The sequence below is a fragment of the Puma concolor genome, chromosome B1 (genome assembly GCF_028749965.1).
Source record: "Puma concolor isolate L17-30 chromosome B1, mPumCon1.1.hap2, whole genome shotgun sequence".
Classification (NCBI taxonomy): Eukaryota; Metazoa; Chordata; class Mammalia; order Carnivora; family Felidae; genus Puma; species Puma concolor.
Window position 1 is genome coordinate 163,477,372 of NC_141670.1, and position 144,179 is coordinate 163,621,550.

The 144,179-nt window shown below is 44.2% G+C and overlaps 1 protein-coding gene across 2 annotated transcripts; it reads right to left on the reverse strand.

Moving 5' to 3' along the window:
- Positions 1–22,815: 22,815 nt before the first annotated feature.
- Positions 22,816–109,645, reverse strand: KIT (KIT proto-oncogene, receptor tyrosine kinase). Of its 2 annotated transcripts, none has more exons than XM_086705040.1 (21): positions 109,240–109,645; positions 71,241–71,510; positions 68,119–68,400; positions 66,886–67,022; positions 61,917–62,088; positions 56,903–57,092; positions 54,599–54,714; positions 38,809–38,923; positions 37,088–37,269; positions 35,773–35,879; positions 35,549–35,675; positions 35,162–35,266; positions 34,962–35,072; positions 33,388–33,538; positions 31,455–31,546; positions 30,843–30,970; positions 29,659–29,781; positions 25,577–25,688; positions 25,370–25,469; positions 24,901–25,006; positions 22,816–23,793 (listed from the first exon to the last, which is right to left on the reverse strand). In XM_086705040.1, exons 1-21 carry the CDS (start codon positions 109,628–109,630, stop codon positions 23,662–23,664), a joined length of 3,249 nt encoding a protein of 1,082 aa, XP_086561166.1. In that variant the 5' UTR covers positions 109,631–109,645; the 3' UTR covers positions 22,816–23,661. The 2 variants fall into 2 exon arrangements, with proteins under 2 accessions (XP_086561166.1, XP_025777130.2); XM_025921345.2 differs by having other exon boundaries at positions 37,076–37,269.
- Positions 109,646–144,179: the final 34,534 nt, after the last annotated feature.

Consider the following 144,179-nt stretch of genomic DNA (forward strand, 5'->3'; position numbering starts at 1 on the left):
ATATCTGCAATGTTGAAAACCAACAAAAGATCCAATCTAAAATATCCAAAGACCGCATACAAGTCAGTAAGAAAATCTCAGAAAAGCCAACGGAACAATACATAAGACTTGAACAGAAACTTTACAAAAGTGGATCACCACATGGCCAATATGCCTAGTAAAAAGTCTTCAGTAGGGGAAATACATATTGAAACAAGGAGATTGTGTTACATGTGCACCAGATTGGCTAAATCTTAAAAAGTCAGTGAATTACAACCTGCTAGAGACACATGAAGCAAAAGCATCTCCCATAGTCACCTGCTCGCGTGAGGAAAAATTAACATAACCACTTTGCAAAACTGTTTGGCAATACCTATTAAAATCGAACATATACCTAGCCTCTGACCCAGAAACTGTCCCCCTAGGAATATATCCAATAGAACTGCATACACGTGTCCAACAAAGCACATGTACAAATCTGTTTATAGCAGTACTATTCTTAGTAGCCCCGAATTACCAACTCAAACGTCACTCAATTGTGAAATGGACACATTGTGCTGTATTTTTTTAATGGAATAGTATACAGAGCAGAGGGAATGAATGGAGTACCACTGCGTCAACAGTATGGATGAATCTTACAACCATAATATTGAGATAAAGAAGCAAAATGCACCAAAACATATGTGGGACTCTGTTTCTAAAACTTCGAAAATAGGCAAAATTGCTCTATGATATTAGAGGCCAGATTAGAGATTAGCTTCAGGGAAGGGGAGAGAGGAAGGAGCAACTGCGAGTATCACAGTGTGGGCTGTGGGGGCTGCGACTAATCTGTTACCATCTGGGTGGAGATTATATGGCTGTGATCACTTTGAGATTACTAACAGAATGGCGATTTATTATTTGCGCCCATTTGTGCATGTATATTATACTTCCATAAAAATTTTTATTAAACAATTACTTTGCCAACGTGGGACAGGCGGCCCTCCTTTGCTTTCAGACGTGAGTCTCGAGAAGAGCACATTGCTGGTGTAAGTTGGAAAGCGAAATCTGAATCTGACCCTGGCGGCACCTCTCAAACCCCAAATGAAGAACAATCTATTTTATTTATTTATTTATTTATTTATTTATTTATTTATTTTTGTTTAATGTTTATTTATTTATTTTGAGAGACAAAGAGAGGGAGACGGCAAGTGCATGGGAGGGGGGCAGGGGGAGGGGCGGGGGGGGAGTGGCAAGGTAGAGAGAGAATCCCAAGCAGAATCCCAAGCCCAGTGAGGAGCCAGTCAGGGGTGGGGCTTGATCTCAGGAACCTTGAGATCCTGACCTGAGGCGAAATCAACAGTCTGAAGCTTAACCCGCGGAGCTGCCCAGGTGCCCCAGCAGGAACAATCCATTTTAAAAGTGTCAGTATCGTGCAAGACAAAGAAGGGCTATGGAAACACCCCAGATCAAAGGAAACTAAGGGGACATAACAGCAAAATGCCATACTTGTGCATTCTGTGCAAAAGGAATAGAATAGATCAAAAGATCTAACTGGAAAACAGCAGTATTTTTGTTAAATCTACACGATAATATTTAGGCATAAAGGGCCATGATGAATGTAAATTATTCTCAGATAGTTCAGAAAAAATATTTTACATACACACATACGGATGCACTTAACTGGTAAATCTGGGTAAGGATATTCGCTGTGTTTTATGTACTATTCTTACGCCAGCATATTTTCTCCAAGTTAAGAGTTATTTCAAAACACAAAGCTTTCAAAATTCCAGTGGCTTATTGGCTACCTTCGTTGTACCGACACTAGTTGACGTGGTTTCTGAGTTTATAAGTGTTACCAACAACTGAATAAATGGTTAGATAGCTTGTACAGCCTGCTGTATGTGATTACTGAGAAGTACTCCAATCCCAGCCGCCCAGCCTGGTTTAATGACCAAGGTGGCCCCAATAGAATTAGCAATGACTTACGAGTCATTTTTAATATCTCTTACATCTGGGAAAGTATAATGTCTGTGATGCTTGCATAACTTTTCTTGTCATTTATCAATTCGATCACTGAGCACCTACTATGTGCCAGGCTCTGTTTTAGGGCACTGAGGGTAAGGCTAAAAGGTAGAGAACATACATGCTACCTGAACTCCAAAAGGGAACGTAAGAAGGTAGCAAGAGAAGAACAATATAATCCAAGCAATATTTATTTTGCAAATGCTTATTGACTGGATTTCAATACAACGCAAAAGTTTTCAAAAGACAACTAAATACAAAAACAATAGAGCTATAAAAAGTCTGTCTACTTAATGTTCAAGAATCCAGAATTACTGAGCTAAGGAAGGAAGTGTGTTGTTGCCTTCTACGAATACATTCAGAGTCGCCTACCACAACAGCTGCCCATGGGGTCCGTACCAAAGAGAACAAAAGGAATTAAAACAATCCTCATCTATGGAGAGATTATTGCGTACCAGACACTTAAGATGTTGGACGTATGTGCATATGCATGTATAGATAGATAAAGAGATTTATTATAAGGAATTGGCTCCCATGATTATGGAGATTGAGAAGTGCCAAGATCTGTAGTTGGCATACCAGAGACCCAGGAGAGCCAATGGTGTGAGTCCCAGTCCCTGAGTCCCAGTTTGAAGGCAGGAAAAAAGCTTAACATCTCAGCTCAAAGACACTCGGGCAGAGAGCTAATTCTGCCTCCCTCAGCCTTGTGTCCTGTTCAGGCCTTCAGTGATTGAGTGAGGCCCAACCGCACTGGGGAGAGCACCTGCTTTACTGAGTCTACCGATTCAAGTGCTTATCTCAGCCAGAAACACCCAGAAGAACATCTAACCACGTATTTGGGCACTCCCTGGCCCAGGCAAGTTGACACACAAAGTTAATCATAATCATGAGCAAGTGCAGCCCATTAGCTGAGTGGTCGCTTGCCCACGTCTTGGGGACAAAGAAGCCGGGCATACGAGTCTCTGAAGTATTCTTGAGTGGGAAGTAGACTTTTCCACCCATCAAAACTCAGAAAGCAGGGAATTTCCCAAATGTAGGAAGTGGGTTAGGATTCTGAGTCACCAAAGAAACGACAGATGTCCCCTCTACCAGGGCAAGAGTTGGCTTTTTATTTGAGCACCATGGGAAGTCACTGGAGGACCTCAACCAGGAAGTGATGTGATCTGATTTATACTTTTCAAAGGTCACCCCGGCTGCTAGGTAGAGACAGATTGTAAGGGGCAAGAGGGAAAGTGGGAGGCTACTGCTGGAGTAATGTCAGCCTGGACCAGTTCGGTCGCAGTAACAAGACACGGTTAGACCGAGGATTCGGTTTGGTGGTGAAGTGAGCGGGACTTGGTGACAGACTAGATGTAAGGGATTAAGGAATGGGGCTGGTCAGGGGTGACTCTAGTTTTTCAATGAAGAAATTGGGTGGATGGTGACCTAAGTTACCGGGATGGGGAGTCGGGGGGGAAAAAGAGGGGAAACAGGAGTTCATTTCTGACATGTTAATTTTGACGTGGAAAGAGGTGTCGATTAGTCATCCAGTCACCCTACAAAGCAGACATTCGGGTATTGCAGGTATGATGTAGGAGAGAAGTCAAGGTTGGAGAGAGAAATTGGCAGGATGGGCCTTGGAGCCACTCAGCTTTGCTTTGACTTACGGTTCTGCTAATGACTAGCTGTGTGAACTTGAGCTAGTTGTACATCTTTGAGCTCTGGCATCCTCAATTACAAAACAGGGCTACATTAGTTTCCTAGGGCTGCCATAATGAAATACCACAAACGGGGTGGCTGGAAACTTCCGGAAGCTAGAAGTTAAAGGTAGAGATGTAGGCAAGGCTGGCCAGCCTTCCTCTGAAGGCTCTAGGGAAGAATTCCTCCTTGCCTCTTCCCGGCCTCTGGTGGTTGCAGGCAACCCGTGTCCTGCAGTTCCCTCACTCCAGGCTCTGCCTCTGACATCAAGCACATTGTCTTCCCCCCTTTCCGCATGTCTCCATGTCTCTGTCTCCCTGTGTTCAATCTCCCTCTCCTTTCTCTTCTAAAGACCCTAGGCACTGGGGTAGAGGGCACCTTAATTCAGCATGACTTCATCTTGATTTGATTACATCAACAAAGATCCTATTTTCCAAGTAAGGTCACCTTCACAGGTAGCACAGAATAGCTATTCCATATATGTTTTTGAAGGGAAACAACTTAACTCACAATAAAGCATAACATCCTACTGGTTCGGTTTCTCTGAAGGACCCTAATACCCCCAACACTTGAATCTGGGTTTGGCGACTTGGGAGAATTGTCCCGGGGGTGGGTTGAAGCAGCTTCGTTGACATCCAGGGAAGTGTCCGGTGACCAGTGCTGGCAGGAGAGGCAGCATTGACCGCATCCGGATGCCACCCCCTTTCTCTTGTCATTCTTCCACATCTGTCCCTGGCAATAGTACCTAAACGCCTTTCAATAAATTCTTTTTCTGATGTGATCATCCAATTAGTCTCTGTGATGTACTAAGGGACTTGTAAAGGTGGCTGATAAGCCTCATAAACCCTACCTCCTTGCCCAGTTTCATCACATTTACCCTTCCCCCCCTGGTCCCTACACGCCACCTCTCTGGACCTTTCTTCTCCAAACTCTTGTCACCTGGGTCTTCGGCACCTGGCCTTTCTTGGGTCTTTACATGATGGCTCCTTCTTGTCATTGAGGATTCAGCTCAAAGGGCTCCTTTCAGGAAGGACTTTCTTCCTACAGTGTGACTTAAAGCAATCCCTTCTCCACCGAGAGACCTTCATTAGTCATTTTATTTTCTTCACAGCACTTGTCACTATCTAAAAGTGCCTTGTTCACATTTTTACACGGTTATGGTCTACCTCTCCCATCAGAAGTGATCCCGGGAGAGCAGGGACCTTTTCTGCCTTGTCAATACCGCACCCCCAGAACCTCGAATGGTGTCTGACTCATGGTGTGCAGGAATCATTTGCAGAATAGAAAACAGTGAAGGCCCCCCCAATAGGAAGCACCCGGGCCAGACTCCCCAAAGGCCCTCTGCCCTGCTCCAGGGCTCACTCTTCATGCTGGAGCATTAATTTCTGAGTGTAGGCAACTCGTGAATTTTTTCTTTCTGAGGATCTAGGCTTTATCCCCCCCTCGGGGTGCCAGCAGGGTGCTTCTGTCCATGTCGATTACTGCCATTTAAACTCGGAAAAGTGCCGACGTGTCTGACAGGGAAAAGTTAGAAAGCCAAAACCCCCCCGGCCACCCCTAGCTACCAATGGCACCAAGAGAGCCCTGGCTGTGCTGGCAACAAAGGGCACCCACTGGTACTTTCCACTGAGAAGCAACAGTAACAAAAAAGATTTATTTCTTTGCTCTGGTCTGTCCTAATCCTATTAGTACGTTTCTTGCTGGAGAAAGGGGAAGAGGGGGATCTGGTTTTTCAGGCTTTTGGAGGAATATTTACAGGGCCCGCCTGTTTGGGGTGGGCACGGGGAGGAGGAACACAGATACAGGGAAATCAGGAGGGGAGTGAGAGAGGAGAGAAAGAGCAGATCGCAGAGGGCAGAACTGGAACGAAGGGATAAATGCAACAGAGAGCAGACAGAGGATGGAGGGAGGAAAAGGAGAAGAGCAGAAAGGGAAGGAAGAGATGGTGGGAGGAAGAAGAGAGCTTGAGACCAAAGGGTGGGACAGGTACAGAAAACTGGGTTTCACGTCGCCCTTTTTTTTTTTTTTTTTTTTTTTAATTCCAGTAAGAGCAATTTCCCTCAGCGAGTTACTGGAAGCAACTCCTGTGTGGTTACTCTGGATCCTGTGCACTGTGTTTCCCTCCTTTCTCTCCCCTACAGACTCCTGTCCAACCCCCACGGTGAAGAGCCAGCCCAGAGAGTGCATTTATGCGCACCAAACGCTGCTTGAAGGACCACCTCCAAGTTCAAGTAGTAACTTGTTTTTTCAAGTTTATTTATTTTGAGAGAGAGAGAGAGAGAGAGAGAGCAGGAGGGGCAGAGAAAGGGAATCCCAAGCAGGCTCCGCGCTGCCGAGCCCCCAGTGTGGGGCTCGAACCCATGAACTGTGAGATCGTGACCTGAGCCAAAATCAAGTCATACGCTCAACCCACTGAGCCACCCGGGTGCTCTTCCCTGTAGTAACTCTTAATCCTTGCAACCACCCAAAGATGGAAGGCCAGTGCTAGAGGCCCCATATTTCAGATGGGAAAACTGAGACCCAGAGAGGTGAGTAGCTTGCCGGAAGTCACACATCTGATGATCTGAGGAGCTGGGGTTCAATTCCAAGCAGTCTAGCTCCAGAGTCTATCTTTCTCAACCATCCCTTCATTCAATAGTGAGGAGCTACTCTATTCTAGGCACCCTCACCTCCCTTCCACCTCCCCAGGCACAGCTAATTACCCCATTCCCTGTGCTCCCGAGGTGTTGTGTATTCCCCGGGTCCCGCGGTAATAAATTGTACCTGTGTGATCTGCCTCCCTCAGGAGCCCTAACATTGCTTGAGGGCACTCGTTAGACCTTCTTCCTGACTATGGTGCATGGCACCCAGTCCTGGGCCTCGTACAGAGCAGGTCCTCAGAAAATGTTGGATAATAAGGAGTAAGTGATTGATTCATTGATGGTATCTGCTGTGAGTTTGGAGGTACTGCCTCAGATCCTAGAGCTGCAGGCTTCCCTCGGCTGGTATGGAAAATGCCAAAGCAGCGGCCAAGGCGTCCGAAAGGCAGTGTGCAATTGCCCGTCTGTGTCCTGATTCATTTACCTCAAACTTGCGCAGCCCAAGGCGAGACTGGGGCGGGGTGGGGGAAGCAAGGGAGAAAATCACCAAAGCTGGGGCGGGAGGCATCGCATCGGCAGGAGCTGAGCACCTCCCAGGACGGTTCAGTGCTGACGATGCGTCTCTGGGTTGCGAGCCGTTAGCGGGGGCTTCAGCTGTCGTTTGCTCACGTCTAAGAGAGGGCCTGGTGGGGGCGACACGCAAGAGAAAGGTTCCTCTGTTCTCAGCAGATCCGGCGGCATTCACAGAATCACAGACCCCAGAGATCAGCCAGTTCGGTGGTTTGTAACACCTCTTTCTTGCTATGAGTAGCGGGACTCTCTTCTAACCAGATATACGCACCAGATAAACGTCAGGTAGCTCCGGTTAAAGCAAAGGGTAAAGACTCAGAATCCCACCCACTCCTATCTTCACATCACTGAGCATTCTGAAAACCACTGAGATCTCATGAACCGCTCATTTCAAAGAAAGCTGGTGAATTCCACCCCCACAGAGCTTACGTGACCCATAGGAAGCGACCTAGGTGCTGTGTAGCTTCGAGGTAGGATTCACCAGATCTGAAAAAGAGTTTCCCCCATTTTGTCCCTCTGCTTCTTTTCTAATAAATACAAATCCACTAAAAATAGTGATGAAGGGGCACCCGGCTGGCTCAGTCGGTTAAGCATCCGACTTTAGCTCAGGTCAAGATCTCACAGTCAGTGAGTTTGAGCCCCGCGTCGGGCTCTGTGCTGACAGCTCAGATCCTGGAGCCTGCTTCGGATTCTGTGTCTCCCTCTCTCTCTGCCCCTCCCCTGCTCACGCTGTCTCTTTCTCTTTCTCTCTCTCTCTCAAAAACAAACATTAAAAAAGAAAAAAAACCCAAAACAGTGATGAAAACGGTGCTCTGTATTTTCTAGTATGTCGTTTTCAGGCCACTCTCTGAAGCCTGGCACGCTGCTGCTTGTTACAACCAGCCTACAGCCAGACTAGACAAACGGGGAAGCCCTGACTTCTATTCCGTGCACTTGTGTAGCACTTGACAGAAGACTTTTTCGGATGTGGCGGCGTATTTTGTTGAAAGAGTAAGTTGTGTGACAGGCAAATGTTGCCAGAAGACAGCATCAGCACCCCCTCCCTTTTGTCTCTTGTTTTCTAAAGGCCGGGTTCACAGAAGGCGGAAGGCCTTACGCAGGTTTGCCCAGAAGGGGTGAGGCAGGGGCTGGGGATGTGTAGGGGAGCTAGGGGTATTTGGGGAGGCTCTCTGGGACTCGCAGGGCCTAGCAGCTTTGTGGGACGGCACGTAGCTAGGACTCGTGCTCAACAGCACCACAGACTCCCGAGAGGAGGCAAGTCCTCAACGGACATGAGAGCCAGACCCAAGGCAAAGGTCAGTCCCCCAGTGGGCACCAAAGCAGCAAGAATGCCTGGCTTCCAGGGGACCGTGCGTGACTTTCTTTCCCCAGCTTTCCTGAGGTATAATTTACAAATAAAATTGTACTATATTTGAAGTATACAAGGCGACGATTTGATATAGGTATATATTGTGAAAGGATTCTCACTATTGAACTAATTAACACATCTATCACCTCACATAGGCCCTTTTCCTTTTTTTTTTTTTTTTTTTTTTTTTTTTTGGTGAGAACACTTAAGATTAATCCCTCGCCAGCTTGGTAGGATAGGGGTGGGGAGCAGATAAAATTTGATTTAGAAAAGTTCATTGTGACCTGTGTTTTAGAGACAAAAAGATCCTTGTCGTAGACAAACTTGAGGAGGCCAAATATGCTTCACGCATTATCTTCTTTGATCTCCGCACTGTCACGTAGGGTAATTAGAGCGCATGTTGTTCCTATTCTCACTTTCTCAAGGAGAAAACTGGCTCTCGGGGTGGTTTAGTGTCCCACAGCTATTAAGAGGGGGAGCTTAGGGGCGCCTGGGTGGCTCAGTCGGTTAAGCGTCCGACTTCAGGTCAGGTCGCCGTCTCCCGGTCCACGGGTTCGAGCCCCGCTTCCGGCTCTGGGCTGATGGCTCAGAGCCTGGAGCCTGCTTCCGATTCTGTGTCTCCCTCTCTCTCTGCCCCTCCCCCGTTCATGCTGTGTCTCTCTCTGTCTCAAAAATAAATGTTAAAAAAAAATTTTTTTTTAAATAAAAAAAAATAAAGAGGGGGAGCTTGGAGTCTTCTTTTTTCCTTTGAGTGGCACTTCCAAGATTGTCTCAGAAAGAGAAAGCATATTGGATACGATGTCATGGGAGAAACTGCTAGTCTTATTTTTAAGAAAGGAAAGGGGTGGGAGTATTTTTCTAATTAGATTCCCTCAAGCTTGTACCGGGAAGGATGTATGGTGACTCACAAAAATATTTAAAGTGCAGTGTCGGGAATTGGCCCTCTGCATTCATTGCAACCTTCTTCAGTGATTTGCAGCCCTGCAGAGTACTTGGCTAAAAGTATTTCCTAGGCTCTCTTGAAGCTAGGGTTCTGGCTGGGAATTCGGTTCCACCTGTTTGAAGTACTGATGTGAGGTTGAGAAGGTGGAAGTGAGCAGGGCCACCTCTTCCCTCCTGCTTTGGCTGCTGCTGTTGGCTAACATGGGTACAGGGCCATGTTTCTCTGCTGTAGTGTCCTTGTCTAGCCCCTAGCGGCATGGGTGTGAAAGTCAGTAGCAGCAATCCAGCAATAGCCATCTCCTCATCCCTGCACTGCAGCTCTGAGATGAGCTTTTGAAGTCAACAATTCCAGTGGTAGCCTCCTGAGTTTCATTTCCTGGCTGCTCCAGAGACCGCAGCTCCTTTGGTGGGTCAGTTTGGTAGTGTTTTACAGGAGGCATATTTGTAGGACGAGTCTAGAGCCCACCTTCCATGCATAAGTGCCGAATCCCCTGTATTAAATCCCTCTCTGCTTGAAATAGAATAGTTATAGGTTTTGTATCAGTACCTTGAATGATACATAAACTTCCGTAAAATCACATAAACCTTGCAAAAACGTCCTGGAAAATGAAATGAGAGGGAAACAAGCCATGATATCGGTACAAAGTGTGTATCATCAAAGTGTCTCCATTTGCAGAGGGTAGATCACTAATTTGGTTTCTAACCTTTCTACGGGTGACTACAAAGAGGAAAAACAAATATTTGACTTACAAAATCCATTAAGCCAAAACATTCCGTTTCATGGAAAAGCACCACGTGTTCCAGGATGAGAAAGAAATTTCCCTCATGGGTCTTAAAAATGCTGTGAATGATAATAATACAGTAGAGGTGATCTGGGCACAGTAACTCACTAATTGATTTAAAAACAAAACAAAAAGCCAACACTGGTTAAAGTGGTTGCAATTATTTACAAAAACATCACGATACAGGCACATCTTACGCCTTTTATTTAAATTAATCCTATGAATATGAGTTCATTCCCCCATCTTTTTGTAGGGCAATGCTCTTTCTTTGATTCTAAAACCTGATTTGAGTTATGCTGCCATTTCTCTCTTCTATAAATCACATCCACAATATATCATCTATGATTTGAAGTTAAATTGGAGTGTGAAATTAAACAAATTGTGAAACATTGTATGTATTTCTCCTAAGTTTTTTATAGGTTTTCTCCCATTTTTTTTTTTTTTGTAGTGGTTATTATACCCTTATCTACTTTGAGAGCAATTTTTCTTGGCCACTCACCTTTATGAAGTTTTTCCAAATATTTCCCTTGATTTTGATTGAAATAACTCCAGTCATACTTTTTTGCGGTAGTGAATATAAATATCAAAATATACTACTGTTATAAGTTCAGCTGACATAAATATGTTTGCAACAAGACAACTTGGCTGGCACGAGCACAAGAGGGCAGACAGACTGGAAAATAGCCCTACTGAGTCAGAGTGCCCAGTGGGTCTGGACATCAGTCTCTACAATCCACAGAGGGTCTAGAGCACTCTGGTGAAAGTCATGTCAAGTAACACCAGAATTGAGTACCATACTGCCAGAACTTAAAACGGATTATCTCATTTAATTCTATGAACAGCCTATGAGCTAGGAGCTCTTCTTACTTCTACTTAATAGATGAGGTAGCTGAGGCTCAGAGAAATTACATGACTGGACTAAAATCTTATAGTTAATTGATGGCAGGGCTGAGATTAAAACTAGAGTCTTCTTAACTCGAAACATTAGCCACAATAATGTTCTTTTTACAATATCCCTAATCTAAGGTGGAAACTGATGGGATACCCCAAAGTAGAATTCAGCAAAAGCATTTCTGGGGGTTATGATATAGTATCAATCTAGTCTGTGCACGCAGCTTTCTTCTGTTCATGGATAGAACTTGAGTTTCAAACAAGAGGCGAGATGAACTAATTATTCTTTAGACAATTGTGCATAAGCATGGTTTCTATCAACGAGGTTTTCAATGGATTCTGAATGTCAGGGAGTTGGAGGTTATACTGCCTGACAAGTACCCGGAGTGCAGCTATTTCCATCATTGGGTAAGAGCAGGCTACAGCTTTACTAATCAGCCCAAAGAGGGGTAAGGATTGAAATTCTTGGGGGTAGGGGAGTTGTAATCATTGGACAGCAGTCCAAAGAGAAAGTGACAGCCTATTTTATAGTCTGAACAGTTCGTATCTAATGTAACACTGGCGTGATTTGCCTTTATTTTAATCATAGGCAACTGAGCTATAGAAATGTGTATGATTGAGAAATAACTCCTTTCTTCCAATTTCCTTTAGACGTCTAAGAAAAGCTAATAATCTTCTAAAATATATTGAGATGCCTGGGTGGCTCAGTTGGTTGAGCGTCCGACTTTGGCTCAGGTCATGATCTTGCAGTCCTTGGGTTCGAGCCCCGCATTGGGTTCTGCACTGATGGCTCGGAGCCTGGAGCCTGCTCTGGATTCTGTGTCTCCCTCTCTCTCTGTGCCCCTCCCCTGCTCATGCTCTTGGTGTCTCTCTCTCAAAAATAAACATAAAGAAAATTAAAATACATTGACTAAAAACCAATCCAGACCAATTAATATTCCTTCTACTTTCTTAGTCCTTTTTTAACTTACTGAAGTATATTATACTTTCAGACTTCATTAACCTTTAATGAACACATGTACCTGCCCAGCACTGCTCTGTACCCTCTCCGATGGATCATCTTTATTTAATACACTGACTAAGATCTATTATCACATACTTCCCCTTGATTTAGCTTCAAACTCAAACAAACAAATGCATGCCACCCTCTACATTTGTTATGAGTGGACCAGAAATGTTAGGTCTTAGACTTCCAGTAGCCAATGTGATAAGTTCTTACCTGAAAACATCAGGTTTTTGGTATGTCCATACTATAGGAAATCCTAAGTTCAGTTTATGTGTGATGCTCTGGAATGATCATCACAATACATGAGAATTTAAAAATGTAAGTTGCAGTTCCAATAATATTCCCATTTCTTTAAATAACAGAAATAGGTGGATAGACAGGTAGAAAGGCATGGGAGGAACCATACCAAACTTATTGATTACCAAAGGAGGAGTAACAGTTAAACGAATCTTTTCAAAATGGTAGTATACTACCTACAAATTAAAAAGAAAATTGGAAACAAATTGGTGCTGGAGAAGACTGGAAAACCTGCAGACAAGGAAGGTGTACTTCCTTCCTTATTTCCCTGTTAAGTCAAAAGGGGAGTCTGTGGTTAAGTGGCTGGGGACTGCCCCCAAAGTGCTTCAGGCCAGGAAGTCTTCCAGCAAGAGAAGGCATGAGCCATAGCCAACCACAGCAGGCGGGATGGGATTTTAAGCTGCTGAAATGCAGGGGACTTTCAGTGCTTCCAAATGCGGTCTGTGTAAGACTAGAGAGTCTGGGGGTAGCCGTGGGATGGGGGATGAGAGCCTGGCAGGTGGACTTCTGGGACCCCCTTGCCACGGGTTTGCTTATTGGGATTCTCGTGTACCTTGGGCTGCAGCAGTGACAGCAACAAAACAAGTCGAGAATTTCCAATTCCATTGAGAGGGACTTTGGAGTCAAACACAATTTACTTAATCTCGCTCTTACATAGCTTCCCCATTTGTGTAACGCAGATAAATTTAGACCTTCTAGGACTGTTATGAGCATAAGATGAAATAACGCAGTTAGGCACTTAGTATTGAATACGTGGTCACTTAAAGGGAAAAAAAAAAAAAAGGGAGTCAGCCACATGGTAAATAGAGGCACAGGGCAATGGCGGGCTTGGAATGCCTTCCACTAGACCATTGTCTTCAATTTTCCCTGTCACCTTTAGACATTAAGCATTTCAGAGACCTGGGGTAAATGGTCACCAGCATGTGCTCTGAGCACCTATTCATCCTGGGGACTTCCTCTTCCCCTTTTTGAAAAAGCTGTCTCATTTTGCAAGGTTCCAACCTAATCGCTCATCAGCCTAGGAGGAGAGAAGGCCAACAGGACATGAAGCTCACTCATGTCTAGTGAGCGTTATGGGAAAGACCCCTTCTTTCATCCTAGACCAGGACAAAACACAAGGCCTTTGCTGACCCAGGTAGTCTGTCTTGATGAAGACAGGATAATAAATACACAGCGAGCCAGTTTGACATAGTGCTCAGAACCCAAACTCTGAAGCCAGACTCCCTGGATTCAAACCCTGCCTCTGCCACTTACCAGCTGCCTGACCTTGGTCGAGCTACCTGACCTCTCCGTGCCTTAGTTTCCTGATCCATAAAATAATAACTACTGCATACGGTTGTTGAGAGGATGGGATTAGTTAATGTATGCGAGCACTGAGAACATAAGAGCTATGTAAGTGGGATCTGGAAGAATTAGCACACGTGCTCCATTTCTCATACCCATGTCCCTACAGCCGTAAGTCAGTGACAGCACTGTTTTTCACTGAATCTGTTTGAGGTCCCTGTATTTTTCTGAACAAAGCCACTTCACGTAGTTGTGAATTGATCAGCTCGCCAAACGAAAACTACCTTCACGTCGTATTGTAACGTCGACTGGAATATTTAGCGGTAAGCAGTAGAGACAGTCAGTTCACCCATACCAGTTTTCCCTACCAGACCCTCCCCCAAAGTAAAATGTGTTCTGATTAGGGGCAAATGATGCCATACGAGGGGGATTGGACACTCGGGCCGGGCAGCCTGTTGCGTGGACGCAAATGTTTTCAGCTGCCCCAGAATGCTTATTCACATCCTGAGGCAAGCAGCCATGAAAACATCCTCTTTGCCTGTCTTCGTTCTTCATTTGCTATAGAATAAGAGCGGCTGCTAAGCCACAGACCACAAAGAAAAAGGTCAGTCTCATAAACTACACCACAGTCCTGCTGATGTGCTTGAAAAAGCACGCACACTTCAAAGCCAACCATGGACGGAGACACATAGGCAAGCCGCTCGAGAATGTTTATTTCAACTAGGAACATTTACCCTGAGGACCCAGCCCTTGTGAGGTTAAACCCCTCATAGAAGAACCCACATCATAAAAGCTGCATTTAACCAACAAAAGTGGAATCAACAGTGAAGGAGACATATGGGTAACAGCTTGTTAATTTATAACCAACAATAACAACTGTTGAAGCAAAGACAAAGTGTTGTGTTCACCCCCACTCTCACTGAACCGAAATCCTTGGATTTGCCCTCTCTCTGATGCTCTTCTCTGCACTTCAGACCCCACTCCCTCTGCAAACCCAACATTTTGTTTTGTTTTTCTCACGAGGCTCAGATGAACAAGACTGTTCTTTGAAACACAGAGGGAAAAGGGGAAACGTTCCTAGAGGACGCAGGGAAGTTCACATGGCATATAAAGAGGCGGACAGATCACGAAGCTGTGAGAGCGATAGGTAATTCTGGAACTTCATTATTAATTTTTACTTCAACCATCATCCTCACCCAAATTTAGTAGCGTTGGTAATAAGTAGCAAAGTGGTTGATTTGATTTCTTTACCTTTTCTTCCATTTTTGAAGGTGAATAAAATGGCTAAAATATCATCCAAAGCCCAGAAAAGGACAATAAAGGGCTTGCCCACGTACCAACTAGAACAGTGACATTACTGTTTAAAATCCTAGGATTCAGGGGTCAAACAAACTAGTGTGTGCGTTTCAGCTCCACTGCTCTTAAACATGAGATTGAGGGCAAGACAGTGAGCCTGAGAGGTAAAGTTTTTTCATCTTCAAATGGAGTTAAGTAATATCTACCTCCTGGTGTTATCTTGAGGCTCAAATAAAGAAATAAGTGTAAAATAGCCAATATACATCCAGGTACACAGTAGACATTCAATAAATGATAGTTATCACCATCATCGTTATCACCATCATCATCACTGATAATTATCCAAATAAGGTAACCTATTAGTTATATGACCAAAACATCTTGAAAGATCCCAGAGACAGTCAGACTCAGTGAGCATGTGTACACTCTCAGAGAGTCAGATATGTGGTGTCATCTTACAAGGGAAGAATATTGAAAAGTTACTCATCAAAATTATCTGAATATCTATTAACTATAAACAGGTATGAGAGAAATTTGGGGGATGATGGCAATGTTCTAAAACTATATCAAGGGGATGGATGCTCAACTCTATAAAGTTAACAAAATAACTGAATTATACACATACAGGGAATGGGTTTTATGATATGTTAATTATACCTCAATAAAATTGCTGAAAAATATTCTCCATGGACAGGAGCTGAAGGGGAATTCAGAAAACAGGAAGAACAGAAACTACCTTGCATGTAGCATGGAAAGACAAAAAGATGAAAATATGAAAGCTGGATTAAAAGACACAAGGGCAGGGGCGCCTGGGTGGCGCAGTCGGTTAAGCATCCGACTTCAGCTCAGGTCATGATCTTGCGGTCCGTGAGTTCGAGCCCCGCGTCGGGCTCTGGGCTGATGGCTCAGAGCCTGGAGCCTGTTTCCGATTCTGTGTCTCCCTCTCTCTCTGCCCCTCCCCCGTTCATGCTCTGTCTCTCTCTGTCCCAAAAATAAATAAACGTTGAAAAAAAAATTTAAAAAAAAAAAAAAAAGACACAAGGGCAGAGTGAGAGTCTCTATGGTGCACTGAATCGGAATCCTAGAAGGAGAAGAGAAACACAATGGACAGAGGCAATTTAAAAAGGGCTAAGAATGTTCCAATATTGATGAAAGACACAAATCCACAGATTCTAGAAGTCAAAGAATCCCTAATAAGATAAATAAAAATAATTTGAGTTTAGACATATCATAGTGAAACTACAAAGACCAAAGACAAAAAGACAATGTTAGAATCAACAAAGAAAGACAAATATCTTCAAAAGAACAGACTGATCTGACTTCTCAACGTCAATGATGGAAATCAGAAGAGTGGAAATAAATGTGCTGAAATGAATGAACCAAATAGAATTGCTGTCCTTGAATTTTATTTCCAGTGAAAACACTGTTCAAGGATAAAGGTGAAATAATCCCCTTAAGGCTTGCCACCTGCAGACCTTCCTGAAAATCAAATTCTTCCTGGTTTTTTGTTTTTTTTTTTTTTTGGTTTTTGGTTTTTGGGTTGTTGGTGTGTGTGTGTGTGTGTGTGTGTGTGTGTGTGTGTGTGTGAGAGAGAGAGAGAGAGAGAGATCACTGAAATTCTACATTTCTTCCATGGGTTGGGCCTTGAATAGTCAACAATTAATTAGGTGCAGTCCCTAGCTTCAAGATGCCCCAAATCTAGACCAGGGTGATTAGATTTAGCAAACAGAATACAGGATACCCAATTTAATTTGCATTTAAGGTAAATGATATTTAGTATCTGTGAGTCCCAAATGGCACACAGAACATGTAACTGGGTGTCGTCTGTTTTACCTGGCCACCACAGTCTATCTGAGGGGATAGATGTCAGAGATATTGTTGGAAATTGTCAGCTGGTAGGTGACATCCACATCCCAGGGACTGGATGAGATAGACCAGAGCTTGGGGAGAGCATGTCAAATGAAAACAAAGGACCAGACCCAGCATTCCAGACTTTAAAGGGTGATGAAGGAAAACAAGTGGACCAGGGAGGGCAGGCCAGAAGGCAAGTTGCAACGAGGAGGTTTCCCATTCCATGAAGCTGCATTCATTCCATGAGTATTGAGTGTCTGTTACAGACCAGGTACTGTTCTAGATACTGTTATAAGCAATAGAAAAATGGAAAAGGATGCTTTGAAATTTTTACTTTGGAGATCATATTCTTAAAGCTTTTAGAGAGCCATTTTTCCTACTCTAGTGACGACCATACAATCCCTTCTGTTATGGATTGCATTACATCTCACCAAATTCATATGGAAGTCATAATGGTAACCAACTCTCACTACCTCAGAAAGTGACCTTATTTGGAAATAAAGTCATTGTAGATGCAATTAGTTAAGGTGAGGTCATCCTGGAGTAGGGTAGACCCTTAATCTGACATGACCGGTATCCTTATAAAAAGAGGGGATTTGGACACAGACATACACACAGAAGGAGAACACCATGTGAAGAAGGCAGAGATCTACAAGCCAATGAATGCCAAAGACTGCCAGCAAACCACCCAAAGCTGGGAGAGAGGCATGAAACAAATTCTCTCGGCAGCCCTCAGAAGGAACCAACCCTACCAACACAGTTGTTCTCAGACAGCTGACCTCCAGAACAGTGAGACAACACATCTCTGTTGTTCACGCCCATCCCCGCTCCCAGTGCTCAGTGCTTTGTTCCAACAGCCCCGGTGGACTAGTACTTTGCTTCACAAAACTTCCCTAGAAGGCTGACCAGCTGGTACTTCCAGATACAGCCCAGGTAGCCCCAGGTCCCCTCCTGGGAGGGGGGGTGTGACTCTCCATGCAGATGCTGCCCCCAACAACCTGCTCCCAAGATCAAGCCTTGATTGGGAGAGGTCTCCTGTCTGCAATTTCTATACTTCCAGCCCAGGGACCTACTGGAAACTTTAGTGTCTCTCCCCACTCCGACCAAGGAAGAGAAGTTCTGTCACTTTCCCTTCCTCCCTACCCTTCCGAGTCACCCCTTTTGTCTACTTCTCGTGTCCTCCTTCCCACAAAGCAGGTGTGCATGCCTCAACAAGGCTGCCCAAAAGAACTTTCCTAGTTCCCCTTTCCCCTTCTCCCCCAAGCCTCACCCCCAGTGAGTGTAAAATGAAGCTGCCTACCCAGGCCCCACTCTGGGTAAAAGTTGTGTTGTCTTATATTTCCTGTCTTTCCTGGACCCATTTCTTCCCAGATGACTCTTCCTTGGTCCATGCTGATGGAATGTTTAAGTATTCATTAAAAGATATTAATTAATCACTCATGGGCACTGTGCTAGAAGCTTCAGGAGAATGTGAGACAGAGACCACTTGTGTGTTAATATGAACCGTGGTAATCATCTAAGGGTGATGGGTAAGTCTCGCCTGAGGCTAACTCCAGTGGATTTGTATGGGCTTCCTGGAGAAGATCGGGACTTCTAAGGCATTGTGGCTCTGAGAAGGAATGATAGATAGATGAGTGATGTCCGTGTGGACATGGAATGGGGGACGCCAGCATGGGATGACCCATGATATTTGCCACCACGGAAGTACAGAGACTCCGATGTGGATTCAAATTCTGGCTCCATGTTGTACTAAGTGAACTTAGGCAAGTCTCAACCTCTCACGACCTTCTGAGCAATTTAACCCCTGAATGTTTGGGTAAATATTTTGACAAGTAGATGATAACCAATAAAACTAGCGATCCTAGCACATACAGGTATTTTATGCTAATCGATTTTAAGACAGGAGAAAGTGGGTGTGGGGAGCAGATGTAAGAACCAAAATAATTACAGCATAAAGCAGAATAGATTTTAAGAGCAGTAAGAAGTACAGGTACAGAATGCCATGGGAATTGAGAGGCAACTTCCAATTGAGATCGTTTCCTTGGTCTTGAAAGGTGGGAGCTGATTGGAAGGGAAGAGACGATATGAAGTCTGAATGGGTGAAGGCAGAAAGAATGGGTGTGTTCATAGGTCTATGGTAATATGAGAGAAGCTGGGAAGGAAGGCTTGATCAGGGAACCTGCATTCCTGGCAAAAATCTACATGGGACACCAACTGGGTTATGCTGGTACAGGAGCATCTTCTTCGTTCCTAGTGAGTCAAACTAGCCATGACAAACGTTACCATTTGTGAGGACCATTTATGTATTAGGCATATGAATGTGGTCTTGATAGCTTCATATTAGTATATTGAGACAGATCCCACTATTATGGAAACAGATTTCCAGAGCCAATCTGCCCGATATCACACATCAGTAAGTAGTTGAGACAAGGCTGGAACCAGGATTTGAACGTAGTTTGAGCCAGGACAAACACCTGATACTTACTTTGTGACTAAAAGCTGGGCCAGTGAGGGAATAACTAGAGGCTAGTAATATAGGAGCCTTTGACAGCTTTTTTTTTTTTCTTTTTTTAAAAGTTTACTTATTTACTTTGAGAGAGACAGAGACAGCGTGAGATGGGGAGGGGCAGAGAGAAAGAGAGAGAGAGAGAGAGAGGGAAAGAATCCCAAGCAGGCTCCATGCTGTCAACGCAGAGCATGTCGTGGGGCTCGAACTCATGAAACTGTGAGGTCATGATCTGAGCCAAAACCAAGTCGGATGCTTAACCGACTGAGCCATCTAGGTTCCCTTGCCATTGACTGCTTTTAACTCAAGATTACACACACATGAAAAAGTCTAAGTGACACTGAAAACATTCAGAAAGAAAGGACTCCTTTGTTGTGTGGTCAACCAGCTTTCATTCCTGTAATAGCGGAAAATGCTGGACAGAAATGTGGGTCTGTATTTCAGACTATTGATGTGTCCTAGCCACACAATTCCCCCCTGATTTTAAGAGGACTCCTCTTCTTTACAGTCACCTTTCAGCCCTCTCCCCTTTCCTTTCTGGAGGTTCTACTATAGGTATAGATGCCGTGTCAATAAAGAAAATCAAAACTGATGATCTTTTATGTGCCTAACCCATTTTTAGTAAGATCGCGTGGTTAGTGGTTGTTCTTTGTTTCAGGCTGGGAGGACTCTCGGGCCCTGTGGAGGTTCTGGACGGAACTTCCTGATCACAAAGGATGTTCTGGCCACAAGACAGTACCCAACCACCTGGCACAAATCAGCTTCCTCCAAGCAAGTGACAGAACTTAATGTTCCAGAAGCAAGTGAGAATATGGTCGAAGGGTAGAGCATGAACATCTCACAACAGAATAACTTCTCTTCAAAATCCAAGCCAACAAGAACACAAACCACTTTCTTGGGTTGCCTCACGTCAACTCTGTGAATTACTTTATAGTTCACGTTAATTTTTTGACAATCTCTTTTAGGAGGAAACAGGCCAGTTATATTAGACTGGACCACACAACACTGTTGCTGTTTCACCATCATTTTGCCTACAAAATTGGTCATTTCACACAAGTCAACCTAATAATAATTGTAGCAATGTGTAGTATTCTCAAAATGTTTCATATACGTATTTTTCAATTTAAATGGAGACCATGGGGCGTATGTGCCCCTTTGAAACAACACACCTGTACCCCTTGGATATATACCTAGTAGTGCAAATACAGGTAGCAGCGCTGACAACAACCAAAATATGGAAAGAGCCCAAATGTCCATCGGCAGATGAATGGATAAAGAAGATGTGGTATATAGAGACAATGGAGTACTACTCAGCAATCAAAAAGAAGGAAATCTTGCCATTTGCGACTACGTGGATGGAACTGGAGGGCATAATGCCAAGCAGAATTAGTCAGAGAAAGACAAATATCATAGGACTTCACTTAAGATACAAAACAGATGAACATAAGGGAAGGGAAGCAAAAATAATATAAAAACAAGTAGGGGGACAAAACATAAGAGACTCTTAAATACAGAGAACACACTGAGGGTTGCTGGAGGGGTTATGGGTGGGGGGAATGGGCTAAATGGGTAAGGGGCATTAAGGGAGACACTTGTTGAGAGGAGCACTGGGTGTTATACATAGGGGATGAATCACTGGAATCTACTCCTGAAATCATGATTGCACTATATGCTAACTTGGATGTAAATTAAAATATAAATAGATAAAATAAAAATAAAATAAAATATAAAATAAAATAAAGTAAATAAAATAAAATAAAATGAAATAAAATAAAATAAAATAGAGACCTTGGGTTGTAAAAATAAAATGAGAATATATAGCACATACTAAATTCTTAATAAGTGTTTGTGGAATCTTCAAGTATATAAACCCCAGTGATCTGATGGTCTTGGTTGTATCTTACGCACACTAGGTATAAACTTTTTTTTAATGTTTGTTTATTTTGAGAGAGAGATCAAGCATGAGAGAGGGGCAGAGAGAGAGAGAGAGAGGGAGAGAGAGAGAATCACAGAACCCAACACAGAGCTTGATCCCATGAACCGTGAGATTGTGACCTGAACCAAAATCAAGAGTCAGATGCTTAACCGACCGTACCACCCAGGCACCCCTAGGTACAAATTTTCTAACGTCAGGCTGAATGCCCTCTAACACTTTGAAGCTGAGTTTCACTAAGCTTGAAAAAATAATAAAAAAAAGTTCCACTTGATTTATATATGTACATTTTTATTAGAATTCTTCAGAACTGTCAATAGTTGGACAATACACCAGGAAAAAAACACATGGAACATCAACATCCTTTAAACTTGCACTGCGCACATATTTACACATAAAGTTACTGTATATATAAAAAATATTTTCAAGGACTCATGGGCTGGGGAATTATTCAAAAGACATTATTGCTACATTTCAATATTTACAAAAAAAAAGCCATAAAATAATTTCAAACATTAAGCCACTGCAAAGAAACATCCAATGTGGAAAAAAAAAAAAAAAAACAACTATAAAAATATAAACTTTCAAGAATATCCAAGACAAAACTCTCAGTGAAGTGCCCCTGAAGTACCTAGACACCCACAATCAACAGCCACTTATGATCAAAGTCAATAGAAACACAAAGGAAATTCTCTGACAAAGTATGGCAAATAGCGACAATCTCTTACGTGATAACAAAACCCCAAAACCTGTTACCTTTGGAAAGGTGCGAGAGTATAGAACTCCAGTGCAAATGGTTACTTCCAGCTAAACGACCACAGTTCTCTAAATGTAGTCTAAGGGACCCAGGAGGGGGAACCGTGAAGGCGGCATACCTGAATCTCGCGAGACAACAAACATGGCCGCATACACAGGGACCTCTAACGATTGGGCAGGGAGTTATTAAAAAAAAAAAAAAAAAAAAAAAAAAGTCAACTCTAAGAATAATATCCAGGCTACAGCCCAAAGGGTACAATTTAAATATGTTTCAGCGGGAGAGTAGCCTTACATCTAAGGAACAGATACAGTATGTTGAGTATATAAACATCAGAGTGCTTTAAGCGTTGGTGGATTGCAAATAAATAAGTACTCAAGCACTCTGCTTCCTTTTTTTTTTTTTTTTTTTTTTTTCAACGTTTATTTATTTTTGGGACAGAGAGAGACAGAGCATGAACAGGGGAGGGGCAGAGAGAGAGGGAGACACAGAATAGGAAACAGGCTCCAGGCTCTGAGCCATCAGCCCAGAGCCCGACGCGGGGCTCGAACTCACGGACCTCGAGATCGTGACCTGGCTGAAGTCGGACGCTTAACCGACTGCGCCACCCAGGCGCCCCCAAGCACTCTGCTTCCTACATGGCTGCTATGTAAGCTTTCGGGAAGCTCCTCTGGACAGCTGGGTGAAGAGAAGCAACAGCAGTACTGATGATGAAGGCCAAGCTGCTTCTTGAGTGTTGAAGGACCCTCTTGGGCTCAAGGCAAGAATACCCCCCAAAATATTTGTCTACAAGCATACACACATGCACACACACACACACACACTCATATAGGTACTGGCCCGGCGTCCAGGATATGCCTGCAGAGGAGGCTGAATCTAAACTTAATGTCTGGCTACAGAAGGATCCAAACTAAAACAGCACTATTTTGTCACTCCTGAGGGAGTCATGCAGTCAGTCACTTTCTCAAATGGCACCCAATCCATTGAGCACAATGCCATTCTGAAGCTGGTAGGCTTGTTCTGGAGCATCTGCAGAGCAAGTTCATAGGCTACAAAAGGAGATCTTTGTTAAGATTGTGCTTGGCAATTATGGTTTTTTTTTTTTTTTTTTCTTAAAAAAAAAAAAAAAAAAGCACTGTTTCCTTCAAATTTGTCTGGCCCTTAATCTATTTCTACACACAGCAGACTTGAGCCAGGGTCATATCCAGAAACTACATCTTGTGGGTTTTCTCTCCTCAATATATGAACATGTACAATTTATAGATGAGTATATACAAATGCTGGCTGGGGAGGCCTTCTCTCCGATTCAGCGCCCTAAACAGCGAACTCTATTTACAGACCAGGTCAGTAGTACAAAGGCTCATGCCCAGCAGCGAGTCTTATGTTCCTGCTCGGGGAGCATTTTTCCATGGCCTATGTCTCATTCCTCAGCACGAAATCCTAGATTTCTTAAGCCCAGATATTCATAGACTTCTGCCCTTTGTTCTAATAACATTCCATTTTCCACATCAAGAGATCAGGTTTCAGCTTCTAATCTTGCTGCGTCATCGTATCATTATGGATGGTTGTGAGGCCCAAAGGCGACTACTGCCATTTATTCAAATTAACTATCAACTCTGCTCTTCAAACAGAAAGTGGAGAAGCCTTGGAAAGGCCCCAGGGTGTGTGGCCCATCCCACCCTCCCTTGCTCCAAGTCTGCATTTTGTTTTTGTTTTGTTTTGTTTTCGTTAATGGGGGCTGCCTCGTTATCGGGGATACGTGCGGTTCGAACCCTTACAATAGCGTGGTGGCTGATGACAAAGATCATTGGCCACTAAAGTGTGCTTGTAAAGACGGGATTACAGCGGGGTGTCCTCTACCCTGGAACAGGATGCGAGTTGAAGGGGGAACGAAATAACCAGGATAGGAACCAAAAGAAGAGGGATCGTTCTCGCTGGGGAGACCCCGGCGCTCCTCCTGCTTCAGGCATCCTCGTGGACCAGCAGAGGTTGGGTAGAAGATGTGCTGCTGCCCACAGAATTGATCCGCACACAATGGTCCACCGCTGTGGGGCGCTCCCGGTTCGGGCTGCAGTTTGCTAAGTTGGAATAAATCTGAGGAAAACAAGCCCACAGTTAACATGCCAGTCCCTACACCACGAACACAACGACAAAGGGGCCCATTTGGGCTTCGGGATCGCAAATAACTTACAAGGCCTTTTAAAGGGAGGAGACTTACAAGACTTTCACTGCCAAAACCCCAATCCTATTGACAAAAGGAAACACAAGCTTTGTTTTAGCCCTCATTTCCCCCCAGGTCTGATACATAAAAAGTGATGGCAAAAAATTGTGCTGGGACGCATCTGGGAACAAGTATCATCTAACCTATTAAAAAGCTTTATAAACCTCTGCGGCCAATGATGAACCCCAATGGCTGATGTCATTTGCTGGGAAATCGGTGGCCCTGCCAGGGGTGGGAAATGCTGTTGTATTTGAAATCTGCTCGGACACCCGGAAAAGCAAGCTTTAACCCAAAAATATCAGTGGTGTGCTCTTAGAAAAGGTAGCTCCGAGCCACGATCCATTAAAAAAAAGCAGCTTAAATAAATCCGAGTTATAGTAAGGATCACGAATTCTTCCTTAAGAGCAGGAGAAGAAATAATGGATTTGAGTTTTGAACGCCCCCCCCCTCCCCCAATCACTGGGAGGGATCTCCCAACTTCAAACAGCTCTTCATTCTATATGGCTTGTGGGCATGACAGCTAGCTACCATTTTCTGGCTATGCTTGTTTGAGCAGAAGGTCTATTTCACTGCAGTAACAAGCTGTCTTTTCTATGCCTTCATTCTAGTTCACATTACCCCCACTGTCCAAAGGCTGAAGGGCCATGACACGTGACACAGAGAACACGCCGACCCCATGACCGGCACTTGGGGTGGGGGAGGGAACACGGCGCATCCTTGTGGAACGTTCCGCTTCCACATTTCTGCATGCAAAGCCCTCCACTCTTTTTCCTTCTCATCTCATGTGTTTAGGCTCAGAAAGGGGAGCCGGGCAGAAAGAACTGTTTCCATTGCTTTACGTGGCTGCCCAAAGCCCAGTTTGCCACCTCAGCCAAGGAGAGAAGGGATGAATAAAGGTCTTCACCCCCAGAGCCTCAGAAGGGTGCATCTGGAACCAAGAGAAAGGAAGGAGGTTCTACGCCTGGCCAGAGGGAACTCACATGATTGGTGCTATCTGAAATCTGCTTCTCGATTAGCTGCACGATCTGCTTGAATGTTGGCCTTTTCAGGGGATCAGCATCCCAGCAAGTCTTCATTATGTCATACCTGCAAAGCCGAAAGCCATTTTCTATCACCCCCCAATGCCGTTAACCTGGCTTCTCACGGCGTATGCCATGTGACAATCTCAAATTCCAGGGCCGTGCAAACGGACATACTGAATGGCACGTGCGTGATGAAATAAAACACTGTATATGGGAAAGGTGGCTGAAACTTTCCGCATATTTGGTGACAAGAGATTATGAAAATAAGCTACAAAAATGACATTTGATCAAGATGTCATAAAAAGGAACCAGGTGACATTGACATTTCAAACCATACCAGTGAAAACCCTTAACATCTGGGTTTCTATCTTCGTAAAGGAAAATAAAAGGGGAAGCACTATCTGAAGGAAAACGTGTCGGCTCTTACATTTCAGCAGGTGCGTGCTCAGGGCTGAGCATTCGGAACCCTTCCTTGATCATCTTGTAGAACTTAGAGTCGACTGGCATTCCAGGGTAGGGGCTGCTTCCTGAGGCACAGTTTGCAAATCAGTGTTACTAATAAGCAAGCAGGACACTGACAAACCTTAAAGAAGATGCTGAGTCTAACCAAGGTGCCTTTGGCAAGGCATTTTACCTAAAGAGAACAGCTCCCACAGAAAAATCCCATAGGACCAGACATCACTTTCAAATGTGTACACACAGTTGAAAATGCTTTCAGGTGCCATCCACTTCACAGGTAGCCGAGCCTGTAATGGAAGCACAACAGATTCGGCCAGGTTAATTACGAAGCTAAAAAAAAAAAAAAAAAAAAAATTCCTGTAGACATTGCTCCTGCTGAGGGGGTGAGGGTGAGAAGTTGACTGCCCGCCATCTCACAAAAGCCTTTTCCCCTAGGACCTCAGATGACTGCTACTACCTCTGAAACTGGGGGCTCACACGATCCTATCCCCATTTTCAAAAGCGGGACATTGAGTCAATACAGCATGGTGGTTAAGAGCACAGCCGTCAGAGGCAGACACATGGGTTCAAATCCTGGCTCCGCCACTGGCCTTGAGTAACAGAGGTCTGTGAGTTACCACTGAATGTGTTTTCCCTTTTCCCCGATAAGAGAAACATGGCCTCCCACAATAGAAATGACATTTCCCAGCTCCTTTGCAGCTTGGTGTAGCCATGCGACTCAAGTCTGGACACTGGGTTGTAGGTATGATACGGCAACTATAGAAAGACCTCTTAAAAGATGGCTGGCATGTGCCCTTTGCTCTTTCCCCTCTCATTCCTCCTCCACCCTGCCTTCCGACTGTGGTGGCTGGCTATCCAGTGGCCACCTTGGGCCAAGAACAGGAGGGCTACACCAGAGATGTAAGAAAATGGAAGGGTAAAAGGATTTGGCCCTGAGTGCTTCACAGAACCTCTACACCAGCCGTGGCCTGCTGCTACTACACTTCTTTTACTTTTCTTTTGGGTTTTCTGTCCTATGAAACCCAAACCATCCTTCATGAATACACTGGGAAGGTCACAAGTATCTGTAATTAAAAGACAATCTCGGGGCGCCTGGGTGGCTCAGTCGGTCAGGCGTCCAACTTCGGCTCAGGTCATGATCTCACGGTCCGTGAGTTCGAGCCCCGCGTCGGGCTCTGTGCTGACAGCTCAGAGCCTGGAGCCCGTTTCGGGTTCTGTGTCTTCCTCTCTCTCTGCCCCTCCCCTGTTCATGCTCTGTCTCTCTCTATCTTAAAAATAAATAAACGTAAAAAAAAAAAATTTAAAAAGACAATCTCAATATAGTCTGCTAGAAAGCAAAAATAATACTTCATATTTCACGAGGTGTTTGGTGGGTTAAATGAGATCATGTAGGCAAAAGTGCTTACCACAGTACTGCCGACGGACTGATCTCTAAACGATTGCCTTGCACAAGCGAGCACACAATAAACAGGGGCGGCTCATGGTGACTAGGACTATTCCAAGGTGGCAAGAGGCAGATTGGTCTTTACATTCAACAGCTGAACTTCACATCCTGAACTCTCTCTGCTAAAATCGAGTCAGACTTGCTGGGACTATTGCTCTTACAGACATTCTGGATTCCTGGATCTTAATCTACCACAAAAAGCTAACTCAGTCCTTCTCTTAATCCATTCAGGAATGAAACTGGGAAGACAATTTTGTTTTTCTAGTGTTAAAGTTATTTTAGCCAGCAGGAATGAGAAAAGAAAAGAAAAGAAAAGAAAAGAAAAGAAAAGAAAAGAAAAGAAAAGAAAAGAAAAGAAAAGAAAAGAAAAGAAAAGAAAAGAAAGGAATTAAGGAAGAAGAAAAGAAAGGAAGAAGGAAAGGAAAGGAAAGGAAAGGAAAGGAAAGGAAAGGAGAAGAGAAGAGAAGAAAAGAAAAAAGAGAAAAGAAAAGAAAAGAGAAAAAAGAAAGAAGGAAGAAAGAAAAAGAAAGAAAAAGGAAGGGAAGGAAGAAGGAAAGAAGAGGAAGAAAGGAAGAGAGAAAAAGAGAAAAAAGAGAGAGAGAAAAAGAGACAGAGAAAAAGAAAGAAAGGGAAGAAAGGATGGAAGGAGGAAGGAAGGACACCTTCCAGTATCCCCTCCCAGATTTTATACCTAAGTTCCTATAGGGAGCTTTAACCTGAGATTGAAGGTGTCCTGAACTCAGGGGCCTGTGGACTTGGAAGGGGAAAAAAAATGCCACACATTCTTATTTTCACTAACTTCTAAATGAAGTTTAGCATTTCCTTAAGTTCTGGATGAAAGCAATAAAGCCCAGTAATGTCAGCAGGTCCTGTGATTCCATCAGCAACAGTCACTGCAGACACCTCCATCATGATTAGTGTTTACATTCATCACCACTTTGAAATCAGTTTTTAGACCCACGGCTAGAACAGGTTATTCTGTGTAACAAAGAAACACGTGTACTGATGTCAAAAAATATCCTTTTTTAATACTTTGATAACTATATTCCAATTTAACTGCTTTTCTTGGTAATCCTATAGGTTTTATTTTATGCACTTAAGACAATGTTCTGACAAGGTATCCGCTGGCTTCACCCGCAGAAATATGACGAAGAACCTACAAGGAATGGAAGAACTTGCTGAGAAGCTGACATGGGGAGATGTCACATGACTATGATGTAGCAAATCTGAGGCAGTAACATGTTGTGGGAGTTTCCCTACTTTTAACTTGTCCCATAAATCCTCCTTGCCCAGGAGCCTGGTGAAGAGAGATCTGTAATTGGTTCGTGCAACAGACTTGAGCTGGAGCCCACAATCTAGAAGCCTGGTGGGACCTAACCCATCCTTGTTCATTATAGGTCGCGAACCAATCACAAGCTATTAAGAAGCTGCAGCATAACCACTGTCATGATTATTTATATCCCACATAAGACATCTATAAAGAACAGTCAGAAGAACAAGCGCCACGTGCATATTGGCTGCAACGCACCTGAATTCTGTAAAGTTCTAAGCACTTCACCTAGATTCACTCATTTAACCCTCCTAACAACTTGATGAGTCAGGTGACAGTATCATTTCCCAAGAAGAGAAAAAGAAGCAAGGTTGAGAGGCCCCGGGTAATTCTTGCCAAACATCACAGAGCCATTAAATGATGGAACCAGATTCGAGCTCGGCAACGGCAGTCCAGAAACTGCCGTCTTCCTCCTCTTGCCCTTCTGTCAATATTCCAAGGCCTGGATCGGGGACTACCTCTCATTCTTTCTTCTAGTAGTGCATGCACTGGGATGGAGAGAACTTGGTTTCATTAACCCTTGTAATAATGAAGTGCAGCATCAGAAGAGATTTATTAGAAATACATGCCTTGATCAGGAAGGAAAGCCAGAAACACTTCTGTAAAGCCAAGCCAAGTACAGCCTACCCATAGAGATGGCCATAGTAACGCAGGACAAAATATTACATTATCCTAAGGCACACACACAGCTACCATCAGGAATAAATCTGGACTGGGGAAACAGGCCTAGGAAATAGATGCAGAAGAATATATACACGGGACTATATGGCTTCCCACACTAACGGGATGCTGCTTTGTAGATCATGGGCTCTGGATTCAGCCTTTAACCGACCTGTGTCATCTCAGAATCAGTGATGCTTATTACTAAAACATATAAAACATACTGAGCTTTAGTTTCTCCAACTCTGAAAGAGTGAAGACATTGCATTCTAACACCCAGGGGTTGTTCTCAGGATACAATGAAAATTGGCAACGAAATAAAGCACTCTGAACTAAAATCACTATGTTCTATAAGCCCATGATTACTTACGAAACTATTTAATATGCTCTCTATTGGTTGTAAGATCCAACATTCTACATACCTAATTCTGAACATAACCTTAGATTTTAATCTTTTTCACATAGCATGTCAATCTCCAGATAAAATTCCCCCGCTGTGACCTTCAGGCCCACATTTGTTTCACTTGAACAAAACAGAGTTCATTGCTATTCTCAGGCTATAATGAAAATTAAGGCTATTTCTGTTTCCTTCACATGCCCCATAATTACACAATTAGAATTAGGAATTCTATTATCGGAATGTTAGTTGTAGTAATGTTCAGCATACCATGCAAATTTTGCTGAAGGACACTTAATTTGACTGCTAAAATGCATGCTATCTCAAAGGTAGGATTTGCATTACGAAACTCATAAAAAGCAATTCTTAGAAAAACTTGAAACTAACATCCTTCATTGGACTGTCAAGCAGAGAGCGGGTACTTACGTTTCCTTTGACCACATAATTAGAATCATTCTTGATGTCTCTGGCTAGACCAAAATCACAAATCTTTGTGATTCGACCATGAGTAAGGAGGATATTTCTAGCAGCCAAGTCTCTGTGAATACACTATTAGGAGAGTGGGAGAGAAAAGAAAACCATTTACATTTATTTTAAACTCCTCAAGAATGAAAACTACGTGCAACGTTAGGATGCTGCTTCTGTCACACAGGTCCAGTAACTTGGCTTCGCACTGAAACTATTCGGTGCACCAAAAATAAACATCTAAATTACGCTCTGAATGATGTGTGTTTCGCATCGTTAGGACCTTAATTACTACAATCGCTTTCAAAACCAACTCGAATACATTTTCTTCCTCTTAGGACTGCTTTCATTCACAGGAAAATACATTATAAATAGTCACATCATACTTTTTAAACTGAAAACTCATTTTGCATGCTTCTTTTTGAATGTCCTTTTATAGAGTTTCTGAAATGTGTTTGCAACTTCAATTTGATGTCTCCCAAGGACACAGGGAAGAGGCTCTTTATTTCAGCCATCCTACATCCTCTTTTAGTTTGGTAATTGTTTGGAAATGTCACCAGTGACACTTACGGGGAGGATCTGTTACCTCCTCCTAGTCTGCCAGTCCCATTTGCTAGGGCACCCCCTCACCCTTCCAGAGACTCTGTTCCTTGTTTTGATCCTATCATTCTCTTCCCATCCCCATCTTTTCCCCAAATGCTTATCATTCTGACTCCTTTATTCCCCCACACTTCATAAACCATACAATATTTGAGGTCCAACTTCAATAAAGCCCAAGTATGTGCTTCACCAAGCATTGCAACTGCATGAGGTACCCCTTCCTTTTGCTGATGATATCATTCTCTTTATTTTCTAAGAGCAGCTCCCGTATCCTAAAAGCCAAAGTTTTTAAATGAATTCAATGCATAAAAAAAAATATTCATAGAAAGCTCATTTAGACAGGCTTGCACTTTAAAGCTTATAAATGAGACCAGGAATTCCAAAATGACAGCAGTTGGAATATGAAGAAACTAAATCTCCTCTGTTTTCGGTTACTGCACTTCAAAATGACACTGTGCATTCGAACTATGGCTCCAAAGTGCTCGGTGGGGTTGCGGCTGGGGGGTTGGTGTGGGAGTGCTTTCCCGGGAACCACGCCCACTCACATTCTTCGAGGCGAGGAATGCCATGCCCTTGGCCACCTGGTACGAGAAGCTCAGCAAGTCCTCCAGGTCTAGAGCCAACTCATCGTCCTCCATGATGGCGGGAGTCACATCTCTTTCTATGTATGAGCCTGTTAGGAGGAGAAGGACTTTGTTAGCAATTAAACCTCAAAGCAAGGAAAACAGAAGACGGTGACAACAGGGATACCAAAGGGCTGGTAACGAAGGGACTGATGTGAACGTGCAGGCAGGTCATCTCCCCGGTGCTGAGGACACGGAAGTGCTCAAGCACAAAGTTAATATGCATCACCTGGGGCCTCAGGGGAGCAGGATCGTGAATTAATACAAAAATCTCCTGTTTTTGATATGTAAAACATGTATCTGATACATTTTGACATGCAAAATACATATTTGATACACATATATTTTCATACATGCAGTAAGATGCGCGTACACAGTAACAAATGCTCTGACCCCAAAACCCACTTGGAACCCTTAACTGCCATTCAACATTGGCACCGTTACTGGGGGCTACTGTAACGGGGAACCGGCCGCCATGGGGCATGGTATTGTATTTCATAGCAGTATGAGAAATCCTCTCGAAATGACACCTACCTATTCTGGCAGATCTCCGTTTGTCTGCCTTGGATGGCACAACATAAGAAACTCCGGGTTTCATGTCCATGTATTCATTAGTACTATCGTTGCTGGGAGAGAGGAAATACCCATCCATCAAATCATGACTGGACAAAATGGGAAAAAGAGGAGTACCCACGGGGCAGGCTCTATCCCCTCATTCCCTTCTTTACAGAACAGGCTGATTTTGTTCAAAGAAAGTACTGCCAAGTCTGAGTGAAGAAAATCTTGTCCATAAGATAGGAGATTTTAATATTCAACATTAGGGTCCAATCCCCAGGAATGAGACGGCATGTTTTGTGTGCAATCGTAGATGGGATTCGGATTAGAAATGCCCCATCTCTTGACACCAGGGATTTAATGGGGAAACAGAGAGCAAAAAAAATTAACCCCCAGCCCCTTAAACTCTCTAAATTAGCCCCAAGAGACAAGATGAAAGAGACAAGACACAAAGGGCAAGAACTTCTGAGATGTGTTATGGGGGGAAGGCAGGGATCGTTAACATATAGCGACTGATGGAAGAAGGTTTTAAAAAAACCAAGTTTAGTTCAGATAAACACCAATAATTTGGATGATTTTCTGAACCATCTGGACCTCTTGAATCTGCAACATTTGGCTGGAAAGTCTTCAAGATTTCTAGTACTTCCTGCTTCTGATTAGCATAGAAACACTGTGACAACAATCTCCTTCAGATTATGCTGGTGGTTCCAGTCCCATATGGGATCCCAGTGCACAAAGAACACCACGTCGGATTGAACAATTTAGGCCATTATTTCAGAAAGTTGAAAAATATCTATGGGGCCAAGGTTTTTAGAAATAAGGCAAAGTGGCTCATTTATTTATACAAAGAGCACATGTTCTGGAGAAACTAACCAAAGGTGGTTTGTACTGCATTTTACCACCACCTGACACTACCCAAATTTACTGGGCTAAAAAAAAAAATAAAACAAAAAGCCTTCGCCTGGGGTTTAAAACTTTAGCCAGGGCAGGTACAGAAAAGGGCTTTAAGAGGTAACCGTCCACCAGTAATATTTGCTGAGGTCTTCTTGAGGGCCTGGAGCCAAGTTCGAAAGACAACGTCTTGCCATCTCAAAATGCAGGGGGACAGAGTGAATAAAAGGCAGAGGAGAAATCCAATACACGATTTCAGAAATAGAAAGCATAAGGGAGGAGTATCATTTCTGCTGGCCTCTGGGTGAATCTAGGAAACCCTCATAAATGGTGGATCTCAACCTTTGGAAAGAATGGGCAAGGTATGGCAGAGAAGAATCCTATTCTGGTTGGTAAGCCACATTCGTCCTCCTTAAAGGAATTTGAAGCTCCTTACACATCATTCAAATTCAGAAGTATATTAAGTATAAAACAGATGAAAATAAGGTATAGAACTTTTAAAAATGTGCTAGTCTTTGTGCCTTTTTATAGCATGATGGGTTTTTTAAAAAGGGGCAAGGTATACAGAAATAATTCAGAGGTAGATGGTGAGAAACCTACATGCAGAGATACGTTCAGAGCTCTCTGCCACTCTGTTAAAGGTTTTCAAGAAGTTTACTGAGGCAACTCAACAATACAGTAGCAAGCCCGACAGGGTGAATGAAATGACACACAAGAACAGAGTCATGAGAGAAACAGGTACAGAATTCATTCAAATGAACGGAACTAATGCCTTGAAACGAACTAAAGATGCATTTAAAAAAAATCAACGGAAATCTAAGTTTAACACTCTTCAAACCTTTACAAACACTATTCGAACTTTCTAAATTGTTGGTGACATCTAAATGATTTAATAATTCTGATTTTGTGCCTCGAAGTATCTCTGTTCAGTTTTTTTTTTTTTTAACAATCGGCCTTGATTGCAAACCCTTATGACCCCTCGAACTGCCTGTCGACAGCTATTTATGTAAATCAGCCTTACCAGGAAGACTCCTTTGACTGCAGAAGGTTCTTATAAAGTGCCACTTCTGCATGATCTTCCTGCTTTGAGCAAATAAACGAATCACGTTTTCTTCTCAAAAAATTCAAAAGATCACCATAGCAACAATACTCAGTAATGACCAGGGTGGGCCCTACAGGCATATAAGAGAAGGTTAAATAAAGAGAGATGAGATATATAGACAATGCTGCCCCCCCCCCCATAATTACACTCAGGAGTGATCATAACCATTAACATTCAGGTTCGTTTGATAAGACCACTTAGTACCAATACAATCCTACCTATTGACACCGCTGGCAAAAAATAGCATTCTGTGGGGTCAAACTGAACAAGCAAGTCCCCTTTACCTGACTTTCTAAGTAATGTCAGTATGTCAGTGCTTGGAGCCAGGCATGACTGCTGGCTTTACAAAGAGTTACCGCTTTCAATGTCGTACGACTATCAAATTTCCTCCATGAATCCTTTGATTCACTTCTGTTTGCAGGGGCTCCACACCCTCTCCCACCGTTATTGTGGAAATGATGCAGAGAACAAACTGCATAATAAGAAAAAGCAACCACAATGGAACAGCCAGCTGATATGTGACCGTGCCTACAACTGCAGCCCTGAAGTTATTAACAGGCAACTAATTCACTTGGGCAGACATGTTGGCGAACCATGCATGATGTGGATGCCACCTTCACGGGGGCTGTTTTAAGAAATTATGGAGGCCATCAACTTGACCGCGAATCTCTGTACATCTTGAGGGAGATGGCTCATCTGGTCCTTTGGACCAACATGTTTTCTGGAAACATCACAGAAATCCTTGATGGAAGGCTCTACCTCAGAACTGCTTCAGACTGGAAATTTATTTTCTTGCAGAAGTGAAGTGTCTGCCTCATTTGGTGCATTATTTGAGAACTGGCAGGCTTCGAAGTCTATCTTTAATTATGACGTGCAAATGAATGTTAACCCTTTAGTGACTACAAATGATCCAGCAAAGTATAAAGCCTGCAAGATCGGGAGACGTGCTGGATGAGAGGAGACATTCTCAAGATACTCAGGAGGTCAATGTCGAGGCAACATATGTGACAGTAACTAGGGTATGTCCTGGGCTGTCCCACCCATGACGATAAAACTCAAATACACACTCTGAAGAACAACTTTTGGGAACAGAGGCGTGAAATCGAGCAAGAGGTAACAACCTGGGCAAAAATCTTGCAAGAAGCTTGTAATCGAGCATTGTCGAAATTGTATTAAAATTTCCCCTTTTTTGATCATTTGAAAGATAATAAAAGGGGGGCGCCTGGGTGGCGCAGTCGGTTAAGCGTCCGACTTTGGCCAGGTCACGATCTCGCGGTCCGTGAGTTCGAGCCCCGCGTCGGGCTCTGTGCTGACAGCTCAGAGCCTGGAGCCTGTTTCAGATTCTGTGTCTCCCTCTCTCTCTCTGCCCCTCCCCTGTTCATGCTCTGTCTCTCTGTGTCTCAAAAATAAATAAACATTGAAAAAAAAAATTTAAAAAAAAAAAAAAAAAAAAAAAAGAAAGATAATAAAAGGTAATTTGGTCACGGCTTTACCTCCAACGGTGCATGCTCCGAGAAGATTCACAATATTCATGTGATTGCCGAGGTAACTCAAGACTTTGAGCTCAGACATGAGGGCTTCTCGTTCGGTTAAATGGGCACTTGCTAAAATTAGAGAGATCTCATTTTAGCAAAAAGTACATCTGGCAAGCCAATGTTGAGGGCATGCAGCAGCCTACAGGAGAAAAGCTTACGTTTGAGCATCTTAACAGCAACGGTCATGGCCGCATCCGACTTAATCAGGCCATATGCAGTGGCCTCAACCACCTTCCCGAAGGCACCGGCACCCAAGGTTTTCCCTGCAGAAAGGAAGAGAAGAGAGCACGTGGTGGTGTTGGGACCAACGGACCACCTGTGTAATCTCAAACTCAACAATTAAGGAACTGTTACGGAATTAAGGACAAATCTGTCCATGACATCTCCCTATAATGTGCAGTAGGCCAACTCTATCAAAGGTGGTGACATTTCACAGAAAGCGCGGTTTCAGGTGCAACAGAACAAAGGAAGTTATTGGGGTTCCCTAAAGTCTTTGTTATGCGCACCCAAAGAGGTTACACGGAAAGCCCCGGCTTCATACTGACCAAAACTCAGCCTGTTTCTGGGAAACTCCCATTTGTGATCGTAAGGAAGCTGTGTTGGGTCTATGTAAACATAATTGTTTCCATTTATCTCCTCGACAACCTTCCACTGCACTTCATACATGGGTTTCTGGTCGGGGGAGAAAGGGAAAGGTATATCGTCTTTTAATGATGAACATTTCAATCATTACAGTGCTTATTAGGGGAGAGAGCAAAGGAAGGATTACCTGTAAATATTTGTAGGTAAGTATCATCACGATAATACACATCATACCAGCTGCGATCACAAAACCAATCAGCAAAGGTGTGAACAGGGTGTGAGGATGCATTTGTTCTAAAATGAAAGGGGAATGTGGAATCACAATCTACTAGCAGGGACGGATCTTTACCACAACCACCTGACCCCAAACTCGCCCATCTCCCATTTTACAGCCCATGGCAGGGTTCAAAGCCATGGGCATTCTCCGCTCCTTGCCTTGCTTATTATCTTACTCTTGTTATTCAAAGGAATCTTTTCAAATAACAACTGAAACCAGGCTCCTGTGGAGGTTGAGATTTCTGTAGCACAAGAATAATTTTATGCCGCTTGTCAACAAAAAACAACATACGAATGAGTTTTGTACCTCAACCAAATTCCTGCTTTGGACAGCTTTAAGAAGTTTCCTTTCTGGAGGGTCTAAACTTTCTTCTTTATGCTTCCCTGCATTTTCCAAATTTTCTACATTGAGCAAGAATTTCTTTTACAACCAAGAAAACATTGTAAGAAAACATTTTTAAAATGTTCTTTCATTGCCTGAGTAAAAAAAACATCTATGATGAAGAACAATGGAAGATTCTTCCTTCATTACTCAAAACTGAAAACACACGACTTTTTGGCACACATCTTTGCCAACTCAAGAAAACAAAAACTAAGCCCTAAGAATGTAGGCGCCCGGTTTCTTTGTCTTCTAACTTCATACCAATTCACCAATTTGTCCACAAGGATCATTTAACTTATGTTAGCAGAGGTAGTCAGTCACTCATGATTCAAATTTTGCAGACATTAAAGAAATAGTTCACTGACATGACTTCATAAAAGTCAGTGTTAGCTTTCTGATACAGTGCCTGGCGACGTATTAAAATGTGATTTTAAATAACTAAAATTTTAAATTAAATTTAAATTTCTAAATTGCCCTAATTCTGGTTATGTTTGGCTATACGGTAAATATACTCCCCTATTTTTTTCTCTACCCCCTTTAAATGGAAATGATTGGAAATATGCGATTCATTTTATACACACACACACACACGTGCATGCATGCATACATATGTGCACAGACACATGTAAATATAAAGTGTGCAGTTAAAATCACTACATACGTGTTATTAACAAACAGTGCAGAATGAAACTTAGTGAGTTTGATGACGGCATGGTACAATGTAGAAATTACCAGAAATGACATGGCCATTGGTGGAATGGACTGAAAATCATGACTGATATGGCAGGCAGAGCCTAAACATCCCCTTAAATTGGATTAAAAAGAAATATACCTTTGCTGTTACCTTTAAATGCAAAGTTAAAAAAGGCAGAAGTCTTGCCCACATTGTTGGAAGCCCTACACTCGACTGTGCCATTGTGTTTGAAAGCACTGTAATCGATGGAACTTTGAACCACTAGTTTTCCAGATGGCGATACAGATGAGTTTTGCATCTGCACATCCAGTGGCCCAACAGGAACAGGACATCTAGAGGGAAGAAAAATAACAACCCGATTTACTCCAGAAAGATCAACCATCATGAAATACAATGGGTTTGGCATACTTTTCAAACTAAGTTAGCAGGTCATAATCAGGAATTTCCTTTTACGACCAACAGCGGGAGGACAGATGGGCACTAGGTTCCCTGGCACAGTGAGAAAGAACAGCATGGTGGACAAGAAGATCCAGGGAGTGAGACAGGAGTTCGAATCCCGATTCAAACACCTATTCCGTTGAGCGGTTTCATGACCGGTTTCAACGGTACATGAGCGTTGAAAAAGAAGAGCCTAGAGGAGGAAAGAGTTAACGTCTACAAGGATGAAGACAGGGCGGCCCCCATATCCCCAGCGGCTGAGACCCTGCAGCTCCAGGTTTCAGGTAGGGAGACAGAAGCTGTACCATCGGCTCGTACTCCAGGCAGCAAAGCCCATCAGGGGCTAGACCCAGACGACCCTATTTTAAATTATGTCCTCCATACGCCCAATACCTTTCTATTCCCTCACCTCGTCTTATTTTTCCCCTTAGCACTTAGCACCCGATTACAGTAGCTGTTCATTTCATCTTTCGCGGACCTCTACCCATTAGACATAAACTCACAAAGCTGGGACTCAGGTGTGTTTTGCTCACCAGACCGGCGTCTAGCATACAGCTGCCCTCCAGAAACATTTGCTGCACACATCACAGTAACTGCTGGGGTTACTGCCACTGCCGGGGCATTTCCAGGGGTCTCGAGCCCTCCTTATTGTTCCCCAAAGAAAACATTCCACTAAAACTCCGCTGAAAACAACAATCCTACGTAACCTCTTCCAACTCGTCGTGATAAAGAGGTCTATTCTGTGAAAAATAAAATTCCTATTATTATCCTGACTATTCAATGGTGATGTTACACTGGGCTTTTAAAGCCGGAGCACAAAATAGCGTTTGATGGATAAAAACAGCAACGTTGACCCCATTTTCATCTTCAGGTAATGTGAAAGGACAATTTAAGGCTTAAGTGCAGATTGCGAGGGAGAGGAAAACACAATGCCAGATGTGCTCTGCTCAGGGGCTGGGCACCTAATCAAGGAGAAAACCTTTTAAAAACACGCAGCTTACAAATGCCATATGTATGTTGTAACTGCACGATCATTACTTTTTGGTAACTTGGCAATTAACTTCTGAGGTAATTTTTTTCATGGTAACTGCAGCCACGTTTCCCACACACATTACCTCCTGTGTAGAGAATGGAAATCTAATTACTCTGTCCTGGAAAATTGCTTTATCTACCTGCGGGCTAGAAATTGCGTGATAAATCCAAAAGATAACCACCAAAATAGAGAAGTCGCTCAGTAATCATTTTTCAGCAAACAAAATTAATGTCTCCCACGAAAAATATAGCAATTGTGCCTCCTACAAAGCCACGTGGAGAGAAGAACAAAATAAACAAAGCTTCCAAAAAAAAAAAAATCTGAAAACATATCTGAAATTCAACTAAATTACAGTCCTTCCCTTACGCATGTCAAGTGGTACCCAAAATCATCACCTCACCTCTGCTCAGTTCCTGGACAAAAATACCAATCTACTGTGGGCTCCGGGAATCCAGCTACCAAACACTGTAGTATGCCACTCACGAGACTTTCATGAGTCAGGATTTCTGGTTTTGCTGCAGGAAAAGAGAGACGGTCATACGTCAGACTGCTGGAAAACCTCACCAAGACTTCCTCCCTCCCTTGCTTTCAAGTCCTTAGAACTTTCTTGAGGTTTGAAGAGGACCCGGAGGGAACACATTCAAAGGGGAGAATCTGAAGCAGGGAGGGAGGCAGAAGTGAGGATCAGACCAGGAGGGGCTTACAAAGAGCTGCCCAGCCCCAGCGTGGACTGTCCACACTGCGGACGTGGGGGTCCCCGAGAGCTCCCCGTTCGGGAATGACTGAAGTGGGGTTTGCAGGACCACCTGGCAGGGTTTCTGTTTCCTGTGAGGGGCAATCGGAAAGACGGCTTCTAATCCGAACTTTAGGATGCCAGACTGTTGGGAAGGTGGAAATCGCGTTTAAGATTCCTGCCACCAGAATTTCACATCACTGAACCTGCCACAGGAATTTCCAGTTATGGCACGGACTGGAATGGATGAAATTAACAGGAGTCCCAGGAAAAGAAGTCCCCTCTGCCCATCTCAGGAAGGTCCTCTTTTGGGGGTGAGGGGAGGGGGGGTTGGGACAGAAGGGAATGGGTGCGAATGAAAGAACGGAATCATACTATTTACAGAGAAACCCAAACAGAAGAGTAGAATACAATACGGGCTTTGAACTCCGAAGTTTTATTTCAAATGCAAAATATGGACAGAAAATTGTAACAGGAAGCCAGCCCGAGAGTTTTATTCATACATACACCTAAACCTGTGTACAATCACTGAAAAAGTAAATTGTATCAGCAGGCATGCTCTAATTTGACATTTCTGGGTAACTACAATAATCAACTGGTATTCAATCAAGAGTGCCCTAAAGCCCTGCAAATTCTTGAGATTATTTCTAAAGTGAAAGGAAAATGAACTTATTACGTTCAGTTGTTCTCCTGAAGATACACTGGAAGACTGCTAACCCTTTGAGAACAAGCAGGCCAGACTGTGAGCATCCGACAGCAGGGACGAGGGGATGCTCACCCTGAATCCTTAGCACAGCATCAGGCACAGAACTATGGGAGTCTGCACACGTGGCGGCCGGGCCTGCAGAAGGGCGCCCACACTTACCAGGAACCCGCCCCCCATCAGGCCTCCTGGTGCGTAACGTGGGAATAATGACCGTACCCATTTCACAGCGATGCTATGACAATTAAATGAGAGAGAGCACACCAAGAAGGAAGAATGATGTGCACAGAAATGAAATGGATTTATTTGTTATTAGTTTGTTAATGATTCAGTTATCGTTTTCGATTCAGAGCACCTACCCTTCTTGGTGAATCAAGTTTGCCACCGCCTAATTTAAGTGTATTTGCCACTCTAAATACTCTCTTCAGTGACGTACAAATTGCTTGAGATAACGTGATAACGTGTATGTGTTGTAACTCAACGCACTGGGAATGTGACATCGAGTATGTTGCAACCGACTGGGAAAATACACGTGGTAAGAAGGTTAAGACGGACAGATCGGAAGCTTAGGAGCTAACTCCCTCAAAGGAAGGGAACGTTATAGAACCACCTCTCGGCACCTCACCTCCTTGCAGGCAAAACAGCTTGGCAGGGATCAGAGTGTCCGCATGCATGGCACACCCACCTGCCACTCAGCCTGGCCCCGCGGATGGGCAGGCCATTTGGCTAATATGCACGAAAGAGCGGCACTCCAAAGCGATCTCAAGGTAGGGGCCTCCTTGAGAGTTTGGATCCAATGCCAGCTTTCACAAATAGAGCAAGAAGACGAGCCATCGTCTTGCAAAAGCATCCATCTGGCAAGTCTCATTTAATTATCATGGGCAACTGTGTGATTGGGCTGAAAAGTAGGACAGAACACAAAAAAACACTGGAACTTTAGGAGAATGCTATTTGCTGGAGACGGGAGGCACCATACGGCAGGTCTCTGTGGACTCCATTCAAGTGTCATCTCCTTTTTCAAGCCATGCTCAACTCTCCAAAGCCAAGTTGGTTGGTCTCTCCTCCCTGTTCCTGCAGCATGTTAGGGTACCTGACACTCTTATACGACATCCTGGTCTGCCTCTTCCATCAGACTCTACGTACTCAAGGGCAGAACCACGTCTTACTGACTGTACCTCGGATGTGGAGCAGGGGCAGAGCTGCGTGGACAATTAATTCCCCTCCAAAAGAACAAGGTCCCCAGAGTCAAAGGAATTCGATTAGAATCACAAGAAGGGACCTAGAAGAAGAGACTAATGGTGACTTCCCTGTGTGGGGGGCACCATTTCCACTATTTTGCAATAGCGGGCCGTAAGATAGCCACACATCTACCTGTTCATGTGAATTTTTGTTTAGCGCAGAGATTCAAGATGAGGGGGGAGGGTCTACACAGAGATGGGAAAGATAACTGGATAGGACTTAGACGGGAATCGAGATTCTAAGACAGATGCCCTTACACCAACATTCGTTTTGTCACCCATCCTTCCGAATGCCACACGATAGATTCTTTCAGTAGAATTAAATATAAATCCAGTAGGGGGGGGAAAAACCCTGAAAGGATACTTCAGATGTTAACAATGGTTATCCCTGGGTTACGGAGAGTTTCAATTTCATTCTTTTGACTTACCTTCTCATTTTTTTTTTTTTTTTTTACAATGAACACGGAGCTAATAATGAACCAATAAACCATTTTTTAATTAAAAAAATTGGAACAGCTCAAAATTACATAATCAGTTACATTTAGCTCTGGCTACAATCAAGATCCAAGCCTTCCAGCATGACACCTGGTAGCAGTTACACAACGGCCAGGCCTGGCAAGTGGCGCGGTCCGGCTGGCCTACTTGTTCTTGTGTGCTGGTTAATTGGGCAGATTTCTAAGTTACTGTCTCAGGCCAGTTGTAACCTAAGGCTAACAGGGAGCTTTCATCCAGCTGGTCCTTAGCCTGGCCAACCAAGCTCAGAAGGCCTCCAAACTTCAATGTGCATTTGAAGCACTAAGAAGTTAAATGTAGATTCCTGCCCCCTCCCCCACCCCCCAACCCAATCCCAGAGATTCAGTAAGTTGAGGATCTGACCCAGCAATGTGCCTTCCTAAAGTACCTACGAAAGACCCTGATCAGGGCCGGGACTAGGGTGAGGCCAGAAAAAACACATAGGGTGTGGATTTTAAGAAGGCACTCACCCTCCTCAAGGTTTGTAAATATAGGGCTGGCACAGTCAGCGAGCACGTCCTTAAATTTTGCACCCAAGGCACCTCACCCTAATCCCAGCCCTGTCCTAACATTGGTGATGACAGACCTCATTTTGAAAAGGCTAAATTACATGAGTACAGTTTCAGCTCTACATGGCAAGTTGCACTATGAAAATGTTTAATGCATAAAGAATGAGCTAGGTATAAATCTGATTCCTAAAAATGAAAATCTGGGCTCATCTGCATTTTGTAAGTGCCTCGATGCACTGTGTAAGGCATTAAATATGCATTTTGCTTTTAAAGATACATAACTCTGCAATTCTCCAGGTTAAATCTGAGCTGTGGTTTCTGAGATATTCGGCAATCAGCAGTATACCAAATGACACATTCCCTAATTCCTCCCAAGTTGGAGGTTTAGATAAGCCTAAGAGGTGTATGAGTTATGTATTTCCTGCGGAGATTAAGAAAATAGCCTTTTCTCCTTTCAAAGCTTCATGGACCTGAGTCATTCCAGTGTCTCCAACAACACTGATCAGCTTGTAGGCTGATTTCAGAGTGCTTAATGACTCTACTGAGAATTTATGGCTCATGCAATTAAAAATCCTAACCATTTGCTGATTTACCCCAGAAATATGTGATCTTGAAAAATATTCCTTGTGGCCACCATCAGGCCCATACGGAAAGCAAGAACAAAACAAATTTTTAAGAACACAGCACAGATAATAGGAGCTGGGGTGGGGTGAAAGGAGACACACAAGTAACCGGTGCAGAAGCATTTTGGAGTTGAACTCCTCTCGGCGCCCCCCCCCCCCCCGACCACCTCGACCGGCTCCTGCTACGCATGCACATTTACCCACGCTCTATAATCAGCAAAGAACATGAACTTAGGTCCCCAAACAATAAAGAAACTAAATGAAGAGGGCTCATAAGGATGCATTTTGTTTTTATGACTGTAGGTCTGCTGGTATTTAATGGCAACACAGCAATGCTTTGTAGCAATCTGTCACTATTTGTGCCTGGGTCAAATCTATATTCCTGCCATCACACTGTTACGATAAAGGAACTTAAGTCAGCTAAAATAGGAGTAGAAAACAATTCAGGTTAACTTTTACTTCTGCTTAAAAATCTCCCCAGAATAGATATATTGAAAATAATTTTGTTTTACATATTCTTAAAGATCGCCGGAAACTGGCAGATGGGCACTTTGATAGAAGTTTGTTTAACAAATGAAATAAAACTTCAACTATAGGTGCCTGTATCCAGGTATCTTTAACAGAGTATCTACCATTAACACACACATACACACACACACACACACACACACACAGTGGCACCCGGGTGGCTCAGTCGGTTAAGCTTCCAGCTCTTGGTTTTGGCTCAGGTCATGCTCTCACAGTTCATGAATTCGAGCCCTGTGTCGGGCTCTGCACTGACAATGAAGAGACTGCTTGGGATTCTCTCTCCCTCTCTCTCTCTCTGCCCCTCCTTAACACTCTCTCTCTCTCTCTCTCAAAATAAATAAAATTAAAAACAGAAATCAAAACAAACAAGCAAAAACACCCTCCTAACAAAGTGATGTTCTAAACTAGGGGTAAGCTAACTTTCAATGAAAGGGTGAGGCAATAAATATTTTAGGCTCGGATTTTTTTCTACCATTCAAAAAAAAAAAAAAAAAAGTCTTAGTGTATGGGCCCTTCAAAACACAGGCTGCAGACTGAATCTGGCCCCAGGTCTTATAGTCTGCCAATCTGTGTTCTAAACAGCCATTAAAGATCTCCCAATCCTGAGATTGGGATTAACGAAGATTAAGTTAAAATAATTAAAAAGTAATAAAACTGCCTGCAGAAAGCCTTCCTCAACCAGAACCCCCAGGCTCAATTTACAGGGGTACCACTGCCATGTGACCCAGACATGGGGCAGGAGGATGTGGACACAGGCGTGGAGTGCAGGCATGTGATAAAATTGTTAGTACAAGCATTGAATTCATTTTGCCACATAATTCAGAAGTGGAGGAGAACGTTTACTGACATCTAACTCATGGGAAAAATATGCACCTATTCGTGGGTTTGCTTAAATTTACACTAAGCTATAGGTGAACCTGTAAATACATGTATAACTGAAGGTGGCTAATTTGATGTAAAAACATCCCTGGCTCAACTGGAAAGGAAGTTTCCATAGAAGAGAAGTTCCACTAATATGAAGAGGAATTCATGCTGTTTTTTGAATAGTGTGCCCCACGTTCAGGGTCAATTCTGGCAGTTTACATGGTTACATAACTTAAACCTGTTTCTCCTGCTTTTCTACCATAAACATGAAAGAATGGCCAGATCATATGAACAAAGGGCCTTAACAGTCTAGAAGGTTGCCTGTTCTCAAGCAGGCTGTGTTTAACTAGATCCCCCAAATTAGCAACACACCCCACCAGACCAACTTTCTTATACGACATGAAGGAAAAATGATACCAACGCATATCCTAAATTTTTTTAGAATATAAGAGAATCCAATTCTACTTTTTTTTTTAATTTTTTTTTTAACGTTTTATTTATTTTTGAGACACAGAGAGACAGAGCATGAACGGGGGAGGGGCAGAGAGAGAGGGAGACACAGAATCGGAAGCAGGCTCCAGGCTCTGAGCCATCAGCCCAGAGCCCGACGCGGGGCTCGAACTCACGGACCGCGAGATCGTGACCTGAGCTGAAGTCGGACGCTCAACCGACTGAGCCACCCAGGCGCCCCTCCAATTCTACTTTAAAAGGAGGTTGCCATGATATTCCTTTTTTCTTTCCACTTAAGTGTCTCCAGCAATTCTTGCAGCCACAGAGATCCTCTTAATTAGGAAAAGGAGATATTAAAGTGTCACATCAAAAACAACACTCGTGGGGCGCCTGGGTGGCTCAGTCGGTTGAGTGGCCGACTTCGGCTCAGGTCACGATCTTGCGGTCCGTGGGTTCGAGCCCCGTGTCGGGCTCTGTGCTGACAGCTCGGAGCCTGGAGCCTGTTTCGGATTCTGTGTCTCCCTCTCTCTGACCCTCCCCCGTTCATGCTCTCTCTCTGTCTCAAAAATAAATAAGAATTAAAAAAAAAAAAATTAAAACAAACAAACAAACAAACAAACAAAAAACAACACTCGTAACTCCCAAGCAATTTAACAACAAAAACTCATTTCAAATTCGGGAAGAGAAAATAAAAACAGGGCTCAGACACCGTCAGATATTGCAAATGAATACACACTACCTATAAAAAGATTAATGTAAAAAGACAAGTGACTGTTTTTACACGGATTAGCAACCACGCTAAGAAGATCTGAAAATTATTCCTTAATTTAGAACTGTCCCAAAAGCCAGCACAGTGCATCTTCTGTGACATATGTTTAAGACATGGGAGCATGAAAGATAATGACAGATGATAACCTTATTTACTCCCAGGCACTTAGGCAAGGTCGCTCATTTGAGATTAAACAAGATAATTATAAACCTTAAATAAGCATTTGATGGGTTTCTTTAAAACCCCAGTCACATCATCCGTGTCCCATCCCCCATTCTACACAAAGTCTCAAAATCGCACCAGACATAGACATGAGTTAAAAAAAAATTACGCACTATCCATGCAATGAGATACCAAACTAAGGTTGCGGAAGAGTATCTCATGACGTGGAAAGATGTGTACAATGCATTCACTATTCAGCACCAAAACACAAGCTTACGAAGCAGGAGGACCTCAGTTTTATTTAAAAAAAAAAAAAAAAAAGTCTAAAAAAATGGTCACGAAGAACATATACACAGTAAGGGATATATTAGCAATGGTAAGTAAATGAACTTTAAAAGGTATAATTAAAACGTGCTTATTTTTGCTTATTCACATTTTCTAGTTTTTCTAGAACTATGCTTCACACAATATTTTATAATTAAAAAAATCGTTTTAATTTCAAAACACACGTACACAAATGTCTGCACAAGCCATGCTACATTTCTGGTTACTGGGATAGCCTTATAGCAAATCCTCAAAAGCAAATAAATAAATCAAGAAAGACTTCTATTCAGCACTGGCTTTATTTAATGTTTAAGAATTCTAATAATTTAGGGGCGCCTGGGTGGCTCAGTCGGTTAAGCATCCGACTTTGGCTCAGGTCACGATCTCGCGGTCCATGAGTTTGAGCCCCGCGTCGGGCTCTGTGCTGACTGCTCAGAGCCTGGAGCCTATTTCAAATTCTGTGTCTCCCTCTCTCTCTGACCCTCCCCCATTCATGCTCTGTCTCTCTCTGTCTCAAAAATAAATAAATGTTAAAAAAAAAATTTAAAAGAAGAATTCTAATAGAAGACCTAATAGAATCTATCTAATTAGAAAAACAAAACAGAACAAAACAAAACACTAAAGACCAAAGCCGCTCAAGGCTTTGCCTTAAAATGGTTAGCCTCTAACATAAGTATGGCCTGGACACCCAAATGTTTGGAAGGTCATCTCAATCCTTTAAAAATGGCTGAAAGTTTAGAAGGCAGAAAAACATTTCCACCTTCCAAAGAGGCAAAGTTCTAGTAACTGCTCGTCTCCTGGGGATCTTGAAAGGCACAGACCCAAAGTCCCCCAAATGAGCAATCCTTGAAGGCCACCCCATATTACCATTTCATCCTGGGGGAAGGTTCTTGAGACCTCCCACTGGGTGGGTCACCCAGAGTTCTTGCTGGCAGGCAGTCTAAGCCATCTATCTACATGGCCAACCTGACAGGTCTGCCCTCACCTTTGGCGAACGTGCTGGCATGTACCTTGTTTGCAGGGAGTTACCCTTAGAGTGGCTTCCCCTAGAAGAAGGATAGTTTAGCCATTCATAAGTAGACTTAACCATAACCAGGGGTGCCTGGGTGGTTCAGTTGGTTGAGCGTCCAACTTAGGCTCCGGTCACATCTCGCAGTTCAGGAGTTCGAGCCCCGCATCGGGCTCTGTGCTGACAGCTCAGAGCCTGGAGCCTGCTTCGGATTCTGTGTCTCCCTCTCTCTCTACCCCTCCCTCACTCACACTCTACCTCTCAAAAATAAATAAACATTAAAAAAAATTTTAAAAACTATAACCAAAAACACATAAAAGGCAGCCCAGATTTTGCAAATGTGGTCAAAGAGAAACTTTCTCTTCAAGAGGCCTTATTCCAGATAATTTACTACTTTGATACAGGTACACTGTATGATCTATAAATAATTGCTCATGCCAGACAGGATGTTAATTACATGATACGGTGATGTGAAAATAATGCATTATTTAGCATTTCCTTAAATTGTTTCAAGCCCCGTTAACACTCTGCTGTAAATAATGTAGAGTTGGAAACTTTGAGAGTTGACTTGGTACAGTCTGGCGGTCATTTGGATAGCCAATCTAGCTTAACTTTCCATGTGTTCCATGTATGCCCACTGGTGAAGGGCAAGCCCCAGAGTTCTCCATATCTCACTTGTCCTGTCTGCCTTACTTTACCTCCACCTGAGTACCACAGTACTCTGACTCCACTGGCTAGGTTTGTCCTGAAAGGGGAGACCTTTAAGACTGGAGAGAGATCTATTTATGGCCCCTAGATATCATTTACCACACATTTTAGAATCATAATCCTGGTCTGGAAATGTCATCAGATAATGTGTTAAAGAGGCATTTGAAGGTTACTGGCATATCAAAACCAAAATGAAAGTCTCACTCAAACGGTTAGCACATCTATTGTCAAAAAGAGAAGAGATAACAAATGTTGACAAGGGCATGGAGACAAGGGAAGCCTCACACACTGCTGGTGGGAATGCAAACTGGTGCAGCCACTCTGGAAAACAGCATGGAGGTTCCCTAAGACATTAAAAATAGAACTACCAGGGGTGCCTGGGTGGCGCAGTCGGTTGGGTGTCCGACTTCGGCTCAGGTCATGATATCACTGTTCGTAGGTTGGAGCCCCGTATCAGGCTCTGTGCTGATGGCTCAGAGCCTGGAGCCTGCTTCCGATTCTGTGTCTCCCTCTCTCTCTGCCCCTCCCCCACTTGAGCTCTGTCTCTGTCTCTCAAAAATAAATAAATATAAAAACAAAATTAAATACATACATACATACATACATACATACATAAATAAATAGAACTACCATAAGACCCAGCAATCCCACTTCTTGGTATATATCCCAAAGAAACAAAACCATTACCTTCAAGAGACATCTGCACTCCAGTGCTCAGTGGATCCACGCCAGTGGATAAATGGATAAATAAAATGTGTACCCCACACACAGGAATATTACTCAGCCTTAAAAAAGAAGAAAATGCTGCCATCTGTGACAACATGGATAAACCCAGAGGGCATTGTATGATATGAAATAAGTCAGACATGTAAAGACAATTATTGCACGGGATCACTTAAATGGAGTCTTTAAAAAAAAATGAAGTTCATCAAACAAAAGGGATGTCAGGGCCTAAGGGATGAAGGAATTAGGAAGAAGTATTAAAGGAGTACAAAGGGTGAGGTATAAGATGAATAAGGTCTGAGAATCTAACGAGTTATATGGTGATCATAGTTGACAACACCGTATTATATAATCAAAATTTGTCAAGAAAGTAGAACTTCAATGTTCTCACCAAAAAACAAAACAAATTACCCTCCCCCCCACCCCCAAAATCCAGAAAACCAAAAATAAAAAGGGTAAATATGTAAGGGGATGAATATGTTAATTAAGTGGATAGGGGAATCTTCTCAAAATGTTTACATTCATCAAAATCATCATATATACACTTTGAATATCTTACAATTTTGTCAATGATGCCTCAATAAAGCTGGAAAAAAAGTTACTGGGCCTTCTTAAAATCATTCCAGAGGTTTGAAAACCAACTGCTGATCATATGATCATATCATAACTGATATTATAACTGATATATATCATAACTGATGATCATATCAATCATACTTTCTTTCCACAGTTGTGTAGGTTACTTCAGGACTCACTTGGGATATTTGAAAGTGTATGCCAAAATAAACGTAAAAAATATGTACATTACTGATTAACACTTAAGTCTGTTATAAGGTTCGAAATATTCAAGAATATTGGGTGGTGACGGAAAAGAGAAGTGGATCATTTAGAGTTAAATGTACATTTGGGGGGCGCCTGGGTGGCGCAGTCGGTTAAGCGTCTGACTTCAGCCAGGTCACGATCTCGCGGTCCGTGAGTTCGAGCCCCGCGTCGGGCTCTGGGCTGATGGCTCAGAGCCTGGAGCCTGTTTCCGATTCTGTGTCTCCCTCTCTCTCTGCCCCTCCCCCGTTCATGCTCTGTCTCTCTCTGTCCCAAAAATAAATAAACGTTGAAAAAAAAAATTTTTAAAAAAAAATAAATGTACATTTGGCCATTTATTTGTGCTGGATCTGGTAAAAACCTTACCGTGTGACATTTATTGTAGGCAAGGAGACCAGAAGTTTCCAATGGAGTCAGGCCATGTATAGAATCTCAGTGGTGTCATCTTTCTTATACCTCCAGGAATTTTGGAAAGAGTAGTACCTATTAAAAAAGCGCTTTTGGGGGGCACCTGGGTGGCTCAGTGGTTAAGCATCTGACCTCAGCTCAGTCCGTGAGTTCGAGCCCCACGTCCGGCTCTGTGCTGACAGCGCAGAGCCTGGAGACTGCTTCAGATTCTGTGTCTTCCTCTCTCTCTACCCCTCCCTGCTCACACACACTCTCTCTCTCTCTCAAAAATAAATAAATGTTGAAAAAATTAAAAAAAAAATAAGAAATCACTTTTGGGGCACCTGGGTGGTTCAGTCAGTTAAGCATCCAACTCTTGGTTTTGGCTCAGGTCATGATCTCGTGGTTCGTGAGATGAAGTCCCGTGTTGGGCTCTGCACTGACAGCACGGAGCCTGCTTGGGATTCATTCTCTCTCTCTCTCTCTCTCTCTCTCTCTCCCTGACCCCCCGCTCTCTCCTCTCTCTCTCAAAATAAATAAACTTAAAAAAAAGAGAAAGCACTTTATTATATCATTGTATCTGAATACAATGATATAATAAAGTGCTTTCTCTTTTTTATATGTATATATATATGTGCTTTCTCTTCATATATATATGTATATATACGTATACGTATATATTTAAGAAAACACATTTGGATAGTTCTATACATTTTAGAATGCTACTTTCCTCCCAATTTTAATCGACAAAGGAAACAAACGGACATTTAACTCACCCAAGATATCAAACTTCTTTAGAGAACTAAGAATCTGATTTCTGTATGCATCTTCAATAAGCAGTTAAAGGGTGATTATAGTAATGCAAATTCAATGCAAAGAGTCACCGGCCTTTCTTGTGTGTGTGTGTGTGTTTAAGTTTATTTATTTATTTTGAGAGAGACAGAGAGAGAGCGCACAAGTGGGGAAGGGGCAGAGAGAGGGAAAGACAGAATCCCAAGCAGACCCTGTACTGCAGAGCCTGATGTGGGGCCTGAGCTCACAAAAGGCGAGATCAGGACCTGAACCGAAGTCAGGCGCTTAACCGACTGAGCCACCCAGGCGCCCCTCTTCTGTTGTGTCTTAGCGAAAACTCCCATCAGTTTCCACTGGAAGTTCTGCTCAAAAATGGCAAACATGTTATAGCTCTTGCCTGGCCTTTATAAACCACTTTTAATACCACAGAGCCAACAGTCAACAGAACAGACCCATGTAAATCATGGCTTGGTTAGAGAAGTTAAAAACAGACTTAAAACATTTTCAAATTTAATATGCTACATATTTTTCTCTAACACAAACTGACAGAACATGGTATTTTTTAAAGCCTCCCACATAAGCAATTAAAACATACATGGGGCGCCTGGGTGGCGCAGTCGGTTGAGCGTCCGACTTCAGCCAGGTCACGATCTCGCGGTCCGTGAGTTCGAGCCCCGCGTCAGGCTCTGGGCTGCTGGCTCAGAGCCTGGAGCCTGTTTCTGATTCTGTGTCTCCCTCTCTCTCTGCCCCTCCCCCGTTCATGCTCTGTCTCTCTCTGTCCCAAAAATAAATAAACGTTGAAAAAAAAAAATTTAAAAAAAAAAAAAAATAAAACATACACACATGCACACACTCAGGGTACTCAAATCTACATGTGGAGTTTTTAAAACAAGTGAATTTTTCAACCATCAAACATTGAACCATTCAAAATCATGGATTTTCATAAGCATTTCAGCTGAATCTAATACGCAATTATGCATTAATGCCACTGAGTAAAAGTCACTGAATTTCTGCACTAATATCATGCATTTATTATTCTGATTTCTATCAATTCTAATTTTTGCAGAGCACAATTCCTTTCATCCTTGGGGCTAAGCTTATTTACAGAATAAATCACACAGTAGATCTTCATATGGATTTGGCTCAGCTAAAGTGTTATGTCAAAATGGACACAACTCTCCAATTTAAACTTTCAAAACTATTTTTTAGCGTTTGCCTTTAAAATTTCACATTAAAAAAATCTTTTTCAAAGAAGAAAAAAATCAACAAAGAAATTAGCTAACTTGATCTGTGAACAGCAACCGAACATACTTCACCAGAGGTCTGATGTTTTTGAGTTTCACCCAAAAATACTACCTCTGTCAGGGGCAGCTGAGTGGCTTGGTTGGTTAAGCGCCCGACTCTTGATTTTGGCTCAGGTCATAATCTGGTAGTTTGTGGGATCGAGCCCTGCTGACAGTGTGGGACTTGCTTGGGATTCTCTCTCTCTCCCTCTCTCTTGGCCCCTCCCCTGCTCACACACACACTCTCTCTCTCAAAATAAATAAACTTAAAAACAAATACTACCTCTGTCAAAGAACTGGGAGATAAGGAAATCCAATGTGGAAGGTCAGTGAAAAGAAATGGCTACTGTTAGTTAAGTGTTTGTAATGAACTGACATCAGTGAAAGATTTCTTGAAGAACCTTAACCCACGGGGTCAGACAACACTCTTGTCTGTGTGCCCAGTGTCATGAAGCAGAAGCTCAGGAAATGTTAGGTGCATGTCTGTGACCCAGGCCCCAGCAGAAACAAAAGGCCTTCTGCACCAACGGGGAATCCGAGAAAAAATTCATTTGCGAAGCTTAATGCCGTTTCTTATCCAGTTTCAAAACAAGCATGAGTTCACCAGCAGAGGTGACTAACACTGATCCTGCTGGATGGCAAATTAGCCTGGTAAGTAAAATGGCAGCAATTTTGTCACCAGAGAAAAGTAAGGGTGACTTCAGGAACATCTTTCTAAGGTCAATGACTCACAGCTAACCGACAGACCAGACTAGCAAATGGAAACATGAAAAAGGGGAAAGAGACAGATCTCAATGTCTCCTTGACCTTGAAGCCAGGGAAAGAGATGCAAAACACACTTCATTTTATAAAATTCCCAACTACTGAGCTTCTCAAAGTGAGGTCTGTGGGGCAGGCCATGGCCATGATCTGCTGTTCCTGGTCAACGAGAGTTAAGTACACAACCTGATAATAAGCATTTACAAGGAGCAATCTGACAGAGTAATTTTTGTATCTATTGAATCTCATAATTTAAAAAAATCAAACGTGGGTTTTGCATATGTCTGTTCTTTTTCATTTCACTTTCCTAGTGACTGGCTCTTACCATATTTTTTTTAAGTTTCTTTATTTTGAGAGAGAGAGAGAGAGAGAGAGAGAGAGAGAGAGAGAGAGAGAGAACGAACCAGCAGGGGAGGAGCAGAGAGAGAGAGAGAGAGAGAGAGAGAGAGAGAGAGAGAGGACAGAGGATCCGAAATGGGCTCTGCACTGGCAGCAGAGAGCCCTACACGGGGCTCAAATCCATGAACCATGAGATCATGACCTGAGCTGAAGTCGGATGCTTAACCGACTGAGCCACCCAGGCATCCTGGCTTTTACTGTATTTTATAGAAAGTACTGGGCCAGAATAAACTGGAAAAAAAAAGGAAAGGTCCTTTACCACAGATAGTTGGGAAACACTGCACCAGAACACCCAAAAATTGAGTTTTGTGTGGACAATGTGCATATTAGCCTGTAAGGTTATTGATTTACCTGCAACCGTCTCTTAAATTACTCGAATATTGAGATTTTGCAGAAGCAGATCATTTTGCCCATGTGTCATATGCTAAACTCCTCTGATTAACACCTGAATTAATCTGGAGATGTCTGGAATGCAGGCCAATGAGATACCATATAATCAAAGCTGTTCAGAGGAACTGAGATGTTAACACGATTTCCTCCAAAAAAGAGGCAAGTTCTGTGGTCAAACAAGCTTGGGCTGCACACAGCATCTACCCGCCCTCCTGGGGAGGCATAACACACACCAGCACAGTAAGGATCCTGAGAAGGCCTGTAGTTCAGAAACTTGTTTAGCTCCACAGACGTGACGCTCTTGATGTAAACACGTAAGAACATCTTGTGCTTGGAAATGAAGGTCTAGTTAAAAGACTCCAGAAGAGCAATCAAAAACCTGCCCTAAATGGCACTTACTAGCTGTTTCCTGTCTACCCTTGAAATGGATCATGCTACCTGCCGCATACCGCGGAGCTTCAGCATCAATGAACTTGTAAACTCACTTCTGAGCAGGCAAGCTCCTTCAGGACAAGAAACTGGCGCCCATTCTTTGTTCTCACCAGCATACAGGAAGTGCCCAGCACAGTGACTAAATTGTCTCCTAGGGAATCTTCCGGGTTGTCTCCTTATCCCCCCCGCACCCCCCACCCCACCAACACACACCCAGGACGGCTAATTCGGATGGGTCATTTTGTTGGCCACTCCTTGGAATTCTGTGTCTTTGGAGCCCTCCTGTGCCCTGGTGCCCTGGCTGGTGCGGTATGGCAGGCACCTGCTATCCTTCCTTGGAAATGCAGATAGGCCCCCAGAGTAGAGCCAGGGGAAAAGCCCAGCACACAGCAGAAGCCCCAGCTGGTGAGCATGCTCCCTTGGCCTCAACCTCTGGGCAAAGACATTTCTCCAAGATGTTGTGGGGGCCACAGCGGGGCAGGACTCAGGTGTTCCAGTTCCCATGTCCAAAGCCAGCCTCCCATCCTAAACCACCTGCTTCCTCTCCTTAGTACCCATGTGCTACGCAGGAGAGTCCTATGGAGCTGGATCGATATTGCCTTCGTCTTAGTAGGAGAACAATCAAAACACAAATAATCTCACAACCCCGAAAAAGAAAGCACTGTCACAAAGAAATCATGTCAGAGCTTGATAGCATCTCTTACCTAACTAACACCATAATCCAGGTCTCGTTCAACCTCTGCCTCCCCATTTCAACAATCAATAATAATACGTTTTCCCTCAAACGACAGTTATTTTTAACTTCTAGGGCTCCTCTGTTTGCCTCAAAGGCGGAACCCAGAATCTGAGCGCCCTCCACAAGGTCGTGCGGTCAGCGAGATGTAGGACAAGGAATTGGCTTTCGTACACATTCTTCCAACCACCAAACCACGGGGTCTTTGTTAAGGTCAAAATTATCATGAAACATTATTTACACAGCACACAATGAGCTCAGTTCTGCAGCTGTTACAAACACGAGCCACAACTTAAAATAATAAAAAATAAAAAGATAAGGACCCATTTGTTTTACTCACTGTTCACGTAAACATTCAATGTCACGGAAGAATTGACATCGGAATTGGACACTTGAAACGTGTAAGTGCCTCCTTCGTTCCCTTTTAATCTGGTTAGATGAAGTTCACTCACATATCTACACACACACACACACACAGGGAAGAAAAAAAAGGCAATAAATCAATCACTTGTGAAGGGCCTGCCTCAAGTGATTGTCTTATCCACCATTTCTGTCTGGAAATACACACCTGTTTGAGGAAAAATAAGACTCACTTAACTCAGTATTAACAAGATCCACATTAGCAAATATAAACATATACACCTATATTTACCTTGGGACAAAATGGCTGCCCAGTGAGGGTGCTGAGTGGGGAGAGGCAATGCAGCCTCCTCCCAGTCCCTGGCTGGCCTCTTGTCCGTGGTCCCTCTCTGCCCACGGTCCTTCACTCAGTCTCCTCCCCACCGGTGTCCTGAGCTCACCTGCCCCGCTGTGCTTTCACAACACTCACCTGGAAGGACCCAAGCCTGGCAGGCATCTACACGGAGTTGTCTCCATGCAGAGAGCAAAGTCGACACCGTGGGCCCTCACCTTCCTTCTTGCAACTCCATAATCTCCTGGTTTTCCTCCCATGCCCAGCACCTCTTCCTAGAGTCCTTCGTAGTACTTGCCATTGAAGCTTCTCTTTTATGGCAGGGCCGGCAGATATGGCTAGGTAGACAGAGTGTGGAGTTCTGCCAGAAGCCCTGGACGCAGCCGTCTGGACGTGACCCTGAGCAATCTACTCTCGCGCCGAACTACCCGCTGTTTGCTCACAACTTTCAAATCTTTACCTCCGGTTCAGACTTCTCAGTCCTACGCCTCCTCTACAGAGCTATTTTCAAGCCCCCAACCCCTGCCCTGTGGCTACAGCTAATGATGACTCACACCTGTGACGTCCTCCCAAGTCTTGCCCTTGGACACTTCGGCCCACTTGAAAGTTGACTGCCCATCCAGGTCTACAGCAATGAGTGACCGCCCATGGAGAGGGACAAAAAGCCAGCTCCAGAGGACCCCTGAGATCAGCCTACTGCTCACCCATATCCTTTTTTTCCTCCTTTATCCTCCCCGCCCTGCTCTCCTACTCCCTGGAAGGTCTCTCTTCCCCTTAATGAAGCCCTTGACCCAGAATCCCTGTCTCAGGCTCTGCTTCGAGGGAACCTGACCTAGGATACTTCCTACTTGAACATCTCTACTAGAGAGCCCGTGGTCAACCTCGATTTGAACAAACACCAAGCCGAACTCACAGTATTTGCCTCTGCCAACCTTTCCTCCTCCTTGAATGGCATCACCCCTCGCCATCCAACGTGGCTGATGGACACAGGATCCGAAGGGACATCTTCAGCAGCTGCCTCTCTCTCCCACCCCCTCAACCACTGAGTATTCCTGTGGAGGTGGCCTGGATGCCTCCCAAATCCATTCCCTTCCTTCCCACCCTTCCATCTTGGCCCAGGACAACATCATCTCTCACCCACATTGCTGTAACCGCCCATAGTTTCTGACCGGAAAAAAATACAAAGTCTAAGTGGGCATCTACCTCTGGTAGCCATTTTGATCTTGGTCAAGTTACTTAACTCATTTGTGTCTGTTTCCTCTTCTACGGAAATGATGAAAATAAGAGTGCCTGATCATGGGGCTTGTGGAGGACTAAAATTATTGACTCACTATACGTCAGGTACTTAGTGCAGCACTGTCAAAAGCACCTGCAGCTTACAAGAAGGAGGCTACTTTGCCTAGTTTACTCTTTTAATTTTTAAAATCACTTTTCTTGTATTTATTTTTCTTTACTAGTTTTCTTTTACTTGTTACTATTTTATGATTGCTTCTATTTTCATCATAAATCTGTTGAGGATCAAATGAGAGGGGTGTGTGTTATGACAGAACTTGGGTTCACTACCTGGCCCAGAGCTACCGAATGAGGCTTTAGTTACCTTACATTTTTAAAAAAAGGATTCAAGGCACTAACTCTCCTCTTTCTGTGGAAAAAAAAAAAAAAAGATTTCAATGTGTCTCCAGCACATGCCAGTCACTGCTCGGAACTAGCCTCAGAACTCTGGGAGCAAACGATCTTCCATTTCACAAATGAGAAAACTGAGGCACGGACTTCCGTGCGTGCTCTAATCACAAAGCGAAAGGAAATACTGGTCTAAAGACTCAGGAAGCAGGCCCAAACTTCTTTCCACACCAGGTGTCTTCTCATACATCTAAGGGTCACAGACACCGGCCCTGGTAAGCCAAGGAGAGACAGGGAAAACATCTGATCCTCAGCGTAAGGCTCTTTTCTTACCTGATATTACTTTCGTTGTCAGACTTGGGATAATCTTCCCATTTATCAGTGAGGGTTCTGTTCATATACACCCACCGTTGGTGCTCAGGCTTGGGATATGCCTCATATTCGACAATCAGATCCACATTCTCGCCATCATTCACGAATATTGTGGTATTCATCATAGGGAAGATGTTAATGAATCCTTTAGCTGATTATAACAAAATAGAACAGGAAGAAACTATTATCCACAGCCATCCAACGGAAAACCCAACTTCACCTTTGGCTTACAAAAATAACTGGCTGGTTTCAGAAAGGACGCGCTTGAAATGTTTATTCTCCCTTCTCTCTTAAGGAACTCTCTTCAAGAGCTAGCACCACCCTGCAAGTCTTCTAGAACTACTTCTTAGGTTAGAAAGTGTTGGGACTAAATGGTTAGCCCACACCCAGACCCAGTACAATTGTATATGTGATAAGAAGGTGTCAAAAGTCAAGAGGGGGAAGAGAGCTCAAATTGTCAATAAAGGTGTTGAAAGAACGCCATTTAGTATTTGAAGAAAAATAAACCTGTTACCTCCTCATCATGTAATATATCACAGAGGAAATCAAGTACAGCATTTTATTTAAAAAAAAAAAATTTTTTTTAATGTTTATTTATTTTTGAGACAGAGAGAGACAGAGCATGAACGGGGGAGGGCCAGAGAGAGGGAGACACAGAATGTGAAGCAGGCTCCAGGCTCTGAGCTGTCAGCACAGAGCCTGACGCGGGGCTCGAACTCATGGACCGTGAGATCATGACCTGAGCTGAAGTCGGACGCTTAACCGACTGAGCCACCCAGGTGCCCCAAGTACAGCATTTTAATAATCAAACTGTATCTTTAACTGACAACAGAATTAACTCCTATCAAACTTCTACAGAGGGGGCAGTTTTCTAGACGTTTTAGAAACAACAGAAGAGGGGAGCCTGGGTGGCTCAGTCGGTTAAACATCCAACTTCAGCTCAGGTCATGATCTCGTGGTTCCTGAGTTCGAGCTCCATCAGGCTCTGTGCTAACAGCTCAGAGCCTGGAGCCTGCTTTGAATTCTTTGTCTCACTCTCTCTCTGCCCCTCCCCTGCTCACGCTCTGTCTCTCTCCCTCTCAGAAATAAATTAACATTAAAAAAAAAAAGAAAAAAAACAAAAACAACAGAAGAAACAAAATCAAATCATGAAAAGTCCTAAGAATCTGAATACATAGCAATTTTAAATGTCTATACTGTAAAATTAAGGTAATAGGAAAAAGAACATGAAAATCAATAGATGGAAAATATTTAAACTAGTAAATCAATTTTTAATTTGAGAAAGAGCCCAATAGGGAGGGGGGGAAGGGAGAGGGAGAAGAAGGGAGGGAGGGGGAGAGAGAGAGAGAGAGAGAGAGAGAGAGAGAGAAAGAGGATCCCAAGCAGTCTCCACACTCAGCATGGAGCCCAACATGGGGCTCGATCTCACAACCTGAGCCAAAATCAAGAAGAGTTGGACACTCAACCGACTAAGCCACCCAGGCACCCCTAAACTGGTAATTAAAAATAAGGCATCACTTTTCACTTCTTAAAAATAGCAAAACTTCAATAAAGCTGTTAAAAAATAAAGTCTATCCATCCTATGGAAAAATAGCAAAACTAATTTGAAAGAAACTCAATAATTCTGCAAGTGTGGTAAAAGTAGCGTGCTGAATTACACACTGTAAATTGGCACAACTCTTTCAGAAAGCATTTAGCAATATAGATTTTCTATAATTATCTATTCTCCAATTTAACCCTGTAATTTCTGTTGGAGAACTCTTCTTAGTGGGTAGCTACATGCAAAAAGAACGGCTCTCTACCTTGGATATAATAATTTTAAAAATCAGGGCACTGGTTAGAAATGGTTCTATGACAACAACATAACAAAGAGCTTGAGGGGCGCCTGGGTGGCGCAGTCGGTTAAGCATCCGATTTCAGCCAGGTCACGATCTCGCGGTCCGGGAGTTCGAGCCCCGCGTCAGGCTCTGGGCTGATGGCTCAGAGCCTGGAGCCTGTTTCGGATTCTGTGTCTCCCTCTCTCCCTGCCCCTCCCCCGTTCATGCTCTGTCTCTCTCTGTCCCAAAAATAAATAAACGTTGAAAAAAAAAAATTAAAAAAAAAAAGAGCTTGAAAAACACGTAATAAAATAATTGCCAATATTATTTTTATAGCCACCATTTATGGAATGCTTGCTATGTGCCAAGAACTGCCTTAAGTAGCTTGGCATTACATTTTAATTAACAATTATGACAAATATTTAATTCCATAACAATACTAGGGGAGAAAGCTTATAACTCCTAATGTATAGATGAAAGATATCCAGTCCTGGAAAGCTTAAGAGCTAGCTGCCCAAGGGCAGAGCCCAGATTTGAATACAGGTTTGTGAGACACCAGGCTTGGCTTTTCTCACTGTTACATATCCCTAGATTCTCCATATAATACTTCCAGTTAGAGAGAGAGAATAAGCTTGTATGCATCACTGAAACCCTGCTACATACAAAAATACAAGCAATATACCAAATCTTAAAAATGGTTATGTCACATTTAGTGGGATTATGGAAGAGCTTTCATTTTATTCTTCTAATTCTTTTTCCAAATTTAGTAATTATGAGCTTTTAAATACATTTTTCATTATTTTTGGCACTATTTGGCTACATATATTAAGGTCTCCCAGGAGTTGTCATTACAGCATAGGCTGCCTCTTGGTTTTCCTATAGATTCAGAAGACAAAGTGGAGTCCAACTCTCCTTTGCAGTAATGGAAAAGGATCTGTCATAGGTGAGAATAAAAACTCATCCAAGTCAAAGTTGGAGATGGAAACCACCATCTTGTTCTAATACCTAAATCATAAATTAAAACCTCCTGTCATTTTTAAAGCAAATTTAGGTTAATTCTGAGGGAACAAATGTTTCATCTAAATGCTATGTTACAGTTTCCAGTTCTTAAGGTCATCCGTTCAAACACACCCAAAGCAAAACACTCAAATATTCCAGACAATAATTACACTGAAGTGAGTTGTCTCATTATCACCACATATATATACTACCGAAGTTTTCCTGAGTTTTCTAGAGTTCTTTACAGGCTCAATATAGTTTTATGTCCTATAGTGGAATAGAGCTTCAAATTCATGAAGTGTAAGAGTTATTAGAATCAAAGAACTCCATCGGCGTTGTTTGAACAGAAAGTATGATCTTTTTCAGGTACTTCTGCATTAAGAAGTTGGTGACGCATTGACGTTTCATCAAGTGCAAACTCTATGCCAGGCACTTCTATAAAATCTATTGCCTTTTCTCCTCTTTGCAGCCTTTGGAGTTGGAGGCTGTGTTTCTCAGAAGAGGAAATGCAGGCAGAGGTAAAGTAGGGTGCATTCAAAAGTCAGGTGGCACAGCTCCAGTTCAAAACCAGGTGGGGACTATCCCAAAGCCACTGCACGTCATATGCACACTTGATCTTAGCTGAAAGGCCAAGAAGGGATCCACCTCATATTCAAATCCGACCTCCAGCCCCAAAAGAAATGACTTTCCTCTTTGTCTCCCTCTTTCTTGTCCCATCCCAACCCATCCCGAAACAATACAAAACCGGATTCAGATTTCACAGCCACAAGCCCTTCCAGTTATACAGTTATATTCTTGGAAATTGATGAATGGATTTTAAAAATCTGATTACATACAATAATATGCTCAAAACATCCTTACTAATTGCTTTCTGGAGCTGAAGCTGATATATCAACATGCTCCCTAATCAACTTAGCAAATTAGCACTTATGGAGTTTAATATTTTAAAAGCATAGCTTTCTATTCAAATTAATAAATGGTTCACAATCACGTTTAGGGAAAAAGTAATAATACTCTTTCTGCACACTGACTCTATAATTGCAAGTAAAGGGTCTTTTCCACATTTAGTGTGTAATGCTTTCCATTACAACATGGGCAGAAACACCAAAATTATATGAGATTATTGTAGAATAAATCACAGACCTCTAACATTGCTTCATAAATTATTGAAGAAACAGGGGGGAAAGAGGAGAAATGAAAACAAATATCACATCGTTTTATTATTGCTCATGAGGAAGTTTCACCACCATGCAAGTACTTAATCAAAGTCAAGCACTAAGAACATAACTGCACTAAAAAGACAAGAAAATAGATTAAATTCGAACAATACTCAAAAGACCAAAGAAAAAAAAAGTGTAAATAAAGTAATTTAAAAATTATTATTATTTCCAGGAAATCAAGAACAGTACTTCACTGCATTCTGCTCTCATTAAGTAGATCTTGGAAAATAAAGATTTGGTGAGATTTCCAGAGGAGGGAAGAAAAGGTTAAACCTTTACATAGTATGTACTAGCTAGATGCGCTTAGGACCATAGGTACCATGATCCAGTTTATGCTAGGTAGAACAAAGGACCTAACTAACCCCAGTGGGGTTCCTTCCTGAAGGTTTATGCTACGGCCTATAAGGCTACAAGACAGGGTGAAGTGAGGGGCATACTAGGAAGAAAAAGCCCAATTCAGCCCTTCCTGCAACAAATAAACCAGACCCCTGGGCGGTAAAAAAGATAAACCAAAGACTGAGGCACCTCCCTAAAAGATGCAGAGAAATACTGTAGGCTCTCAGCACTTGCTTTCCTCCATAGAGAAAGTCTACACCCACTTCCAAACTCAAGTCATTCAGCAAGGACCAGAAGTTTTGAAAAAGCTCCAGTTCACACTTTGTGTGGTGGGGAGGGGAGGGTGGATGGCAGAAAATGGCCCACTGAAACAACTTCAGTTACATCTTTCCTCTTCCCCTCTATTAAACTGGTAGGATCTGCTCTTGGGCTCTAGTTGGAAAGAGGCTACCGTGATCATTTTCTTTCATTCATTCATTCATTCCGTGATCATAAAATTTCTAAGAATCGCTTCAAGATTCTATTAACATAAAAAGGAAACTCTCTAGCAACGTCTTCTTTCACTACTGCCGGTAATTTATACGTTCGCATAGAGATATTTACCTACGACTTCCAAGGTTGTTGTGACATTTGCCGATCCAAAAGTATTATTGGCATAACACATGAACACTCCAGAATCGTTAACTCTTGCTGAGCTGATTGTCAACCTTTCCTGACGTACAAAATTGAAGTCACCTTGGTGCCAGCTATTACTCTGTGGCTGTGCGTTAGTTTGCTGGTTACAGGACAGGAAAAAAAAAAAAAATCAAAGATTACCATAAAATTTATATTCAGGATCTTTCCTAGCTAGATAAATTAAAAATAGCAGCAATTAACTTCTCCATATTAACATTCATTATACACTACTTAAGTAAGAATAATAAAGCATCATGACAAGTCTGTCATTGGAACACTTCATATCCCTGGATTATATTGAAAGATAGTCACTATTAGAAAAAACATGAAAATTCATTTTTTAATAACCATGGCATACCTGATTCCAAATTCTCTGCAGCACTAAATATTTAACAGTGCCAAATTTTAGAAGTTACTATATAAGAAATACCACATTTTACAATGCTGATATTTTACTCTATTTTACAATGAGTCAGCATAGTTAGATCATATCAGTATTTCCTGTTACATGTATTTTTTTTAATTTTATATCCTAGCGATTGCAAGAAAACACATCTCTAATAATCATGTTCTATTAATATTTATACTATTTTCATGAATAAAAGTAGAATCCCAATGTCTAAAGCTAGCTTGGAAATTCATCCTACAGTTCTTACCCAGCAGAATTTTGGCAACTATTAAAAGGGGTCCCATTGGGGTGCCTGGGTGGCTCAGTCGGTTAAGCGTCCGACTTCGGCTCAGGTCATGATCTCACGGTCCGTAAGTTCGAGCCCCGCGTCAGGCTCTGTGCTGACAGCTCAGAGCCTGGAGCCTGTTTCGGATTCTGTGTCTCCCTCTCTCTGACCCTCCCCCGTTCATGCTCTGTCTCTCTCTGTCTCAAAAATAAATAAACATTAAAAAAAAAAAAAGGGGGTCCCAAAGTATGTAAAACATGTAAGACCAAACCCAAATTACTTAAGCATGAGCTGAAGAGAAAAAGTTACAAATTTACTCTTGTGATATCACCATTCACACATGGAGAGATTTCTGGTATGGAAAATATCATGGGAATAAAGTAAAATATAAACTATAGCTCCTCTCTGAAAAGATTAAAAGGAGTACCAAAGAGCTTTCTTCATCTTCCAAATTTTCTGTAATATGAACACGTTCCAATTGAAAAAATAACAACTGAAAAAAGAAAATAAAGGAGCTGATACTGACATGGAGCGAGATCAAGGGTTTTTGCTGGCCAGGCCATGGTGAGCCTATTAGCATTAGACCATTCTGACGGCATTGTAAATCAGAACAATCCTTGTGGAAAGCAGCTTGGCAGTATGTTCATATCCCCTGATCGATTTCAGCAAATTTATTTCAAGGAAATAACTCAATCAAAAAAAAAAAAAAAAAAAAAAAAAAAGCTCAAAATATTTACTGCAGTGAAATCTCAGAGATGACCTAAATGTCTACCAAGGATCAAAATCATGAATGTGAAAATAAGAAAAATGTTTATATTACTTAAAACACCTAAGTCGAGTGTACCTTAGAACGGCAACCATGTGATAATACAGATGCATGGGGGCAGAGAGAAAAGAAATATGAAAAAAAAAAAAAAAAGTGGGCTATATAGTGTTTATAAAGACCAGTCACACAGTCGGTTCAGCATCCAACTTCTGATTTCAACTCAGGTCATGATCCCTGGATCATGGGATTGAGCTCCACGTTGGGCTCTGCAGGGAGTGTAGAGACTGCTTAAGATTCCTCTCTTCCCTCCTCCCTCTCTCCCTCTCTCCCCACCCCCACCCCCTCCACTGCCCACATGCTCTCAATTAAAATAAATAAATAAAAATAAATTTCAAAAAAAAAAACCAGCCAACATAAACACTACTGGAGCTCTTGAGATGCTTGAGGTCCAAACTGAGTTGGGTTGTAAATATAAAATATGTCTCCGATTTGGAAGACTTAATATCAAAAAAGTAATGTAAAATAACCCATTGATACTTTTTGTTAATTACATGGTAATATGTTAGCTATACAAGGTTAAATAAAATATATTACAATAAATTTTACTTTTTTTACTCTCTGTCATGTGCCTACTAGACAATTTTAAATTACATAGGAGGTTCACATTATATTTCCACTGCATAGCACTGCTACATGCAGTGGTAGAATTATATCTGTTTCTCTTTTTTTCCTCATGTTATTATATTTTTGGAAAAAAAAATTTTACATTAAAATGAGCATACATAAGAGCAGACTGCCAAAGCTGAATGTTTTGAAATAAAAAGAACAGAAACCTGCTTTGTTAACTAACTGTGAGATCTTGAGCAAGTCAAGGATACGAGCAGTCATAGCTTTTGTTTCTTTCTTTTTTTTTTTTTTTTTTTAAGACAGAGAGACAGAGCATGAATGGGGGAGGGTCAGAGAGGGAGACACAGAATCCAAAGCAGGCTCCAGGCTCCGAGCTGTCAGCACAGAGCCCGACGCGGGGCTCGAAGTCACAGACCGTGAGATCATGACCTGAGCAGAAGTGGGACGCTTAACCAACTGAGCCACCCAGGCGTCCCACCCAGCTTTTGTTTCTGAAAGGGAAGGAGAGAAGGTGTTTAAAGAAAGGTCTTGAAACGCCTTTCCAATTTGAAGCACTAGGCAGATTTGAAGATACTCCCTTCCCAGAGATTCTTCTAGTAATTGGCAGAAATCTGCCATTTTGCTGCAGAAGATCAATCAAGAAGATGCAATAGCAAGGTGAGGTGACATTGTTCTGTCCTCTCCCGGTCCATCATGTCATAGACTTCTCTGCAAAGGCAGAGTGACGATGGACAGGTAACATCACACATTCTAGATTTATGGTATCTCTTCCTTCTAGTTCTCCCAAGAGGCCAAAGGTCTTCTAACAGGGAGTTAAACCTGAACAATGAACATGTCAATGCGGGAAGGAAAAGCTTGGACCTCAGTAGTGATGCAGACCCAACACCCAAACCTGAAGACCATTTTTAGGACACTGTCAAATACCCTAATTAAAAGTAAAAAATACAAGGGTTTAAAAGCATCAGAAAAGCTAACCAAGATTCACAAGTGTTGAATAAACGCCAAGACTCTCCTACGTTTTAAAACACACAACAGCAAAAACTCTAGGACAGTCATCTTATCCTAGATTTCATTGTGAGTTAGTTATTCCAAAGGGTCAGAGTCAAATGCCATGGATTTTTAAAATAATTTGATAGTGCTAAGAGTGCTAAGTATTTCAAATTAAGCCAAAGGATATCAACAAAAGATTCATGGATGAACCTTGGCGGAGAGCCATGAGCCCCATCTGCAAGTCACATATTACATATTGTTTGCATGTGATTTGGTTTTCCTTAACCCTTGAGATGCACACTGGGATTTCCCCAAAGAGCTCCCAATACCAAAGGCTTATCTTCCAATGCCAGTGGATTAATTGGGAATGGCATGTAGGACTCCAGGGAAAAACGGTTCAGAACAAAACTGCCTGGGGCAATATAATTCCTCATAGAAAAAAAAGCTAATTTTCCAGTTATACGGAGGCTCAAATATACACATGGTATAAACTGTTCTCTCATCTGAAATCAAGGATTATAGAAAGCCAATTTATATAGGATTGCGTTCTATAAGGTCAGTCAAAAATCCATACATAAACTATCGTTTTGATTAAATTCTATGATACGGAAACGAAAACTTGTTTCTCTGAGCCATTGGTTTGAAAGAACAAGTCTAGTACAATCCATTCTCCTAGTCAGTGGTGATAGGCTTCACCAGCAAGGGATCATCCATCACAAGTCTATGTGAATACCATCATACTACTTTGCATTATGCTAATCACCATGGTTACTTATCTAGCAAAGCATTCTTTAAACAGGCATGAAATCACCAATGTTGAATACAGAGCAAGGGGAGGGAGGACAGGAAGAGGAGAAGGAAACTATATTATATCCTTCCTCCAACGTAATGCATATATGTATACGAAGAAAAACCACCGAAAAAGCTAGTTAACTAGATGGCCAACATTATGCAAATAAAAATTACTGAAACTTCAGTCGACGGGAATTTGAAAACAAAATATTTGGGAATTTAGACATTTTAAAGACCTTGCTATTAAGGAGTATTTAGAGAGGAAAAAAAACAAAACAAAAAAACTTCCTATAACTGGCTAAAATTTACTTAAGATATGCCTAACACAGTACCTGACATATAGTAGACATTCAATACGCATTTGTTAAATGAATGAGAACTTAAACATGTCCAAATGTTTCAGATTAAAGATAACCATTTTATTAATAGTGACTAAAACAAACAGAAAACCATTAGCAACTTGATCTCAGGTAACCAGCCTCAGAGGGGAGAGTCAGATCAATACAAAAAAGAAACCCAGCTCTCAAATGGATAGGCCACTTTGTGGGAAAGCGAAGAGCTCTCTGGTTAGTATCTGAGACCATTTACTCTTTTTCAACGTGAAAGGAAAAAAAAACCATTGACAACTTTTCCCAATATTTTAAATAATCTGCCCTGCATAGCTTTGATAATAGTCTGAAAAACATCAAGGCGCATACGCAATCATTAGTTTTCTTAAAATTTCCCCAGGAAAGTCAAAGAAACAGTGTACAGTAACAAAAGGAGTCTCAAGTCTTCTCTTCGATTTTCTCAACGTAAATTCATCAAATGACATGCATGTGTCACTAATAATGAAGATACACACCCACATATGGTGTCACGAAAGGGGGAAATCTGCATCTCGACTCGCGCCCAGACAGTCCCACCTCAGACAGACATACCAGCTGAGCCTCCCCAGGACAATTAATAGACCCTTTTAAGGAAAAAAAAAAAAAAACCCTTAAAATCTCCCACAAAGAGAAAACCATCGATTGGGGGGGGGGGGGGGGGAAGGGAACAAGCCACTTACCGGGCTGTTTTCCTTGATCCACATCGAGTCCACGGAACTAGACACATCTTTTATCAAGCACATCACGGAGAATTCTTCCCCTTCCCTAAGAAGATGGCTTGCTTTGGACACAGACACAACTGGGACAGCTCTGATGGCTAGAATAAAAAGAAACGGGACCCTCAAATAGTCTGTTCTATTATATGCCATTTTCACTTGCCACTTTTCCTCAAATGCGCACAACTTACTCGGTGGCCTGTTAAATAAAATATCAGGTATGCTACTGACTGTAGTGCTTGCACATCAGCAGGCATCGGCAATTAAATCTTGTATCCTTCAAGCAAATTCATTAATACCGGGTGAAAAAGATAGGACCGTCTGCTTTGAGATTATAACGCTCCTTGACAATGCTATTTTGAAACGGGCAGGCCTGGCATTAATCTTTACCTCACACAACCTTGATGGTTTCATGAGGATGTGACCCGCACCTAGTTAAATTCTTTTAACCGAACAGGCATCTTTCCCGTAGGCTGTAAAAGTAATACGCTGTCCGTCTCTGAAAACCCCCATTTTAAATAACCAGACTTTCCTTAACGCCAATGACCACACTTTTTCAAAAGCCTTAAATAAAGCCCCCCAGTTGCTGAATGTCAACTGGTGTCGAATTTGATGATCTGAGATACAAAATCTAGACATCTTCCAGCTACCAAAATAATCTACATAACGCCAGGATAACAACAAAGTCTGTACTCAGTTGGTACTTGCCTCCTCAGATTGTGAAGAGTTTGGGAATGCATGAAAATTAAACAGCCGAGGAGAAAGTCAATCCCTCTGTCAATACTAAATCAAGGAGTGAATAATGTGTATGCTAATCTTTTCAAATAGTGTAACTGAAGCTTCCCAGTGAGTTTCCCTCGGAAGGAACACCCCGTGCAGTTACAAAACTTGGGGTGCCCCAATGTCGTTGGTTTCACCGCGGTCCCCTCTTCCTACTGCCCCCTGTACGGTCTAAATGCCAGTCGTTGGTCAACGCGCCCTGCTGGAGGCAGTCGTGGGCGGTTGTGTGGGGTGGGGACTATGCAACAAAGAGTTCACAAGCAGCTGACAGTAGTCTGAAGCCGGTGGGAGTGAGGAAGAGCCAGCTGCCTGACAGCCGATCGAAAGATGGACCAGCGAGAAGAGAGAAGTCGTGTACCAATGAACATCAACAGCTGCTCCGCCTCCCAGAAGAAAGCGAGAAGGGCCCCCCCTTACCTGCCCTCACTTTCAGGGTGAATTTCTTCGACAGCACGGACTTGCCCTTCCGGTCCGCAGAGCAATGCAGGCACAGCCGATGGTACTCGCGCTTCACATTCCTGATTGTGATGCCAGCCTTGGGATCGGTGACGAAAGTCAAGTCCTTGGGAAGAGGCTTCCCCTCGCACCCCCGGAGGGAGTAATTGGTCACCTCTGGGTCTGTCAGAGGACAGCGGACCAGCGTATCATGGTCTTCTTTCCCATACAAGGGAAGGTCAACGAGGAAAAGCTTTGCGGGATCTAGAGCGTGTCAAAAATCAGTAGTTTGAATGGTTGAAAACATTTTTGAAAAATCTCAAATGACTCCGACGTTTCTCTTTGCGAGCAAAAGTAGAATTTACCCAAACGCTGCTAATTAGGTAACAGTTAACATTTGTCCCTTTCCATGTGTCAGACACCAAGCTTGGACCATTACGCTTTCTCTCATTTAACCCTCAAAACAGCCCTCAGTGAAGGGCACTATCATCATCACCCTTTTATACATGAAGAAACTGAAGTCTCAAAAAAGTGACTCTCCTAGGGGCGCCTGGGAGGCTCAGTCGGTTAGGCGTCCGACTTCGGCTCAGGTCATGATCTTGTGGTCCGTGGGTGCAAGCTGTCTGTGCTGACAGCTCGGAGCCTAGAGCCTGCTTTAGATTCTGTGTCTCCCTCTCTCTTTACTCCCCCATCCCCTTTGCACTCTGTCTGTCTGTCTCTCTCTCAAATAAACATTAAAAAAAAAAATTATTTTTTTTTAAAGACACTCTCCTAAAGTGACATGGTCCAGAAATGGCTGGGCGGAACTCGAACTGCAGTCCAACTGATAGCACAACTTGGGCTCTTAAAAATCTGGGGATATTTTATTACAAAACTTACTCTTTTTCCACAACAGAGGATACTCTAAGGAGCATGAGCCAAGACTAAGCCGGTCTGATATTACCTATCAGGATCAGAGAGGAGAGGTATTCTTCCTCTTAACTGTTCTGTGGGGACCCCCTTCCAGAGTCCCCAGTCTCCAGAATCTTTTGGCTTCTGCACAGAATCTGGGAAAACTACTAGCAGGCCACCCCATACGAATGTCACGTGGGTCCCGCTCTATCCATACTCTCTTGAAAGACGCATATTAATACAAACTTGTGGAAATCAACTGAAGCCATATTCCCAAGGGGAGCTCATGAGTTTCAGGAATGCGGTGGCAAACACTTTATCATCCAAACCAGGACGCTTGTGAGTGAAGGGGAGTGCTATTAACAATTACGCCAGGACACCAGGTGTGGACTGGAAAAGCCTCAGGCAGACTGGGACCTCATATAAGCAAAGACAAACCTCATTCTGTATACACAATATGCTGCCACCTCTCCTGTGTAAAAAGAATACAGATACACGGTTGGGCCAACAGATTATGTTTAAAATGTTTCTTACTTGTCCTTTCTACCTGGAATTCAGGTGTTCCACAAAAATCAACTTGGCATCATTGAAATATATACTGACCAATTTCGAAAGGTAATTTTCCAGAACAAATTATGCACCTCCCAGCCTTACTAATGAGTTCTATGAATAAAGTACTTCATGATGGCTGAACTATGGTCTGAGGCCATAGCTGTTTTGTTTGGTTTATTTTTTGTACATCTACTCTTGCTCGGTGGCTTAGTCTAGCTCCTACAACGCCCCAATTTCTTTCATTGCTGTAACATGAATCACTTAAGTATCCAAACATCTTAAATCAGTAATAATTCACCATAGGGCTAAGTTATTAAGGAAGACTTTCCCTTTAAAGAAAACCATGAAGTCTGCCAGACCGACCTGGCGAATTCAGTCGTCCCCATTTATTCAGTGGTTTACCCATTGCGTTAATGTGCAGAATGATACTTCATTAGCACCTGAAAATTAAAGAGTACCTTCCTGAATGTCAAAGAACAGCACACAGGTTAGCTCAACAATTATGGAATCATACCCAGAGGCTAAGCTGCGCCTTATCACTGTGTATTTTTCAGCTACCCACCTAGGAAAGAATAACAGATAAACTAAGGAGAGGCAGAGTGAATTTCATGGCAACCTTCTCTACAGTGAACACTAGGTGAGTCAACTGTATTAACCCTTGATAGAGCTAGAATTTGCACAATGCGGTCTCCTCAAAGACAATTACATCAGGACGACAGAGCAGGTGATCTTATCTGAAGGTTGCAATGAAAACCTGAAGCTCTTGAGGTTGCCCAGATCTACGATCTAGGACAAATTTACTCATTATTCCTCCACAATAACCACGGGTGAGGCCTCCTACGCAGCCTCTTTCAATGGTAGCCCCAGTCTAGGCGCAGGACCAGAACTGGGACTCTCTTTGTCCTGCTAGAACCTGGGTATATCTCTTAAGCTTTAAGCACTTGTTTTTACATCAACAAGAAGATTCTCCTGCCTACCCCCCTTCAGCAAACCTCCTCTTGAGAAGGAGGTGAAAAGCACAAATACAGATGAATCATGGAGGTTGTCATGGGATATGAGGTACAGAAATCCAACCATCATATTTTTCTTCTAAGAGGTCACAGTTTGTTTGTTTTATCTGTTCTTCGGGTTTTGGGTTTGTTTTTTTACATGAATCCACTGACAACTATTAAGAACCTAAGAGGGACAGGGGTTGATTAGCTGACTGGGTGATTTTTTCCGGAATTTGCTCCCTAAAAGTGGATCAATTCTTTTGAAGTGTTGGCCTGTTTAGGCCTTTAGAGGCCTTTAGTTCCCTGAAGTGTTTTTACTAAGTGGGAGTATCTAGGATCTCAAGGCATTAAAATGCAGCTTTCCCAAAGGGCCCAATTTATTCTCAGGGTTTACTCAGAGCTTCCAGAACAAATGGGCTCACCATATTGTAACCTCATTAGGAAGAGCATCACAGCCTTGCAGACCTTCAGCTGGAGTCATAACCACAGCCACCATGTGTCAAAAGATGGGGGGGGGGGGGGGGAACTAACTAAGAATAATTTGTTTTAGGTTTTCTAGATCCAGCCAGTAACATTTTATCTGTGGCTGGCCATGTATATGTCATCCATAATTAAGAACAAGCTCTTAAGTTCTCCAAAGCATAGCATGAAAGAAAGCCACACGTTTACCTCTAACAAACACGTAAATGGAACTGCTTAAGCCGCCTCCGTTGGTGCACGTGTAATTGCCCGTGTTGGTGGCCTCTGCTTTCTCCGTGATCCATTCATTGTGTGTGATCTCACTCGACTGGCCCAGGGTCTCAAAAGTCCATTTGACAAACCCTGGATCGGTGCACAACAGCCTAATCTCATCGCCAACACTGACTATTAACTCTGACGTTGCTGGATGGATGGACGGTAGAGACCATTCCCCCGGACTCGCAGATGGTTGAGAAAAGCCTGCCAAGAAGAGTCAGAATCGTGTTGAGTATGATCTTTTTCCTTGGCGAAATAAAGCATTTCTTCCGATATTGATTTCCATCTTCTGTGTGCTCTACAATAAAAATAGGACAGAGCTGCCCGGCTATTTATAGTTAGAAAGAGTTCTGTTTAAAGTTTAAGTTCATCTACTGAATTATTTTCTGCAACTCTCAACTAACCCTGAGGGTCGCACTTGGTATGCAACCAACTCACTGGATGCCATGGCCTTCTCTGGGCTAAACACCCCAGCTGGGTCAAGTTTCCACTCTGAATAGGGGCCGTCGCCGTGGTACTGACTTACTGACACCCAGCCTAGAAACAACAAAAACAAAACCTCGCACTATAAAAACACACACACAAAAACTCCTGACCTGTTACTCTCGTGGCAAAACGTACATGATCATGACACAGCTTGGCTGTGAACTGTTATTTGTATGCAATGCTCCTTACATGGTGATGTTCATCAAAAGGAGAACTATTTATGAGTTCCAAGCAATAGGGCAGAAAATGAAAATCCCATTTGAAAGATCAGACCATGAGAGGTTTCACATTTGTCGGGTTGCAGCCTAATCAAACTAATGCCTAGACTGGCGTCCTAGTTTAAAGATGCAAACTTTAGACTCTGAATATGAAACTTGAACCTTAGAAAATTCGCAGCAGTCAACTCATTCATCCATCTGTCGCATAAATGCATGAATTACGATCTGCAAAAGCTTTGGGCATAAATGCATTAATTGTGATCTGCAAAAGTCCACGTGAAGTGCAACACGTGGTTCTTACACACACTCCAGAGTTTACAGAACACACTGCTTCCATGTCAGAATAAGTGAAACATAGCTCCGAGTTTTAGCTTTAAGCTGAAGAAGTAGGAGGTGGGCTGGACCAGAAAAGGCCAAAGACGAGACACGTGCCATGGACATATACCACAGAGACCATGCGCAGAGGCACCATACGGTTTTCAGTAGAAAGGTGACATGCAGAGTAAGATACTAGACATCAACTGGAGTCAAGGAAATCAGTGAAAAGCTCTGGTTCTCAGGTAGGCAGAAGCGATAAGACTTACAGTAAGGATTTGAGACTAAGGATGCCGCGTGCGCCAGAGGAAAAACACATCAATGGTTATAGTGCAATGAAAGCTACAAAGATAGACTCACCTACAGCCTGGGTGAGGGATATGGAAGAAAGAGTCCCTGGACGAGGTGGGCTAGAGCATCAGGGGAACAGAACTCCCTGGGGTGCTTTCAATGACTTCTGCAAGGTCATGGGCGAAATGGGATACCTACCCCACACCAGGAAACTCTCTACACGTTTGGCATGATTGGGGGTGGGGAGATGGGGACAGAATCATAAAGGGATGGGGACAGGAGGGGCGAGAGCCCTGCAATAACATGTGGGGTTAAAAGACGGGATCAGACAGTCAAGGGTAAGAGATTGTGGAAAAAAGAGGAACACACAGTACCAATCTTGGAGAGCTCTCCCAGCTAAGATTTAAAACTCAAACAAACAACAAAAACAACAAAGAGGCACAACCAGAAAGGAAGGGGAGTTGCTAAAGAGGGGAGGGAAGGCGACACATCAGACGGTTTCAAAGAAAAGGTGGTGGGTCCTAAGGCAGGTGCTGAGCAAGGTCAAGGGCATGAACAAAAGTCCCTGCATTTGGTGGGAAAGAGATCACAGGAAATCTGAGAGTACAATTTCAGGTGAGTGGGAGTGTCTGTGTGCTCCAAGGTTAAAGTCTAAGTGTAGACCTCTTGCTGAGGAGCTACAGCAAGAGAAGGCAGAGAAATAGATCTGTAGTCAAACAAGGCTAAAAGTTACAGAAGGGATCCCTTAACATGTGAGCATAGAAGGAAGAGAGTCTGTGGAGAGGCACGGACCAAAGATGCTCCGAAGAAGCACTCAAACTGTCTGCTGCAGGTGCACATAGATGACCAGTCTCGATTCCAATTTGTCATCCAGACAAACGATCTCATCCGGGCACCTTTCAACCATGGCTTCAATTGCAGCTCCACGAGATCATGCCAAGTACACCCCAGATTAAAGACACTCAGCAACTTGGATTCGCAGACGGTAACAACAAGGTCAATTATAATCATCAAATGTTATTAAGCACCAACAACATAAGAAGTGCTATAGGCCAAGACCACCTATACCTGCTGGCCTCAGCATCTAGATGGAGGAGACGGGATATAAAAACAAAGTGCTTGGGATTATTTTTAAAGTTATACAGCACGCTAAATAATGAAAATGGGCACAACAATAAATGAAGACACTATCACTTCACTTATTTATCCCCTGGTGAAAAGGGAGTAGTTCCAAGTAAATAGCAGTGACGTGGACAGTAAATTTAATCCAAAAATTCTTTTTTTATTTATTTATTTTTTCAACGTTTTATTTATTTTTGGGACAGAGAGAGACAGAGCATGAACGGGGGAGGGGCAGAGCGAGAGGGAGACACAGAATCGGAAACAGGCTCCAGGCTCCGAGCCATCAGCCCAGAGCCCGACGCGGGGCTCGAACTCCCGGACCGCGAGATCGTGACCTGGCTGAAGTCGGACGCTTAACCGACTGCGCCACCCAGGTGCCCCTAATCCAAAAATTCTTAAAGAATTTGTATTGCCATATATTTCGATCAATTCAGTTTTCTCGGGAGTGGATCTTAAGGGTATATGTAGATATTACAATCCAGTTGAATAAATATTGCTGACTTCCAGAGACCTACCACGCCAATGTATGCTAAACCTCACTGTGTGACCTAAGGCAGGCCACTCAACTTCTCTGTGCCCAAGTTTCCACATCTGGAAAACGATAAAAAAAAAAAAAAAAAAAAATACCCTCATCTCAGAGTTCTTATGGGAATCAAATGCGGCAAATACATGTAAGGAGCTTAACACAGGACTGGGCACCTTTAATAAACATTGGCTATTACAGCAAAGCCGTAAAGTATACTTGGTAAGACCTTGGACTGAAAACAGTCTAAATGTCCATCCTGGCTCTGCCATTAGTCAGTGTGTGATCCTTAGGCCGGTTCCTCATCAACTGGGTCTCAGTTTGCTCATTTGTAAAGGAGGGACAGTAACAGAACCTATTTCATAAGGCCGTTATATAAAGCCCTCAGAACCGTCTGGGGGCACCTAGACAATACTAGTAAATATTGGACACGATTATTCTAAAAACAGAACCTCTTGGGGTACCTGGGTGGCTCAGTCGGTTGAGCGTCCGACTTTAGCTCAGGTCATGATCTCGCAGTCTGTGAGTTCAAGCCCCGCGTCAGGCTCTGTGCTGACAGCTCAGAGCCTGGAGCCTGCTTCTGATTCTGTGTCTCCCTCTCTCTTCGCCCCTCCCTGACTCATGCTCTCTCTCTGTCTCAGAAATAAACATTAAAAAAAAAAATTAAAAAAAACAAAAAACAAAACAGAACCTCTTATCACTCCTCCAATCGGTCCTGACTTATTCACTTTCTATGAATGTAAACGGTTCCGTCATTTCCCAAACAGGTTCCTGCCTGACTTCTGCCTCCTTGGCAGCAAATCCTAGCAATCTTTCTGCCACTCCTCCTTGTCTGTCTTTCCACGCCTGCTGTCCCGCCCCCAGACTGGCCACTTATTATCTCACAGAGAGATGGCCTCCTCTCCTAAAAGATCTCCATGGCTCCGGCCACCCCACTCACAGCTCCTCAAACCTCATAACCCTGAGATCTATCAGCCTAAAGCACCACCTCTCAACAACCCCACTCCCAGCCTCAAAAACCCTAACAGAGGCTGCAGCAGCTAACTCTGACATCATGTATGGTTTGCCAAGCACTTTTCATGGGACTAATTTATAGCTGCTTCCTCTGGACCTTTACCTGCCTCTCCAATAAGACAGATCCTTAGGCTGGCTGGCTAAGGAGCCTGTAAACCGCTCTATTCCTTGCTCGGCTCATCTTTCCGCCCATGTCCCCAGAACACACCAACTCCACAATTCACCTTCATGCCACGTGGAAAGCCCTGTTTTCATGGGTGTTAGTCCCTCACCATGATCACCTGTCCTCACTAAATCCGTCCAACATGTCCAGCCCCATCACCCATTTGGTTTGTACTGATGCTTACACGTGGTCCATGGACGTCTACGTCTTACCTCCTCCTAATCCTAAATTGTGTTTTTCCCCTGGCACAGTCATGAAAACATTCCCTTCGAACCCTGAACATATGAAAGATCGGAGGAAGGACAGGTTCCTAAACACCCAGCCCCTGTAACAGGTGTCAACAGCCCACCGATCTATCCCCAAAAGAGGACAGATGTCATTTCTGCGGCTCCACTAAGGGAGTGGCTCCACTCATCCATTAAACTGCTACAGATACCTCCAAGAAAGAAGCCTCCAAATTTGAGATCACTGGTGTAGGCTTTCCTTCTAGAGATTTAAAAATCAAATTTTAAAATAATTGCCACCAGAAGCATTAAGGATTTTATTTTCAAAATACATTATTTGTAAGTTCAACCCTCTAACTCACCTTGTAAAAGGAAAATAGAGCTTATATTACAGTGGGACTCTGTGTATCATTTATTCTCTTTTTTCCAAACTATCTTGAATGTTATTATAATGTTCTCACAATAGAAAAAAAACAGAGATACATGTTAAAGGTTTGCAAGGGGCACCTGACAAGTTGGAAGAACATGCGTCTCTTGATCCCAGGGCTATGAGTTCGAGCCCCATGTTGGGTGTAGAGATTACTAAAAAAATAATAGTAATAAACTTCAAAAAAAGTGTATATACACATCTACCTGCCTTTATTATATTTTAAATTCAAGACCAATAAGGTATTCCAACTGAGCTTTGAAATTGTTCTGAAATCACACATTATTGAAAGTGTTTGGCACATAGCAAGTTCTCAACAAATGTTTGTTGAATTGGGTTTTATCTACATCAGGGCTCTTTGCATTAGAAAATGTGCTTCCTTAATTGTGTTTGGCTAAGGCTAATTTATGAGTTGTTTTCTATTCCCTGAACACATGTTAATTAATGAGCCAAAAAAAAGAAATGGCAAATCCTACCATTGTGGGGACCAACTACTAGAGGGACTGATGGCTCTGGGCCATCATAGTCAATAATGTTGCAAGACTTTAACAATATCAAGATAAATGCCAAAAAAAAAAAAAAAAAGATAAATGGCAACATACCTTCAATAACCTTTCACTAGTGTAAAATTCAACCATACCCAAAAGAATTGAAAGCAGGGATACAAACAGATACTTGCAAACACACGTTCACAGCAGCATTACTTACAACAGCCAAGACGTAGAAACAACCCAAGTGCCCATCAACAGATAGACAAAATATAGTATGTGCATACAAGGGACTATTATTCAGCCATGAAAAGGAAATTCTGACACCTGTTACCACATCGATGAACTTCACAAACATCATGCTATGTGAGACAAGCCAGAAACAAAAGGATAAATGTTGTATGATTCCATTACAGGACGTACCTACAGTAGGCAAATTCAGAGACAGAAAGTAGAATATAGACTACCAAGGGCTGGGGGATGGGGAATGGAGCGTTAATGGGTTTAATGGGTACAGAATTTCCATTTGGAATGATAAAAAAAGAAAAAAAAAGTTCTGGACACGGATAGTGGTGATGGTTGCGCAACATTGTGAATGTGAACGGCACTGAATTGGACGCTTAAAAAAAATGGTACATTTTATATCATGCGTATTTTACCACAATAAGAAAAATGTCTAAAATTAAAAAAAAAAAACAGAAAAACAAAACAAAAAAAAAAAACAATTCTTTTAAGGCCCTGGCTGGTGAAGCCTCAAACCTTCTCAGCTACCCTGGATCTTTCTTAGCTGACCACTGGTATCGGCCTCTGTGAGCCCCCTGACTTTGTTTTAAATCGTATCACTAAAAAAAATAATTAATTGTTGTCATTATTTTTACTTGTTCCACACAGTTGTGCCTGAGGGTCCGAATAGCATCTTGACTACCATCTCTCTACGACCTTACACAAAGCAGGCATTCATAAAAGGTCTTTTAACCTTCTGGGTTGAATAGGCTGTATGTTTTAAATGATGCGGACTCCTGGGGCGCCTGGGTGGTGCAGTCGGTTAAGCATCCGACTCCTGATCTCGGCTCAGGTCATGATCTCATAGCTTGTGAGTTCGAGCCCCGCGTCGGGCTCTGCACTGACAGCTCAGTCTGGAGCCTGCTTTGGATTCTGTGTCTTCCTCTCTCTGCTCCTCCCCTACTCACACTCTGTCTCTTTCTCAAAAATAAACATTAAAAAAAATAAAAAATAAAAAAAACCACGTGGACTCCTACCCAGGAGACTCTGAGCACTCAAGACCATTAGGTTCTTTTCTGCACCTCTGCTCTCCTACTCACACTCTCAGAGCCACTTGGTCTACTTCTCAAACCTGTTTACGGAAGTTCGACTTGTGGTGTATTATATACATAAATTAAGTGCATGTTATGAAAATTGAAATGTATGTGGAGGCGGGGGCAGGGGGAAGGGCTGTTGATTCTCTGATGACTAAGAAACACTCTAAAGGCGGCTCAACTAAAGGGAGTGTCAAATTCAATGTGGCTAAAATAGGAGACGATTGGAGGAGGGCCTCCAAGTCACAAACAGGGTTGGGGGGGGTGGATCTGCATCCTAACAGTTTCACGAGCACTACATTTAAGGAAACTGAAGTCAGAAACCGCAGACCTTGCTTGCATCTTGGGTGTGGTGTATGCGGAGAACTCCCGCCAGTCATCCCGAACTCAAAGTCAACCAAAACTCAAAGACAAGGTTCTGCTTCTCCACCAAAAAGAATGTGGTCGCCCATCTTTCTTAAGTGAAAAGAAAATATTCAAGGTATACCTGAATTAAAAGACTAATTGAGGGTGCCTGGGTGGCTCAGGTCATGATCTCAGCTTGTGAGTTCGAATCCCACATCAGTGAGCTTGAATCCCACATCGGTGAGCTTGAGCCCCGCTTTGGGTGAAACACGAGCCCCGTGAGCTCTGCTCCGCTCCTCCCCTCTCCTCTCCTCTCCTCCCCTCCCCTCCTCCCCTCCCCCCTCCTATCCTCCTCCCCTCCCCTCCTCTCCTCTCTTCTCTTCTCTCTGTGCCCCTCGCTCACTTGCGCCCCCCTCTCTCAAAAAAAATAATAATAAAATAAAACAAAATACTAATTAAGAGTCCAGGTTGCACTTCTACTAGAGAAGGTTCTCCATGATCAGTGTAAGTGAGAGCCACTTGCTTGAGCACAAGGTTCTCCCCAGGCCTGCCAGCAGTGGCTGGACCCCTCCCACCATTGCTGCAAACCTATTCTCAAAGATCCTCCCGAGGGCTTTGCACCCTTCACAGATGTCTAAGCTGCAAAGCCTGGATTTACAGCTGGGGTTAAAAGTAAGGAAGTCATTTCAAAACCTTTTCTTTGGACACAAATATAAGGAACCAGGTAAAATAACGGCAGGGAGGAAAACCCACGTAGAGAGGCCTATTCTAGTTTTGAGGAAGTAGGGCAGGAGGAGTCGCTACTAAGGCAAAGCTCAAAGCCCCATTGTAGTCTAACTACTCATTAGTTCAAGTACTATTTAACCACAGTTTGTAATAAAAAAAGGGGGGGGGGGCTAATGATTTGTATATCCTACTCTTTCTGACATACTTTTATATCCCCACAGGAATAAACTGGATGAAAACCAAGTTGGAAGGATCCTAGTAATTGCCCGCAACACCCAAGAGGCTTTAAAAACAAGTGGATGATACTGGAAATAGAATAAAGCGGGAGGGAGGGGGAGCATGAGCTCAGTGAAAACCAAACAAACCTTATAAAAATGCTCTGGCCCAGTGGCAGGGAGACTGTAAACCCATCCTGGATCACCCAGACTGAAGGAAGCCATGCCACGGGGGATCCCAGCATGGCCCCCACTTTACTGTTGGGTTCAAGCTACCATATGTACCCAAGTCTTTTGCTTCAACACTGCATAACTATTACAGTGGTAGTGAAGTAGATGCTGATGGAGACCTCAGGGACAAACCCAACACCAGTGAAATAAAAATACTGAAAGGTGATAAACATGTCCCAGGACTCCAAGGGAGCAGCTACTGTTTTCCCCAAAAGCGCCATGAAAAAAGTTCCAGAGGCAGGGGCCGTGAGGGCTGAGCCAGTAAGACCTTGTCCATTGGCACGTGTCGCTGTTTATATGTGTGTTCAAGGAAAGGCAAGGCAAAGTTCTCAGAGTGTGAAGGTGTGTGTGGTAGTCAGGAAAAGCTCATCCTACAAGGACCTCACCCCTACCTTACTCCCACACAAGCTCTCAGAACCCAAAGCAAAGTCTGTATCTCTCTCTGTGCTCAAAGCCTCACAGAGCACCAGGAATACAGAAGGTGACAAAAAATGCACGGTGAAGGGATCACTACATGTATTAAATGTGGAGGTGCCGGACAGGGAAGGTAATTGGAGACATCATCCTACACAGTGGCGTGTCTCTGATCTAGAGTGCTTTTTAACCAGTCTTCCTGCAGGTCAGTTTCTTTCAGTGACGGATAATTTTATACATTCTTTTATATGACAGATCATGAAATAGAAAGTAAAATAAATTCACTTTTCGGGTGGAAAAATCACGAGCCTTCAAAGAAACCAAACCACCTTACAACGACATACTCCCAAACATACCATCCAAATCCCTACTGCCCCCAACCTTCAACGGCACCTCCATGGGCAAGTTTGAGAACGGTCCTAATGGATCACATGATGCCAGATTCACAACTCTGCTATTTCCAAAGCACTTTCTGGGTAAGAGAGAGTTCAGCTGTATCTTTCACCTTGTAATTCCGAGATTAAAGCACTTACCGGGATAGAGCTCATTATTAAAATCTACTCAGGTTAGACACAAGATAAATAACAAGTAATTGACACGATCTCACTGTCTTAGGTCTTCCACGGCGATATTCCTGTGGCCGTGGCCTCAAAACCAATCCCTTGGCACAGTGCACATTTGTACTTAGTTCTTAAAAATGACAGAAATTCTCTATCTGCATGCCCAGCCTTGGTACTACATCAGACACAGGATTTGCAGTGATTATACAAAATTTGTTTCCGTATTTGAGACAGTTTACGGTTTCCAGCCATAGCAATACACCACTGTAAAACGATCAGCCGTTTGAAAGTCGGTTTAAAATCGTAAAATAACAAAGACCTCACTGCAGCATAGTTTTTGAAAACAGCAGCTCCTTAAGTATATTGCAACGTTGGTCTAAAGATTATGAACTAATTGACAGAAGGGAACTAATGGGCAGAAAAACAAAAGCCGGAGCCTTAGTCATCAGTGGCAGCGAGGGACGGGAACAAAGCAGGCACTTCTGAAAGGGTCTTCATTGATGAAATGGTACTAGAGCTCCTACTATTTGTCCTGGGTGGGGCTGGGGCTCAGGAGAATACAGAGCCTTAGAATGAAGCCAGCAGAGCAAGAAGGGAAACGGGGCGGGGCAAGAAGAGGATTCCCAAAGCTCAGAATAAAGAGCGTGACCTGGCTGTGTGACCTGGCCAAACCCCGGGGTAGAGGAGGAGAAAGGTCTATTAGGAGCGGGGAACACAAGAGCAACTATGGCAGACCTAGGAAGGTGTGTGCAACATCACGGTGTGAGGCCATAGGTCCTGAGGGGCAGGATCATCACAGGGCCCCCTTTGGGATCATCACAGGCCTCCTTCGTCACAGGAAGGGGTTGAGCCCAGCCTGACGGGGAGCGACTGATGTGTGCTGGTCAGACCTCAGAGGGAGCAGTGAAGGATAGTATTGATGGGTGAGTAAAGGTCCTGGGGTGGGCTGCATCTGAGCAGCGAAAAAGCGAGAGGAAGAAGACAGGACACCTGTGTTTGGCTTAGGTGATGGGGAGATGCGGTGCTGACAGCCTGGAGGAGGAAGAAGATTTAGAAGTATTTGGATCAGTGGGTGGCACTGGAATGTCTGGGAACTTTGCCGGGGGCGGGGGGGGGGGGGCGGCTGTGTCAGGGCCACAAACACACTCACCAGCACACAGCAAGTGACTGGGGGAGGGGGGCTAACCAGCCGGGTCCCTAGAATCATCCAGGGAGGAAGAATACAGAGGGGCCAAAAAGGAGATGACAGACACAAGGTGGCTAGAGTAGGGTAGAGATGGCATGGCTAGGTTGGTAAAGGAGAACCAAGAAATTCCAGATAAGGTGGTGTAGAGGACCTTCTAGATGGATGCCAAAATCTCTGAGGGCATGCAGCCGGTGGGGAACCAGAAGTGGACAGAGAACGAGCCCCTCAATTATCAGCACACAAGACTGGTCACTAACAGACACATCCTAGCCTATATCACTCATTACAACGCTGGCCACACGCCAGAATCGCCAATGTCCCAGTCCCACCCTACGCCAATTTGCACCAGAATCTCCAATCTCCAATGGTCGTGGGTGTGGGAGAAGAGGAACCTTGACTGCACGTGCTGTTGAAGGCCGGCAACCTCAGGGCCACGGGGTGGGGGGTGGGGGGGGGGGCAGGAGGACTCTTGGAGCTCGACATGGGAGGCAGCGGCTCCTAGAGGGCTGAGTTATAATGTGGGGAAGGGGAGCCACGGAGGCGGGAGAACAAAGAAGGAAAGAAAAGGAAGCAGGGACAGAGAGAGGAGTGATTGGCAGAGAAGGTCAGTACAGACCTGCCGCAGGCTCCTGGGCTGTTGCTGCCTGACCTCAGGGGCTGATGAATGTGGCCATAAGGTGCAGGAGCCTTATGTGGGGGTCAATGGCACCAAAGCCAAGGTGAAAACGCTTATTTCCAGGTCCTTTTCTTTTTTTTTTTTTTTTTTTTTTTAATGTTTATTGGGGGTGGGGGATGGAGAGAGCAGAGAGGGGATGGGAGAGGGAGAGGGAGAGGGAGAGGGAGAGGGAGAGGGAGAGGGAGAGGGAGAGGGAGAGGGAGAGGGAGGAGAGGGAGGGAGGGGGAGAGAGAGAGAGAGGGGGGAGAGAGGGGGGAGAGGGGGAGGAGAGAGAGAGAGAGAGAGAGAGAGAGAGAGAGAGAGAGAGAATATGAATCTCAAGCAGGCTCCGTGCTGTCAGCACAGAGCCCCATGCAGGGCTCAATCCCACGAACCATGAGATCATGACCTGAGCCAAAATCAAGAGTCGGACACTTCACTGAGCCACCCAGGCGCCCCTCCAGGTCTTTTTTCTTTGGACCTGATCTTTCCAGGAAAGGGGTACAAAGGGGCCAGTGGTACCACATGTGGGTCCTGCCTTCTCATGGATGTCCAGGGAAGAGAGGTTCATCAGGCTCCCCAGTGCTAGAAATGGATGTCCCACCATACACAGGGGTGCTCATCTCTCGGAAGGCAGGGCCAGGCTGCATTCCCCACCCCCCCCATTCTACCTTCTCACCCACCACCTTTCTGTGGGCTTTCAGCCTAGGTGGATTCACCTGTGGTTTGGGCCCTTCCTGCCTCTGCCACGGAGAGTGGTTTCCTCCTGGGGGCCAAGTCAGCTCCTCCATTTTCTGCCTTAACCACAGAACCAGTAAGGTGCGTGCTTGGACAAAACCCAGAACTACTGAATCACCTGTGTTGATCACACCTTATCTGCAATCCTTGCATTTCCTGCTATCATGGCTGTTATTGGGATCCCTGGTGAAAGAACGTACATCTCGTCCTCCAATAAATGCCTTTTAAAGACAGGACAGCTGTCAAAGCTTTTCTCAGGTTGGGGGGAATAAGCAAAATTATTAATTGTTTGGTTTCTGCTAAGATAAATAATATTTATATACTTTAGATAAAATGTATAACTGCCTTTTTTTTTTTTTTTTCCTCTTCAGCAGTTAGGGAAGGGTGTGAAGAAAAAAACGTAATGGTAGGGAATACAGAAGTTCTGGATTTGAAATCTTGGGCAAGTCACTTAGGTTCTCTAGGCCTCAGTTTCCTCTTCTGAAAAATTATAAAGAGGCCATCAAAAGCTCTCAGAGTTTAGGATCCGTAATCAAGTACTTAGGCCATAAAAGGGTCAAGATCCAGTGGCTGGACATAAAAGGTACTCGACTAATTGTGGCAAGAATGAATAGCAATGATTCTCTTAGGATATAAATAATATCTAATCACTTTGTTTTAGAACTCCTGTGTGAACTGGGGGTTGATGGGGGGGGTGGGGGAGAGGGGAAAGTGGGTGATGGGCACTGAGGAGGGCACGTGTTGGGATGAGCACTGGGTGTTGTATGGAAACCACTCTGACAATAAATTATATTTAATATAAAATAAATAAATAAATAACCAAAACTCATGTGTGAACATAGAATAAGGGCCTAAATGTGGAATCTGATCCCTGGCTCTTAACTTCTTATAATGTGAACAGAGGTGTGGAGAGGTGAGTATCACTCAACACTGAAAGGACCCTTCTCCGCTGATTATTTTGCAAGATTCCTTCTAGATTTGCATACCTCACCAGCAGCAGAAACTGTCATGGGACTACTTAATAGATTTCCTACTCACTCGTCCCAAAGAAAAATACAACCCAATGTTTGAGGAAGCAGGACTTCCTCTTTTGATCTCAGACAAAGACACACAGGGAGAGGAAACCCTTCTCCGCCATTATGAGGTCGGTCTTTGGGGAATCAGATAAGGTCTGGATTTGACAAGCACAATATATTAGGATCCATCCCTGCAACAGAAAAGAGGAACTTTCTCATTTCCAGGGGGTTTTCCCCAGCAGCCCAGTACAGCTCCAGTACATACATTTCCGTGTTTCTGAGTTCTGGAAAGCACTTACTGAAATCTGAACCTGATAAGAAGCATTAAGGATTTGAATACAATAACCACCGGGAGACCCTCACCATCTGTGAAGCTTGGGGTGGGGGAGGAGGAGCTCTTGACTTCTTTCAACTTTAACTTCCTTAACTTAAAGAAGGATTGGGAACAAAGTGAAAAGAGCAAAAAGAGCTTGGAGAAGGTCAGCCGTACTAGCCAGAGGCCGGTGTTACCCCAAGTCCTGCCAAGCACCAAGGCAGAGTGCCCTGTGTGGCTCACCTTCAGGCTGCATGCTCCAGAGACAGAGGCCGGATCCTTGCAAGATTTTGCACAAGGACCTGTCGGGCATCAGCTACCCTCACATTAGTGTTGCCCTGCGCGGCTGTGGCAGTGCCTGTGAGGACCCAGGATGCACCCATGCTAACTAATCACCATCCCATTTCCCCCTCCTGGGAACTAAGAATTCCTCAAAATGCCAACTCCCAGGTTTAGGAGGGGAAATGAGGTTGTGCACGCAGCACATGAAAACTTTAATAATGATACATGCCAACCATAAGCGCTAGTCCTACTTCCACAGCATCTAATTCTAATGACATCAAATAAAATGCCAGTAAGTGAGGGGCCAGCTTGTCCGTATTTATATATACACACAAATCTACGCCAACTGGGGCATTTCAACTTGGTTTTCATGGAGACAAAACATCCAGGACATAAAACCTACCATTTTAACCATTTTTCATTTTACACTTGACTGGCATTACAATGTTGTGCAAACACCACCACGGGGCACCTCCAGAACTTTTTTTATCATTGAAACTTTGTACTCACTGAACGGAAACTGCCACTTCCACCGCCACTTGCCCCATAGCCCCTGGCGACCACCATTCTACTCTCTGTCTCTATGAATGGGCTATTCTAGAAACCTCATATATGTGGAACCATAAAGTATCGGTCCCTTTATGTTTATATCAGCAGAATGTCTCCAAGGCTCTTCCTTCCGTGTGGTAGCATGTGTCAAAATCTCATTTTTGAAAACTGAGTAATATTCCATTGTATGCACAGAGGCCGTCTGTATATATCCATTCATCCTGACATGCGGGTTGTTTTCCTAAGGCATCTTTGAAACCTTGCCTTCAAAGGTCTTTTTTGAAAGACCGCTCGGATTTTCTAGTTCTAAAAAATGCTAGGCATTATGCTTGGCTTAAGTAGACATTTAAGCTAATTTTCACCATAATGGGTAAATCAATACATGTGACTAGTGAATAAATTTTAAATCCTGTTTTTTAAAAAAAAATTTTATGTTTATTTATTCTTGAGAGAGACAGGGACAGAGTGTGAGTGAGGGAGGGGCAGAGGGAGACACAGAATCTAAAGTAGGCTCCAGGCTCTGAGCTGTCAACACAGAGCTGGACGTGGGGCTCGAACTCACGAACCGTGAGATCATGACCTGAGCCGAAGTCAGATGCTTAACCGACTGAGCCACCCAGGCGTCCCTGTAAATCCTGCTTTTAATGGATCTATCAGATAAGGGAAATTGTACCTTCCCATCCATCCCATACACAGAGCAGACAGAACCTTTTCTCCTTCTGTTTCCACTTTCAAAATGTCACTTTATAGCCACAGAGCTGGTTTATACCAAAGGAAATAAAAACAAAAGTATTAATTTTTTAAAAAAGGGAATTTTATCTGAGGCAGTTACCAGAAAAAAAAGGTTACCAGCATTGATAACTGTCTTGCAAACAGACTTGAATTAGCTGCAGCTTTGGATAACAAGCAGAGGGGGAATCCCCTCTCTCCTCCCTTTACAGAATAGGTAGAAACATTCAGAAAGCTCCCTTTTATTTGCCTTTGTGTTACCTTGCTGAGAAGAGATCCTTTTTTTTTTTTAAAGGTGCTAGAGAGAACCAATTTCCGGGAAGGCAGAGGAGTTGTGGGGTCTGAGTTGAATTTGAAGAGCTCAGACTAAGGTTGAGGGCAAAAGCCCAGAGTGTCCCTCCCTGGCCCAGGGTCCCACCCTAGAGGAAAGGGGGAAAGATCACACTTGGGTGGAGGGCAGAAGAAGGAATTCATTCTGGGTGGCCTCTGTGCTCTCATAAAATACAGGAGGCAGGGTCTCCTTCAGATGAGTTTGGCGGGGGAGGGAGGGGGGAAGGAGGGGAGGGGAAGGGTGCATAGTAGCAACTTACTCTCAAAAGGTTCAGAAACAATAGTATGTATATACACAAGGTAAAAGTGTCGAAATGTTAACAAATCAGAAGAGTCTAGGTAAAGGGTATCCAGGGGCTCTTTGTACCAGTCTTGCAACTTCTGTAACTTTATTTAGCAATATTTTAAAGTCTAGAAGCAAGCTCAGAGCCTGGAAATGGTGGTGCTTCTCTGAGCCTGGGTGAGCAAGTGAAGCAACAGGAATGAAAAAAGGTGTTCGTTTCGGAGGCAGAGAACCACAGATCGCAATCCAAGCTATGTGAGACTTGGGGGAAGTTACTTGACCTTTCCAAGCCTCGGTTTTCACATCTCTACCAGGGGGTACAATATTTCAGGATTCTTCTTTCACCTCCAAATCCTGCATGTACCTTGCTGCAGTAAATGGTCTTGCTTTTACTACCGCTACAATTACTGTGCATGACAGCAGCGAAAGAGGATAAGGGAGTACCCAAGAAAGCATTAGAGCCACGCTGGGATCCATCCTTCCAGGATGGGCAGGAAAGCGCGGGGGGGGGGGGGGGGGGGGGGGTAATATGGATGGACTGCAGTTATGAGGGAAAATGGCATCTGGTAAACAAAGGACACAGGCACCAAAACATAAAATTACAGCCATGTGCGCCATCCACAGTCCTGGCCAGCTCCACAGATCATAGCTCTTCTGATTGTAGCTATTTGAGCGGGCATTTGTGTTTATGACTTTTGTTCCAAAATATATTGCGTTTATTACACTCACTTAATCTAAAAGGGGTTTACAATAAGTATGAGAGGGTATGTTGTGTCTCAAATGTTAAGAAAGAAAGAAAGAAAGAAAGAAAGAAAGAAAGAAAGAAAGAAAGAAAGAAAGAAAGAAAGAAACCACAGCAATCAACTAATTTATAAATAGGCAACAGATCAGTTCTATTAAAAGATTCCCATAAGCATGTCAGCACCTTTACCCGCTACGTCTTGAAAACTGTGTCTTCACAAAACCCTGAGCCCTCATTCTCAATATATGTAGTTTTATAAACACGTGCATGCTATTGGCAATCCTATACAGTATCAGCACAGCTCACTTAGTGTCTTATTTGAGACACATGTCCCCACCTTGAAGCTGTTGCCTCTGGGAAGTAAATGCCATGCTTTCTCCTTCTGGAACAGAAATGAAAAACTCTACTTTATCCAGGTCAAGACAAACAGGCTAAAATAAGGCAAAGGAGGGGATGCCTGGGTGGCTCCGGCGGTTGAGCGTCCGACTTCAGCTCAGGCCATGATCTCGTGGTTCATGGGTTTGAACCCTGCGTCAGGCTCTGTGCTGGAGCCTGCTTCAGATTCTCTGTCTCCCTCTCTCTCTCTCTTGCACCCTGTCTCTCTCTCAAAAATAAATAAACATTAAAAATTTTAAAAAGGGGCCCCTGGGTGGCTCAGTCGGTTAGGCGTCCGACTTCAGCTCAGGTCATGATCTCGCGGTCCGTGAGTTCGAGCCCCGCGTCAGGCTCTGTGCTGACCGCTCAGAGCCTGGAGCCTGTTTCAGATTCTGTGTCTTCCTCTCTCTCTGACCCTCTCCCATTCATGCTCTGTCTCTCTCTGTCTCAAAAATAAATAAATGTTAAAAAAATTTTTTTTAATTAAAAAAATAATAATAAGGAAAGGAGGCACCTCTGTTGTTCTATTAAGTGGATTTGGAAGTGGGTGGGAGACACACAGTGCCCCAGCATCAGATCCTGTAAGCAAAGCAAGCAGCCCCTCTTGGACACTCTAAGGGGAGTGGGGACAACAGCCATTTCCCTGAAAACATCTCAGATGCCACCTTGACCACTCCAGCTGCTGATTTCTGGCACATGTATTATGAATGTGTCCAAGAGCAGAGGACTTCTCTCCTTTCCCATATGCCTGGATAATAACTCTCAAGAACCTCTTCTCTTGGGTGTCCCCAAAACTAGACCCCCCAAATGAGAATCAGCTTATGAGATTCTGCTGCCACCGTGCAAGGGACTAGCCCTTCTGGCACTAGGATTTGATGGTGATGGCAACTGCTCCCGTGAATAAAACTTTCTGGTGACAACTCTCTCCAACTGCATACATTAACCAGCCCCATGACCCAGGGATAAAAAGGGGACGCCCCCCCCCCCACTATTCATGCATGCATTCATTCATTCATTCATTCGCCTAAAAATATTTACTAAATGCTTGCTACTTCTGGGACCTTGGGCAGCAGGGAATAAGCAAGGTCTTTCCCCCTCATGGCATTTATATTTAGCTCCACCAATGAGCAATGAACCAATAATTATACAATTGTATAATTACAATGTGATGAATATGACGAAGCGCACTGTACTGTGGGAGCTGACCTGACCCACCCTGGGGGGTCGAAAAGGATTGCAAAGGAAACAAGCCGGTTGCGACCTGAAGTGCACTAGACCAGGGAGCAACATGGTCCCCTGGCAGTGGGCAGAGGGGCGGCTCCTGCAGAAGCCACAGCTCGAAGGAGCAGGACACCTGTAAGGAGTGATAAAAGCACTACGGTGAAGCATGAGGCGCGTGCTGTGTGCAAAACAGAGATCCAAAGGAGACACTGGATGCCCTGAGTGGGATCTACCTGAGTTAATCAGAGAAGGGTAAGTACTTTTCAAACACTACCTCTAGGGGCGCCTGGGTGTCTCAGTCAGTTAGTGTCTGAGGAGCTCAGGTCATGATCTCCCCATTCGGTTCGTGAGTTCGAGCCCTGCTTCGGGCTCTGTGCTGACAGCTCAGAGGCCGCTTCAGATCCTCTGTCCCCCTCTCTCTCTACCCCTGCCCCGTGTGCTCGTTCACTCATGCTCTATCTAAAATAAATAAACATAAAAAAAAAATGTTAAATACCACTTCTAAAGGGGCCTTCCCGTTCCCTACCCAGCACATGCACATGCTCTAAAGGCCCCTTGCAGTCTCTACTGAGGCCCCAGCCCACGGCACTGCAATTGTCTGTTTTCCTGTCTGGACTAACCGAAATTCATATCTGTCTTTTTGAGAGCAACAGAAAGAGAAGGGAGAATTGCACCCTGGTCTGACATTCAAGGGGCCACACGAGCTTTAACTTTTCAATTATCACTGCCTGACGCTGTGACAAAGCCCGAGAACTAGACCACTGGTGTGCAAACCTCAGCTTATACCAGCGTCACCTAGAAAGCTGTGAAAATGGGCCGCGGGGCCCTGCTCTGAGTTTTCCCTTTCAGCAGGCCCGAAAACTAGACCACTGGTGTGCAAACCTCAGCTTATACCAGCGTCACCTAGAATGCTGTGAAAATGGGCTGCGGGGCCCTGCTCTGAGTTTCCCCTTTCAGCAAGTCTGGGGCAGGGCGGGGAGTCTGCCTTTCTGAGAAGTCCCAGGTGATGCCCCTGCTGTGGTCCGGGACCACACTTACAGAAGCAGTTACTCCCCAACCCCACAAGACGGTCAGCTACCAGAAGAAACTCATAGCACTCATGCAGCAGAGGAAAAAAAAAAAGAAAGAAAGAGAGAGAGAGAGAAGAGAAAAGAAAAGAAAAGAAAAGAAAAGAAAAGAAAAGAAAAGAAAAGAAAAGAAAAGAAAAGAAAAGAAAAAGAAAAGAAAAAAAACAAAGAAAGAAAAGAAAAGAAATTTTACCAGTATCTGGATATTGGAAGTCAAAGCAAACCTACAAAAACAGATTTTCTTGAGTGAGCAAATCTGCCTGGCTTTTACACCTAGAAATCGGCCTCGCGCTGGGTCCCCCTGACAAGCTTTGGCAGCCGCTCGGGCACAGATTTCTCGAATCCCCAAGCTTTAGAAGTGGGAAATGTTGCAGAATTCACCAGTCACAGCTACGGGACTCCAGAATAGTGACACTGGGTGGCAAATACAACTTCTGCAGCACATCAGACCTCAATCTGGTGCACTCCATCTGAGGGCCCAGAGCCCAAGCCCACAGCCCAGGCTAATCCAGCGCAGGCCTCTGAGCTCCCATTTGCAGGGGGGTGGAAAGCAGAGCAAACAGCAGTGCAGGCTTCCCCCAAGACGATCAGTGTTCTTGCACACAGCCCTATTGCGGAACAGACATCGCTTGGTGAAGAGCTCACATACACCATTCACCAATTTACTAAACTGCTAATCAGAAAACCGCTGCAAAATTCTGCAGCCATTCTACATTTGAATAAACAAAATAAAAAATAATTAGACCAAAACAATCACATTGGTCTAAAAGCACAGTAATGGACAAAATTAGTGTATTCAAATTTGTTGCAACATTCATCAGAACACTTGCTGGTCGGGGCACCTGGGTGGCTCAGTCGGTTAAGCATCCGACTTCGGCTCAGGTCATGATCTCACGGTCCGTGAGTTTGAGCCCCACGTCGGGCTCTGTGCTGACAGCTCAGAGCCTGGGGCCTGCTTCTGATTCTGCGTCTCCCTCTCTCTCTGCCCCTCCCCTTTTCATGCTCTGTCTCTCTCTGTCTCAAAAAAAATAATTAAAAAAAAAAAAAAAGAACACTTGCTGGTCAATTTGCTTAATGAGTGTTCACTTTTCCCTTAATTTTTCTTGGGTGACATTCACTTAGAACAATACATTAGGCCTGCTATCCTTTTGCAAAAAATTCGTACTGACCAGCTCTGTTTTCAAAATGGTTTCTTCTCAATCTTTTTTGTAGAAAATTAGAGGAAATGTCTGAAAACGACTTTACTTTGTTTTCCAGAATTTAAAAAAAAAATGTTTTAGGTTTATTTATCTTGAGAGAGACAGAGCGAGCAGGGGAAGGGCAGAGAGAGCGGGAGAGGGAATCCCAAGCAAGCTCCACCCTGTCAGCATGGAGCCTGATGTGGGGCTCAAACTCAAAAACCATGAGATCATGACCTGAGCTGAAACCAAGAGCTGGACGCTTAACCAACTGAGCCAACCCAGGCACCCCTGTTTTCCAGAATTTTTTTTTTAAGTTTCCAACACGTCCACTGAGAAAGTTTTACTTCTTCCTTATATGACTTTAGAATAATGACTCCTTTAAAAAGGTGGGTGGAGGGGCGCCTGGGTGGCGCAGTCGGTTGAGCGTCCGACTTCAGCCAGGTCACGATCTCGCGGTCCCTGAGTTCGAGCCCCGCGTCAGGCTCTGGGCTGATGGCTCGGAGCCTGGAGCCTGTTTCCGATTCTGTGTCTCCCTCTCTCCCTGCCCCTCCCCCGTTCATGCTCTGTCTCTCTCTGTCCCAAAAATAAATAAAAAACGTTGAAAAAAAAAAAAAAAGGTGGGTGGAGGGAGAGGCCAATTCTGAAATCATCACCTGTTAGCATATCATTTAAATCAATAGCCAATTGAAGGAAACTCACATTGGAGGAAGGATATTTAGTATTTCTGGAAATCTAAATTAATATTATGTCAAGTCCTGGTAGCATTTTTTTCAAATGACTATAATTAGAGATATGCAAATTTTTCATGGGGGGGGGGAAGCCAACAGTGAAAAATGCACCTAATTAACTAATGATTTTATCTTTATTAGACGATATTAAAAGTTTAAATGTGGTCTAATGCTCTTAAAACCTAAAATAGCATGATCTCCTTTAGAACTCAAGGAATATTACAGCAAACAATGGCAGAGTCTGTCACTTTTTATACATTTTCCTCAGAAACAATAGCTCAGATACGAGCTTCCTGGTGGTCTGATAACTTCAATCATTACATTTTGTCATAAACAATAAGTTTAGAAAGCTAATGCTAGGTAGACCATAAAATGTTCAGTTCCAGTCTTTCGGATAGTTACAACCACTAACTTTTCTCTCTGCAACACATTTTTAGTAACTTATTTTGGAAGAAAATGATTTATAAAGTCAGCTACCCATGATGTAATGTTTCAAGGCTTTGCTACTTTGGTCCCAGTTTGGTAGACAGAAAGGTTACCAAATCTCATGTTAAAAAGTCTACGGATGGGGTGCCTGGGTGGCTCAGTCGGTTAAGCGTCCGACTTCGGCTCAGGTCATGATCTCGCGGTCCGTGAGTTTGAGCCCCGCATCGGGCTCTGTGCTGACCGCTCTGAGCCTGGAGCCTGTTTCAGATTCTGTGTCTCCCTCTCTCTCTGCCCCTCCCCCGTTCATGCTCTGTCTCTCTGTCTCAGCAATAAATAAATGTTAAAAAAAAAAAAAAAAAGTCTACGGAGAGAGGCGCCTGGGGGGCTCAATCAGTTAAGCATCTGACTCTGGGTTTCAGCTCAGGTCACAATTTCACCGTCTGTGAGTTCGAGCCCCGCATCAGGCTCCTTGCTGACAGCACAGAGCCTGCTTGGAATTCTCTCTCTCACCCTCTCTCTCTCTGCCCCTCCCCTGCTTGTACCATCCCTCTCTCTCTAAAAATAAATAAACTTAAAAAAAGAAAGTCTACGGAGATTCTGGCAAAGGTTCTGCAGTGACAGCAGCATAATTACTGAATCTCCCCCACCCACACCCATACTAACCATAAAAACAGACAAACAGAGCAGAACCAGAAACCTAGGGACAGCGTCGACAACAAAACCAGGAGACAAGGTATTCCCTGTATACATGAAGGTGAGGACAACCAACAGCTTCAAGAATTGCCATTAGATGCTCACTAGAATGTTCAGAGAGCCATTCTGAGAACACCCACACAAAGTGGTAAAGGGCTTTGCGAGGTCCAATTTCACCAGTAAGTGCAGAGGGAATTGTGACCCACGTAGTGTCTAATGTCCTGGAATGTTCTGGGGTGGGGGACATCTGATTCTTATGAATTAACAAGAAAGGAGAACACTTCATAGAGAGGAGAAACTGCTGGGGATGAATCTAAGATGAGCAAAACAGGGGCAAAGGTTGGGGTGGGCAGGTGGGAATGGGGACCAAAAATGTAAGACCTTAGACTTTAGAAAAGTAGACCACTCCTTGAAAACAGTGTAAGTGGTACTCTAGAATTGTGAAGCCAGAAATGCTACAGGAAATACAGGAAAACTCATGGTGAACAACAGAAAAGAACCACAGCGGAATTCCAAATAGTTAAAGACACAACAAGGCACAGAATGACATCCCTAGTATAGACAATAAAAATTATGCCAGAAGGAAAGAGAACAGATGAAAACTATAACCCAGTAGTTTCAAACTAAGCTGAAATACATGAAATCAAAGAAGCTATAAAGAACCATACAAACCAGGATTTTTAAAACCCCAAAATGACTTGATTAAGAAAATGGAAGATTTGAAACTGGAGGTAAAGAACTAAGAAAAGAATTAGAAGTAAAAGAAAAAAAAGAAAAAGAAGGGTAAATTAAAAAAAGGAAAAGCACAAGAACAAATAAAATGAATACTGCCCTAACCAGAATATGGAGAGGAACAAAATTCTTACATTTACATGAATCATGAAGACACTAAAAGGATTTAGGAGAAAGTGATTAACATAGAAGACAGGCAAAGAAGATCTAACATACACATAATGGGGGTTCCTAAAGCCAACGGAAAAGAATAGAATAAATAGCAAAAGCTTTGCCCCAAGAAAACTTCCCTGGGTAAGTACATATTTAAGTGGTGCACCGTGTCCCTAGAAAAATCAATGCAAAGCACCCAACACTGTAAAATACTTCTGGGCTTCAAAGAACAAAAGTAAAATACACTCCTTTGGATATCTCGGCAAACATACCAAGTGAAACATGAGGGAAAGAAAATCAGATTGTCAGCAGACTTTGACAACACTTTATGGCAAAAGACGCTACCGTAAAATATTAAAGATACTTGAGCAAAGAAAGATGAGCCAAGGATTTTATATCAGCCAACCTGACTCTGAAGTATAAAAGCAACAGACAAGCTGTTATGAACATAGAATTCAGGAAATACTTCCCAGGAGTGCTTCCTGAGGCATCTAGTGAAAGATGAGCTTCAGAAAACCAAAGTGCCAGGGAAGACAGGACATAAGGACCAGTGGCCAGGATCAAACATACATTTATTTACCAGTAGAACAAAGAGTGGTAACAAAGGAAATAGAAGGTAGGATTGCTATGTATTATGATAAAGCAATTTCAGTACAGCTGTCAGCAAAATTAGGGGAGGAAGGACTATCTGAAAAGTAGCATATGTTTGCTGATTGTACAGATAGTAACCGGGGTGAAAGAATCTTACTTCAGATGCCAAGCTAGGGGGAGAAAAGGGAGAGGAGAGAACAGGCTTCTAGATAATTTAAATGTTACTCACAGCAGGAAACCAAGAGAGAATAACCTCCACCCCACCCCATACCCGAAAGAGCAAAACAAGGGTATTATATGAAAGGTATCAGTACAGGGGTGCCTGGGTGGTTCAGTTGGTTAAGCATCCGACTTCGGCTCAGGTCATGATCTCACGATTTGTGGGTTCGATATGAATATGATCAAACCTCTAAATCATAAATTTACAGGAAATACAGGGAACAGACAGCATGTTGACCACATGAGACTGAAAAATTGCATAGGGTAAGCACTCCGTTTCTTCAACAAAAATGGGGGACTAGGATCTATAATAAGAAATGACTGAAAGGCCACATCAACCAACTGCAATATGTGAATCTTGTTTGGATTCTACCAAACGTTGACGTTATTTGCATAGATCTTTATATGTATTGTATTTCAGTAGGGGGAATGTGAATGCTGGATCATCAACAACATTGTGGAATTATACTGACTTGGAAGGCTTTGACACTGGCATTACCATTACGTTTAGGGGAAGGGAATCTTTGTACCTTAGAACTACATGCTGAAAACATTTGTAGGCGAAATTCCGCAAGGCCTGAGATATGCTTCAAAATAATGGCAGGATGAGATGGACAGAGATAAAGCAAAAAGACTAGTTGTTGTTCCAGCTGTTGAAGCTGGATGACAGGCATATGAAAGTTCGTTACACTATTAGCTATGTCTCAAATGTCCCCATAATTTATTTATATTTTTTTTTATTTTTTTTAATGTGTATTTATTTTTTAGAGAGAGAGAGAAACAGAGTGCAAGCAGGGGAGGAGCAGAGAGAGAGCGAGACACAGAATCCGAAGCAGGCTCCAGGCTCTGAGCTGTCAGCACAGAGCCTGATGTGGGGCTCGAACTCACTAACCGCAAGATCATGACCTGAGCCCAAGTTGGCTGCCCAATCGACTGAGCCACCCAGGTGCCCCATATATATACTTATTTTAAAGTTAATGTGAGGTTGGATTGTTCCATCTTAAAATGGCTACCACTGGGTTTTCAAACAATCCAAGGAATTCATCTAAGTCATAGGCCCCTGCTTTTTTTTTTTTTTTAAATCCTTCTCTAGTTAACTGATCGCACACTTAAACAGGGTCTATTTAAACTAGGCCCTGAAGGAGCGCCTGGGTGGCTCGGTCGGTTAAGCGTCCGACTTCGGCTCAGGTCATGATCTCATGATCCGTGAGTTCGAGCCCCGCATCGGGCTCTGTGCTGACAGCTCAGAGCCTGGAGCCTGTTTCAGATTCTGTGTCTCCCTCTCTTTCTGCCCCTCCCCTGTTCATGCTCTGTCTCTCTCTGTCTCAAAAATAAATAAACGTTAAAAAATAAATAAATAAACTAGGCCCTGAAATTCTCACCTGGAACAGTCAGTACTAACCAATGATGACAAAACTGGCTAAGAAGAATTCTCTGGCTCGCAAACACTAGTTTGTCACCCTAGAGCAAGCATATTACAGCAACTGATCTCCTAATTACTTAAGTACCCATGCTTGTATTCCTGAAGCAGGGGTGTTTCATCAAAATTGTTAGGTGACATCCTACCAAGCACCTGAGGAATCCTTATGGGCTTCTACCGAAGCTGTCTGTGGTCAGTGGGGATGCCTTCTTGCCCTTATAACTCAAGGGAGTACCACTTTCCATCGCTAGGCAGATTGTATCCTGGATTCCTTCCTAAGGATCAACACTAACAATGCCAAAGGCAACAAGAGTCCTACCAGATGCCCAAGAATCGACAGAAGAACTTTACGGTCCTCGGTAATTCACCAGGGTCAAACCTCATGGGGACAGTGCTTGATTTGAAACCAGATAGCTTATCATACCATGGATCTCTGAAAGGCCACTCTCAGGCTAAGATGCAAAAAAAATCAGATGAAGCCAGCGTGCTGTCCCCTCACCCAGGCCACCTACAGGAACAGGAGAGTGGGATAACTCACAGAACACCTGTCAGTGGCTGAAAGGCACTGAGTCAGACCCAAAGTGCCATCCGTGGATCGTACTTATTATTAAACCCAAAGGCAGCCAGATTTGAACAAGAACACGATGAAAGAATTTAAAAAGGAGGTGAGGGGCGCCTGGGCGGCTCAGTCGGTTAAGCGGCCGACTTCGGCTCAGGTCGTGATCTCGTGGTCCGTGAGTTTGAGCCCCGCGTCGGGCTCTGTGCTGACAGCTCAGAGCCCGGAGCCTGTTTCAGATTCTGTGTCTCCATCTCTCTCTGAACCTCCCCCGTTCATGCTCTGTCTCTCTCTGTCTCAAAAATAAATAAACGTTAAAAAAAATTTTTTTTTAAAAAGGAGGTGAAGAGCCTCTAATCCCCGGAGACACACTGAAGAGCACTCAGCCTGGACCCCTGAAGCATCTCTCTCAGCTGTGAAAAAGCATTCTGGTACATTCTGAGAAAAACGGTTCCAAGCCTGCAGACTGACAATGCACTTTGGCACAGGAAAGGCTCCACGATGTCCTGAAAGTGAAGACACCTGTCTGTGTTCACATGCTTTGTTCAGCCCCCTTCGGTGAGTCCTTCCAGGAACTGCTCAAGTGGCTCTGAAGTTATGGAGACTGTTCTGTTCTAGCGAAGAAAAGCTAGGACAGAAGTGAGAGCTCAGCCCTTCGGAAGGCAGGACCTGTGGCAGATGGGACTCAAGGGACTAATACCATAAAAAGCTCTCCCTGAGTCAGTCCCTCCTTCCCCATGAACTTAGTCCCCCAGACCCTCTGAGAAACCTTACCTGTCTCTGCTTCCTTCCTTCATTGACCAAAATGCGGAACCGAAAGAAATCTAAATTAATAAATCTAAATAAATCTAAATAAATCTAAATAAATCTAAATTAAGCTTTCTATGAGAGACCCTTAGACTTTTCTTTCTGGGTTCTTTGTGGGCCTGGGCTCAGGAGACCAAAAAGAATTCTCTGGAACAGGAGCCCCAACACGACAAGGATTTTTGCTCCGTGTGTTCACGGTTATACCCTCCTCTCTTCAGGAGGCAGTCATTCTGAAACTAAGGTGATCATTTTAAATAATATCCCTTGAAAATGCAGAAATGTAAATTAGGCTACACATTCAGATCTACTAAAAAATTCATAAACCCTTCTACATATGCTAGTTTATTTCAAAAAGCAGAAGGGGGGGTTCTTTTTTTTTTTTTTTTTTATGAAAGTGATGCATTTTGGTTGAACTGGGAACGTGTCTACTATTTCCCTGCAGTAAATATCCTGACAATATTATCATTAAGTAGAAAAAACATCTTGACCTCCCAATTAACCATTTTCAAGTGGCTGTACCAGTGACATATTTTTGGATTAAGAATCCGGGTTTAATTCAACAATGACAAGAAGCCTAAAGGCCAGTCCATGTGGTCTTACCAGGCCCTTTCTTAAAATGAAGATCCTCCCAAGGTACCCTGACTCAACATCACCCATTAAAAAAGAAATCTGGGAAAGTCAGAATGGAAATGCATTTAAAATATTTTACAAACTAAAATCCCGAGTCACTTTAAAAGTACCCACAGGGGGCGCCTGGGTGGCGCAGTCGGTTAAGCGTCCGACTTCAGCCAGGTCACCATCTCATGGTCCGTGAGTTCGAGCCCCTCGTCAGGCTCTGGGCTGATGGCTCGGAGCCTGGAGCCTGTTTCCGATTCTGTGTCTCCCTCTCTCTCTGCCCCTCCCCTGTTCATGCTCTGTCTCTCTCTGTCCCAAAAATAAAATAAAAACGTTGAAAAAAAAAAAATTTTAAAAAGTACCCACAGTCTTTCCAAGTAGAATAATTCTCAATTTTTTTAAACACGGTCTTGTTTTCTTTTAAACATGCACTAGCCAAGTAGAGTTAAGAGAGCCAATGCCCCTCCCCTCCACTCCCCTTGGCACTTCCAAAATCGCCAGTGTTTTCCCCAGAAGCCAAATCTATATTAGATTCCTATCTATAAATACTTCCTTCCAATAAAAAGACAATACCAAATAATTTCCAAAGTTCTTTGTGATAATCCCTCTTTTGTTCTGAGTCTTGCTAAGCAATTCTGCTTACTGACCAACCTGCATAGGTCATTCTATTTAAATTACTGACAGCCTGGGATTGTTTTTGAAGAATTTTTTAACACCCTTTGAAATAACCTGAGTCACCTGGGGTAAACCCAAAGGAAGCTAGGTGTTTTGCCTCACTCAAGAACTTTAAGATAACAAGAAAAGGAGTAAGGGTTTCTCCTCTTTTAGTTTTTCCTATTATTTTTTTCCGCTTGGTTAGGAACAAGACATTCCCTGGCAGGTGCCATCATATATACCTTTTCCTTTTTAAAAAAATTTTTTTAATGTTTTTATTTATTTTTGAGACAGAGAGAGACAAAGCATGAGCAGGGGAGGGGGAGAGACAGGGAGACACAGAATCCGAAGCAGGCTCCAGGCTCTGAGCTGTCAGCACGGAGCCCAACGCGGGGCTCGAGCTCACAGACCGTGAGATCATGACCTGAGCCGAAGTCGGATGCTAAACTGACTGAGCCACCCAGGCGCCCCATATATACCTTTTCCTTAAGTGATTGACTTTTTCTCACACAAACAGCCACCTTCCCCCCACCCCAACTGCTCATTGCTTTGGGAAGGGTAGTAACCAGTGTCCCTAATTACCTTCTAATTACCCTATAAAGCAGGGCTGTAGAACCCAGGGCAGAATCTTAACATGTCCTAAGCCATCCAGGACCCTTATCAAGGCTTGGGGGTTTTGCTTGTTATTGTTTTGGATTTGTTTTTTTTTTTTTTTTTAAACAAATGAATTTATGCAGACGGCTACAAGCCTGGATTATCATCTTACTCGACATTTAAAATCTGCTAATAAGCAAAGAACCAAAAATCATCTATGGCCACTATTGGAATTTGAGCCTACAAAATCTGTAATCTCGCTGGCGGTGATGAGGCAGGCAGGGGAGGGAGGGTAATCAGCCCCGGACTTGAAAGCAACTCAAAGTACATATCCGTGGACCTCCTCTGGATTTGCATTGTACATATAGTATGTGTAATACATGCAGAAGTGAGGTCTGTACTTTTCCATTTTGGATAGTTAATGTCTCTGACTAAGTAACTGCTTGACCAGATTACACTTAACAAAAATCTCATCACATACGGCATTATAGGAAATACGGCAATTGCTGAAGAATAAAAATCCTAAGAAATTACCCTATCTCACCTTCCAGCGGATTCTTTCCATGGGAGTCTTCTGGCTAACTATAACCCTTTCCTTTTGGATTCATACCTTAACCAGTTCCTTAACCAAGATTTAACTCAGGCCCCAGATCTTCCTCTGCATCAGCCACTCTCCCCCAGAAGTGATGCCTCTTCCTCTAATCCAGTGGTAATGAATATGCATCCTGGCTTCCGGACCAGGGCTGTTCTTTAAATCTTATTACAAATCGTATTACATTAGCACCCACCCCAGCCCTTATCTTCCCACAGCTCCTAGGCTCCTTAAACACAGGGATCACATCTCAGACATCATCACATATTTCGGCATGACAAGTGAAATGGTGTGATCAACGGGAAGCTGCTGAACTGCAATTTCATTTCTACCGCCTTCCCCTACCGGACGGCGGGCTGACCTGATACGTACATCGAGCCATGACCATGAAATGACCAAAGGGAAAGGACAGGTGGGAAGGGAAGTCCGGCTGGTGGGTAAACCACAGAGCCAACAATCCACCCCCGAGTAATCAAGGGAGAAGGACTCCCCTCATCCTTACAGATCTCTCCGCCTACACGCAGCACCGCTGGCTTTCTCTCAAAAGTATCCGTCAGTTGGGAGATCAAATAGCAATTCATTCTTAGGTGAGGGTTAATTATGATCGATTCCAGTTTCTCTAGACCTCGAACTTCCTTTCGTTCCTCTTACCTTGGCACTCGGCTAAAGTTATCTCGCCGCACGATCCATCTGTGGCTAGATACCCCCAACCCCCAACAGATCAACAACCGCTTTGAAGCTGCGAGCTCTTTATTGGCTATTTTCGGCATAGCCAAAACTGGTGAAGAGTGGTGGATCATGTTCGAGTCGAACCAGAATTTAGGGAAGACTCAAAGCAAAGCCAAAGCAGTGAAGAAGGAAAAACGGCTATTTTATTCGGAAAAGATTCCAGGCAGGCCCGGAAAGGGGTCCTCAAACCAGCTGAGGTAAGCAGGGCCTAACCATTTCAAAATGACAATTATTTGGCTTTCCTCATATTTGCAGCCAAGACCCTGTGACTAGCTCTGATAATGCAATAAAGTATTTTCCAAACCCCAATCAAAGAATTTTCCCTAAAAAAAAAAAAAAAAAGCTCAATTTCCTTCTGGGGCAATTTAAACTATTTTCGTTGTGCCATTCTTCACTCACATATTACAAATATTTGAAGACTGTCATTCACTAAAGCTTCTTCACCTTATCTTCTCTGGCCTAATAAATCCAATTTCTTTAAGTTGCCTTCAAAGGGCCAATTTCCCAAAGCTTTAATCAACTCTGTGTCCTCTTCTAAGCCCAAAATGTCCATTCTGTTCTCTGAGAAAACCAATAAACATCCTTTAAAAATGGCTTAATGCCGGGGCACCTGGGTGGCTCAGTCGGTTAAGCATCTTACACTTGATTTCGGCTTACGTCATGACCTCATGGTTTGTGGGTTCTAGCCCCGTATCTGGCTCCATGCTGAAGGTGGAAAGCCTGCTTGGGATTCTCTCTCTCTCCCCCTATCTGTCGCTTGTGTGATTGTTTCTCTCTCAAAAATAAACTTTTTGATAAAGGTGTAACCCAAAGAATGAATACAGACTTATCCTCCTGCTATATATTTCTTTCCACGAAAATTTACTTTTCATCATATGACTGATACACAACACACAATTCTTCATAATCCCCATATCCCACCATTGATATTACACAGCTAAGTTCTGTTGACTTTTGGGGTTTAGTTTTGCTCTCACGTGTGGACCTGACCGCCTAAGAAGAATCTCATTTGTATCTACCATCGTGTCTGGGAAATGGAGTTTCAAGTTCATGCAGCCTGTAAATAGTCAATAGACAAACACAACAGTGTCCAACATATTCCTCCCCTCAAACGGGATGCTCCTCCTCTGACTTTATTTCCATCAATTCCATGGTCCCACCAGTTCTCCCAGTCACCCACGCCTATAATAACTCCTGCTCCCCTTCGCCTCAACCTCATCAACGTCTGACACACCCAAGATGCCTATAAATTTGCCAAGTGAATTCAGTCGGCTACCTTTATCTTCTTCGTGTCTCGTAAGTATTTTCCCTTCTTTCCAGAGCACGCACCCTAACACCCAGGCCCTCACCCCTTCACCCAGAGGCCATCTAAAGAGCCTGACTGTCCCTCTATCCAGCTCCCCTCCCCATCAGCACAAAGCTTAGCCGTGACACGAACCATCCTGGAAGAGGCCCCTGAGAAACTCTCCTTGAGGTATTTGTACACCCGTGTTCATATCAGCATTATTCAGAACAGCCAGAAGGCGGAAGCAACCCAGTGTCCATTGGTGGATGAATGGAGAAACAAAATATGGCAGAAAATTATACATGTGCATATGCATATGCATACATACATACACATATACATACATTTCCCTCCTTAAGAAGGAAGGAAATTCTGACATATGTTATAACATGGATGAACCTTGACGACATTATGTTAAGTGAAATCAGCCAGTCACAAAGACAAATACCGAATGATTCCCTAGCGTAGTCAAATTCACAGATACAGAAGATAGAATGATGGCTGCCAGGGGCTGGGGGAGGGGGTAACAGGGAGCTGGTGTTTCATGGGCGCAGAGTTTCAGTTTTGCAGGATGGAAAGTGGTCTGGGGATGGGGTTCCACAACAATGTGAATGTATTTAACGCGGCTGAACTGGACACCTAAAAATGATCCAGATAGTAAATATTAATGTGTGTCTTTTACTAAAGGGTAAATACACACACACCTTCTTCAGTCTTCATTACCTACAAGCAAGGTGGCCCAAGTTTTTCGGAGCAGGTTGGGGACTGGACGGCAAGGTGGAGCAAGCAGTCCTGGCCTAGTAAGCAAAGCCCAGAGAGCCACTACTGGCTCAGATCCACCTTAGCCCTGACCTCTAAGCTCTTTTCAGAATCTGGACCAAACGCAGCATTAAATATCCCCTCCCTACAGTGCTCCTTGTGGCGAATCAAAGAGGCCACCTTTCCAGCCTCTTCCCCTCCCTATCCCCTCCCCCCCGCAACCATCACACCAAGTGCAAGGACTGACAATCCTCAAATGAGATCTTAATGTCTTATCCCCTATTTCCACATCCCCCATTTTCCCAATCGAAGCCTCACCTACAGACACTCTACCCTCTAACGCGCAGAAGTGAATCTCAAATATTATCTCCCACATGGACACTTTGAAAGATCTCTGATCGCTATCATCTGCCCACCAAGACATAAACGTCTCCCGTTTGAAATCCTGCCTGAGCACTTTGCACTTCTTTGGACACCAAATGCGATTCTGGTCAGACGCTGTGCTCTTACCCCATCCCTCCCCCACCTCTAGCCCACACCTACAGTCCCTGCAAGGACCAAGGCCTAGGGAATCATAGATCTTTGTTAAACGGAGTCTGACATGTTTATTGAGCATTTCTTATGTTCAACGCACCCTGTAAGTGCTAGAGAACACGAGATATTAAACCCAGGAGCACCACTGTGTGTCTAGCCTGGGGCAACAGCCAAGTTCAGCAGGGTCCCTCACTCTTAGGGAAGGCAGTCACAGAAAAGCCGCTCACTCTTCAGGTGCTTTCAATGCTGCATCACACAGGGTTCATGGACCCTATGTGAGCTACCCTTACTTACTCACCTTGAGAAAATGGCCATTTTACAGAGCTTTCCCCTCCTAAGCTCGCGTCCAGAAATCTAATCTGTATCCACCGAAATGGGCTAAGAACAAGGCAAAACAAAGAACCAGGGAGGAAAGCAGGCATTGCTTACTAATGGTAGACTTAAAAAAACAAACAAAGGGGCGCCTGGGTGGCGCAGTCGGTTAAGCGGCCGACTTCAGCCAGGTCACGATCTCGCGGTCCGTGAGTTCGAGCCCCGCGTCGGGCTCTGGGCTGATGGCTCGGAGCCTGGAGCCTGGAGCCTGTTTCCGATTCTGTGTCTCCCTCTCTCTCTGCCCCTCCCCCGTTCATGCTCTGTCTCTCTCTGTCCCAAAAATAAATAAACGTTGGAAAAAAAAAAAAAAAATTTATAAAAAAAATAAATAAATAAAAAAAAATAAAAAAAACAAACAAAAACTAGACATTAAATGTATACATTTCATCTTTAGACCATAAAAACTCCTCTACATAATCTGGTTTTACACTATATCCAATTTTTTTTTTTTTTTCCCTGAGAGACAAACCTGCAAGAGGAACAATAAAATCAGCCTAATAGTGAAGTCCCTGTGCTGTCCCCATCAAGGACACCATACTAGGCATGTTATGTGGGTGCCCTCACTCACTCTCTTCGGGAGCCCATGCCATCATCTCTGAGTCACATAAAAAGAACTGAAGCTTACGGAGAAGTGAAGAGTCTCTTCCCAGATCACACGGCCAGCAAGGGGCCAAATGCGTAAAAACCCAGGTTGTCCCTTTCAAACCCCGAGCTAGCTCTTAACTCCGATGCCACCTGTGCTGGCTAACAATTTAGTTTCAAGTTTGCAAGCATCAAAAACCTAGCTGTCAGAAAGATATGCGCTGGAGATACCTAACAGTGTGTCGTAAGCAAAATGTTAAGGCTAAAGCATAAGGTGAATGGAAAAATCAGCAGATGTGAATGCTTTCATTGGAGAAATCCTCTGGGTTGTTTGTCTTTCTGGGAGGAAGGAGAAAAAAAAAAAAAAAAAAGGCCAAGATCTGTTCAGTCCCTGAGTAGTGATTCCGAATTGTTAGGTCAGAAACCATATAAAACTCAAAAATTAAAGTTTATTTCACATTAAAAGCTGTCACGTTAGTACTTACTGGTACCTACTTGCAAAGAATACAGAGAGAAACCGGCAAATTCTACATAGTCACAGAGGTTACTCGTTTATTAGGTGCCGTCCCATCCCAGACCCTGTGCCAAGCATCTGTACAAGAATCTCTTCCTAATCTTTAGGACAATCATATTAGAGTAGGCATTATTTCCATTTCTGGAATAACAATAATTCCTATTTTACAGATAATAATTATGACTGACATGTATTATGTTTGTACTAAAAGTGTGCCAGGCAGCACGATCCTAAATATTTATTATGTAGAAGCACGTATACCGGCACAGAGAAGTTAAGTAATTTGCCAAAGTCACACAGCTGAAACGAGGATGAAAAAGTAAGTTCAGCAGGGCAGCCAACTTGCTCCAAGGTCCCAAATGTGTCAGCCATGGGGCCAGCAGACTAACACAAGGCTGTCTTCATTCCCCAGGCCTGTGCTCTGTCCGCTAGGTACCAGCATGGTCCCATCTGCACTCACCAGGGCCTAAGGCTAAATGCCTAAATGTCTAAGGGCAGTAGAGAGTGGTATTGCCTAGTGCCTCCTAAAGAGGACTGATCCTTCAGTTCAAGAGAACAGAGAAATCAAGTTCTTGACATAAATTCTCCAGATTCTTAAGTATTGCCTTGATGTTTCCTTAATAAAGCATCACTTGGGGGTGGGGGGGTACCAAACAGGTTCATGGATTATCAGCTTGTAAGCTCTACTTATTCAGAATCTGAGGTCAAAAGATGGGCTGTTTCATGTCCAAAATGTCCAAAACCAGAGGTACTACAGGCCAGGCTTACTCGGTCCCTTCACTTTCAACAAAGATTTACACTGGCTTTGCCCTGGATTCACACTTGTACCTCTGCTAACTCCCCAGTAGGCCCTCCTCACTCTGGATTTGCAGCCCCCGAAGCTCTCTATTCAGGTTACAGAAACTGCATATGAAATTTTGCGTCTTTAAGGTCCTTTCAAATGTCTTTCAATCCCTTGTTTTGAAAGCTAACACACAGGAATGCGGCAAAATAAAGCACTTCCCACGTCCCAGTCTGTCAACTGTTAAACTAAATTCATTCTGGATCATGCTGCTGTAGCCTTGACCACAGCCTTTCAGGGGTTCCCATCCTGCAAGGCCAGCTCCAAGAATTCCACTCAGGGCACCGCAGCTCATTTCCTGGTGTCCTTCTTTAATCAGCTGGGGGAGACTTGAGGAAATGAGTCAAAATCCTAAGAGCAGCTTCTAGCAGCTGTCAACAACAGCAGCAAAATCCATCATCAAAACAACACCTGTACGCAAATGCTCTACAAGGGAGCCCACAAAAACACTTGGCCCATTTCTGACGAGAATCTGTCTGGGTGGTAAATCTCTAAGGGGTAAACTGCCCTTCTATCTCATGGTGCCCATCCAGGGTGAATGACCAGTGGTGTTAACTCATTCCTGGGAGTTTTCGCTTTCACAAAGCATGCCCCAAGTATATGATGTGAAGGCCATTTTTTTTTTTTTTTTTTTGGAAAGGTGGATGGCAAAATATCTCAACTGACTTTTCCACCATCGTTTTAGAGACAGTTTATCTTCATTTCTGAGGGCCTCTGGAATGGCACATCTAACACACACAGCCCTCATGCCCAGGGTCGAGTGCCAGCATACCCCCCAGACAAGCTACATTTAATGACTCCCCTTCCCGGTGAATACTTCCCTCAAATTGAGAACACTTTCACCCACACATCCTAAGAAAGGCAATTCTAGGTCTTTTTCTACCAATATTTGGAAGGTAATGACCTTGACCATCCTGTATTCCCAGAATCTCCAACGATACCTGGCATATAATAAGTGCTCATCAAATAGTTTCCAATGAATCTCACAACTGATTCTGTTAAGGCATGTGAATGGTATACAGTTGGGCATATGGGGCTAATCTCAGGCTTTACCACTGACTATTTGGGTAACTGACTCATCCTCAGCCAGTTTCTCCAGCTATGAAATGGTAGGAATGGTAACAGCACTACCTCTAGGGCTTGTTGAGAGGACTAGAAACACCATGTAAAGGCCCCAGCATGGTCCTGGCCCAGTTTTGAATAAAGAACAACTATGTACAACAGACACATAAAGGGAAAGTTAAGGCATGTCAGAAAAATGTGTTGTAATAACACAGCATACATAATTTATCAAGTCATAAGAAAAAAATGTGTGGATGAGTGGGAAAGACGAGAATGGGGATGTGACTTTTCTGGGATCCCTTTCCAAGACCATCACGTTATTCCCAACAGGATCACATCCAAAATGTCCCGTGTCCAGCTTCTGGCTCTGACTCTGGCCTCACACCTGCAGGAACAGGGGAAAGTATGATTCACTATTCCTTACAGGCTTATCTTGCTGGGCACAGGTGTTGTAAACACTGAGGGGAGCAGTGATGGGGGGTCCTACAGAGCCCGCACCTCCTTGATTGAATTCAAAGGGAAACCAGGCACACATGTGGATTGAAGAAGACTCAGGATAAACCACACCTCCCCGCTTCAGCGGGGGCAGGGGACCAGGAGGCTACCCCCCCCCCCCCCGGTGGTCCCTGTGACCAGAAAAGGCAGAGGAATTTCAGGGAGACAGAAAGGAATCGGGGAAGGAATTCAGAAAAATTGTAGTCTACACTCAGAACACTGGAAGAGGAGAATGTGGGACCCAAAGGGTCGTTCCTGATGCAGATGCTTCACTGTCCTCTTGAGGAAATTGGGATCTCCAGAATTGAAACGACCTGCCAAGGGCACACAGCTAATAAATGGCTGGAAAAGGAGAACCAGAAGGGCAGCACTAGGCTTTGTCACTATACCATACTGCCCCCCAGGAGCCAGACCTTTAAATTCCCTTTGCCAAAAATCTGTTCAAGGAAGCCGGATAATTAGGAGGAGGAAGGAAGCAACCGATTCTTTTAATTTTAAAAACGGGGAAACTATTCTGCCCTTGTCTTTCTAGTGAGTGCCCTATTCGGGTCCACACGCATAACTGAAATTAAAAATGCCAAGGCACAAAGACGTAAGGACCAAATGTGTCATTTGAGCTTAGAGCGGTCAAATCCGCCACGGAATCTGGGCACTCACTTATAATCTCTCTCCCGCCCCCCCCCCCCCCACCGGTCCAGATGCAAGGCTTCTCTTCCTCCACCGGAAAGCCCTCACAATGCCGTTCAAGCCCGTGAATGAAGAGGCTACACCTTGAGACTTTATGGGAAACTGACCGGTAGTTAATATAGTACCACAATAGTACAAAGCGATGCTTCCTTTTGTAGCCCGTGAATCCCAGTTCAGACTCACTTTCTGCCCACTGCATCAGCGAGGTAAGCCTTGAAGGTCTTTAAAAAAAGACCTGGGAGAGAGCAGGGTTTCAGGGGTTACCTGGGCGATCTGCACTCGCTCGCGCACTAGCGACACCCAGAAAAAAAAAAAAAAAAAAAAAGGGAAGAAGGGGCAGGAATCGGAGGGCTTTCAGGAGCCTGCAAATCCTCCTCCTCCACCTTCAGACCTAAGTTCCCGCGCAGATAAAACCGGATTTTCACTACGGCTTGAGGATCCAAGTAAGATTTTGCAGAAAGTTCCACTCCATCTCCCACCCCCGCCCCAGGCGGCCCTTAAGTAGTGTAGCTATCACGTGGGAAGGGGTGTTGCAGATCTCAAAATTCCCAAAGAAAACGGGGACCCGCAATTACGGGTCACAGACACCTATTCCAGCGGCTTGCAGAGGCCGGCCAGCCTGTCTGGGCATTCTGGCCAGACCCGGGAGGAGACCAGGTCGAAGACCTGAGCGTTCCAGCGCACGGTCCCTGCCTCCTCTCGGTGCAGACGGCAAACGCGGCCACCAGCCGCTCGGAGGCGCGTGGCAGGAAAGAAACGGCACCGCGGCGGAAAGGGGCGAGCCTTTGGCATGGGATTTACAAAAGCAAAAAGTCTGCAACCTAGCGGCTGCTTTCCACACGCCCAGCCCAAGTTGTCCCTGTAGCCGCCACCTCTAGGTTCGCGGGGTCCGGCTCCAGAGCCGCACACCGCGCGTTTCCCAGGCAAAATGCCTAACGGGAGGGCCCAAGGACACAGCGAGCAGAGACGGCAGCGGGTCGGTCCCCAGCTCTGGGGCACAAAGAGCGCCCGCGGTTTGGAAAGCGGCAGCCACAGAGCAAAGAAAAGGCTCTCCAACTTTGCCCTCGGCGCTGCAGAGAACCTGCGGGCTGCTCCTCCAGTGCACCGGTCACACACGCGCAACTTTTAACAAAAGGAAGCAGTGGCCGCGCCTCGCACCGCGGAGATAACGCGCTGGGTGCGGACCCGGGACCCGCCCGCCTGTGCCCCCGCGCACCCCCGGCACAAAAGCAACCCCTAACTCGAACGCAGCCTGCGGCCGCACCTCACCCACTCTTGAGCCCCCTAGCTGTCCTCCTTCCCGGAAGACCCCCAGCTCAGCGTCCCCGCCACCAGCGGCAGGGGCTCCTTGCACAGGTGAGCGAGGCAGGGCGCAGGAGAGTCCCGGGGACGCCTCGAATCTTCCCGGAGGCTGAAAAGCAAGGGCACCGGAGGGCCGTCAGCCACCTCTGCCGACGAACCCCTGCGGGTTCGAGCCCTGGGGGGCACAGGCTGCTCCGGGGCGGGGGGGGGGGGGGCGCGGCCCCACTGTCCGCGGCGCTCTCCCACCTGTCTGGACGCGGAGCAGGAGGAGCAGGACGCAGAGAAAATCCCAGGCGCCGCGAGCGCCTCTCATCGCGGTGGCTGCGCTGGGATCGGAGGTCCGTTCCACGTTCCTGCTCTCGCCCAAGTGCACGGAGCGCGGCAAAGCCGAGCCCCCAGAGCCGCGAGCGCGGAGCAGCGGCCCCTCCTCCCAGCGCCCTCCCCCTGCGCGCCGGCCACGCCCCTTCTCCGCGCCCCTCCTTGCCTCCCCTCCTTCCCTCCCTCCTGGGTCTCGCTCCCTCCTGGCGGCGTCTGGCTTCTGCTCTTGCGACGTGCTAATCCCCGGGGGCTGAGCCGGCGGGGAGGAGGAGGGCACGCTGGCCCTCGCCGCCAGTTCCTGACCCCGGAGCCCCTTCATCTCTCCACCTCTCCTGCTCCCCTGTGATGTGGTCTGGCGATCAGAGGCGGTTCCCGGACGAGGGAGGTGCTGCCCGCGCGCTTTGTGAAGCCCGGCACCCAGTGCACATTAGGGCACGAGCCCGCCACCTGGCAGGTGCTCCCCAGACAATAAAGGTCCAACGCAAGGCCCTCGAGCACGCTCCCGAGGGAAGAGAGGGGACGCCGCTGGTGGCGGAGGTGGTGCGGAAACCCACCGGAATTGGGGCGCGGGGATTACGAATTAGGCCCCCACATTCTCCATTTTTGTTAATCAGAGTGGCCCAAGAGAGGCGCCTGGCACCATGGTAAAATGCTGAGCCGGACTGTAGGTAATTATGCTCAGTTTCTCCACCTGCTCTTAACACAATTGGTTTCTATTGGTCGGCGTGGTCTCCGCCAAAAGAAGCTCCTGCTGAGACTTTCCTGGAGAACCGGGCTTGGCATTCGAGTGGGGAAGAGAGCCTAGTGAAGTTTGCTCTGGGAGCTCGAGTTTTTTAAAAAAAACCCATTTGCGCCAGAATCGTTGTGCTAAGCCCTCTGGGAACGTACCCACCCCCACCCCCTGTAAGGTTTCTCTTCCCCTGTATCAGGGAACAGTTACGGAGGGGGGGGGGGGGGGCTGTAGGGTCTCGGCCGTCCTCTCTCTTAGCTGCCCTAGCCTGTACCAGGAGCAAAATAATAGGAAAATTATTCTCTTAAACCAGGTTCCACTCCCTGGGAAGTGCTTTATCCAAGGTAACAACAGTGTCTGTATAGGGTTTTATAGTTATTCCTTACTCTGAATATTATTTCATGCTCACAACAGCAGCTTTGTGCGGTAGGTAGAGCCTAATGTGTATTATTTGAGTTTTAAAAGTGGCCCAAGATAGCACAGCAAATAGAGGGGAGAGCCAGTCATTTTAAGACTGACTCCAGGTATGATGACCTTTCCCTATGCATTCTAATAAACCACTAATACACCTTACCAGAGAGCTTAAGAGTGGAAAATAAATAGGAGGAGCCCATCAGAAAAAGCAGTGGAATAATATAGATACACCTCGACTCTTCTCTAAAATTGCATTCAAAATTATAATTAATCAGCTCCGACACTCCGCTTTATTTAATATTGAAAGCTCCCCTGTTTAATATTGACCTATTAGGACCTAAGTTAGTTTTTTAAATTATTTTTAAAGCCGGTCACTTAGACAATACCTATGATTGACTGTCCTTAAATGTATGTATTCATTCAACAAGCATTTAAGTATCTACTCTAGGGACTGGGAGTACCATTGCTAATAGACAGATATGGGCCCTGCCACAATCCTTATGGTCAAGTGGGAACCCCCACCCAAATGTCCTAGGAAATGTGTCAAGTCATATAGCTGTGGGAAAACTGAAATTCAAAGGTCTCTGTGCTCTGGGCCATCAGACCATGTCTTTTTCTTAGGATGACAGAGATAAAAGCTACCACTCAGAGCAATCATAAGTTTCTAGGATCTTGATTTATTTCTAAAATCCATTTTGTAGTAAGAAAAAAAATCACTGTGAGTTAAAATATCAACATTATGCCTGGGAGAAAATTTACAATTTTCTTCTTCAATCAACTGATATTGGAGAGGATAACAAGTCTTCAGGAGAGTGGGTGAAAAGAGACCATATTGCAATTTAATTCTAGGCAGGAAACTTCTTAAAAAAAAAAAAAAAAAGGCAGAATAGAGAATTCCATAATGCTGGACTGTCAGTCATGTTTACCATCCAACAAATAAATATCTGCTGAGCACCTTGGTAGGCACAAGACCTACAAAAATCATAAAGACGAAGTCCTTGCCTAGGCGGATTCACAGTCTGAGAGGGTAAGCAGATACCAAAAAGATACTCTAATATTTACTAACAGGATTTGTGTTCAACCAATACACGTCAAGTTGGCCATGCTGGTTGATAGAATATTGAAATCCTTCTGTACTGATTGGAAAAAAAGCCACTCCCCTAAACACCTAAGTGCCCCTTCACTCCAGTTCCTTTCTTGAGATACCCCCAAATCTCCTCAGATCCAGCAACTAAAGTCTTAATGTCGGGCATAGTAAAGAGCCTCCAGTCCCTGTGCCTCCAGGGTTACTAGCTATTTTTAGTAATACCTCATGCCAGCTACGTACTAAAAGGAGGCACGTAGAAGGTGCTCTAAGTGATGTGCAATGGGAATAAACTGTATTTCTTAGATCATGTCCAGTAGAAACACAGCACTGGAAACGCTTAACATTGTCAGGTAGGATACACAGGACCGATTCTGTACTCTTTTTTTGTGACAGCCCTGGAGCCTCTTATAAATTATACTTTACATATTTTATTGTTTTCATAACTGTATTAGTGAGGACTCTGGGTTGCAACTTGTAGAAACCCAACTCGAACTGACCTAAGCAAAAAACAAAGAAACCTAAACCTCAATGGTTCTTATAACTGCAAAGTCCAGTGACAATAGCTTCTTAGACTTTGCTGGAGTCAAGAATTCAGAGTCATCAACTTGAAAGTGGTGTGGAGTATGTGCGTGTGTGTGCATACACATGCATTTTCCTCCGTATCCATTCTTCAGCAGTACTTTCCGTGCACTCAGGCCTACAGCTTATTATTTCCAATGTGAGCAGAGCTTCTCTGCCCCAGTGAAACCCTCCTATGAAAGGTCTGCCCCGATTTAAGTCACATGCCCATCTGGAACCAGTTGCTGAGGCCTGACCAATAGAATATGATGACTGACCAGGTCTGGATCACGTGCCCATCCCTGGAGCCAGGGGTTGGAAGTGGATTTCATCCACATTATGAGGTCTAAGAATGAAGAAGGATGTGTCCCCAAAGAAAAACTGAGCTATTCTCACGGGAAAAAGTACTAACACTGCACAAATAGAACAAAAGATGTTTATTATAGTCACACAGTCAAAATCTCTAACTTGAAAATTTTTATATTTCTGATTGTAAAAGTAAAGATGTCTATCCTAGAAAATTTAGGAAATACCAGTGGTGCCTGAGTGGCTCAGTCGGTTGAGCATCTGGCTCAGGTCATGATCTCATGGTTTGTGGGTTCGAGCCCTGCGTCGGGCTCTGTGCTGACGGCTCAGAGCCTGGAGCCTGCTGCGGATTCTGTGTCTACTTCTCTCTCTCTCTGCCCCTCCCCTGCTCATGCTCTGTCTCTCAAAAATAAGTAAACATTAAAAAAAATTTTTAAGGGGCGCCTGGGTGGCTCAGTCAGTTAAGCATCAGACTTCGGCTCAGGTCATGATCTCGCGGTTCGTGAGTTCAAGCCCCATGTCAGGCTCTGTGCTGACAGCTCAGAGCCTGGAGCCTGCTTCAGATTCTGTGTCTCCCTCTCTCTTTCTGATCCTCCCCCGTTCATGCTCTGTCTCTCTCTGTCTCAAAAATAAATAAACGTTAAAAAAATTAGTTAAAAAACTTTTTTTTAAAAAGAAAATTTAGGAAATACAAAAGACCATAAAAAACAAAAATCACCCGATATATAATTACTGAAGAGTTCATTTTGGTATGTTTCCTTTAAGTCTTTTTTCTCTGTTCTTTATAAATTTTTTTTCCTTTATGCAATTTAAGATTTTACAATGTTTGTTAGTTTTCTGTCCATCTTTTTTACTAATCATAACATAAGCACTGTCCCAAATGATTAAAAATTCTTTGGAAAGTGTATAATGGCAGTATAATTTTAATTGTATTATCCACCACAATTCTGGGTGTTTCATTATGTCTCTTTTTTCCATTTTTTGTTTCTGTCACAAATAGATTACTTGGCGATGAGCATCTTGGTAAATAAAGCTTTTCTGCCTCTGACTATTTCAGAGGGACTCCTAGATGTGGAATTGCTACCCACGGGGTATAATCCTTTTTGAGGTTGCTACTTAATAGTCCTTGCTTTTCCAGTAACTATTTAGAAGTCTTTTGTCCATAAAGTGGAAGAAATTAACGTACGATCCTCCTTGGCCAACTCTATTCTAACAGTAACCACCCCGTAGTTTATGAAACCTAAAGAAAATAATATATGTTGTTGGCTCAGCTTTCATTGAGTATTTATTGAACACCCTCAGGGTGCAAGATGTGCTACAGAGGCACTAGGAATGCAAAGTTAGAGAAGACACAGATGTGGCCCTCATGGGACTTGGAGAGAAAGGAGGGACATGCACTGTAAAGGGGTCAAAGATTAACCGTTATTCGTACTCTAAGGGAGGTATGCACAGAGTGATGTTTGAACACAGATGAGCATCTACCTCATGTCGTAGAGGGAGGCTCCCCCAAAGAGGTAGCTCTTAGATCCTTTTTTTTTAATGTTTAAATGTTTATTCATTTTTGAGACGGAGAGAGGGCACGCGCACGTGAGTGGGGGAGGGGCAGAGACAGAGGCAGACAGAGAATCCCAAGCAGGCTCCGCACGTCAATGCAGAGCCCGATGTGGGGCTTGAAGCCATCAGCCGTGAGATCATGACCTGAAATCAAGAGTCCTGGCTGAACCAACTGAGCCACCCAGGCACCCAGGTAGCACTTGGATTCTGAGGCATCAGAAGGAGGGGAAGACAAAGCAGAAAGGGGAGAAGCTTCCAACAGTAGAAAGCACAGGTGTGAAAGGGGCCGGAGACGTGAAAGAGCACCCGGAATCTGAAGAACCCCAAGTCACGCGGCCCAGCACAGCTTGTTTAAGAGATAAAGACGCGGCGCCTGGGTGGCTCAGTCGGTTAAGCGTCCGACTTCGCTCAGGTCACCATCTCACGGTCCGTGAGTTCGAGCCCCGCATCGGGCTCTGGGCTGATGGCTCGGAGCCTGGAGCCTGCTTCCGATTCTGTGTCTCCCTCTCTCTCTCCCCCTCCCCCGTTCATGCTCTGTCTCTCTCTGTCTCAAAAATAAATAAACGTTAAAAAAAAAAAATTAAAAAAAAAAAAAGAGATAAAGACCCATCCATGCCGAGAAACAAGAAACGTGAACTTCATCCTCTGAACTATGAAGAGCCGCGATAAAGTGAGCTGAATCAAATTTGTGGAAGGGAGAATGTGAGAGGGGACACGGACAAGGGAGAAGAAAAGTAAGAGACCCCATCAGAGTGCTGAGGAAAGTGAGTGCAGTTTCCCGTGTCAACTGTAGTGTGCTTCCTGGAAGCAGGTTTGAATGGCAGGTGAAGGTCTGGTGGTTGAGCCCGTCGGGTTCAAGGTGCTTGCGGACTTCCTGAAAGCTAGAGATGCAGGCCTGGAGCTCAGACAGGACCAGGCTGTAGGGAGGTGGCCGCAGGCAAGGACTAGATGAGGCCCCCCTAGACGGTGCACCCCACCAGGAAAGCGGAGGGCTGAGGTCAGCCCCTGGGGAACCACCCACATTTAAGAGACAGGCAGAAAAGGAGGATTCCACAAAGGAACCTGATAAGCAGGGGTCGGAAAGGCCAGAACAGAGAGGGCAGTGGCAAAAGGAGATTTTCAGGAAAGTAGGACATTGGGGGGTAATCTGTCCCTTCGGGAGGTCAAATACGATAAGGACAGAAAAGTCTCCAGTGGCGTTTGTAACCGTAATAGGAACTGACAACGCCTAGCCAGTTCTGAATTCTTTGTATACACTAAATCACTTAATCTTCCCAGTAACTCTACCAGACAAGACCTTCCCACTATACAGTTGAGGAAACCAAGGCACAAGGAAGTTAGATAACTTGCACCAGGATTTGAACCCGTGGTTGGCTGAGTCCATAGTCCCTGTGCTTAATCACTGTGATAACTCACTTTTCTGGTTAGCCTAGAGGTCTTTAGTGACTAAATACATACTCTCACACTCACTCACACATGCACTCACAGACACACGGAGTTTGTGGGGCCAGAATCCAGGCTGCAGTGAATGGAGCAATTCATTTAAAGTAAAGAGGTGCAGGGGCGTCTGGGTGGCTCAGTGGTGAGCATCCGCCTTTGAGTCAGGTCACGATCTCCAGGTTTGTGAGCTCGGCCCCACATCAACCCTGAGGATCGTGAGTTCAAGCCCCGTGTCAGGCTCTGTGCTGACAGCTCAGGGCCTGGAGCCTGCCTGGGATCCTGTGTCTCCTTCTTTCTCTGCCCTTCCCCTGCTCACAATCTCTGTCTTTCCCTCTCAAAAATAAATAAACATTAAAATAAATAAATAAATAAATAAATAAATAAATAAATAAATAAATATAAATAAAGAGGCGGATGTAATGGTGGGGTGCTTGGGTATCTCAGTTGGTTAAGCATAGGACTCTTGGTTTTGGCTCAGGTCATGATCTCAAGGTTCCTGACTTTGAGCCCCCATCCGGCTTTGCACTGACAGCAGGGAGTCTGCTTGGGATTCTCTCCCTCTCTTACCTCCAAGAGTGAGTGCAAGCCTGCACGCTCTCTCTCAAAATAAGTTAACCTAAAACAATAGAAATGAAATGGTATAGGAAAGGAGGGGATGGGGTGAGAGACTGAGGGGAGACTGGGGGCCTGGAGCTGTTCCTAGGCTGAGACGAAAGCACCAGAAGGGAAAGATATTGAAGATTCAGCTGGCAGGGGAGGATGATTAGAAAGGGGAAGTGGAAACAATTTAAAGCCAAGGAGGTGTGTGTATGTATATATATATATATATACACACATATACATATATATGTATATATATATGTATATATGTGAGGGAGACAAGAGAGAGGAGGGTTATTGGGTAGGACGACTTCCACTATCACTAACAGAATCACTGCTATCTGTTGACTCAATGGAATCTTTTTCTTTTCGCGCAACTTTAACAAGGAACCTATCTAATGACCCAGAAGGAAGTAGAACATTCCTAAGCTTACTCTTGTATGGAAAAGTAAAGGACTGTCCATAGGTGCTCTGAAGTGACAAAAAATACACTAGTGCCAGTCGCAGTCACCTTCCAACGTTGTGAAACATCACTGATTTCTGCCGAACACCGAGCATCCATGCATAGGAGATGACCACCCACAATCCCACAGAGAGAGAGAGGGAGGGAGGGAGAGGGAGAGGAAGAAGAACCATAGGCTCAGTTATGATCATGTGACATTCAGCATCTTGTACTACTGGTATTTCAAGACATCACTCGTTTATCAAATTAAAATTAATACTAGAAATGTTTGCCGGTCTTGCAGAATGCTCACAGAACAAGTTACTCACGATCCAAGGTTTTCTGTATGTATATTTATATAGCACCTAATACCTTATATGTACTATATATACAAGTATATATATATGCATATACAGAATGTATAATATATATTATATGTACATGTATTACACGTATGTGTATAACTTATATGACTCTACATATAGTACTTAAAATACGACACCACAAGATTACTTTACTGTAATTATCAACAACCACTGCTGAGAACTTCCTAGGCCTGGGCCACTGTACAAAAATAAAGAAACAGAAAAACAACACGGTAGGACCTCTTATCTAAATCCATGCTACTTCCCAGAATTAGGAGTATTTCTAAACTTCAGAGTCCTGTCTGTATTCCATAAATCCCCCCAGCCCACGGTTCAGACAACTCTTAAGTCATATATCTTTCATCGCTTTGTAACAGGATCATTTGTAACCCTGCCACAGCCTCTCCACTCGATAATACATTCTTTTCTTTTTTTTTTTTTTTAATTTTTTTTTTCAACATTTATTTATTTTTGGGACAGAGAGAGACACAGCATGAACGGGGGAGGGGCAGAGAGAGAGGGAGACACAGAATCGGAAACAGGCTCCAGGCTCTGAGCCATCAGCCCAGGGCCCGACGCGGGGCTCGAACTCACGGACCCCGAGATCGTGACCTGGCTGAAGTCGGCCGCTTAACCGACTGCGCCACCCAGGCGCCCCGATAACACATTCTTTAAGGAACCGTGCAACAATTCCACTGTGGAGCTCGCAGAAGGGCTTGCCCCACGCAAAGCCACGGTGCACACAGTAGACACTGCATGTCTACAAAATGGAATTACTGACAAATTATGCACCTGGGTGCTTTTTCCTATGATTTTTATTTTATCGGGATTTGTTCTGGTTCCAAGAAATTCAACTTTAAAAAACACCTTATTATGGTTGTCATAAATGTGGAAATCCAAATCTGCCTTACCCTCATAATGAGTACCATGACCTTTTCACCTTTTCTACATTTTCCAAAGGATCTGATAAAGAAGTCCAGTTGCAGAGTAAGAAAGACTTGCTTTAAGATTAAAAGTATTAGGATAAATAAACATTAAAAAAAATGTGTTTTAAAGAGAAAGATTAAAAGTATTAGGGGCGCCTGCATTGCTCAGTCAGTTAAGCATCAGACTCTTGATTTCAGCTCAGGTCATGATCTCACGCGTTTCTGAATTTGAGCCCCGGCTTGGGCTCTGTGCTGACAGCACCTGCTTGGGATTCTTTCTCTCCCTCCCTCTCTGCCCCTCCGGTGCTTGCGCTCTCTCTCCCTTTCTCAAAAAAATAAATAAATAAATAAGAAAATAAAAAATAAAAGTAAATGAAGATTAAAAGCATTAAATGGTTTAGTAAATACAAGGAGTAAAAAAAGTGCTTGACACACAGTACATATGAATCAATTCTCTTGATTGGTAAGGGAGGGGGAAACAATTTTCTCAATCTGCTTGCGACTCCTAAAATTTGCAACTAAATGACCTCATAGGGACCCACCCCTCGTTCTTGGTTGATAGAAACTATTTCCAGGGGCGCCTGGGTGGCGCAGTCCGTTAAGCGTCCGACTTCAGCCAGGTCAAGATCTCGCGGTCCGTGAGTTCGAGCCCCGCGTCAGGCTCTGGGCTGATGGCTCAGAGCCTGGAGCCTGTTTCCGATTCTGTGTCTCTCTCTCTCTCTGCCCCTCCCCCATTCATGCTCTGTCTCTCTCTGTCCCAAAAATAAATAAACGTTGAAAAAAAAAAATTAAAAAAAAAAAAAAAAAAAAGAAACTATTTCCATAATTGAAAGGATAGCAACAGAAGCATGGCCCCAAACTGTAGCACAAACCATTCCCAGTGATAGGACAAAGTTGCTCTGGTCATAGCTTGTCCACAGGCCTCCAGGGGTTAAGGTGACGGCGGAGACCAGGGCACACACGCAGGGCAGGGTGGGGATGGCAGGTGCACTGGGCAGGGGTGGGGGGGGAGAGCAAGGAGGTGAATAGGAGAAGGTTGACTTCAAACCATATGTTCTGTAAAACACGCCTGATGTTCTGCTTTAGGTATAGGTGGGGTGATCGTATAATTTATCATCTGAACTGAGCCGGTTTGGGGACTGCAAGGGGACAACAGGCACAAACCAAGCAATCCAGGATGAATGGTTATCCTGACCACAGGGATTATGGCAACCTCTTTGCTGCTACCCCATCCCAGTTAGGAATCAGATCTTTTGTATACCTTAGGCCCCGTAGGGAAGAAAAGCCTTGGAGATGTGGCTTCGGGGATAGACCTTATGACCTCAACTTGGAGGAAGGTGTGAACAGAGAGAGATCGAGAGAGAGAGAGAGAGAGAGAGAAAGAGAGAGGGAGTATGAGTGCAAAAACACTCGAACATTACTTGTAATTGACAGTTAAAGTCAATTAATTTTAATTGACTTGCACATTAAAAAAATAAATCCTGGCCAAAATCATCATCATCACCATCATCATCATCATCCACAATAATTATTATTACGTATTATTATTCATGGCATAATTGCCAAACTATCCACCCTGCTACTACAAAGTGCCTTTAAGACCTAGTGCATCGTAACCATGGTGGGATATCATAATAATATCTAGTGTTTAGTGCATAACTATGATGTCTCATGTGCTGACGTAAGTATTTGCCTGTACAGTTGCGTTTCTTCTCCAAACAGCGCTTTGAGGTCGGTCTATTATCAGCCCCATCTAACGGGTAAGGCATCGGAGAGGTGGGCATCGATAGGCCATGTGCCTTACCTGGTGAAGAGGTGGTGAAGGTGGGCTTAGGCCCAGGCAGCCGATCCTGTACTACTTTCTCTGACACCCCAGTGCACATTGGTTCCCCCTTAGTAGGTTTTCAGATTCATTCCTGACTATTCAGACCCCAAGGGTGGGCATTTTTGAAACCATCCCTGTGTCCCCTACAGTGTCTCGCACTTGCTAACAAGTTCAAAGCTTGGGGTGCCTGGGTGGCTCAGTCAGGTTGAGCATCTGCCTCTTCATTTTGGCTCAGGTCATGGTCTCCTGGTTCGTGAGTTCGAGCCCTACTTGGACAGCACAGGGCCTGCCTGGGATTCCTCTCTCTCCCTCTCTCTCTGCCCCTACCCTGCTCTCTCACTCTCAAAAATAAATAAACTTTAAAAGAAAAAAAGTTCAAAGCTTGCTTGCTGCAGACCAACTATAAAAACAAAGTGTGTGGTAAAGGGAGCAATTTAAACACTGCCAAGCTATTTGATGATATTAAGCAATATTGTTATTTTTGAGATGTGACGATAGTATCGTGCTGATATTAAAAAGAGAGCCCTTACAGTTTAGATTTATACTGAGTATGATACCTCTAAGTCCCTTCAAAATTATCCAGAGGGGGTTGGAAAGCAAGGAATGGGCAGGAATATAGAAAAAGCTAGATCGGCCGAGTGGTTGATTGTTGTTGAAGCTGGAATGTGGGACAAGGAGTTCCCCTCCATTATTGTTGACGTAGAACCTTATCCACAGCAAATGGTTTTTAAAACTTGCTTGCAATATTTAACCCAATGGGAAAACCATGGGAATGACTGAGGGCAGTAGGCAAAATCTATGCCCCCTCATGCTCATTAGCTCGAACTTTGCCCAACTCCCTTAAATGCTCTGGGCCTATGTCTTCCCCTCTTGAAAGGAAAAGTTTGCCCTTGACAATTTAAAAAAAAATTTTTTTTAAGTTTTTATTTCTTTATTTTGAGAGAGAGAGAGAGAGAGAAAGCGTGAGCAGGGTAGGGACAGAGAGAGAGGGAGAGAGAATCCCAAGCAGGCTCCATGCTGTCAATGCAGAGCCTGACGCGGGGGCTCGAACTCATGAACTGTGAGATCATGACCTGAGCCAAAATGAAGAGTCGGACGCTTAACTGACTGAGCCACCCAGGCGCCCCATGCCCTCGACAATTTCTGAGGTCCCGCTCCAGCTCCAAAATGTTTACAGATTCTCTGATTCGGAGGCAATAGTGGAAGGAAAAAAAGTCACCAACTTCTTGCCCTGGTGGCCACACAGAGATGCCCAAACCATTCATTCCTCTTTAACCTTCAAGCACGGTGCCTCTTGCTTCCATTCATCTTCCTCCCTAGCTGGGTGACTTTGGGGAAGTCATTTAACGTCTCAGTTTCCTTGCCTATAAAATGGGGTAAGAATGGGGTCACCCCCTAGGGCTGCGATGACAATTGCATGAGTTAATATATGGAAAATGCTAAAAGCAGTGCCCAGGACATAGTAAGCACCCAACAAACGGTAAGATATTCTTTATTATTTTAATTTTATAGCTATTAAAACGAATTGTGGTCCAGTGAGGAGAAGTGATTTAGTCAGCGCCTCGGTTTTCATAAACAACGGAGCAGACATTTACAAAGGCAAGTTTTCTGACCGTAAATCCAACGCCGCTCCCCCGCTTTTCAAATTGCCCTCCGAGGCCATTATTATGAAAAATAGCAATTATGAAAAATTATACTAAACAACAATCTGGGCGGATCAGGTACTACCCGAAGACTCCAGCAGTCATCAGAAACTAAGTTAACATTTATTGTTAACACAGAAACTTAGTGTGAGTTGCAGCCCGCGGCCTCTGGGTCTTGGAGCCAGCCAGCGGCTTCTCCCAGACAGCCTGGAGCCCGGCACAGGGCCGTCGGAGAGGCTGGGTGGCTGAGAGGTAAATTGAAGCAGCAGGAGTCAGGCAGCACAGTGAATGGACCCCGGGGGGTGGGGGTGGGGGGGGTGGTCTCGAGGGAGCTTCTGTTTGCCACCATGTACACAGCCCCCCTTGGAAAGAATCGAGCCTTCTGGGCAGGCTGACCTGAGGTGACCAGTTCCTTTTCCAAACGACAGCATAGGATGAGTAATTTTTCCAGCAGCTCTCCCATCGTCAGCCTCTCCACTTCTCTGGGGCTTTAATTTATCTTCTCGAGATTATTTTCTTACCGCTTTTAGAAAGGTTACGTGCCAAAAAAGGAAAAGCGATCTCCACGTGCGCACGTGGAGAGGAAAGATCTGGGGTTAAAGAGTGGCGGAATGATGTGTGTGGGATCCGCAAAGCACATCAAATATTAGGTGGAAACATACAAAGGTGGTGCACATTTGACCATTGTGACCCGTAAAACCAGCGGTTTCACGTGGTTTATAATACGTATAACTGTTATCTCTTTAAGGATGCACACCAAACCATCAAGTGTCTTTGGCAAGGGGCGTGGATTTGGGAAAGAGAGAGGGTAAGTGGGCGAGTTCACTCCCTCCTCCCTTTTCTTTCCGTGCCGCTGGGACTTTTCTCCAAGTATGCTCATGTATTACTTTTATAAATTAAACGTGAAACAAGGGGCACCTGCGTGGCTCAGTCCGTTAAGCATGTGAATTTGGCTCAGGTCATGAGCTCACGGTTGGTGAGTTCCAGACCCACCACGGGCTTGCGGCTGTTTGCACAGAGCCCGCTTCAGATCCTCTGTCCCCCTCTTGTTTTGCCCCTTCCCATGCTCTCTCTCTCTCTCTCTCAAAAATAAACATAAAAAAATTAAATGAAATTTAAAAAAATAAAAATGAAAGAAGGTGGGGTTTTTTTGGCCACATTTAGCTATGTCAAGTAACTTCTGGAATGAATTTACGAATTAATAAATATTTATTATGTCAGGGTAAACATTCCTATTCTCAAATATTTTTGCATTTTGCATAGATCAGGGCTGCACCCTTCAGATGTCACAGACTTCCAGTTTTCCCGCCTTGACTGAATTTTGTCTTTTTCTCACTGGTGTGACTTCATTTAGGAGGAAAGGATAGTGGGGATAATTTTCTTTTCATGTTTTTAACGTTTATTTTATTTTTGAGACAGAGAGAGACAGCGCATGAATGGGGGGAGGGTCAGAGAGAGAGGGAGAGACAGAATCAGAAGCAGGCTCCAGGCTCTGAGCTGTCAGCACAGAGCCCAATGTGGGGATCGAACCCGTGAACCACGAGATCATGACCCGAGCCAAAGTCGGACACTTAACCGACGGAGCCACCCAGGCACCCCTTTTCATATGTTTTTAAATGGAGGCCACATTTCTAACCCCTGAAGACTAAGTTCGGGGCCCCACCACGTGCTTTCATCGGTGACACGTCTGTGTCCCGACACTTCTCACTCTCTGTGAATACCTGCCTGCGTCTCCCAGCATTCCGCTCCCTGCCTTCACCACCATAAAGAACAAGAACACAACCACCACATCTGTTCATGAGCCCTCCCTCCCTCGCGCACAGTGGTCGGCACATGGGGGGCTCATCAACATTCGTTGAACGGATGAAAGCTTACATGCATCCGGGGGGGATAAACTTTCATAAATTGTTCATTTGTATCTCAAAGAAAATCCATGCCACCGTTATAGCAATGGCAGAGCAGAGCTTTAAAGAATTACTCATGTAACGGTTCAAGGGCAAAGAGCTAAAAGCAAGTCAGAAACTTCTTCATGTTTTGTTCAAAGCCCACTAACACTTCAACATGTATTAAATGTTAATAAGCAGCTATCTGGGTCAGTGGGTTAAGTAATAGCGACGCTGGAAGGCGAGAGGTGAAGAAATATATGGAAATTACTTTCGGGGACAGCACCAGAGCTCAACTCATATAATAGCATGCTAGTGACTTAACCATATTATCTTTTTCCCTTTTCTCATACGGCAGGCCTTAGTAAAGTGACAGCGTTCTCTTTACTCAAGCATCTGATAAAATCTGGAAAATATCAGGGAGGATCCGAGGGTTCCATCACCTTCTTCTCCTTAGTGGCAGAAAAAAAAAAAGAAAAAGAAAAAAAAGAAAATCACTGCATTTAACAAAACTGTCAGGAGCTGATTATATAGTTTGTAGCCCATCCTTTCCGACTCCTTGCATTTGACCGTTTTTCTGCACATTGTCACGGAGCCCAAAGAAACAAACAAAGAGATGTTGTGAGCCGAAGTTGCTGCTCCTTAAAACCAATACAAAATGATAATAATAATAATAGAGAATGTCTTTTGAGCCCTTGCTATGCGTCAAGTACTTTACCAAGATCACTGGTTGAGGGGTGAGGGTGGTTCTGCCCAACAGGGAACATTTGGCAATGCCTGGAGATATTCACTGTCACAACCGGGGTGGGGGGGGGGGGCAAGAGAAGTGATATCGGCAGTTGGTGGATGGAGGTCAGGAATGCTGCTAAACATCTCGCGCTGCACAGGACTACCTTCCCATGACAAAGAGTTATCCAGCTCAAAATATCAACAGGGCTAAGGTTAATAAACTGTTCATAAACTGCTTTAGATGAGTTATCTCATGTAACATTCAAAAACGGCCCTAGGACAGTCCAGTCTCCATTTTACAGATGGGGAAACTGAGGCACGGACAGGTTAGGTAGCTCTTTCTAGCCACGCAGCTCTGTAAGCAGCAGGGCGACTGTTCAGCCCAAGCCTGTCCGACTCTGGAGGACCTCACCTTGGCACTGTCTATTGGTGGGAAAGAAGCAGAAAGGGTCGGATTCACTGTGGATTTTACGATTGCGTAACAGATCCATCACTGACGCTCCTTGGGAACACCGAAGCTCCAACTCTTCTCTTGGCCCAAAATGTGAACTTATGAGTGTACTTACCCTCTTTCCATCTTTCGACTGAAACATTCTGACATTGTATTATTTTTTATTAAGATAATGAGTTATCATTAGTAATAACGCTAGTTAATAAAAACATTAAGAAAGCGAATAGTTCTCTAAAATAATAGAAGGGCTGGCAAAATAATGAAATATTAAATTCAAGGGTGCCGGGGGGCGGGGGGGGGGGGCGCAGCTGGTTGAGCATCTGATGCTTGATTTCAGCTCAGGTCGTGATCTCACAGTTTGTGGGTTTGAGCCCCCATGTAGGGCTCTGTGCTGACAGTGCAGAGCCTGCTTGGGATTCTCTCTCTCCCTCTCTCTCTCTCTCTCTCTCTCTCTGCCCCTCCCATGTGCTCTCTCTCTCTCTCAAAATAAATAAATAAACTTCAAAAAAAAAACCCCGGAAATATTAAATTCAGCCTTTCCTCATTCCATGGGATTTTTCTTCAGCCATGCATATCAGTGGGCAGAATGTGTCCCAAGTTATGTGAAATTCATGAAACGGCCTTATAGTCCTTATCAGCTGTCATTTTCCATATTTTACGAGAATTGAACATTAAAATATGTCTCTACTAGTGCAGGGTAATAATACCAGACCCAGCAATAAGGTATTTCACACGGTTGTAATTGTATTTTATACGGGAGGGCTCCCTTTTCTCTTCAAAACCCCCAAAGGCCTGTCCTTGGTGGACTCCACCGAAAATCATCCATTTTCCATGAGGCCGAAACAGGTTCCATACATAATAGACCAATATAAAACGTATTAGAAATATTAGTATGTGTGTTATGTTTTTCCCCTTCTAAGCAGGCTATGCTTCTTTTTCATTCCTCCTTCTTGTCATAATCTGACTTCTTATTTATTGGCCCACAACCTCGTTTGATTTGATAGTTTCCATCCCATACACCTTATGATGCTCTCCCCTCTCTGTAAGCGAACGAGAACAGGGACACTGAGGGCCATTCAGACACCCGAACTGTATGTGAAACGTGACCCTCCCTGCTTCAGTGCCCAGGCTGTACTACCCCAGAGAAACCACAAAACTGAGTAGAACACAGCGAGAGGGGAAAGAGGAGGAAGAGTAAAGACCCTAGAAAAGTCATGAAGAAGAAGGGATACCTTTCAATAACTGAACTGTAGTTCTGTTTTCCACGTACACTACTTTTTCATGAAAGAGCGTAGTGGAACAAAATAATGCGTGTATCCTTGAACAAAATGATTCAGTTCACTAGGGCTTTCACGCAAACACAACGTTCAATTGACATTAAGCCACAGCACTGAACAAGTGTAAATTAATACGTGTTTTCTCTTTTAGATTGAAGGCAGAAGATAGAAACAAGCCCAACTCAGCACCCTCGAAATAACTGTGACTCTCCCTGGCCCAAACCCCAACCCCTCCAATCCATGCTGCACACTGCAGAGAGAGTTATTTTTTTCTAAAATAAAAGGGATCGTATGATCCCTCCCATGCCCATCTCGGAAAGCTTTCACCATTTCACCATTACCTAAAAATCACGATCCAAGGCTTCAGCATGCCCTTCTCGATCTGACTGCCTTATAGCTTTCTAGCCTTATTTCCGGCCAGTTCTCGTGTCTTTTTATCTCATCATTCAGGAAGTTTCCCCTCCGGTCGGTCGTAGCAGACCCCCCCGGGGTTCCCCAGACACGTGTTCCTATTGACGGGCCCTTTGCCTAAATGCTCCTTGTCCCTTCACCACCCAACTCAACCCTCAATCCTCTGAGGCGGAACCTAAATGCTGCCCTCCTCCCTGTTGCTCTTTTCCCAGCAACAGAGTCCTCTAAAACAGCCAATAGGAATTTTTCTCACTTGCACAGCTACCTGTAACATACAACGGCTTCCCGGTTGAAGTGAGATGCATCCCTTGTAACCTAGAATCATGTGCATAATGTGAATTGAGTCAAGTGACCATAGGCAGTATGCTTTTGGCACTAATTTGCCTTGGCAAGCTGAGAATGAGATCTACACCGGCCACTCTTTTTTTTTTTTTTTCTTTTTCTTAAAAGGGTATTTATTTATTGAGAGAGAGAGAAAACGAGTGAGGGAAGGGCAGAGAGGGAGAAACAGGAAGGATCCCAAGCAGGCTGTGTCAGCACAGGGGCTTGAACTCACCAACCATGAGATGTTGACCTGAACGGAAATCAAGAGCCAGATGCTTACCTGAGCCACCCAGGCGCCCCTACCCTGGCCATTGTTCACATTTGGTGTATTTTGAAAGGATTTAGGTAGAAGCGGTGGGAAAACCACATAGCAAATAGGGCAGTCCCTCCGATAACCGTGAGATCTGAGTAATCCATAATCACGTTTATTTCCGTTCAAAGGCCTCTGCTGAGACCCCCAATCCCAGCTGCCCACCTTTAGGCTGAAGATGCTTCTGTGAAACCTAAAAGAATTTTTCCCACTTGTGTTTTCCCAGAAAAGCCACTTCCTTTCAGTAATTCCAGTCTTCCAGTAATTATTATATTGATACAAGGATTTTGGACTCAGTGCCATACAATTTTCATTACAATTTGCAAAAACCTGGCAATTTAGCAATGTCTTTACTCTTGCTGGAACCGCACATAACCAGTGATACAAACATTTGGCCTAAATTAAGGCCCACTTGGGTATATTGTACTTAGGAATTTGTAAACACAGAAATTTTAGCTCTTCGGATCCTTTCTGGAGAAGCAGTCACCACATTCCTTCAAGGCTCCTACTCCCTTGCTCCTTCCTTAAAGACTCCCTGTGCCCCAAAACTGGAATAGCAGAAATTGCTTTCCTGACTCAAAAATTAGGGGGGAGTGAGCGGCTGCTGAGGTGTCAGGCAGGCACAGGCCTGGATAAAGGATCCACCCCTACGACGTAATCTAAAGAATCGAAGGATGGTAATGAAAGGTAATGCAAATGACCTTTGCAAGAGCCACCTGTGAGACCATCACTGGGTGTCAGGCAGAAACATCTCTATAGGAGCAGGCTGGTCAGTAGGAAACATGGCTACTGTAGGAATACAAGAGCTGGTGGCCCTTTTAAAAGGAACAAACCGTGGGGCGTCTGGGTGGCTCAGTCGGTTAAGCTTAAGCGTCCGACTTTGGCTCAGGTCACGATCTCACAGTTTGTGAGTTCACGCCCCGCGTTGGGCTCTGTGCTGACTGCTCAGAGCCTGGAGCCTGCTTGGGATTCTGTCTCCTTTTCTCTCTGCCCCTCCCCACTTGTGCTTTCTCGGTCTCTGAAAAATAAATGGAAAAAAAAATTTTTTTAAGGAACAAACCCTACTTTTCCCAGTGACAGCTGCTGGGTAAGAATGAAGGGATCCCTTGATGCCCAGATTTTCCAATTTTCCAAGAGAAGCTGAAAATCTAGATTTGGAGGGAAATCTCCCTATTGGGAAACTAACTGAAATTTATTTTCAAACATCACGTAGGTCAGAGTAAAATCAGTCTGCAGGCTAGATGTGGCCTGTGGCCCCCGGATGGCAATCCTCGTCTTAGAGACCATTGAGCCCACCTCCCTCATTTTACGGACGGTAATGCTACAAGAGAGAGAAATTTCACGCAGCTGGTTGGGAGCGAAAGGATGACTAGAACCCCAGCCCTCTGATTGTCAATCCCCCTACATCATTCACCTCTGATCAGTCACTTCAATCTGAGACAATTGCAGTGTAAGGATCAAATCAGCCTGGAGGGTTCTTGCCTGGTTCAGAACCTGGTTCAGAATTCACTCAGTTTGAAAGACAACAGGATGACTGATCCATTTCAGGCCCCTCTATTGTCTCTCAAATCCTCTGGAACTAGACCAGCCCTTCCCTAATGTGGCTGACCATCAGATAGACCCAGGGAATCAATCTTCAGAATGATAGATTTGCAGGTTCCTAGAACTGAGTGATCAGAACTCTGGGGACGTGCATATCTTTACTAAGCTCCATTGGTGATTTTCAAGGAGTCTAAAGCTTGGCCACACTAGGAGGGGAGTCAACTGTGAACCAGACCAGGAATTCCAGATTAATCCCATTCCAAGCCTGTAGCCCTTGAGCCTGGAGCAGCGTGACTCTTTCAATGAATGACTACACACTCATCTCTTGCATGTTTTTTTTTTTTTTTTAATTTTTTTTTTCAACCTTTATTTATTTTTGGGACAGAGAGAGACAGAGCATGAACGGGGGAGGGGCAGAGAGAGAGGGAGACACAGAACGGGAAACAGGCTCCAGGCTCTGAGCCATCAGCCCAGAGCCTGACGCGGGGCTCGAACTCACGGACCACGAGATCGTGACCTGGCTGAAGTCGGACGCTTAACCGACTGCGCCACCCAGGCGCCCCTCTTGCATGTTTTAACGTTGATTTATTTTTGAGAAAGACAGAGACAGAGCACGAGTGGGGGAGGGGCAGAGAAAGAGGGAGACACAGAATCCGAAGCAGCCTCCAGGCTCCAAGCTGTCAGCACAGAGCCCGACGTGGGGCGTGAACTCACGATCTGTGAGATCATGACCTGAGCCGAAGTCAAATGCTTAACCAACTGAGCCACCCAGGCACCCCTCTTGCATGTTTTAAAAAGCGTTCTTTTCCAATTTCCTAGATTCTTGTGTCTTACACTTTTAGGAAGAAAAAGAAAAGCTAGTTCGGTTGTGGTAAAACTTTCGGTTTTCAATAGTACTTCTGGGTGCAAGATATTTTTAATCCAGCGTGAACCTGAACAGCTGTGATGAACTACTTAATTAAATCATAAATGATAGATTCCTCATAAATTATACGTACACATTTTATAATTTTAATAGTTCTTTTTTTTAAAACCATAATCTGTAAACATTTGAGTGGAAGCTGTGAATTAGATTTCAAAATAGATGAGTAATTTTAGACTGCAACATCCATTTTCATAGCATTCCAGTTTATTTTAAGGGACAATTAGTAGCACTTGTAAAAATCTATCTAATTGCTAGACTAACTCAAACTCCATGGTACTTGGATGTTTTTGCCCTCATCAGGCCTATTTTTTTTTCCCCCAGCGTGACCAAAACGATAAGGGAATAGAGGCAAAAAATTAAATTCCAAAGACAAAATGCTTATAATTAACTTAATTATCACTTGGAAAATCAGCCCAGATTGACTTTGGCCAATTGCTCCTTCCTAGGTCTCAAAAATCATTTGCTGTTTTGACCCTTATTGCCAGCACAGCCCGAGTGTTTCCTGATGAAATGTAACTTGAGCCTCTTTATAGCGAGTTCAAACAGTTGCTCGTATTGAATGGGGGCTTTGCTTGTTTCCAAATGCCCAGATAAACGCTCAGATTTCATTGGTGAGGATCTGATGACGTCAGTACTCTGCTGCTGCTAACTCATCATCAATTGATAAAATATGCACTTTGACTTCTCTTCTCCAGGCACCAGCTGCTGGCCAGTTTTCAACGCCTGTGGCTCAGTAACAGATTTAAATAATGCCTATAGTCATTTCCTCCTTTCTATGCAGGTTGGAGGCATGACGTCCTTGAATAATTTCTATGCACTGAGTTAGCTGGGTCCTAAGATAAAGAAACCAGTTTAGCTTCTTACTCCATGCCCAGAATTTAACGACATAGAAGATCTCAAGGGCAAATCATTTCTATGCCAGCCACTACCTACTACCCCACTTACAGAGAGCTTTGAACAAATCTCTGAAGGACTAATCAGGCCTAACTCCATCGCGATCTTGCACAAATATTCCCTAAGTTGGGGCTTTGTTTCCGGTGCGCTTTCTGATGAAACCCTGTATTTACCTACTTTGAAAACCCCCCACTATTATTTTCAGGGTAATGGTAATGGGGCAGGACCCTTGCATCAACACAAACTGGTGGAAAAAGCAGACAGAGGGGATGTGCACCTCCATAAGAGGCAGCTGCTATGCAACTTCTGCCCACTATGCCATGTGGCAAAAAAGCCCCTGTGTGGCTAGATCGTCTGGTTTTTCCAGAAAAGTTGACGTTGGGATGTTGACATGAAATCCCAGTTTCAAAACATAGGCAACTGGCTTAAAAGAATTTAAAATACTATCCGGGTCAAAGAATATGCTTCTCTAAGACACCTCTAGCTAATATATTGCCACTTTGCAAATTCTCTATTACAAGAACCATTGCTCTGTGGATTTATGGTCTTAATGCTAAATCAGCTTATAGATTGCAGCCTGGATGGCTCTTAAGTAACAGCTGTACGTATATAATGCCTACTATGTGCCAAACACTGTTGACCATACAAGCAGTGAACAAAACAGACAAAAGGAAGCTTACATTCTAGCATACATTCATCTTCGTGGGACTCATAAAGGACAAGACAACGAAACGTGAGAAATGGAATGACGGAGACAGTCGCAATGGGATTTAGAATTAGGTGATTTTATCAGAGACTTTAGCACGTCATATAGAGTTCAATAAGATTAAAACTCTAAAGGCAAACTACTGCATGGAAAATGCAGCCAGGTTTAAAACCCCCTATCAATATAAAGTATCTCTTCATTCAACAGGTATCTGTGGGGTCCCTACTTTGTGCCAAGTGCCTTGCTGGACAGAAAGGGTGCAATGGTGAACGAGAGAAACATGGCTTTAGCCATCTATGGTCAAGTGTCAGAAGCAGAAAATAAATCGGAAAAAAGAAAAATAATTTGTAATAATAAGTAAAAATAATGACAAATCGTGATAAATGCTATGATAAAATAGAGACCAATGACCAGAGTGAGAAGCCTTGTTTAGAGAAGACAGTCAGGGAAGTTCTGCCTGAGGAAGTAACATTAAGGTGAGGTCTGAAGAATGAGAAGAGAAAGTCACTTGAAAGGAGAGGGTAGGGTGAAGATTTCTAAATAGCGAAAACGGCATGTGCAAAGGTCCTGTGGCTTGAAAGAGCTTACTCAAAGAACTGAAGTCTAGTGAGGCTAGCACACAGGGGGTTGAACCTGGAGGAAAAAGCAGGGCCATGTATCTTCAATAAGAACTTCGAGTTTACTCTAAGTGCAAGGGAAATTACTCTACAGTTTTGGCTGGGGGAGTGACACGATCTGATTTACACTTTTTGAAAATCACCAGGGCCATTGTGTGCGCAAAAAACACACAGAAGTTGGGCAAACACTGACACAGGGAGATCAATTAGGGGGCCATTGTAAGTAGCAGTCTCTGTTAGAGATTATGGTTGAGTGCCCTAAGATAGTGTCATTGGACACAGAAGGACACAGATTTCAGATACATTTGGTTTAAGGGGGCTCCCCTTAAGTCCCAAGACTCTCTCTGTTGGCCTGTTCTTATTTTCTTACGAGAAATAAAAAAAGCTTAAAGTCAACTATGCTTTCTGATATGAAAAGCTAGTGCAGGAAACGGATGGTCCATTCTGGCCTAGCAATGACATCTCTGTGAACTGAGTTGCCCCGCCTTTAAGTCCACAAAGATAAAAATCAAGGGCATGATCCTCTCTAAATATCTCCCTTGAAGCCAAAAACTTGGGTCATTAGGAGTTCTTGGGATTCTGAAAGATACAAACAGCCTGATTATCTCTCTTCTCAAGATATTTTATGTGTTTGTTTTATTGCTTACTTGTTTAAAAAATATCTGACACCATAATTGCAGAAGAAACTTCACTGTGACTCTTAACCAAACAAAAGGAATGGGGAATTCGCCTTGGAGAAAGTTTAAGTAAGTCCATCAGACTGGCTCACTCTGGGACTTGGGATTCCCATGGCTTATTTTTTTACTCCGTGTGGTAAGAACTCAGTCAAGCCAGCCTGGCCCGGTATTCCCAGCAAGGTGGGCTTGAAAATCAATCACAATTGAAAGATAAATCAAAGTAACTATCTGGTGTTTTTTTTCCAACTTGATACGAGGAAGGGGAGGATGGCTTGGAGCCTGGAGCCCAGGCCCTCGGCGTGGGGAATGTTCTCCTAAACCCACTCTCTCTGCCTCCAAACCCCACTTCATCCTGACCATTCCCATCGTCTGCAAACCCTCCCAGCACAAGTGTCAGCTGGGGAGAAGGAAAACGGGGGAGTGTCTGGGAGGCTTGGGTGGCTCAGTCTGTGAAGCGTCCAACTCTTGATTTTGGCTCAGGTCATAATCTCACAGTTCACGAGTTCGAGCCCTGCACTGGGCTCTGTGCTGACAGTGGGGAGCCTGTTTGGGATGCTGTATCTCCCGTTCTCTCTGCCCCCCCCCCTCCCCCACTCATGCTCATGCTCTCTCTCTCTCTCTCTCTCTCTCTCTCAAAAATAAATAAACTTAAAGAAATTAAAAAAAAAAATTGGGGAGTATCTGATGCAAGAGAACATGGCAGATTTATTAGGGTTGAGATGTTTGAAATTCAAGTTTTTAACTTCTCCGGTGAAAGAAAGAACGAAGAAAAGGTTGTAAATGCATAAAGAGTGCAGCCTACCTTACGATACCTTGTGTTACCTTGCAGGGAGGCCCACGATTCTCAAAGAACACCACTTCCTTTAGCCGATCTCCGGAGTCCTTGGTCCCAAAGCTCTTTTCTCCAGCCAATCCCACCTCAGACCAAAGAAAACACCACCAGCCCCTCTGACCATCCTGTTACAACTGTAAATGATGCAACGCTTAATCCTGGGAATCCAGGCTAGTATACGGCTAACCTCCTAACAGTTGAAACAGTGTGTAGCCAACTTTAGGAATTCAACTTGTACGTTCCCCGGTGTTTTACACATCCTGGGAAACCTGTAAGGTCTGAATCAACGGCTTCTTCCCTCAGTGTTGCCTCTGTGGACATGACAGTTTAAGGATGAGAATCGCAAAAGCATAACATGCCTATGGTGGCCAGCAGCTTCCTGACACTCTGTCTTTTAGTTCTCACAATGGCCCTGCAACGTCAAACAGCTGGTTTAGTGCTGCTCGCTTAAGCAGCAAGCCTGCAGGTGTCTGCCTTTAACGCCCCTCTTCTTACCCTCTACCCCCTCAATCCCTGCCCCACGCTGGCTTTCCTGACATGTATGTTAAGTCGTGATGAGTATTATTATAGGATTCTTCCCTCTCTTTTCCAGCTCACGCCTTACACCTTTGGGTTTGTGTCAAAGGGATGATGTAGGGATGAGATCGTGAGAATAGTATTCACCACAGCATCTAACAGGTAGGGGACCCATCAGATGTGCTAAGAATTCTGCATTTACTCTCCGTTCAATCCTTGCGACAAGTCTCAGGGATCGATAGCATGACCCTCAACTGAGACATGAGGGAGCTGAGACACCGTGAGGTTAAGTAACGTCTCCAAATCACTGGACACGAAGGAGCAGAGCCCAGATTGGAAGTCAGGCTGACTTTCTTGGGAGCACCAGCTGTCAGTCTCTTAGCCTGCGAGCTACACGCCCCACGAGGACTCATCATCTGTTTCCTCTCTGGTCTTCACTCATTAAGACAAGAGGGTTAGCTGCTGTAGCGGATGCCGTGATACACTCCCTGGGTCCCCACTGCAGGATTTGGATCTGTCCTCCAAGCTGCTGGACTGGTTGGTGACTACCAATATCTCTTCCTTGGTGGGAGAGAGAGCCACCTAGGCCAATGTTGTGCCCCTTCCCAGACAACCCATTTACAAGGATGTAAAGTAATGAAAGTTTCGGGGGCCCCTGGGGTGGCTCAGTCGGTTGAGTGTCCGACTTCGGCTCAGGTCACGATCTCGCGGTTCGTGAGTTCGAGCCCCGCGTCGGGCTCCGTGCTCACAGCTTGGAGCCTGGAGCCTGCTTCGGATTCTGTGTCTCCCTCTCTCTCTCTGCCCCTCCCAGGCTCACACTCTCTCTCTCTCTGTCTGTCAAAAATAAATAAACTTAAAAAAAAAAAAAGATACGAAAGTTCCTACCTTGAGTCAAGCGTGAGTCCCCCAGTGGGTAGGCTGAGGTCTTTGCCGCATCTGCAATCATAGTCCACCTCCTCCTAGTCCTGCGTCCTGCCCCCATCACACCCCCACAGGTGTTGATCCTAAGACCCCTTCCCAATGGACTTCCCGCACTCAAATCTCAAAGTCTGTCTTCCCAGGAATCCAACCTGTGATGGCCGCAAAGTGTCCCACCCCCCTCTCCCAACCCTTACCCCCTAATGCCTGTCCAGCGTGTGCTGAGAATGGGGAGGGAGTGACACCACCTGTGTCCTCAGGCCGTGCAGGGCACAGTAGTGGACATCGTTAGCCCTCAGTCCAGCAGGTCAGTTAGGTGCTCCAACACCAGGCCCTACCCAGGGTAGAGGTGAGGACATGGGACTGAGGAGGGCACATTCCGATCATGACTTTTCTAGTGGAGCCCTACTGCATTCCCCTGGGGAGCCAGGTGGTCACCTCTGATCTGGGGGCACTTGGTTTGCTGCTTTCCACCATGTTCCCCCCCCCACCTCCGCCTCTGGGATCAGGGTCAAGCTCTTTGAGAAGCCAAAAGCAACTTGAAAGGAAAAACAGGGCAGGTATGACATCCTTATCCCTCTTTAAGATCAGAGCGTCGTTTCATCATGGCTAAGAGTTAATTGAGTATTGACTTTCTTAGGTTTGGGGTGAAGCTGGGAAGAGAAGCAATTGTGGCCTGCCGGAAGGGAAAGGAACATTTATGGAGTCTCTGCTCGGTGTTAGTCCGAGCTCCGTTTTATCAAGGAGAAGAGGAAGGCACTTACTCAGGATCTGCTAAAAGGTGGCAGAGGCGGATACAAACCCACATTGGTTTCATTCCAAGCGCTCCGGCTTACGATTTACGTGCTGCCCTCACTATAAGACTTGTACTTTAAAAATGATACAATTGTAATTTCTTGTCCTTTTCCAGTATATGTCCAAATTCACAAAACGCCAAGGCCAATATGTGTGTATATATATATATACTTAAAAACCATATGCCCACCTCCTTCTACAGGTGACTGCCCCAGGGCCCCTGTATACCACGTCTACACCCCACATCGGCTCTCACTTTTCCTGGAATCACACCACCATTCTCTTGCCAAGTGCTTTTATCTCCTGTGGGTCTCACCAGCACCTCTGGATTCAAGTGTCCCAGGGGTCCTGAGTAAAACCCAAGCTTTCACAGACTTCCAGTCTCTTTTCAAATTCCTAAAACCTCAATGTCGGCCATCCACTTGCTCCTGAAGCTGCAGTGACTGTGCTCCAGACCCCTATTAAGAAGCGCAGACAGGGGCGCCTGGGTGGCTCTGTCAGTTGAGCGTCCGACTTCGGCTCAGGTCATGATCTCGCGGTTCGTGAGTTCGAGCCCCGCGTCGGGCTGTGTGCCGACAGCTCAGAGCCTGGAGCCTGTTTCGGATTCTGTGTCTCCCTCTCTCTCTCTGACCCTCCCCCATTCATGCTCTGTCTCTCTCTGTCTCAAAAATAAATAAACGTTAAAAAAAAATTTAAAGAAGCGCAAACATTGAAAGTCTTACGGGCTGTAAAGAACGTGAATTCCAGGGCTGGCAGACACTGAGGCCCAAGATCACACAAGTCTACTCCTTGGGTCCCTAGTAGGATTCTACAAGCTGCTCTACACTTTCAGTCATTGGCCGGGCTCCTCATTGGTGAAGAACGCAGACTCTGGATCCAGACTGCCCAGAGTTCAAAGCCAGCCTCTGCCACTCGCTAACTGCGTGACCATGCACGAGCTTCTCTACATCTCTGTGTTTCATTCATAAGCTGGGAATGATACAAGTACCAACTTCACAGGGCTGACGTGAGCGTTAAGTGGTTTAATATATGTAATTATCCAAGGCCATTGTTCAAGACTTGTCAATTATTCATTATTATTTTCATCCAACGCAACTGAAGATTTTAACAAAACAGAATTACCAAACTTCTCTACGGTGGTTTGAGAGACTTCCAGACACAGGTGGGTATTACAGCCGAGTAAGCAAGAGGACCCATGGGAGTGAAATGTCGGAGTCCATACCTTGGTTCTGGCTTTTTCTGCCTGCAAGACTTGGGAAATTATTTAACTTCTTTGGGCCTCAGGGTCCTCATCGCTAAAATGGGGGAAATGATGGGGCGCCTGGGTGGCGCAGTCGGTTAAGCGTCCGGCTTCAGCCAGGTCACGATCTCGCGGTCTGTGAGTTCGAGCCCCGCGTCAGGCTCTGGGCTGATGGCTCAGAGCCTGGAGCCTGTTTCCGATTCTGTGTCTCCCTCTCTCTCTGCCCCTCCCCCGTTCATGCTCTGTCTCTCTCTGTCCCAAAAATAAATAAAAACGTTGAAAAAAAAATTAAAAAAATAAATAAATAAAATAAAATAAAATGGGGGAAATGAAATTACTGATCAGCAAGGGTTGTTGGGGAAACTAAGAGATCATCTAAGCTCAGCACCTGGTAGATAAAGACTTAAGATTTGTTAGCTCTTACCATATGATAAGGTATTTATTATATATATTATACATTTTATATATTATTCTAGAACAACGTGGACTTCCCTCCATTGTTTTCAGCCCAGGCAATTTGGTATATCACTTGTATATATCAAATCTATATACAAGAATTCCTTAGTATATAGAAAGCTTTATATTTGCAAAATGATTTGTAACCACTGCACTACTTAACCAGTTAATGTGTATTACTCAAAACAGCCCCGGGAAGTTATCTGAGGTTCTCTGTAGTTGTGATAAGTCTTAGAAACGGGAGGTCACAGAAGGAGTTGACGATGGAATTAAGAGAGGAATTTGCACTCCCTGAAATTTGCTTTTTCTATCCAATCCTGATCATTTAACCCCATCGAACACGGACATAGTGCTTGTTTACCTGGGCATCGATGGGTGACTGGACCGGGCACGTGCTTTGAGGGACTCAGTCCACAAGATTCCCAAACCCCCTTACATCCTCGCTAAGAGGAAGTGGGGCTCCGACGGAAACTGAGGACTCCAGTGGGTAGAAGACTCTGCTCTGGGGCTTATGGGTAAGATGGGCAACAGGGTAAAAGCTAGGAAGTTAGACGAATGAGCTCAGGATACCTGAAAGAGCGCAAAAGAGAGTCATTTCTATGATTGAGGTCAAGGGGAAAGAGTGATTTTGGAGAAAGGCTCTGTGTATCTGAAGAAATTCAACATCACTTAAATATTACACACGTTGTGTCTTAACTGAGCTGTCCCTGTATTCATAGCCCACGCCTTCCCAAGGACAGAGTCACCTGGCAGGAGAACCAGCCACAGGCAAGTTTCTGGAGGCTGGAGCCAACCTCCCAGAGGAAAACAAAAGAAGCCTAACACAGGAGCCTTACCAGAAACCGGCCCCACCCCCGCCCCCCACCTGCGGGGGCAGAGGACTCCCCGGGCGGTCTCCCAATGTCCCGGGCAATAGCCACACCTCATTACAGCTGAATGGGTCACTTCACAGGCAAATGCACCCGATAGGAATCAGGTCAAATCAGTTTTATATCCTGAAATCCCTGTTCGCTATTCTGCGCAGGGATGAGCCAATTTCCCCTACTAATGTCCTTGTGCAAATGGGTGGCTAGAGTTTCCTTGTACGCACCAGCGACGAACCAGGTGGCAAAAATAAAAAAAATAAAAATAAAAACAAAAACCTGGTGGTAAATCAAATTGTAAGTGAGAGAGCGTGTGTATACCCATTGGTGCAAACTGAATTGTTTTAAATACAATAGGAGAGCCTGCAGCTTCCAAGACTCCCCTCTCGGGATAAAGGACTTAGGTTCGGGTTTTTGTTTTGTTTGGTTTTGTTTTAGAATGAATTTTTGCCTCTTGTTTCCTGGAGCGAAACATACCCTCACCGCTGCTAAGTGCTCTGCTTCTAGGAGAAAAAAAAAACGAGGCGAACAAAACACAGCGAATAATTGTTGCAAAACAATATTGAGAGGTAACTGCCCTTCTTTCTTGACCTCTGACCTGAAAACAAGGCCCTCCAGTAAAAGGTCCCCCCCACCCCCCCGACTTTGTTGTAAAACGGGTTTATTTACATAACACAGCACAGTTTCAGGAAACTCACTCCAAGGACGCTTTTTCGTTCCAAGGAAAGCATGGAGTCTGGAAGAATGTATGGCAAGTCCAGGGACTTTGTAGAGACATCCCAAAGACCCGAGACTACAAAACAGCCTTCCTGTGTGATTCGGTGGCTTTGCTTTCAATTTGGGCCTCATGTTTTCCCCCTCCTGTTTTGTTACTCCATACTGGCTGAAGAGAATTCAGGTTCCATACATAAAATGTTCCCTACCCCTCTTGTTGCCAAGGGATGAAGGGTGAAATAGATGCTGGTGCCCAGCTGTTCCCCAGCAGAACAAAAAAGAACATTTCAGATCGGGATGGGGGAGGGCAGGTCATTTAGAGACGAGAACAAAAAGTGTTTAGGAACTGGAAGCTTCCAAAGAGAAGGTGCTCTATATGTATCAAAAAGCTTGGATGGATGGATGGATGGATGGATGGATGGATGAATGGGGTTGTGGAGTCCTCTGTCTTAAATGTATTGGGTTCAGTCCTGAATATATTTGAGGGATGTACGCATGTTACCTCGGGGAGCAGCTCTACCCATTGGTTCTTTCAATCCCTAAGCTGTTACGGTCCCACAGACATTTTACTCAGGGTCAACCCCTGTGCCAGACGCTCAGAATTCCTCTCAGGAGCTTCAGTCTAGTGGACAGAACGAGATCTGAACAGAGTCATACCGACCGGGAGGCATTTGTGATGGGAAGCTACATAGAATTTTTAATGCAGAACATGAACTTCTGCTTCTGAATTCAACCTGTAGATTGAATACGTGCATTTATTGACAAGTTCAAATTAATTCTTTCCGCCATCAAATATTTATTGAGCGCTGACCGTATTCCAGGCACTCTGCACAATGGAGATACAGTAGTACCTATCAAGATAATCCCTGCCTTCCAAGGAGAAGACAATAGGCAATAAACAAATAAATATATAATGTGTCAGGTGACAATAATACCGTGAAAAAAGTAAATAATACCGTGAAAAAAGTAATATCGTGAAAAAAGTAAAAAAAGTACCCTACCTTTTTAGAGTAGGGTATTGATTTCTACAGGCTGATCAGGCATCGCCACCCCAGTAAGGTGACATTGGAGCAGGAAAGACACTAGAGAAGTAAAGGAGCAAGCCATGCTGCTATGTGGGAGCAAAGCATTCTAGGTGTGGAAACAGCAAGTGCAAAGGCCCTGAGGTTATAGGCTGAACTTGGAGGGTTCAATGTATGTCAAGGAAGCCAATAGTGATGGAACAGAGTAAGTAGGGAAAGACTGAAGGAAGATGAGGTCAAAGACATAGCAGGGCCAGGTCTTTTTTTTTTTTTTTTTATGTTTATTTTTGAGAGAGAGAATGTGTGTGTGCATGTGAGCAGGGGAGGAGCAGAGAGAGAGAATCCCAAGCAGGCTCCGAGCCAATAGCAGTGAGCCCAATGTGGGGCTCGAACTCATGAATTGGAAGGTCATGACCTGAGCCGAGGTTGGACACTCAACCGACTGGCGCCCCAGGGCCAGGTCTTATAGTACCTTTATATCTGAGTGAGATAGGAAACCACTGGAGAGATCTGAACAGCGACATAACAGGATAGGACTCATGTTCGAAAAGGACAATTCCAGCTGCTGTTTGGACAATTTACTGTGTAAATTGAATGGTAGCAGGGAGACCAGTCAGGAGGTTACTGTGGCTGAGAGACGATGGCATCCTGTACCTGGGGTGGTAGGAACAGAGCCCGTGAGAAGTGGTTGGATTTTGGATCGATTTCGATGGACGAGTTGACCAGATTTTCTGTGGATTGGATATAGGGCATGAAAGAGGAAGAGAGAGGGATAATTCCAAGATGTGGGGCCTAACCAGCTGGAAGAACAAAGTGCCATTTCCCGAGATGGGGGTGGTTGTGGCTCCGGAGGAGGGGAAGGGGGGAGGTTCTGTTTCGGACAAGTTAAGTATATGGCGCCTGCTGGATATCCAAGTAGAAATCTCAAGTCAGCAGTGGATGACAGGAGTCCAGAATTTCTTGAAGACAAGGCTGGCCATATAAGTTTGGGAGTCACAGCGACTGGGTAACATTGAGAGCCACGGGGATGGCTTGGAAATAGGCGTAAATAGATGCCAAAAGTGCCCCAAGGCCCCAGGGCCCTGGGGCACTGCAGCAGGGGAAGATCAGAAAGAGAGCTGATTCTGCTGGTTCAGAAAAGGAAAAGTGATGATGGTATAATTCTTGACTCAGCGGGTGAATGGTATTTTACATGGTCACAATAATCTGCTCACTCTCGGTTTCACCAATAACTGTCCATGTAACTGTATTAAGGGAAAGGAAGAAGGAAGACTAGGTATGTGTGGGGTTATCAAAGTGACACATGATCATCTTCCAAAGTTGGAATAGAATAAATATCTCAAATTATAAAGATGATATATGGAAACAGGAAGGCACATACCACGAGAAATAACTGTAAGGGTAGAAAATGGCCTCTTTGCGGGGGGAGTGGGTAGGAGGGTGCAGAAGGAAAGAATGGAGCCAACCATCCCTCTTCATTTAAATTCTATACAGTTGAGGAGCACCTGGGTGGCTCAGTCGGTTTAGCGTCCGACTTCGGCTCAGGTCAGGATCACGGTTTGTGATTTCCAGCCCCGCGTCGGGCTCTGTGCTGACGGCTCAGAGCCCAGAGCCTGCTTGGGATTCTGTGTCTCCCTCTCTCTCTCCCCCTCCCCCACTTGTGCTCTGTCTCTATTAAAAATAAATAAACGTAAAAAAAATTAAATTCTATACAGTTGACCTTTGAACAACATGGAGGGTCAGGATACCTGACTCCCCGAGCAGCTGAAAATCCGCATACAACTTTGGACTTCCCCAAAACTTAACTACGAAGAGCCTGCTGTTGACCGGAAGCCTTACTGCTGACATATACAGTCAACGAGCACAACTTTGATTGTTGTATGTATTATATGCTGGATTCTTAGCCCGAAGCAAGCTAGAGAAAAGCGTTGTCATGAACATCATAAGTACAGCACTGTACTGTTTTTACTGAAATAAATCCGTGTATAAGTGGACACGTGCTGTTCAAACCCGTGCTGTTCGAGGCTCAATCGTACTTCAAAGGATGAGTAGATGAACAAAAGGTGGCATACCCATAGAATGAAATATTATTCAGCCGTAAAAAGGAATGCCGTGCTGCCCCAAATAGAAGCCTTGACACATTATGGTAAGTGAAAGAGGCCAGACACAAAAGGCCACATGTTGTATGATTCCGTTTATATAAAATACGCAGAATAAGCAAAGCCAGAGACAGAAAGCAGATTAGTGGTTGCCCGGGGCTTAGGGAAGAAAGAAATATGGAGGGACGGCCAATAATAGGTACAGGATTTCTTTTTGAGGTGATGAAAATATCCTGGAATTAGACGGTTGATGGTTGTACAACCTCGTGAAACTAAAACTATTGAATGGTACACTTCGAAAAGGTGAATTTTATGGCAGGCAAATTATTTACACATAATTTTTAAAACCATACACTCTTTGAAATATTAAATTATACACATGTATTGCCTCAGTAAGAATTAAAATTATTTATTTATTTTTTTAAATTTTTTTTTTTAACGTTTATTTATTTTTGAGACAGGGAGAGACAGAGCATGAATGGGGGAGGGTCAGAGAGAGAGGGAGACACAGAATCTGAAAGCAGGCTCCAGGCTCTGAGCTGTCAGCACAGAGCCCTACGCGGGGCTCGAACTCACGGACCGCGAGATCGTGACCTGAGCGGAAGTCGGACGCTTAACCGACTGAGCCACCCAGGCGCCCCAAGAATTAAAATTATTTAAAATATACTATGAAACCCAAAACCTTGAATTGCCTTTGAGATGGGTGGGGAACCTCACCTAATTTAAACTTTATCATTTACATTATTAGCGCGAGCAGAGCCACGGCTGGCCTCAGGCAGTGAGTGGCAGTTGAGTCAATGAAGGAAGATGGCGTCCAGTTGAGCCAATAAAGGAAGATGGCGTCCATTCTACGTTTGCCTTTCTGATCTCACACGAGGGACTCACACTGAGGGACTGGGCCTGCTACACAATACGTGGGCCCCAGAGCAAAATGGGGGACACTTCGTTCAAAAAGAAGGAAAAAATTGTTAGTAGAGGTACTAACAATAAAGCTTTTTCCTCTCTTCCGCGGTCTCTCTTTCAACTTACAGTGTTTTTTATTTGCTATTCAATGCCTTCCTCAGAGAGGATAAAATTAAAAATTTAAATTATTAGCGTGAGTTTTACCATTTATCTTTACATTTTGCAATGCCAGTTTCCAATACATATATAACAGCACTTAATTTGCATGTAGAATCACCGAAATCCTACAATTTGTATTTTGTAGCTTGGATATGCATGTGTATTTTGTTCTTACCAGAATAATGGAAACACTGCACACAACTAACTCATCTGGTTTTATTTCACTTTTTGATACGCACATACCCCACCTATATTCTGAGCCTTCAGCTTGCTGATGAACGAGGAAGAACAGAAAAAGAAAGGAGCTTCGGGCTGCCCTGCCCTTCCCCTTCCTTCCATGTCTTCATTTTCAGCATAAGTGCTTGGCTAAATACAGGGAATTAAAAAATATGCAAGTAAAAAAAAGATATGATGAAGGTACCTTGGGGTTTCATGGTTTTAAAAATGTCTTTGCTTTCTGTCTGTGTTCTAAGAAAGGTTCTGTCTCAAGTGGGAAGGGCGGTCTCTCGGGGCTGCACTCTGTATTCAGTCGTACAGGTAGCATACTTACCGTGTACTAGTCTAAAAGAAAACGTTTTTTCAATGTTTATTTTTTTTTTTTTTTTTTTTTTTTAAATTTTTTTTTTCCAACATTTTTTATTTATTTTTGGGACAGAGAGAGACAGAGCATGAACGGGGGAGGGGCAGAGAGAGAGGGAGACACAGAATCAGAAACAGGCTCCAGGCTCTGAGCCATCAGCCCAGAGCCCGAAGCGGGGCTCGAACTCACGGACCGCGAGATCGTGACCTGGCTGAAGTCGGACGCTCAACCGACTGCGCCACCCAGGCGCCCCTCAATGTTTATTTTTGAGAGACAGAGTGTGGGGCCGAGAGAGAGGGAGACACAGAATCTGAAGCAGGCTCCAAGCTCCGAGCCGTCAGCACAGAGCCTGACATGGGGCTCGAACTCACAGACGGTTTGATTGTGACCAGAGCCAAAGTCAGGAGTTCAACCGACTGAGCCACCCAGGCGCCCCCCCTGTGCCAGTTTTGAGTTTTGTTGAGCTCCCACGCGTGGATGTTTGTCCTACGGGATTCTGTGCTTGTGGGGTGCCCACACGGGAGTGGGGTGGCAAGGAACAGCAGCAGACCCTCCTATCGTGGGTGTCTCCTCTGCTCATGCACCTGCCCCATCATCCCATCGGACTTCACTTACAAAACACAAACTCAAAGCGAAAATTATTCCCGGTCTCAAGACTGCAACCGGAGAGCATGAAACCAAACCTGGGGGCCTTCTGAGCGAGGGATGTAGGCGAGGGCACGGGTTCCAGACCCGGAAGCTGGCCCGGCTGGTGGAGCCCCGTCCACATCCACGACCGTGCCTTCCAGAAAAGGGAGAATGGGTGGGAATGTTGGTCTTGGCGCCCAGCTACTGCTGTACCGCGCGTCTGGTAGGAGGCAACAAATGTGAATTCTGAATGCCGGTCAAGGGTAGATGCAGCAGACCCTTGTCTCCTTTCCCCTTCTAGGTTCCCTCTCCTGACCTTCTCTCCCTTCTCTCGGCGGCTGCTATCACAGAAGAAATGCTGATTCGTCTAAACCAGTTCCCGCTGTCTTTTAATAAAGCCTGTTCATTTCTGCCTTTTCTACTGTCTGGCTCATCATTTTCCTCTTTGACAGATGTAACCCTGTCACCCTCCTGTCCCCACTGGAAACAGCAACAACAACAAACCCTG

What these genes read in the sequence shown, in the direction of transcription:
- KIT (XM_025921345.2), bottom strand. Translation starts at nt 109,630, where the DNA reads ATGAAGGGGCTCCGGGGTCAGGAACTGGCGGCGAGGGCCAGCGTGCCC. An exon ending in CGGAGCATGCACCGTTGGAG is followed by an intron (nt 33,539 to 34,961) that starts GTAAAGCCGTGA and finishes ATATGCCTGTAG; the next exon opens with GGCCCACCCTGGTCATTACT. An exon ending in TTTCAGATAGCACCAATCAT is followed by an intron (nt 23,794 to 24,900) that starts GTGAGTTCCCTC and finishes TGTTTTCCTCAG; the next exon opens with ATTTATTCCAACTTAGCAAA.